The 144,179-nt window shown below is 40.5% G+C and overlaps 1 protein-coding gene across 1 annotated transcript; it reads left to right on the plus strand.

The window, feature by feature from the left end:
• Positions 1 to 17,538: 17,538 nt before the first annotated feature.
• On the plus strand, positions 17,539 to 83,731 carry SAMD5 (sterile alpha motif domain containing 5). Its single transcript, XM_010588272.3, has 2 exons — positions 17,539 to 18,140; positions 81,536 to 83,731. The coding sequence occupies exons 1-2, from the start codon at positions 17,706 to 17,708 to the stop codon at positions 81,596 to 81,598; spliced, it is 498 nt and encodes a 165-aa protein (XP_010586574.1). The 5' UTR covers positions 17,539 to 17,705; the 3' UTR covers positions 81,599 to 83,731.
• Positions 83,732 to 144,179: the final 60,448 nt, after the last annotated feature.

Raw genomic sequence — 144,179 nt, forward strand, 5'->3', positions numbered from 1 at the left:
ACAAGCAGTTAAGCACTGACCTACTAATTGAAAGGCTGGCAGTTTGAACCCACTCAGAGGCATTTTGGAAGAAATTTCTGGCGATCTGCTGCTGAAAGGTCAAAGCCATGAAAACCCTGTTGGAGCACAGCTCTGCTCTGAAACACAAAGGGTCACCATGAGTTGGAATCAGTCTGATAATAAATTTTTTTGTTTGTTTGTTTTAATATCCAATATGGACTCAAACATAGCAATGATCATGAAGATGGTGCAAGATGGGAACGTTTCATTCTGTTATACATAAGGTCACCCTGAGTGGAAGCTGACTGGACAGCAACTAACAACAACAACAACATCTAATACCAAAGCTGGTACTTCTTTTGCTAGTACAGTAATTGATACTCTTAATTCTAGCCCCAAAGCACTGTATTATCTTCTGAATCATCAAGAAGCTTGCCAGTATGGCCTTAATATCAGTCTTTAAAAAGTTATAACCCTAAATACTATGTAAGGAGGCATTCTACTAATCATGTTATTTGAGGAACTAGATCAGTTCTTTCTTTGCTTTATGCCGTATAACAGAAAGGCTGTTATACTTCTAAGCTTGTTTGTTTCAGTTTTCCATCTCCTATATGGACATCCTCTTTTGTGCCTGACCCCGTGTTTCTTTTTAAGAATCTAGGTTTGCTTAAACCAAACACTCAGCACCTGCACCTGGGCATCTCAATGCCCTTGAAGGAGAACACACAATCGTGCTGACTGAGCTCAATTATGTTCGTAACCATTGGCCTCAAGCATGACCCCAGGACTTACTAGATACCTTGATAATTTCTCTAGTCAATCCACTTTCCCATTCCTTGGGATGACTCTTTCTATACCATCTCATATCTCCCTCACCCTGCTCCTCTCTCTCAGATGGCCTTGCCTCAGGTCATCAATCAAAATAGAACTTATATGGCCTTCCATCACCCAGTCTGCTAGCCCACCTGCATCTGTACCCATGGATTCCACCTTCCCTCCTGCTTCACATGGGATGAACATCCTGGCCTCCTACCCAAGGCCAGTCCCTTTGCTCATGCCCTGCTTTCCTTCCCCACTCAGCCACCAAGGACTTTGTTCTTGCATCCTCCATTTTCCCCTCTCTCCTGGATTATTCCCTTCTGCAGACCCACATGCTGTCATTTCCACCATCAATAAAAAAGGCCCTTCCTTTACCACACATCCCTCTCCAGCTCTTGCCCCATTTCTCTTATCCCTTGTAGTTTTATTTCCTAAGTGCAGTGGGTAGTGGGTTTTTAAAGTGATATTGCTGTATCCACTTCCTCTCTCAGTCTGGTCTGAGGCCAATTTCAGTCTTCATCTCTCTGGACCCCTCAGAGCATTGGACCCATTACTCATTCCCTCCATGAAGCAGTTTGATTCAGTTTCCAGATACTACCTCACTGGCTGCTCCTTCCCCTTCTCTCTCATGGCTTCTCAGAATCCCTTTCTAGATTCTACACATTGAAATGTCCTAAGTTTCAGTCCCAGGCCTTTTTCTGTCTAGTTTCATTTTGTGCTGACTTTAAATACCAACTGTCTTAGTCACCTAATGCTGCTGTAACAGAAATACCACAAGCGGTGGCTTTAAAGAATAGGAATTTATTTTCTCACAGTTCAAGAGGCTAGAGGTCCAAAATCAGGGTATGGCTTGGCATTCCTTGGTGTCTGTTTTCCCCCTACGTGTGCGTCTCTGTATCTGTTCTGCTCTTTTTATAGCTCAGAAGTGATATGACTTTATTAACATAACAAAAGAAGCTCCCATATTTTCAAACAGGGTTGTATTTACAGGTACCACACTGAAAAAAACAAACTCGTTGCTGCCATTGAGTTGATTCTGACCCATAGGGACCCCACAGGACACAGTAGAAGTGCCCCATAGGGTTTCCAAGGCGGTAATCTCACAGAAGCAGACTGACACATCTTTCTCCTGCAGAGTACCTGGTGTGTTCGAACCACCAACCTTTCTGTTAGCAGCCAAGCACTTAACCACTCCACCACCAGGGCTCCTTCTTATAGGTACAAGGCTTAGGATTTCAACATATATTTTTGGAAGAGGTACAGTTCAATCCATAAGACCAATTATGTGGTGAAATTGCCCAAGTTTATAGATTTTACTCCACTCTTCTTCCCTAGCTATAGAGGCACCTAGGATGTCAGTTAGTCATCTCAAACTTGATCTGCCCAAACCAAAACTCTTGTTTCTTCCCACCCCCCTTCCCAAACTCCCTTGTTTTCTGTCTTCTCCATCGTACAGTGTGGCACCTCATTCCCTCAATAGCTCATGCCAAAGTTTAAGACTCAAAACCACGGTTACCTTCTTTTTCTCAGTTTTCACACAGCAGGTGCTGTAAGTATATCACAAATTCTAAATACTTCTCACCTCCTTTACCACCATAGTACTCCAGTCCAAGTGACTTTAACCCCTTGTTTGGGCAACTGACCCAGCTTCCTAAGTGGTCTCAAAGTGTCTGTTTTTGGTCCCTTGGGTCTCTACCCTACGGAGTAGGCGGAGTGGGTCTGTTAAATTAATTCTAAATCAGCTCAAGTCACTCTTCTGCTTAGGACCCTCCAGTGGCTTCCCACTGCATTTGGAACAAGCTCCAATTCCTATGTAGTGATTTGGGCCCTGCCTTCCTCTCTAATTCCTGTTGCTACCACTTGCCCCTTGCTTTCCCTTTGTTCTGGCACACAGGGGTCTTCTTGCTGCTCCCCACATGTACCACACTTGGTCTCGCCTCCGGACCTTTGCATTTGCTCTTCCCTTTACCCAGAACACACCTCCACTCAGGTATTTTATGACATTTTCTATTCCTTTCTCCACTTTGTTTTTTTAATAAACTTTTTTTTTTTTTTTAACCTTCACCCAAAAAGATATAGTTATTTAAGCTCCGTGAAGACAGGAACTTTGTCTCTCTTGGACACTGCTGTATCTCCATGCTTTTAGCAGTGCCTGAAACATGCCAGGCACTCACTAAATATTAAATGATATGTGAATGAACTCATGAAAAAGTGTGTTTCCCAATGTTTCAGTTATGGTTCCACCTCACTGGGGCACTGGACATGGACTATATTCTTTGTATAGAGCTCCACTCCACAGTTCTAGACTAGCCCTCTGCAACTCTAACCTTTACATAGTATCTTTGATCTCTGTCATTGCAACCTAAACCCCTGAAAGATGGTAGGTATTCTGCTTTAATTATAATAGGCTGGGTTGTGCCTATCTACAGGGTTGCAAGGCATCCCATACAACAGTGTAGAGTTTGCTCCATGGTTGGTAAAGTAGAGGGACAGTGAAAGAGAAGAAGACACTCATACTCAACAAGATGGATTGACACAGTGCCTGCAACAATGGGCTCAAGTATTGCAATGATTGTAAGGATGGCGCAGGACCAGACAATGTTTTGTTCTGTTGTACATGCAGTCACTATAAGTCAGAACTGACTTGATAGCACCTAACAACAACAATATATTTAACTTTTTATTATGGAAATTTGCAAGCATATAAAATAGTTAAGAGACGAGTATAATGAAGCCAATGTAATATCACCCATTTTTACTGATTGCTAATTGTCTTGGAAACCCTGGTGGCGTAGTGGTTAAGTACTATGGCTGCTAACCAAAAGGTTGGCAGTTTGAATCCACCAGGTGCTCCTTGGAAACTCTATGGGGCAGTTCTACTCTGTCCTTTAGGGTCACTATGAGTCAGAATCTACTCGACTGCAATGGGTTTGGTTTTGGGTTTTTTAATTACCTTAGGCTGTGTTCTTTATAGAGAAGCAAAAGCAGTAGAGTGTGTATATATATATATATATGTATATATATATATGGAGAGAGAGAGAGAGATTTTATTAAGGGAATGACAAAACCTTAATGATCATACTGATCTTTAATTTATAAACATCTCCCACCTCCCCAGATTAGTTTGAAGCAAATCCTAAACTACTTAAATTGATCCATAAAAATTTCAGTATGTATCTCTAAAGTATAAAAGGACTCTCAGCCTTAAAAAAGGAAAGAAAAACATCCATAACTACAATACCATTTTTGTACCTAAAAATTAACAATAATATCTTATATCTAAATGTTAACAAATATTTATAAAATATATCTAAATATAAATGTATTTCTGGTCATTGTTCACATTTCTCTTTTTCTTACAGCAGTCTTTAATAGTGCTTGTTTGAATCAGGTTCCAAAAAGGTCCATATTTTAAAATTGGTTTAGCTGCCTTTCATGTCTCTGATAACCTCAAAATCCCTCTCTTCCTTTTTTTGTCTCTGTCTCTCTCTCATATACGTACACATACACAGTCTCTCTCTCTCTCACTCTCTTTCTCTCCCTTAGCATTTTGCTGACTAAACCATGTCATTTTTTTCCGAGCTGTCCTCCTTCTGAATTTTGCTGATTGTATCACTGACATGTTCCTCTGTTATATTTTCTGTAGATTGGTAGACAGATGTAGAGTTTTTACCAGATTCAGGTTCTGTACAATTTTTTGGCGAGACTTTTATAGGAGGCATTGCCTAATTTTTCCAGGAAGTAATAATAATGTCTGAATGTCTCTCTTTTTACAGTGTTATCAGCCATTGATGACATACTTATATCAGCAGCGTCATGGATTGAATCATGTCCCCCAAAAATACGTGTGTCAATTTGGCTAGGCCACGATTCCCAGTATTGTGTGATTGTCCACCATTTAGTCATCTGATGTGATTTTCCTCTGTGTTGTAAATCCTATCTCTATGATGTTAATGAGATGGGATGAATGGCAGTTATGTTAATGAGGCAGGACTCAATCTACAAGATTGGATTTTAAGTCAATCTCTTTTGAGATATAAAAGAGAAGCATGAGCCAAGTGACACTGGAGACCTCATACCACCAAGAAAGCAGTGCTGGGAGCAGAGCATGTCGTTTGGACCTGAGGTTCCTGCTTGGAGAAGCTCCTAGTCCAGGGGAAGATTGATGACAAGGACCTTCCTCCAGCACCAATAGACACAGAAAGCCTTCCCTCAGAGCTGACATCCTAAATTTGGACTTGTAGCATTCTAGACTGAGAGAATAAATTTTTCCTTGTTAAAGACATCCACTTGTGGTATTCTGCTATAACAGCACTAGATAACCAAGGCAAGCAGTTATTAAATTTTTGTCTCAGTACTGCATTAAGGTGACTGCATTACATTCTTAAAAATTGTTAAGAATTCTGCAGAGCTTTTGTTTATGTGGATTTTATCTATTGGTATTTATTATATTATTATATATTGATATTTATTATATTAATTTTATCTATTGGTATTTATGCTTATATTTATTATATCTATTGAGATTTATTATATTACAAGTCAAAACTGAGAAAACTTTAAAAAATTTATTTAAAATAACAGTAACAAACTCTAACATGTTAAAACAAATACAATATTTTTAATGAAAAACAACTGTTTTCCAAAAAAAAAATTAGTAGGAAGGGTGACATTGTGACATTTTTTACAAATCCCTGTAAAGTCTAATTTAATAGAAGACAGTTGGATTCTCCATTCTGCTTCTATTTTCAATCTGTTGCAGGATGTTGCTTTGGTTGAAGTTTATGAAGAAATTCTGCCTCACAAAGACGTGTAGTTGGAAGAGGAAGGATTATTTTATAACGTTTTCTGGATAATTGCAGGCTTCTTTGATGCTACACCAAACCAGACAAGTGGTAGTTTGTTAAAGGTTAGTTGCAATGTGAAATCTGAAACCATATCAGTGAATGTTTTCCACTCTGTTACATTACATTTCATTGGTTTATTTTGCTCTTTTCTCTTACCCGTGCAAGATTTTGTGACATTATTTAGAGAATATCAAGTCACTGGTATATATAGATCTTATAAGTGTGGATGTATTTTACTATTCGATATTAAAAAATCACTCTCATTAATTCCCATCAATGTTATCAGAAAAGCCAGAAGTATTGGGAAGGCATCAGGCTTACAGTGCCAGATACAAGTTTTCCAAAACTCTAATTTTCATTTTTGATAGCACAAATCTTACCACTGGCAAAGAATACTGTCAGTTGTCTCCTTGAAGTGTCAGGGTCACTACACCATTTTCAAAAAGCATCTCCCAAATACCCAACTCTGAAAAACAATAATTTGTGAGTCATTCCTTAAAGTGAAAATGGTGTTCCTTGAGAAGAGTGGCTAGTTCAGGTCACAGCTCAATCCCACCAATGGTCTTCCAGGAGACAGTGCTTTATGTGTATTTCCCATTTTGTTAGATGGAATATTTTTAATATTCCTCCGGTCACGATTTAATACAATTAATAATTTTTACTGCTTCATTAAGAAGCTTGTAAAGTGAACTGACTTTTTTTTTTCCTGCAGTGTGATGGTAAAGAATACTCCTACCAGTACAATTTGGTGCCACGACCTTGCTTTGTGCTCAGGCACTAGAAACTTTGCCTACCATTGCTTTTGGACCATCAGTGCAAATATTAACACAGTGAGAAGGACCAGTAATGTCTTAGTGTTGTCATGAAAATAATATTGAACTGTTATACCCATAAACCCCGGTGGTGCAGTGGTTACGAGTTTGGCTGCTAACCAAAAGGTCAGCAGTTCGAGTCCACCAGTCACTCCTTGGAAATCCTATGGGGCAGTTCTACTCTGTCTTATAGAGCTTCTGTGAGTCAGAATTGACTCAGGCAACAAGCTTGGTGTTTGGTTTACACCCATAAAGGAGTCGTAAGGACCTTCAGAGGTCCATACCTTGAGACCTGCTGGCCTAAATCCATTACATAATTTGTTAGAGGTTACTTTAGGGATATTCTAATTTTCTTAGCTAGAATACTTCTATAAAGAAACTACTTCTCCTCAACTATTTTAGTTTGAAGTACAGGTCATATAGGAAAAACAGAAAAACTGTTTCATGTATTCCCTCTATGCACACAATTTCAAAATAATGAAATGGTTCTCTAGTAGTCTCTAAAGGTTACCAATTCAAGTCTTGTTTTTTTAAAATATCATATGAACTTATGGGTTTAAACACATTTGGTGGGTTCCAGTATATTGCAGTTATGCTCCTTATTGATAGCACTCCAATGGTTGCATCTTTGTCAGGTTGACTCCAGAGTCCTTTGGGCATGGCCCTAGCAGCCTTTTTGAATTTCTTGCTTTCTAATATAGTAAGATTTTCTAGGCTTATCTTGTTCATTTCTTGCCCCAAACCTGGAATCAGACATTTCTTCAAGTTCCCTGCCTAATTTAATTTCTTTTAGTGGGAAATAGATTAGAGAACACAGTCTGATGCCAGAGATCTCATTACTACTGGGTCAGTCATTGTTTCTAAACCTTTTTAGTAGACAGTGCTAGAAAACAAGTCTCTCTCTCTTTTTTTTTTTTAAGAGATAAAATACATCATGAGTTCAGATAGATATTTTGAATTAAAATTTAGGATTACAAAGTTTTTATTTAACTTTGATGATCTTACAGTTGTGTCTCCTTTCAATCCTGCCAAAAATCTTGGCTCTAACAACACCAACAGTTATTCATTTGATTTATCTCACATTACCCACATAACAATCTCAGCATAATAACTCCAACATTACCGCCAACAGTCTCATTACTGCAAACAGTTTACGATTTGTGGCTGCTGTTCTTTTTCCCTTTGGGTAAGTCCATCAGGCATATACATCACATTTCTAGTCTTGAAAGTCTCTTGGAATAGCTAGCTCCTCTCTGTATGGTGTGCGATTACAAGTCAAACAGGTTCACTTCTTTCATTTTACTTCTAATTTTTGGAGGATGCTTTTTTTAAATTAAATTTTCTCTTATGATTATATAAAATGTATTCATGGTTCTGCAGTCAAATCTACAAAATATATTTAGAAAAGTCTAGGTCCTGATGTCATATAAGTTTTAAATATTTTCCCAAAGAGTGCCATTTGTCTTTTTACTTTAATAGTGCTTTTTTTTTCTTGCTATGCAAAATTTTTTGTTTTTATGTAATCAAAGGTGCCAATCTTTCCCCCATTGCTTCATAAATTCAAATAGTAATTAGGAAAGTGTACCCTCTACCCTGTTCCATCCATCCCTTTTTAGGTAACCAGTTCTTGAATTGTAGGGCTTAGCCTTTCTTTTTTTTTTTTTTTTTTTTTTTAATATTAACAGACACATAGACATTCATACCTTCTTCTTAAATAAAGTGTGAGACACTTTACACATTTTTTTCCATCTTGCTTTTCTTTTTTTTTTGAACAGTAATATGTCTTTGGAATCACTCCATCATCCCTTTTACCAACTGCAGAGTGCTCTGTTGTGTTGATGTATCACAGCTCGTTCCCTCAATGCCTTGTTGATGGATATTTAGGCTGCTTCCAGTACTTAGCTGTTACAAAGACTGCTGTGATGAGTAGCCTTTTGCATCTTTTTTTTTACTACTTTATTAGTTCATCTCTGGGATAGATTCCTAGAAGTGGGACTGCTAGATCAAAGGTTAAGTGGGCATGAGAGTTTGCTGGATACTGCCAAATTTCTCTCCATAGGGGTTGTGCTGGTTATTCAGTCATTTTTTCTCATCTCCAGACCTATCGTTTGACCCTCCGCTTTGTGATGCTAGGACTGGGACTTCTCACCCGTGTTTCTGCTTCACCCCTGCCTCCCTGTCAGGGATGGATTGACTAGCAAGCAAGGTATGCATAGGCTTAATTATGTTTACTTACTAATCTGTAGTGTACAGTTTCACCTGTTTTTACCAAGGATGGGAAAACCAGGTGAAATTGTGCACTACAGATTAGTAAGAAAGCACAAGTAAGCCTGTGCTTACTTCGCTTGCTGGGTAATCCATCCCTGCTCCCTATCAGGTTCTGTGAGAAGTATGCTAAAAGCAGAAGGAAGAATAAGGGACTTGCAGCTTTCTACTTTGTTTCCTGTTCCTATCAGTGTCAAAAGGGAGCCCTGGTGGAGCAATGATTAAAGTGCTCAGCTGCTAACTGAAGGTCGGCAGTTTGAACCCACTAGCTGCTCTGCCTGAGAAAGATGTGGGTCTGCTTCCATGAAGATTACAGCCTTGGAAACCTTATGGGGCAGTTCTACTATCCTGTAGGGTCTCTATGAGTCAGAATCTACTTGATGGCAATGAGTTAGGTTGTTTCGGTCAGTGTCACCCCAGCAACACTTTTTACCTGATGGGGTAGGTTACCAGTTTCTGATTTTCCACTCATAGAAGACTCTCTGAGGCACCCCCGCCAGCCAGTCTGCAACCCCTCCTCAGAAGGCTGAGTATCAGCTCTGTGGGGGGCCTCCTTCAAACTTCTGAGGTACTCGAGCAAGCTGGGTGGTGCCCCCTCCTCACAGGTCTGATCCCAGATCCTTGGGGTCCTTTCTGCCAACCCGTCTGCCGGCACTTCCCTCCCAGGATTCTGCGTCCCAGCTCTGCAGGGCGCCTCCTCCAAGCTTCTCTATTCTAATAATCCCAACTTCTTTCCTTTATTCCCCAATTTTTAAGGATAATAGCTACTTCCTGAAGTTACCACATCTGGGATACTTCAAGGTTGACTCTTTGTCTTTTAAATTCTTCAATACTTGGTTAACAATTCTTTCTATTAAATTAAATTAAAAGTCAAGATGTGTTTCCTGACTGGACCTGATCAATACAGGGGCTGAACAGTTTTGTATTTTTACCCTCACTCTATGAGCTTCCCTGTGTGGTGCAAATGGTTAATAAGCTCAGCTGCTAATGGAAAGGTTGGAGGTGCCTTGGAAGAGAGTCCTGGTGATCTACTTCTAAAATTCAGCCCCTGAAAACCCTGTGGAGCACAGTTCTACTCGGACACACGTGGGGTTGCCATGAATTGGAGTCGACTCGATGGCACTCGGTCTCAGACAGAGAGAATGATTGTTTTCCTTCAGCCTGGCCAGCAGTTTGTTGCTAAACTTTTGAATTTTTGCTAATCAGAGGGATAAGAAATGGTCTGTTGGTATAGTCTGAATGGGCATTTCTCTTATGCTGAGAGAGATAGAGAATCATTTCATATGAAAAGCCATCTGTATTATTATTATTATTTTTCTGGGACATCCCTGGCCCATTTTTTCCATAGGGCTATTGACTTTTTCCTTCTCTATTTTTAGAGGCTTTTACTGCATTAGTGAGCCAATCCCTGGTTGTCCTACACATTTTAAATATTTTCCCACAGAGTGTCATTTGTCTTTTTACTTCGCTAATAGGGCTTTTTTTTTTTTTTTTGCTTTACAAAAGTTTTTATTTTTGTGATCAAAAGTATCAGTCTTCCCCCTCGCCTCCAGAGCTACAGAAATTTAAATAATAATTAGGAAAATGTTTCCCACTTCCAGACTATAAAGGAGTATACCCATGCTTTCTTTTAATAAGTATACTATTTTTCTTTAACTCTCTGACCTATTTGGAATTTACCCTGGTGCACAACCTATAGAAAGCACCATTGACCTCTTTTCTGGGCAGGTCCCTGATACTGCCAAGGCGATGACACCAGAGAGTCCTCTGAGGTCATAGCCTCCTGGTTGAAAGCAGACCTCCAAGACCGCCACCCTGGGTCCTAGCTGTAAGACCTGGGCTCACTGAGACAGCTAAATTATACCAAGAGACTGAAAATGGGCTTCGGTGCAAATGATAAGCTGAAAGATTATTAAGATGTATTCAAAGCATCTACTGTTTTTGGGTTTGGTCAAACTCACTTCCAGGAACTAGGCATTGCTGATCTAATAACCCAGTGCTCCACTCAGGTCGTGTTGATGCATGCATAAATAACCAAATAAACAAACCCGTCACCGTTGAGCTGATTCGGACTCATAGCGACCATATAGCACCGAGTAGAACTGCCCCACAGGGTTTCCAAGGAGCGCCTGGTGGATTTGAACTGCGGAGCTTTTGGTTAGCAGCCATAGCTCTTAACCACTAGGCCACTAGGGTTTCTGCATACATAAATAGAAGCCAAGATTTCATACGAATATAGATAAAACCAAAAAAGAAAAACATTGCTGTGGAGCTAATTCTGATTCACATAGGCCAAGTAGAACTGTCCCGTAGGGTTTCTAAGGAGTGGCTGGTGGATTTGAACTGCTGCTTTTTTGGTCAGCAGCTGAATGCTTAACTACTGGGCCACCAGGGCTCCACGTATACAGATTAAAAAGAAACAAACCTGTTGCTGTGGAGTTGATTCCGACTCATAGCGACCCTACAGGACAGAGTAGAACTGCCTTATAGAGTTTCTGAGGAGCACCTGGTGGATTCGAACTGCTGACCTCTTGGTTAGCAGCCATAGCACTTAACCACTGCGCCACCAGATCGTGACCTCAAAATCTGAAATGCTTTAAAAATTGCAATGCACTCCACCTACCTCCTCCTCTGCCTCTCTCCTAAGCTGGAAAAGGGACGAGACCTTCGGCTTCCATGAGATATGTAATTATGTGGCATGTAATTACGTGGCGCAAATAGTTAAGTGCTTAACTATTGTAACTAGAAGTTTGGGTTTTCAAAACCACCAGAGGCAACTCAAAAGAAAGGCCTGAAAATATGCTTCCAAAAGGTCACAACCTTGAGAACCCTGAGGGGCAGTTCTACTCTGCAACACGTGGGGTCACCATGATCGGAATTGACTTGAGGACATCCTGTTTTGTTTTTCTTGTAAGTTAAGGCTTCCAGAGTTATAGAGCATACATTCCAAGAACAAATTTAAACCAAATAAGAAGGAACAAAGGTATGCACAATTTTAAAACAAACACGTAAAATTACTTTGACCCAGAATGCTTCAAAAGAGACACACTACAACCTCTCCATCATCGGGGGCCAAGGAAATACTCAGGAAGTAGACCCCATCAAACCCTTTGTCCTTCCTGCTGATTGGAAACAAACGGTTCGATGGGAACAACTACTTATTCCATTTGGACAACTGGTTGTAAATTGAGTGATTTCCTTTCGTGATTATGAAAATAACTTTCTCTTGTCTGAAATAGATTTATCAATATCATTTCACTTGTATGAGACTAGGTAGTTCTTGTTAGCTGCTGTAGAGTCGGCTGTACTCACATCCACATCAGTTACAAAAGAACAAAAAGTTGCCCGTCCTGTGCTACCGTCAGATCATTGGTATGTTTCAGTCCAGTGTTGAGGCTACTGTGTCATCTCCTTGAGGCTACAGCTTTTGACCTAGCTTGATGCTAAGTTAACTTTGCTGACTTAGATTTAAAAAAAGAACAACAACAACAAAAAGATATTCCTAAAAGCTGCCTATTGTTATTTAATGGAGCCCTGGTGATGCAGTGGTTAAGGGTTTGTCTGTTAACCAAAAGGTCAGCAGTTCAAATCCAACAGCCGCTCCTTGGAAACCCTATGCAGCCGCTTTACTGTGTCCTGTAGGGTCTCTGTAAGTAGGACTTGACTTGATGGCAATGGGTTTGTCTTCATCTAACAAAATACTGCACTTACTATTTTTATCTTAGGAAAACAGGATTAATCCTTTCTTCCTCTTCAGTGCATTTTTTAGCTATAGAAACTTTTGGGGATTACCAGACCTGAGAAGATAAGAGTTCTTTTAACAGCTCACATTTTAGTATCCATCAGTAATAGAGGCTCTTGCTTAGTTCTTTTTCCTGTTAGTGACCTTTAGGTTTCTGACTTCTTGAACGTGCCCCTTTTTTTTATTATTCCCCCCACCCCTCACCCTTTCTTCCTTCTTTCAAGAAAGAAAGGCCTGTTTTAATCGCAGTACATTATCTAATGGCATCCTACTGGTACTCCCTACTGCTCCTTGTCTTTCCTTCTTTCATATACATGTTGTCACAACCAAGTATGGATACAGCGCAGACATATTAACAGGCACCCCCACCCACCCTGCCCCAATTAAGTTGCCAACCCAACACCCCACTCCCAGCCGCTGGAGAACAGATTGCCTGTTACATCACTCAAGCCCATTATTCTCAACTCTCCCTATGGCATGAGTTCCTTCTAGATGCTTTTTAGCTCTAGAGGCAAGACATATTTTGCATTTTAAGATTAATACTATATGTCCTTGACTTTTACAAGGCTAGAAACCCTGGGGACTGATGTTAAATAGACGTTAATGGAATTTAATTTTTATACACCCTACGCGTGAACAATTATCTTGTAAATAAAATAGTCCGAAATCTTACGTAGCGCTAAGGAAATTTCTAAACAAATTATTTTTCATTCTATATCCCTAAATCAATTACAGATTCTGAGCAAAGCAGGAAAGCTGTTTTTTGATATTTAACATTTAAAACCTGAATGTAATGATCGTTAATTAATTACACTGAGGGTATCAATAGGTATTCTGTCATAGTTATTACCACTGCAAAGTAGTTCTACAACAGTGCCTAAAAAGGAACTTTCTCCACAACCTATTTCCCTATTGATTTTCATTAGGCGAAGTGACCCCCTAACGTATTAAATAATCAGGAAGATATATGTTCTGAAAATTTTTATATACAGAGAACAACTCTAATAAAGCAATACTGCTCAAAATAACTTATAAAATTATAGGTACTCAACCGTCTCGACGGCACTGGGTTCAACCGTATATGTTGAGTAAATGAATTTGGCGTTCCAGGGCTGTGCCTAGCAGAATGTAAGAGCTATGCTCTCCTTGTGTTTTTAAAGTACATTTCTGTCAAGATATAATGCAGAGTTTAATTTCAAATTTTGGCTAATTTTACAGAACTTGGCTAATCTTAAAGATAAAAGAAAATGCCACCTCTGTAATCTCCATAATTCATTAAATAACACAAAAGGCTTTATTCTCCACATATTTAAAATGTCAAAATCTCTCCAGTTCCAATTAGTGAAGAAAAAACTTTTCCTTTTTGCTTCAGTGCCCAGCGCTGAAGTGTCTGCTTGATAAACACTTGAAGAGTGAATGAATAATTTTGACAGGAGCCAGTCACTAACAGCAAAAATGAGGCAATGGAAGGCATTGCAGATCTGGGCTCTTATCCCAGTTCTGTCATGAACTGGCTGTGTGACCTCAGGCAGGCAGCTTGACCTCTCTGGGCTTCGATTTCTTTTCCATGTCATTTAAGGATGCTGGAGATGATCTCTAATGGCCTTCATAACCCTAAAATGCCACAGCTCCAAATCTTAAAATTAGCCAATCATTTGTCCTGGCAGTTTTACTTTAGACTTTAGCATGTGTCTCTACAGCCCTTTAAGGCTGTAAAACTTCTCCATTTGAGATATACATATTGGCCTCAAGATCTGAGTCTATTAAGAGGTTCAATATGCTGAGGCAAGCAGTGGAAAGATAGCAGCCTTGGAGGCCCACACATAAAAGACCCAAGCAGTCATGGGAGACAAGAGAGCCAGAGGTGGGATCTGGAGAAAGTGTGGCCATAGCGCAGACTGGGGCAGTCTCCAGATAGCAGGTTCCCACTAGAGGTCACAGTGAGTAGGTGTTATTTATGGCTGATGAAGAAATGATTAATTTATAAAAGGTTTCCCTTCCTAAGAGAAAGAGCCAGGATACTTTATTTCCTAATTGGATAGTGACTTTGCACGTAAATAAAGGAGAACCACGGCTGCCTGCTGGGGAGACACTCGGACATGGCAGCTGGGTTCTCCTCTCTGCCCTGGGCAAGTCATTCATCTTCTCCAAAACCAGTTTCCCTAATTATAAAATGGAAATAAAAATACTTGCTGTCTCCATGAGGATTAACGAGACAAAGAGAATGTCTTTAAACTCCCAGAGGGGAAAAGGCTCTATATAAGAAAGCAAAGAACTACTAAGTTGTACCATTGGGCTTTTCACACTACTTTGGAAAGAAAAAGAAACAAAAAACATGATAACACAACTCCTTAGGTTTAAGTTTCTCAGTTTAAAGAGAAAGGATTTACCGCTTACGACAGCTCAATTTTTCCTGTGAGTTACTTAGCACTTGCTGGAAAAAGTTGAAGGTTAGTGGCTGGAAGGCAGGTTCTGGACCTAATCCCCCAGAGTGTTAATTCCCACTCCACCTTGAACAGTGACGTCTCGGGCAAATTAGTGTTTTGGTGCCTCAATTTCTTCTTCTTTAAGATACTGGGTAATACTACTTTATATGTACAGATATATGGATACATATCTGTTATATAGTAACCAAACAACCAGTTGCCATGGAGACCCCAACTCAAGGTGATCCCATCTGTGTCAGTAGAACTGTGCTCCATAGAGTTTTTAATGGCTGATTTTTTGAAAGTAGATTGGCAGGCCTTTCTTCCGAGGTCCCTCTGGGTGGACTTCAAGCCAACTTTTCAGTTAGCAGCCTAGCTCATTAACCCTTTGCACCACATATGTTAAGCTCCCCGTAAATATTTGCTGATAAGCTTTGGGTTTCAGTGGCACAATTCAAACTGTTGGAAAATTTTCCTCCTAAAAATCAAAGGTCCTTGTGACATGGTGTGGTGATACAAAGGTAAACGTGATGTAAATACTTGTATTTCAAAACTGCAGCAAGGATCTAGTATAAAGGCATGAATTCACTTAATCCCTTCGGCTGAATAAAATGGGTTCGGGAGGACTTGAGTCCTCGTGGCACAGTGGTTAAAGCGCTTCACTGCTAACCGAAAGGTCAGTGGGCTGCTGCTCTGTGGGTGAGGTGTAAAAAAAAAAAAAAAAAAAGGTCACTGCCATCGGGTCGACTGCAACTTATAGCGACAACCCAGGAAACCCTGTGGAGCAGTTCTCTTTCCTGTAAAGTCGCTCTGAGTGGGAAGAGACTCCTCGGTATTTTTTTTGACAACTTCATGAAATTCGCCCACATAGCCACAAGGGGGCACTGTGAGCCTGCTTTGGCGAGGAGAGGCGTGGAGTAGCGCCGGGCGGGGAGGGCGGGGCGCGTCCGGCATGCCAGCGCCTGGCGCATCTGAACCTAGTAGGGGTCCACATCTCTAACTCGGGCTCAGGAAGGGGCTCCCGGGTGACCCAGGACTTGGGCCTCATGGAGCCCCCTCAGCTCTGTGCACTCGTCTCCCTTCAATCCCAAATCTACCGCCCTTCCTGGCAGGTATTCTTAACTTGGGACCCGTGGTCCCGGGGCTTTGGGAACCCAGAAGCCCCGGTAACGATAGAGAACATTTTGGGGTGCACCTACAATGGGCAGTTTTTTTTTTGCAAAAGTCCCCCAAAGCTGTCATCTGATTTTTTAAGGGGAACGTGACCCAAAGGGTTAAATACTTTGATTTAGGGAAAGAGGGACCCCTGAAAACACCAAACACGCAGCAGTTGGTGAAACGACTCTGAAATCACCCTTTGTCCACCTCCTAAGACCGGGGCCAGAGTGTGGACGCCCCACGCGGGCCCCTTCAGGAAAAGGGTGTCCAGATCAGCTGCAAGGCCGAGTCTCCCTTCTCAGAGAAGACAACTTCACTTGGCCTGAAGAGGGGGTCAGACACTGGGGGAAATGTGGTCCAGTAGCTCGGTCTGTTCCACCTGCCGCTCGGGGCCCAACCCGCAGGTGGCGGCTCAGGCTTTGGGCACGATGGGGAAGCTCGGGTGATTTTGTCATTCTTTAAAAAGTGCCCTAGGCGGAGATGGCCAAGCGACCCCTTTAACCCAGCTGGGTCGCGGAGCCGGAGGAGAGAAAGTCGGTGCTGGCTCCCCGGACTCCAGGACTGAACGCCTCGTACTATCCCTGAGGGCACAGCCAAAGTCCCCCAGGGCGCCCGGGCAGAAGGAGGGGGGGGGGGGACCGGGGAGAGAAGACAGTGGGGACGAGGGTGAGGCGACCGGGCGGAACGCGTCGGCCGAGCAGATAGTACAACCCATCGCAAACTTTCACAGACCCGGGGGCCTGGGAAAAGGGGAGCCACGCCGAGCAGACACCGCGAGGAGGGCCGCGCGCAGCGCCCAGCCGCCCCCGCCTTGGTCTCACCGCCCGGCCGAGGCGCCGCCGCTCCGGGCACTGCGCGGGCGTCCCCGGAAGAGGCCGAAGCGCGGGGCTTGAGGACCGGGGATGCCAAGCGGATGGGAAGGGAGAAGGAAAACTTGACCGCCTTGCCTTGCCCACCCCCGCCGGCGGCGCGGACGTGCCCTTGAGCGGCCCGCGGGCGCGCACGCGGGAGTCCGGGAGCCTCACGGCAGAAGTGAGCGCAGCGCATTCCACGGGCTGGGGAAGTCGGCTCCAAAAGGACGGCAAAAAGCAATAAAAGGCAGCCGTGGATGCCCGCAGCTTAGAGGCCACCCTCCCCAGTGAGAGGACGACAGGGACTCGCGTTCGCGAAGACGAGGCGCTCCTGGGCGCCCGCGGAAGAGCCACCTCCCCGGCGTGGGGCGCGCGTTCCGTCGCAGACAGCAGAGCCAGGAGTCGCGATGCACCGCGCGGCCTCCGGCTGGCCCTGTTCGGGGACACTCCCGGGCGGCACGGCGCGGCGCTGACCGGCGCGGGTCCGAGGGGTGCGGTGCCCCGCCCGCCTCCGCCCTCCTCTGCGCCCCTCCCCGCGGCGGCGGCGGCGCATCCAGGGCGCGGGGAGCGGCTCGCCCAGCGCCAGTGCTGCGAGCTCCCGGCGGCGTGGGCATTCACTTTGCCTCCGGTACAGGCTCGCTTCCACGCGTCTTCTGATGGTTTGCGGACTCTGACCCTCTACTGTGCTTTAATAGGAAAACTTTGCTCCTATTTTCCTCCTTCAAGGAAAGGACTAAAAGTTCCAGGAACTGGTGCCGCCGTGTCGGCGGGGCTCCAGTCCCACCATGTGCACCAACATAGTTTACGAGTGGCTGAAGGCGCTGCAGCTCCCGCAGTACGCCGAGTCCTTCGTGGATAACGGCTACGATGACCTGGAGGTATGCAAGCAGATCGGGGACCCGGACCTGGACGCCATCGGGGTGCTGGCGCCCGCGCACCGCCGCCGCATCCTGGAGGCCGTGAGCCGGCTGCGGGAGCAGGACGCCGCCGCCGCCGGCCTTTACTTCACACTCGAGCCGCAGCCGTCGCCCGCCGACGCGGTCCCCACTGGCCGCCGGGGGGAGCCGTTCGGCGGCGCGGCCGGCCGCACCCAGGGACCCCGCGGGGATCCCCGCAGCAGGGAGCTGGTGAGCTACCCCAAGCTGAAGCTGAAGATCATGATCAGGGATAAGCTTGTCCGCGACGGCATCCACCTGAGCAAGCCCCCGTACTCCCGCAAGGTAAGGGGGTGCCTGGGCGGCGGGGGCACGCGGCGGGAGGGGACGCGGCGCTGCCCCTTTAACTGAGGCTCGGCGGCCCGGTACAGGTGACGACTGAGAGGCAAGGATGCTTTGGGTGTTCGGGTTTCTTTTCTATTTTCTTTCTAGCGCTGTATTCCTTCCTTCCCGGTGTCTCCAGCTGTTGGAGGGACAAGATCCCAAATCCAGGTCATAACTCTAGGTCAAGTCTCGGCATCGCCTCCGGTGCTCACCTGTCGGGAATTGGCCTCTCAGTGCTCCTGGCAGCAAAGGGGGATTCCCAATGATTTCTGTAGCACTGTTTTGGTCTGAAGGGTTTGGAGAAGAAGGGTTAATACCCACGTGAGTTTCAACTCTCCTTTTCTCTTTCTTTTCCCTGTTTGAGAAACTCCCAGGGGAAGCAAGTGAAGCCGCTTTTAAGAGTGAGGAAACAGGCCCTGTTGCTCTCTGTTCTATAAAGTCAGTTCTCAGCTTTGCTGCAACTTTGGAAAGTGTACCATTAACATGAACATTCGGGGAGAGGAGAGTTAAGGAAACACATGCTAGTTAGCCCACTTGAAAAAGCTTCCTTACACTTGAGTATACAAGGATGTAATGAAGTGCCAAGGACAATAGGGCCACTCATGGAGTATTTCAGAGGTCTGTGCTGGGTCAGGGGTCTGGTTTATTATTAGTCCAGGATGACTTAAAGCAGGTACAGCTGTGGCTTCTAGAGGGAGCCCTGGTGGTGCAGTGGTTAAAGTGCTCCACTTCTAACCAGGTGGTCAGCGGTTCCAACCAGGGAGGATTATCCAATAGGCAAGGTAAGCACAGTATTGACCTTGCTTACCAGTCACACAATTTCACTTTTTTTCACCACATCAAAGATTCTGCTTCTAGGTAAGAGTGGCATCTATCTCTCTTCCTGCAGAATCAAAGCCTCTTTTCAAATTTACAGTCCCTGACAGGGATGGATTACCCAGCAACAAGGTAAGCACAGTCTTACTTGTGCTAATGTGGTGAAAAACATGTGAGATTGTTCACTACAAATTAGGAAGTAAGCACAAATAAGCCGGTGTTTACCTTGCTTATTGGATACTCCACCCCTGTTTGGAACCAGCCGCTCTGCTGGAGAAAGATGTAGCAGTCTGTAGCAGTCAGCTTTCATAAAGATTTACAGCCCTGGAAACCCTATGGGGTAGTTCTACTCTTTTCTATAGGGTCGCTCGCTATGAATCAGAATCCAGTCAAGGGCAGTGGGTTTGGTTTTGGTTTTGGTGGCTTCTGGAAGGGCCTAGTGGACCCATATTTGGGAGGAGAGGACAGAGCATAAGGAAATGTGATTTTCTCCTCCAGGATAGCCTCAGGGAAGGGACTGGAAGTTATCACGGCTGCTCTGTGCGGAAGGCTGAAATGTGGACTTGGGTACTGAATACAGTAATTAAGTAACAGAAAATCCGATTTCAGACAAGAGGTCTGTCTCCAGCTCAGTCTGTTCAGTTGGGTTTCTGCAGCCCTTCAGGTAGAGGGTCCTGACTTTAAAGAGAGCAGACAGCATAGGTAACCCCCCAAGCCTGCCTGGCAGTTACACTGGAACACGAGAGCCTCAGCGTGAAAATTGTGACATAAGGAGGAAACGATGGCAAAGATACTGGGTGCAGCTGTCAGGGAAAGTAAACACAGTGCTCCAAAAGGGAAATGGAGACAGGCTAAGTGTTGTGTGGTCATCGTGGGGCGCTCACTGGCTTCCTAGTAAAGGTAACAGTGCCTGAATCTACGGAATTTCAAGGGGAAGCTTTGTAAAAACTAGCTAACAGTACGAGTGGAGGAGGGCATGAGGAGCTTAAGTGTTTGTTAGCCACCTCTTCTCTTGCAGATAGGAAAGGTGATTCAGATAACTTGCTTGAACTTATAAATTGGTTTATGAAGACTGTAAAGAGGGCAGGTTAGGAGGGCTGCTTGCCCCAAGTGAAACTCATGTTGCCCACTCTGACCGTGTTACTACTGACTTTTGGCCAAAGCAGGAAAACAGAGAGAATGTAGTAATCTTTGCAGGTAGAGGCAGGAGACGCCTAATTTGGACAGAGGGACTCCTATAGTCACTATAAAGGTTAGTTCCTGGAGTCAACAGTTCAAAGGAGCTGGAGGCCAGTTTGACATTTGCTGTTAGCATCCCAGCAAGGGGCTTAGGACTGAAAGAACGGGAGTACAGAAGGACAGGCCAAGAGCAAGGTGTGTCACTAGGTTCATTCTTCAGGAAAGGTGCCGTATGGCTGGGCTGAGAGGGCAGAGGAGGGTGTGGACTAGAGGTGAGAGTGGTGTGCCTGAAGTAACAAACTTGGGTTCTGATTCTTAAAAAAGAAACACAGGCCTATGGACCAGGCCTGGAAGCAGATTTTAAGGACGTGGGATGTCTGAGCACGGCAGTGAGCGATACTGGAGTGCACATGGAGTACAGTTTATATAAGAAAATTTTAACTTGCCTTGTCGTACCATTTCCTTTCCATGTAGGGAGCTTTGGCAGCACAGTGGTTAAGAGCTATGGCCAGCTGTGGCTGCTAACCAAAAGGTCAGTAGTTCGAATCCACCATCTGCTCCTTGGAAACCGTATGGGGCAGTTTTACTCTGTCCTATAGGGTTTTGTTTTTTGTAGGGTCACTATGAGTCAAAATTGACTCGGTGGCAACGGGTTTAGTTTTTTTTTTTTCATGTAAAGTATTATTTAAGCCAACTTTTTTTCTGTATAAACCCTGTAACAAGAATGTTTGCTAATGAGGATAGATCTCATTCAGTTTTTCTACATATCTAATTCGACCTCTCCGACTAAATGAATGGTTTAAATGGGGATGGAAGCCTTCTCATTACCTCCTTCATTAATTCTCCAACTGGGGACTAGAAAATTGGAGCTCACAAACTTTATTATAAGAAAGAGTAATCATATTACTCTATGTTCATATACTTGTCATAAGAAAAATACATTTGGAAATAGGAATTAAAATATAATAAATGCACATGAAATTGAGCACCAGAGTGTCTAGTGCCTGGTCATGTTGATCATTCTAAATTTGTTGCTTATATGGAAGTTGTCTCTTAATTTTGGATTTAAAATTTTTTAAGAGTTGGTTTTCTGATGCAGCTTATTTCTTTGTGAACATCGTAAGGGTTTTTTCTTTTTAAGATGTGATTCACATTATGCTGTCTCCAAAGACCTTGACCCTATCATGATCAGAATGTGCAGTAGTCATGGGTGCCATTTGGAATTCTTCTCCTTAAAGCGGCTTTATTGGGAACTTTGTGGGTGTTACACTGAATAGCCCTCATTTCTCTGTCTGACCATCTGATACCAGTGAGGGAGAGAGAGAGAAGGATTAGAGGCTTAGGAGAATGTTGTGTTCATATACGAATGTTAGACATTATATGGTGTGTATAGCTAGAAACCAAAAAACCAAACCCATTGTCGTCAAATCAATTCCGACTCATAGTGAGCCAGTAGAACTGCCTCACTGGGTTTCCAGGGGGCGGCAGTGAATTCGAACTGCTGACCTTTTGATTCGCAGCTGAGATCTTAACCACTGTGCCGCTAGGGCTCCGTTTATAGCTATCACTAAGTATAAACGTTAAAAACAAAACAAAAACTTCTTGCGGTCGAGGTGATTCTGGCTCATAGTGACCCTATAGGACAGAGTAGAACTTCCCCAAAGGGTTTTCAAGGGGCTGTAACTTTTATGGAAACAGACAACCACATCTTTCTCCCGTGGAGTGGCTGGTAGGTTCCAACTGCTGACATTTTGGTTAGCAGCTGAGCATTTAACCACTGCACCACCAGGGCTAACCATACTGCCATAGAATGCACCCTCAGCACTCTTGAATTTGTAATAGTATTACAGGGTATTCGTGATGTTTTATGGAGTCCCAGGGAGTTTGGCAGTGCTGTGACTTGGGCCGTGGTGGGTGTGAATGGTGTGGGGAAGTAAAGGTATTTTATTTTCTAGCCATCTTAGAAAAGCACAAAGTAGGACCTGGGGTAGATAGCAGATAGAGTGAAGGCTTCTGAGAAGTATCTCCTTGCCACATCCTACCAATTAAAATGGTTCTAGTTAGTAATAACCTTATTTAATAATGCCATGGGAGTGTTAAACTTCACCCACACCTTGGTATGTAATTTTAAGTTACAAGACTCTCCTGGAATAAGGCTATTTGTGGAGATTTTGGAAAGATGGCGTAGGATGAAGGAATTTGGAGAGCGAGAAAGCAAAAAAGGCTTGTGTGTCTGGGGCCAGGGTGGAGAGGTAGAAGAAGTATTTAGAAAGGAAACAGAGAGCTTGGAAAAGATATACTTTGTGTCCTTTGGAATTTTGCCTTGGATCTTGGCAGAAGATGAAATGACAATAAACATTCCTCCCTTCTGAGAATCCTTCCTGCCTTCACGAAGTTACCAGAGACAGAGTGAAAGCTGGCGAAGGCCAGTTTTCCCAAACTGAAGCCTGTATCCTCACATAGCCTCAGCCTAGGCAAGCGAAGGTCCTTCTAGGCTTTCTGTCTTCGTCCCGGATTGGAACACTGTGGAAAGAAGGAGAGACAAGGGCTTGGTTGAAGGTGGGGCAGACGTTTTCCTCATACTCCTTACAGTGTGTTGTTGATGGAGTTTCCGCTTAGGTGGGTGCTCAGCCCTCCATCCATTCATCCTCCCATCCACTTAACAAACTTTAAGCATGTGCAGTGCATATGGTAGGCCCAAGGATTACGGCAGTGAACTAGATAGACATGGTCCCGGTTTACAATTTAATGAATGTGTACGTGGAGGGTCTAGCCCAGTGTCAGCCATGTAGTAGGTATGCCATATAAAAGTTGAATATCATTTCCACAAATACCAGGGGTGTGAGAATTTTGCACTTGTATTTATTTCAAATGTTAACAAATATATCAGACTAATGCCTGACTCCTGGTAAGCACTCACCTATGTCACCTCCTATTATCCCCATACCTGGCTTTGCTTGGACACTCGGCTTCCGTAGTTGTGTGTCGGCTGTGTACAGAAGAGCCCTCTGGCCCAGTCTCATTGCTGATGTATTGCCAGTGTTTGGTAATACATCAGTGGTAGACTTTTAGTACGAATGGTGCCCTGTCATTTCTATGTGCCTGAAGATACAGTAATGCAAATGATTTTTAAAACTATACACATTTCAGAATTTAGATATTCACAACCAGGTTGTAGTCTTCAAAACAGTCACTTGGAAGTGATACTCCATCAGTACTCATGCAGTAGTTCTCATGTTACTCAACACATTTCTGAAGCTCCCCTTACTGAATTTCCTCTGGTGCCAGTGGAGAACATTCTTTGGAGTATCTCCGGTAGTGACAAACCTTCATTTTTCTAAGGTGGATCTGGTTTGGAAATAAACATTTAAAGTAATTTGAAATGAAATCATGGAGTTAAGACTAGTGACATTCAGTAAAATGTGAAATGGAAACTGGAATCTGACAACAGAATGATGAATTTTTAAGGGGGGTATGTATGGTTTGTAAACTGGTTTTTGTATTTTATGTTATATATAATCCATTTCCTAGTTTTGAACCCTTAAAAATACATTCTTTGTGTGTATCCATGTTTGCAAATATGAAAATTACCCAGAAAGGCTTTCCAAAACACAGAAGTCAATTCCGTGTTTATCTATGTCATGAATTGAATTATGTCCCCCCAAAATGTATATCAGTTTAGCTGGACCATGGTCCCCAGTATTGTGTTGTTGTCCTTTATTTTGTGATTGTAATTTTATGTTAAAGAGGATTAGGGTGGGATTGTAACACACTTACTAAGGTCATATCCCTGATCCTATGTAAAGGGAGTTTCCCTGGAATGTGGCCTGTACCACCTTTTATCTTACAAGAGATGAAAGGGAAATAACCAGAGACCACCAAGAAAGCAGTGCCCGGAGCAGAGAGCATTCTTTGAACCCAGGGTCCCTGCGTGGAGAAGCTCCTAGTCTGAAGGAAGATTGATGAGAAGGCCCACAGAGAGAGAAAGCCTTCCCCTGGAGCTGAATTTGGACTTTTAGCTACTTTACTGTGAAGAAATAAATTCCTCTTTGTTAAAGCTATTCACTTTATTTCTGTTACAGCAGCACTAAGGACAATGTACAAAGAGCAAGGAGCCAGTTGTGCACCTTCCCAGAGGTAATTAGCGTGAAGGTGCCTACAGGGGCGGCATTAGGTACACTGTACACAGATACTAGGTAAATGGCGCTGCAGGAGGTGGGTTAATTGCATTTGTGTAGTGTGAAGGCTGGCTGTTCATTGGCTTGCCCTGCTCTTCTTAGAAAGCTCTCTTCTGTACACTGCCATGCAGCATCTCAAAGGAGTATTAGTTGTACTCATTCTCCCTCCTTACTCTTTTGAGTGACGAATGGGCAGCGTGAGGGAGTTAAGCTCCACTCATGAACCTTGTCTGCTCCTAGGTGGGTTGTCTAAGGTGTACCACGAAAAATAGAAATGTATTTTGATAAAAGTGCAGTTCTTTTCAGATTACGTAAACGCTTAGATTCTGATTCACCAGAAATGTGTTTGGAAATAAATATTCCTGAAGCAAGATGAGTTAGATGACATGGAAATGACCAAGGCTGGCCCTTGAAATCAGCAAGAGAGCCTGAGGTGTTGGGAAGAACAGTGCCTGGGGCGAGGGAAAGCACACCAGGACCCTCAAGTTCACAGCTGGAAACAGCATTGAGTTCTTGGATACAGCAAAGGGTTATTGCTACTCCTACTTGAGTTGAAAGGTTTTTACCAGTTATTTTCTAAGGTCTGTGAGTAAATTTCTGTTTTAGATAGACCACTGATTGGAAATTGGGGAGGCCTGGGAGGAATAGGAAGGGAATCCTTGTTTTTTGGTCAATGTAAAAACTATTAAGGACAAGTAACTGGATCATGCCAGAAGGCCTTAAGCATACTATCTGTCTTACATACAGACTAAGTGACATCTAATAGTTTAAAGAGATTTCATTACAGCTTCTAATTGAAATAAATGGTCCGGTGCACTCTAAAATGCTCACTGTTGTGTTTCCATAAAGTTATAAATATGAACAAAATCAGACCTACATCATTTGAAATACAGCTAAAAAATAAGAAAAATCCCTGGCATCTGTTCTCTATTGCCAGATTTTAATGAACAGATTTTCTGAATTTTAAGATGTTTCCTCTAGATATACTATAACTTTATTATAAAACTGGAGACCTGTCTATTGTATTTGTCACGCAGCCTGTTACCGTTTTTAATACCCCCACCTCTATTTGACAAGATTATTTAAAGCAATAGTTGTGTAATAGTACACCAGACCAGAAAACCAAACCTGTTGACCCTGAGTTGATTCCAACTCCTAGCGACCCTATAGGACAGAGTAGAATTGCCCCATAGGGTTTTCAGGGAGCAGATGGTGGATTTGAACTGCTCACTATTTGGTTAGCAGCCATAGCATTTAGCCACTATGCCACCAGGGTTTCCATAATAGTCCACAGTAATCATTATTTTCTTGATTTCTTCTTTTAGGTCTAAAGCAGGTAATAATTAAAATAAAGATTAAATTGCAGTTTTAAAATATTCAGTAAAATTATTTCATCTATGATCATATTATTATCAAACTATAATAATACACCTTGCAGTTTGTACTGTTTCACTGTTTTAAATGTTCAACACAAATACAAATTTCAGGTGGTCACATAAGAATAAAAGAATTGGAGTAACTTCAGTTTTATTTCTTCTTTTTTACAAATCACCCTGCTATCCTCACTGTTTATCTCAGATCTGCTGTTTGTCACTGGCCTATGTAGATCCGCAAAGAGACACGACTACCTCAGACTCTTAACAAGTTTCCAAATGGGGACCAACTGTGTAACTGGGAGTTTTCTGAATTAACGTCAATGTAGAATACAATGCTTATTAAAGGAAGAGGAACAAGATATGCTAATTTGAAGCTAATAGACATACTATAAAAACTCAACCGTAACTGCAGCAATTAGAATTTAGGCCAGCGCAAAGATTTTTTTCAGGGAGGTGTGTTTTTATCACTGACATTGTTTAGAATTGGCAGTAGGGAATGTTGAAAATAAAAAGTTGACTGATTTGTAGTCCATTCTTTGCAGTTTTTAAACAGCCGCTTATTGCTTGCATCTGGGGTGAATCCTTCCCTCCACCTTCGCAAACGTAAAATGTGGTTATTTTAGTTCAAGGGAAGTTTTTTCTTCTGTAAAATGATGCCAGTATCTACCTCACAGAATTCAGTGTCACAATACACGTTAAATCGTTTTGTAAATTCTAAAAGAACTTTACAGATGTAAGGTGTTCTTATGGATAGTGAATAAATCATGCTTGTAATAAAATTTAAAGCAAAATAAAATTTCTGGTTGCAAAGTAAACACATTCATGTGAGAAAATTTAAGTAACGGGAGTATGCAAAGAAAAAATTTAAAATGGCCTGTATTTGACTTTTTAATATTATCCTATATTTCTTTAAAAATTATTTATGTGTAAAAATATGTGTTGTTCATATACACACAATATACATATATAAATGTATCACACTGTGTGTGAATAGGGGTAACGCCATTCCCATGTCAGCAGATATGACTTGAAAAATGCCTTTAATACCAGGGCAAAATTTCACAGTTGTGACTCTTTATAATTATGTATTGCCTGTTCATGGTGTTTGCCAATTTTTTTTTCTACTGGTGGTAGACTATTTCCAGATGCTTTGCAGGAATCCTTTACATATTGTATAGTGTTATTTTATATACTATACTTTTATGCATTATGTATTATTGATCATATAGGTTGCAAACATTTTTCCCAGAATGTGGTTTATCTTAGAATTTTATGGGTTTTTTTTTTTTTTTGATATCCGAAGTTTAAAAACTGTTGCGTATTCCACTCTACTAGTCTTTTTTTTTTTATAGTGATTTCTTTGAAAATGAAGGACTATAGGAATTACAGACTGTATTAGTTTTTTTATCACTGCTATAACAAATTATCGCAAATTTAGTGGCTTAAAACAATATGAAGTTACTTTCTTACACTTCTAGAGGTCAGAAGTCCAAACTCAGTTCCACAGAGAACTAAAGTCAAGGTGTTGGCAGGGCTGGTTCCTTCTGGGTTCTGAGGGGGAGAATCCATTTTCTTGTCCTTTTCAGCTCTAAAGGCCTCCTGCATTCCTTGGCTGGTGGCTCCTTCCTTCCGTGTATATCACTCCAGCTTCTTACTTCCATTGTCACTTCTCTTACTCTGACAGTGAACCTCCCTCTTATAAGGGCCCTTGTGGTTACACAGGAAACCCTGGTGGCGTAGTAGCTAAGTGCTACACCTGCTAACCAAAAGGTCAGCAGTTCAAATCCACCAGGTGCTCCTTGGAAACCCTATGGGGCAGTTCTACTCTGACTTCTAGGGTTGCTATGAGTCAGAATTGACTCGACGGCAACAGGTTTGGTTTTCTTTTGGATGGTTACGTAGAGCCCTTTTAAATTATCCAGGATGCTCTGCCTATCTCAAGGTACTAATTTAATTGTATCTGCAAAGTTACTTTTACTATTAAAGTAGCATATTTACAGATTCTGGGAATTAGCACGTGGATGTCTTTGGGGGCCATTATTTAGCCTGCTGCATGCCTCAGAACTGAATTTCAATTCTTTACCATTTGTGTGGGCAAGTTATTTGCTCTTTCTAAACCTGAGTTGCCTTGTATATAAAATGGTGATTAGTATTATCTACTTCTCATTGCTGATGTCAGATGGATCCTGGCTGAAAGCAGAGAAAACCAGAAGGATGTTTACGTGTGTTTTATTGACTATGCAAAGGCATTTGACTGTGTGGATCATAACAAATTGTGGATGACATTGCGAAGAATGGGAATTCCAGAACACTTTATTGTGCTCATGAGGAAGCTTTACATAGATCAAGAGGCAGTTGTTTGGACAGAACAAGGGGATACTGATCGATTTAAACTCAGGAAAGGTGTGCGTCAGGGTTGTATTCTTTCACCATACCCATTCAATCTGTATGCTGAGCAAATAATACAAGAAGCTGGACGATATGAAGAGGAACAGGGCATCAGGATTGGAGGAAAACTCATTAACAACCTGTGTTATGCAGATGACACAACCTTGCTTGCTGAAAGTGAAGAGGACTTGAAGCGCTTACTAATGAAGATCAAAGACTACAGCCTTCAGTATGGATTACGCCTCAACATAAAGAAAACAAAAATCCTCACAACTGGACCAATGAGCGACATCATGATAAACGGAGAAAAGATTGAAGTTGTCAAGGATTTCATTTTACTTGGATCCACAATCAACAGCCATGGAAGCAGCAGTCAAGAAATCAAAAGACGCGTTGCATTGGGCAAATCTGCTGCAAAGGACCTCTTTAAAGTGTTGAAGAGCAAAGATGTCACCTTGAAGACTAAGGTGCGCCTGACCCAAGCCATGGTATTTTCAATCACATCATATGCATGTGAAAGCTGGACAATGAATAAGGAAGACCGAAGAAGAATTGATGGCTTTGAATTGTGGTGTTGGTGAAGAATATTGAATATACCATGGACTACCAAAACAAAGAACAAATCTGTCTTAGAAGAAGTACAACCAGGATGCTGCTTAGAAGCAAGGATGGTGAGACTGTGTCTTACATACTTTGGACACGTTGTCAGGAGGGATCAGTCCCTGGAGAAAGGCATCATGCTTGGCAGAGTACAAGATCATCAGAAAAGAGGAAGACCCTCAACGAGGTGGATTGACACAGTGGCTGCAAGAAGGAGCTCAAGCATAACAAGGATTGTAAGGATGGCTCAGGACCGGGCAGTGTTTCATTCTGTTGTGCATTGGGTCTCTCTGAGTCGGAACCGACTTGATGGCACCTAACAACAAGGTTGTCGTTAGGATTCAAGTAGGTAATAAACCAAAAACCAAACCCATTGTTGTCGAGTCAATATTTGACATATAGCCATCACCCAAGGCATCTTGATAATATTTATAGCATTATATATAGCTTTATCATTGTGAAGTCATTCTTTTTTTAAAATTCGTTTTATTTTTTGTTGTGGTTGAGAATATACACAGCAGGACATATACCAGTGCAACAATTTCTGCATGTACAGTTCAGTGACATTTTGCAGTTATTCTTAATATGGAAAACCTTATTGTAAAAATGGCTCGGGGGCGGCATCTGACCTCCTCTAACTTCACAAGGGGGAAGGAGATCAGCAGCCTAAGGCTGATTCCTATGAAGATGTGGTCAGGTATGCCTACTGTCTTCACCATCTTTATCAGTTCTGACACCAACCGTCCCTCCTGTGGCACTCTACTTCTCCGCTGGGTTTGATAATTCGTTGCAATGACCACATAGAACTCACAGACCTCACGATTATAGAGTTTATTAGGGAAGTAACAGGTTACAATTCAGGTTCACAAACACTCAAGCATACAGTTCTTCCATGAGGACAGCCTCTTTCCAGGTGTGCTCACAGGCATGCCTCTCCATGATCCTCATCCTCCACTGAAAGGTACTCAGCTTTCTTGCTCTGTGGCTCGGAAGCCCACTGCGCTGTCTCATGTAGGTCTCTTCTGCCAGTCTCTCTTTCCTTGGGTGGTGGTGGATTCCTCTCTCTTTCCCGCCTCTGGAGTGGCTCATTTCAAGCCCACTGGAATGGTAAAGCTGACCTTGGTGGGCCACAGTTACCCTGTTGGTAACTCACACTTAGCTAGAAAGATCACACACAAAAGTGATCTGTCACAGCACATTTTTCTGAAATTATTTCATGTCCTTGCCATCTGCTAAGTTGTGAGCATTTTTTTTTTTTTTTTTTTGTAATTTGAACGAACTCTTTAAATAATGACGATAATGATGGCAACATTTTCTCTTGTGTTATCTACTGAAAATATTTCGGTCAGTTTTTCATTTGCTTTTTAGGTTTTTCTCTTTGTTAAAAATTTTTAAATAGAATAGTATAGTTAATCAGTCTCTATCTCTGAGATTGCTTTTACCCTTAGAAGCGCATTTTCTAGTTCAAAATCAGCAATTATTTACTTAACATTTCCTATTAATTTTTATGGTTTCATTTTTACATTTATCTCGCATTTAATCCTTCTCAAATTCATTTTGGTGCCAGATATAAGGTAAAGCTTTAATGCTTTTGTTCTCGGAGTAGCTAATTTTACAAAAAAATCTTAAAATCTTTTTCCTTTCACATTGGTTCACATCGTTGTTTTTGTTCTTAGGTACTGTCAAGTCGGTTCCGACTCATAGTGACCCTGTGCACAACAGAATGAAACACTGCCCGGCCCTGAGCCATCCTTACAATCATTGTTATGTTTGAGCCCATTGTTGCAGCCACTGTGTCAATCTACCTCGTTGAGGGTCTTCCTCTTTTCCGCTGACCCTGTACTTTGCCAAGCATGATGTCCTTCTCCAGGGACTGATCCCTCCTGACAACATGTCCAAAGTATGTAAGACGCAGTCTCGCCAGTCTTGCTTCTAAGGAACGTTCTGGCTGTACTTCTTCCAAGACAGATTTATTCGTTCTTTTGGCAGGCCATGGTATATTCAATATTCTTCACCAACACCACAAGTCAAAGCCATCAGTTCTTCTTCGGTCTTCCTTATTCATTGTCTAGCTTTCATATGCATATGATGTGGTTGAAAATACCATGGCTTGGGTCAAGCGCACCTTAGTTTTCAAGGTGACATCTTTGTTCTTCAACACTTTGTAGAGGTCCTTTGCAGCAGATTTACCCAAATGCAATATGTCTTTTGATTTTTTGACTGCTGCTTCCATGGCTGTTAGATCCACAGTCAACAGCCATGGAAGCACCAGTTGGTTCACATAATTCCTAAAAACAAAACAAAACATCACAATCGATTGTGACTCTTAGCAGCCCTACAGGACAGAGTAGAACTTCCTCATAGGCTTTCGAGGGCTGTAATCTTTAAGAAACCAGATCACCACATCTTTCTCCTGAAGAACGACTGGTGTATTCGTGGTTAGCAGCCGAGTGCTTTAACCACTGTACCACCAGGGCTCCTTACATACTTCCTACATCATATTTTAACTTTTTTTGTGTTGATATAGTGATTGGTATGTTGATTCTTAATACTGTAGATTTATAATTCTTAATATATTTCCATTCCAAATAGGCCAAGTGGCTCTGATTTTTTCTTTTAAAAGTTTTTTTTTTTTTTTTTTTTTTTAAAGCTATTGTTAACCTTTTAGTATTCCGGATGAGCTTAAGGGTATTTTTTTTCTTTCTTTGTCAAGATTAGAAAATTTCCTTTTATTCTGGCTTTTTCATAATATTTTTTACATGATTAATAGATATTATACTTTATTAAATGCCTTGTTTGTAACTACTAAAATGATTATGCAATTTTCTCCTTTATTCTTTTAGTATATTGAATCACATTGGTAGATTTTCTGATGCTTAACTTTTCTTATATTCCTTGAATAAACCCAATTTGATTGTATGTTTTTTTTTTTTAAATAATTTTTATTGTGCTTTAAGTGAAAGTTTACAAATCAAGTCAGTCTGTCACATATAAACTTATATACACCTTACTACATACTCCCATTTACTCTCCGCCTAATGAGTCAGCCTGCTCCCTCCTTCCAGTCTCTCCTTTTGTGCCATTTTGCCAGTTTCTGACTGGCAGGAGATGCCAACACAGTCTCAAGTGTCCACCTGATACAAGTAGCTCACTGTTCATCAGCATCTCTCTCCAACCCATTCTCCAGTCCCTTCCATGTCTGATGAGTTGTCTTCGGGAATGGTTCCTGTCCTGGGCCAACAGAAGGTTTGGGGACCATGACCGCCGGGATTCTTCTAGTCTCAGTCAGACCATTAAGTCTGGTCTTTTTATGAGAATTTGGGGTCTGCATCCCACTGTTCTCCTGCTCCCTCAGGGGTTCTCTGCTCTGCTCCCTGTCAGGGCAGTCATCGGTTGTGGTCGGGCACCATCTATTTCTTCTGGTCTCAGGATGATGTAAGTCTCTAGTTCATGTGGCCCTTTCTGTGTCTTGGGCTCATAGTTATCGTGTGACCTTGGTGTTCTTTGTTCTCCTTTGATCCAGGTGGGTTGAGACCAATTGATGCATCTTAGATGGCCACTTCTTAGCATTTAAGACCCCAGACGCCACTCTTCAAAGTGGGATGCAGAATGTTTTCATAATAGAATTTATTTTGCCAATTGACTTAGAAGTCCCCTTAAGCCATGGTCCCCAAACCTCTGCCCTTGCTCCGCTGACCTTTGAAGCATTCAGTTTATCCTGGAAACTTTTTTGCTTTTGGTCCAGTCCAGTTGAGCTGACCTTCTCTGTATTGAGTATTGTCCTTCCTTAAGGGTATTTTTAAATGCCTGTAAGAAAAATTCCGATTGGAATTTTGTTAGGAATAAAACTAAAAAAACAAAACAAACCCATTGCCATTGTGTCAATTCCAACTCAGTGACCCTATCGAACAGAGTAGAACTCTGCCCCGTAGGGTTTCCAAGGAGCACCTGATGGATTCAAACTGCCAGCCAGCCTTTTGGTTAGCAGTCATAGCTCTTAACCACTACACCACCAGGGTTTCCTCATTAGGAATAAGACTACATTAATTTTGAGTGAATCATTATATTTATATTGTACAGTCTCTATTCTGGTTATTTTATGGTTCTCTATTTAAGCAAATCTTTCATATTTTTAAATAAAGTTGAATTGTTTTCTTCATGTACTTACTATTAAGATTATTCTTATAAATGTTCCATATCCTATTTTGGGGTCTTAAGAGCTTATGGGCAGCCATCAAAGATACATCTACTGGTCCCACCCTGTCTGGAGCAAAAAAAGAATGAAGAAAACCAAAGACACAAGGGAAAGGTTAGTCCAAAAGACTAATGGACCACAACTACCACAGCCTCCACCAGACTGAGACCAGGACAACTAGATGGTGCTTGGCTACCAGCACTGACTGCTCTGACGGGGATCACGATAGAGGGTCCTGGACAGAGTGGGAGAAAAATGTAGAACAAAATTCAAACTCACAGAATAAGATCAGACTTACTGGTCTGGCAGAGACTGGAGAAACCCCAAGAGTATAGCCCCTGAACACCCTTTTAACTCAGTGCTGAAGTCACTCCTGAAGTTCGCCCTTCAGCCAAAGATTTAAAAAAAAAAAAAAAAAACCCATTGCCTTCGAGTCGATTCTGACTCATAGCGACCCTATAGGACAGGGTAGAAATACCCCATAGAGTTTCCAAGGAGTGCCTGGTTGATTTGAACTGCTGAGCTTTATGGTTAGTAGTTGTAGCACTTAACCACTGCAACACCAGGGTTTCTGATGGTATATACAATAGATTTTAATTTTTGTGTATTTACCTTCTTATAGAACATTTCATTGAACTATTCAGAAATTTTTTTCAGTATGTATTTTATTTTACGTATGTATTTTATAGATGCTCTATTATATACACAGGACAATTTTATCCTCTGCTTCAGTAATTATAGCTCATATTTCTTTGTTCTGGTCTTATCGCATTAGCTAGAATTTATATACAAAACCAGTTGCAATTCAGTCATTTCCAGTTCATGGCAACCCCATGTGAGTCAGAGTAGAATTGTCATCTATAGGAATTTCAATTGTCGATTTTTTGGAAGTAGATCACTAGGTGCCATCGAGTCGATTCCAACTCATAGTGACTGTGTACAACAGAACAAAACGCTGCTTGGTCCTGTGCCATTTTCATAATCATTGTTATGTTTGAGCCTATTGTTGCAGCCACTGGGTCAATCCATCTCATTGAAAAAAAAAAAATTTTTTTTTTTTTCCACATTACCAAGCATGATGTTCTTCTCTAGGGACTGATCCCTCCTGATAACATGTCCAAAGTATGTGAGATGAAGTCTCTCCATCCTCACTTCCAAGAAGCATGCTGGTTGTACTTCTTCCAAGACAAATTTATTTGTTCTTTTGGCAGTCCATGGTATATTCAATATTCTTTGCCAACATCACAATTCAAAGGCATCAATTCTTCTTTATTCATCATCCAGCTTTCAGATGCATATGAAGCGATTGAAAACACCATGGCTTGGGTCAGGCACGTTAGTCTTCAAGGTGGCACCTTTGCTTTTGAACCCTTTAAAGAGGACTTTTGCAGCAAATTTGCCCAATGCAATGCCTAGTTTGATTTCTTGTCTGCTGCTTCCATGGGTGTTGACTGTGGATCCAAGTAAAATGAAATCCTTGACAACATCATCATTTTCTCTATTTTTCGTGATGTTGCTTATTGGCCGAGTTGAGAGAATTTTTGTTTTCTTATGTTGAGATGTAATCCATACTGAAGGCTGTGGTCTTTGATCTTCATCAGTAAGTGCTCAAGTTCTCTTCACTTTCAGCAAGCAAAGTTTGTCACGTGCACAACGCAGATTGTTAATGAGTCTTCTTCCAATCCTGATGCCATGTCTTCTTCATATAGTCCAGCTTCTCAGATTATTTGCTCAGCGTACAGATATTTGCTCAGCATACAGATTCAATAAGTGTGGTAAAAGGATACAACCTTGATACACACCTTTCCTGACTTTAAATCATGTAGTATCCCTTTGTTCTGTTCAAACCACTGTCTCTTGGTCTGTGTACAGGTTCCTCATGAGCACAATTAGGTGTTCTGGAATTCCCATTTTTCGTAATGTTACCCACAGCTGGTAATAATCCACACAGTCGAATCCCTTTGCATAGTCAATAAAACACAGGTAAACATCTTTCTGGTATTCTCTGCTTTCAGCCAGGATCCATTTGACATCAGCAACGATATCCCTGGTTCCACATCCACTTCTGAATCCAGTTTGAATTTCTCGCAATTCCCTGTTGCTCTGTTGATGCAGTTGCCTTTGAATGATCTTCAGCAAAATTTTACTTGAGTGTGGTATTAATTATTGTTTGATAATTTCCACATTTAGTTGGATCATCTTTCTTGGGAATAGGCATAAATATGGATCTCTTCCAGTGAGTTGGCCAGGTAGCTGTCTTCCAGATTTCTTGGCATAGATAAGATCTCAACTGGTATTCTCTCAGTTCCTGGAGCCTTGTTTTTTGCCAGTGCCTTCAGTGCAGCGTGGAGTTCTTCCTTCGGTACCATGTGTTCCTGATCTTATACTACCTCCTGAAATGGTTTAATGTTGACCAATTCTTTTTGGTATAGTGACTCTGTGTATTCCTTCCATCTTCTTTTGATGCTTCTTGTGTCGTTTAATATTCTCCTGGTAGAATCCTTCAATATTACAACTCTTGGTGGACTGACACTACTAACCTTTTGGTTAGCAGCCTAGTGCGCTAACCATTTGCCTCCTAGGATTTATATTATAGCAGTGTTAAATAATAATGGTAATTAAGTACTCTTGTCTCATTCTCAATTACACTCGTGCATCACTTAGTGTTTATGATAGACTATGTAAAATAGGACGTTATGTGATTTGGACATTGTGTGAATACCAGATTATCTAAGGCAGTCCCTGGATTATGAATTTCATTCCTAAATCTGTCTTTAAGTCAGAAATGTTAGTCAAATGTTTGTCTTAATATGTAGTATATAGTGCACCTTGCTCTGCATAGCAAGCATTAAACAAACACTTCCAAATGTGCTAAAACATCTTCAGAGTAATAATATGGTAATAATAATAACAGTAATGTTTTGATGCGCCATTGTAAAGTAGTGCCCATTTGTTATTGGGAACCATTGTATGTACCTCAGATTTTTCAAATATAATACGCTTTACAAGGGTTGATTCTTAAGTGTGGGTTGTATGTAAGTTGGACGTTTGTAACTTGGGGACTGTGGACGTATATGCAGTCAGAAGTTGTCCGAAAGTATGTTATGTGGCACGTGACTGTATATGTATAATGCAAATGCTTCAGGTATTTTGCTGTTATCTTGGCATTGGCTGTCGGTTTAAGGTACTCTTCATAGTGTTAAGAAAACAATCTTTTTTTTCTCATTTTGTAGGAATTTTTATTGGGAGTAGATATCAAATTCTATTAAATATCTTTTTAGCAACTTAGAAGTAAATGAGAATTTTTTCCTACTGGGTCTAATGTTGTGATATGTCACACTGATAGATTTCCTAATATTAAATCATCCTTACGTAGCTGAGATGAAGTAAAAAATGAAATGATATCTTTTGAAACCACCTCAGTGTGAGATGAGGAATTCATAATAATCTTACTCGCAGATTGTTATTACATTCCTTTACATGCTGCGTATTTTCTTTCATGAATAATAACTGACATTTACCTTCAGTTTTGTAACCACTTCTCAGTTACTATTGTGATAGTGTTATGGCCGACTTCTTGCCAATAGCTTTTGGAAGATGCAGTCCCTGTCTAGACAGGAGCAAGAGGCAGTGACAGCAGTGAAGTGTGGGGAATTTCAACCCTGCTGCTCAAAGGCAAGAGCCACATAGTTGAGGGTCATGGTTTCGTTTTCTGGTCTATGCAGACAGACATTTTGCTTTTGAACAAGGGGGCAGAGACTCTGAGGGGGTCAATGGGTTAACTTGAATCCCTATTGATTTGACTGTTTTCACAGCAAAAATGGACTTTTTTCTGTGCAGTTCAGGAAATTCTTCCCAGATTCTGGAATTGTTCTTCTTCCTCATCCTCCCCTTCTTCCACTCACTCCCCTTCAGATAGTCTGCTCCCTTTCTGTTCTCTACACACCCCAGGCCACTTAGAGGATACTCACCTATGGTGACTGTTTAAACCCTTTGACCTGTTACAGTGGAGTTGATTCTGACTCATAGCAACCCTGTAGGATAGAATAGAACTGCCCCATACAGTGTCCAAGTAGTGCCTGGTGGATTTGAACTGCTGACCTTTTGGTTAGCATCCATAGCACTTAGTGTGTTGCCAGGGTTTCCAGGGACTGTTTGCCAGATGGAAACCCTGGTGGCCTAGTGGTTAAGTACTACAGTTGCTAACCAACAGGTTGGTGGTTCAGATCCACCAGGTGCTCCTTGGAAACTCCATGGGGCAGTTCTACTCTGCCCTGTAGGGTCGCTATGAGTCGGAATCAACTATGAGTCGGAATGGACTAGACGGGTTTTTGGTTTGCCCGATGCCATTTTACATAGAAAGCCGTTGTAAAAGAAATTCAAGTGGCAGTCATTTTAATTTGAATCTTTGGTTTTGTATAAAAACAACAGCCAGATGTGTAACAAAGATAAAACTGGAAAACTCTTTAAGAAAGGAGTTTAACAAATACCTAATTTGCATTTATATATTCCTTTAGAGGCCAAAAAGAATGATTTTTCCAAAGGTCATTGAAGCAGGGATTAAAAATGGGGTGTAGGAATAGTTTGTTTCTGGAGAAGATGCCTAAATCAGGGGCCAAATTCAGCTGAGTTTGCACAAATGGACACCCAGTACTTCCCAAGCTAACCATCAATCATTCAGTAAAGATATAGTCACTTTCAAGTCACCGTGCATCAGAACAGAGTGGAACACTGCTGTGTTATCAGACGCTCCCCCGGGAACTTCTTCGTTGACAAAGGTAGTACTGCATTAAGTGGCAGCGATATTTTCATGGCCAGCAAGTAATAAAGCAATATATGATCATTATGAAGGGAAAATATTTTGCATAAAAAGCTACCCAGCAATTCTTATTATGGCTTGCTTCCTACAGGATCCAGTTAAGGAGAAAAGTAGCTCCGCCTAACTGTGAAAGAGGAAACTGATAATTCGAAATGATGTTAAGTACATTCAAGGTCAGTGCTCTGTTCACTGCCATTTAGAGGCGTCCCAGGAAAAGACGGTGTCACTTTCTATCTGGAGTCACACAAACCCACTGAGTCCCTGGCTTGTCCAAAAGGAAATAAATTCAGGATATGCATGCTGCATTCATTATAGATTAGAGTTGAGCCAGAGGGTATGCAAAGTAATTTGCTCTTTTGAGACCTGCTTTTCACTGCAGAGAGGTGGTGGAGTGTTGGAATTAGTCTGGGGACATTAACTTTGAATTTTATTGCAGTGTCATTTTAAATCAGAAATTTTACTGCTACTTCTTGGCATGGCAGTTTGGGTCAGTATATTTGTCTTTGTTAATATGATCCCTTATACTGATATACTTACCTTGGAAATTCAAGTAAAATGAAATCCTTGACAACATCAACATTTTCTCCATTTATCATGGTATTACTTATTGGCCCAGTTGTGAGGATTTTATTTTCTTTATGTTGAGGTGTAATCCATCCTGAAGGCTGTAGTCTTTGATCTTCATCAGTAAGTGCTTCAAGTCCTCTTCACTTTCAGCAAGCGAGGTTGTGTCATCTGCATATCACAGGTTATTAACGAGCCTTCCTCCAGTCCTGATACTGTTCTTCGTCCTGTAGTCTAGCTTCTCAGATTATTTGCTCAGCATACAGATTGAATAAGTATGGTGAAAGGGTACAGTCCTGAGGCACACCTTTCCTGATTTTAAATCACATGATATTACTTGTTCTGTTTGAATGACCTCCTCTTGGTCTATGTCAAGTTCTGCATGAGCACAATTAAATGTTCTAGAATTGCCATTCTTTGCAATGTTATCCATAATTTGTTATGATCCACAAGGTAGAATGCCTATGCATAGTTAATAAAACCCAGGTAAACATCTTTCTGGTATTCTCAGCTTTCAGCCAAGATCCATCTGACATCAGTAATATTCTTCATTCCACCTCCTCTTCTGAATCCCTCTTGAATTTCTGGTAGTTCCCTGTTGAGGTACTGCAGTAACCATTTTTGAATTATCTTCAGCAATATTTTACTTGCATGTGATATTAATGATATTGTTTGATAATTTCCAAATTTTATTAGATCGTTTTTCTTTGGAATAGGCAGTTGGTTGGCCAGGTAGCCATCCACCAAATTTCTTGGCACGGACAAGTGAGCACTTCCAGCACTCATGGAAGCAGTGCCCACAATCAATACCTATGGAAGCAGCAGTCAGGAAATCAAATGACATATTGCATTGGGCAGATCTGCTCCAAAAGACCTCTGCAAGGACTAAGATGTGCTGAACCCAAAAACCAAACGACCCAGACCCATTGCTATCAAGTTAACTCTGACTCCTAGTGACACTATAGGACAGAGTAGAATTTCCCCACAGGGTTTCCAAGGAGTTACTTGGTGGTTTCGAACTGCCGACCTTTTGGTTAGTAGCTGAGTTCTTATCCACTATGCCACCAGGGTCCCACGCCTGACTCAAGCCATGGTGTTTTTTCAGTTGCCTCATATGCATGCAAAAGCTGGACAATGAATAAGGAAGACCAAAGAAGAATTGGTGCAATTTTATTATGGTGTTGATGAAGAATATTGAGTATACTCTGGACTTCCAGAAGAGAGAATAAGTCTGTCTTAGAAGAAGTACAGCCAGAATACTCCTTAGAAGCAAGGCTGGTGAGACTGTGTCTTACGTATTTTGGACATGTTATCAGGAAGGACCAGTCCCTGGAGAAGGACGTCATGCGTGGTAAAATCGAGGGTCAGTGAAAAAGAGGAAGACCCTTAATGAGATGGATTGACACAGTGGCTACAACAACGGGCTCAAACATAACAATGATTATGAAGATCGCACAGGACTGTGCAGTGTTTCATTCTGTTGTACATAGGGTTGCTATGAGTTGGAACTTACCAGACGGTGCCTAACAACAACAGCAACAACCTTGAACATGATGGTGAATTGAATCTTCTGATCATTTATTAAAACAGTGTGGCAGGAACATACTGGAACTGCTGAGTTGTGTTAGACCTGCTTTCTGACAAAACCAAAAAAAAAACCCATTGCCATCGAGTATATGCTGACTCATAGCAACCCTATACAGAAAGAGTGATATTCTGGGTTACCCCCAAACTTCCTGTTTTTGGATGGACATGCTAAAATATTTTAAAAGCGATTTTCAAGGCAAGGGGATGCGTGATAGCATCCTTTTGAAAGTAGACAAACTGAAAACACAAGAACTCCTAGCCCAGTGACCTCACTCTGTGTTCTGAAAATCTTTTCTTTCTGCTTGGATTTCATGAATTGTGAAAATTAGGCTTGTTGTTAATTCAGCCATATGTTACTTAGTTATGGTTATGTTTGATTTTCCTCTTCACATCTGGAGGGAACTTCTCTTCTTGCTTGACCCTTTCCTCACTCTCCCCAGGAGTTTAGGAAGCTGAAATATTATTTTCCATCCTGCCCTTAGATTTTTACCTTTTTCATCAGACTTGTACAAGTTGGGAGAAGCCTCCTGCTGTTGGTGGCCTCTTCAGATACAGTGTAAGGAAATAGCTTTGAAATATGCCTAGTCGTCATCACCATCATCACAGTGCTAATGGTTTATATTTATTATGTTAAGAATGCCATCCCATAATGTTATTCAGTTCTCCTAACAACCCAGTGAGACAGATGCTATTTTTGCCCTTCCTGTTTTATGGGTGAGGAACATGAGGCTTCAAGAGCTTAAGTACTTTGCCCAAGGTCACACAATTAGCAGGTCTCTTTGGAAAACTAGACATGCTGACCCAGGCCCATGGTCTTCACCATTGTGCGATTCAGCCTAAAAGCACTGTTTTGTTAGATTGTCAGCTGCCTGTCCTTCTGATGGTGGAAAATAAGTGTGGGATACCAAACCAAACCAAATCCACTGCCATAGAGTCAATTTCAACTCATGGTGACCCTCTAGAACAGAGCAGACCTGCCCCCATGGAGTTTCCAAGGAGCGGCTGGTGGATTTGAACTGTTGACCTTTTGATTAGCAGCTGTAGCTCTAACCACTACACCACCAGGGTTCTAGGTGTGGGATAGAGAGTAGAAATGTTCCAGAGATTTTTATTTTTTATTCAGTAGCATACTAATCAGTTTAAATTTCAAAGACGTTGTAGTAGAATGAATCTATATTTTACATTTGATTTAAGACAAGGAAAATTCCTTCATTCTTTCAGCATGTATTATAAATATATAACTACTAATCTACAAAAGGAGACCAAATAGAAAATCCGCTATAAATTAAATCACACTAATTTGGTGATAGCAGCTCCTATTAAAACTTGAGCATCCTGTGTATGGTACCATGTTTAATTATAAGATGATGAAATCACTAGCCGTCATTAACTATGAGGGATTGCCACGATGCTGCATACCATGCAGAACAAATGTTGGTTCTTTTTGGTTCAACTCTTCAGGAGTTTTTACCATATTAAAGTCTTTGCTGAATTCATACCTCGTTATTTTAGTCTATGATAAGGTCTTAAGATCTAAGGCTTTCCTTCTTTTATATAAGATGGAGAGTAATATGGGAACCAGGCATTTAATAAAATGATTCTTTTCTTGCTCATGGTACTTCTAGAAGTTATTTTCATCTGCTTTCATAGCCTCCAGCACAGTTTTTGAGTATCCATAATGACATATGAGGCATTTGAAGGAGGATTTAGAAACAGTTGAAAGCCCTTTTCATAGATAAGTTAGCTAGCAGGCAGTCCTATATTTAGTCCCAAATCCCAAGCAATCAAATAAAAAAAAATGTGACCACAAAGGGATGAGGCTGTTTTTCTTAGGTATGAGTATTTCCGGGGGAGTTGATGCATTAATATCTCGATCATGTATGTGGCTCCATTTTTGTATGAAGCATAGTCTCCCAACAAAAATTACTTTCAAAGACACTTTTTTTTTTTTTTTTTTTGCATCTATGTGTTGTTTTGGAGCCCTGGTGGTGCAGTAGTTAAGAACTCAGCTGCTTACCAAAAGGTTGGCAGTTCCAATCCACCATTTGCTCCTTGGAAACCCTACGGGGCAGTTCTTCTTTGTCGTACAGGGTCGCTAAGAGTCAGAACCCACTTGATGGCAACAAGGTTTTTTTTTTTTTTTTTAATGTCTTGTTTTATTTATTTAAAAAATCAGCTTTCATTTGTAATAAGTGTTCCCTTTGCTTAAACTCATGTATTTTAATGGTCTTATTTTGCTGTGAAAATTAAGAATAAATAATTGAAATTCAGCGAACACCCATTATAAACTTGGGAAGCAGGATCCCTTCTTGGCCTTAATTGTAAAAGAAGGAATTGCCTGTTGTGAAGAATTTCATATTGTACAGTTCCAGTAAGATGCTCTATTATCATGTATGTTTTAATGGGAATAGGCCAAGGATACCTTCAGATCATTTGAGTGTGAACAGAGGACTTCCATATTGAACAGCAGCCTCCTGGAATCTGAAAAAAGGAAAAGGGAATTTCAAAATAATGAGAAAGCATTTGATTATGCTGTAATGACCTATAGGGTTAGTAACTTGCTTTAAGTAATACTGAACTCTAGAGTTCTGCTTTCACTTAGGGTGTTGAATGCCACAAGAAAACTTTGTTCCCACTTTAACAATGAATAAAAGGTAATATACAAAATGATATATTTTTAAGCAGAGAGCTGAGGTCTAAAGGCAGTCTAGTGGTCTAAATTCCAAGGAGAGAAGGAAGAGTGTATCATTTTGCCATTGGCAGAGCACAAGAGGAGGGTTGGCAGTAATCAAGGCTGATATGAAAAAAAAGAACAATGAAAACTTTGTGAATTTTTGAAGGTCAAACATGGGCTAGTGTGACACTTTAAAATTCCTGGGAACCTCAGATACGAAGATAGCCTGCATCCACTTGTCAACTGTACCATATGTGGCCTCTACTAGGTACTTTTGAGAAAGAGTGGGGCAGGGCAAGAAGCCAGAGAGAGCCCCTCAGTGGCACAGGAGTGCAGGTGGTTATTGACTACCCTTAGGGGATAGACACAAAAATCTACCTGTATTCCAGACTCTTTTCTTAGAGGATACAAAGCTGTCATAGGTGGAGGGTAGACAGGAAACCTGCCCAGACACCTGGATGCAGGCAGAGATTGGCAGTTATTGGGATAGGGATAGAAAACATGCTCTTCCAGGCCGATACTGACACTAGATAAAAATTAACTGTACCGAAGGAGGGATGGGAAGCTGAGTTGTGCCTTGGATATGATTTGTAGTGATCGGCTATATCTGGGGAGGGACAGCCTTGAACCTAAGACCGATAAACAATACAAGGTTGAGATTGACTGTCATGCATGAGTAGAAGGGATAGGAATGCTGAGAAAGCCCTACTCCTGAGGCTCAGGTACATGGGGTCTGTCAAAGACAGGTCAGAGCAGGAGAATCAAGAAAACCCCTTTTGGTCCCATCATGAACCTTACACAGAATAACAAGTCTGAAGCTGGAGGAGGAGCAAGAGCATAGAAAGAGCCACCCTCTGTTGCACAGGTGTACAGAGCCTTCTGGAAGCTAATTGTAGGGCAGGAGCCAAGGAATGTTACCCCCAGTCCTCATACTAAACACAGGGTCACTGCAGTCCACACTGGAAGAATTTGAAGTCTTTGTTGCACTGAAAGTTGCTATAGTGACAACAAAACTCCAAACCAAGCTAAACAATTCTTCAGATTGACTCAACCAGCCATAGTAATGGCCTGACGGCGGAAGAGATATGCCTATTCCAGAAATAAATTCAACTCACCTTAGTCACTGCTGTTCTTTTAAATACTATGTCCAGCATTTAATTAAAAATCACACAGCACAAAAGATAAAGAGAAAAAATAATGACCTATTGAGAAAAAAGACAGTGAACAGAACCAGACCCAGGAATAACCCAAATGTTGGAACTGTCAGATAGGAACTTTAAATTGGCTAGAGGAAAAGAAAAATATGCATGAAAGGGTGGCTGATTTCAGCAGAGAGATAGAATCTATGAAAAAGAATCAAATGGAAATGTTAGAAATAAAAAACATAGTATCCAAAATAGAGAGAGTATTCATTCTGTGTGCTTATCAGCAGACTGAATCCAGCTGAGGAAAGAATCAGTGAACTTGAATATAGGTCAATATAATTATCCAAACTGAAACACAAAGATATAAAAGATAAAAAAGACGATTAAAGAGGAGAGCAACCAAGAACTGTAGTCTAACATATGTGTCATTGGAGTTCTAGAAGTAGAAGAGTAAGAGAACGAGGAAGAAGCAGTGTTTGAAGGAGATAATGATTGAGTTTTTCCAAAATTAAAGTGGTAAAACTAACTTCAAACTCAAGAAGCTCATAAATATCCCAGCATAGTAAATATAAGGAAGAAAACACCTGGACACATCATAGTCAGACTACTGAAAGATGAAGAGACAATCTTGAAGGTATCCACAGAGAAAAGAAATACTACGTGCAGAGGAGCAACTGTAAGTATTACAATATATATTCCTTCAGAAGCTGTGCAAGCAGGAAGGTAATGGATCGAAATCTTAAGTACTGAAAGGGCAAAACAAAACAAAACCATAAAACACCTGCCAACCAAGAATTCTATAACCAGGGAAAATGAAGGTGAAAAATATGCACCCAGTCAGATGAAAACTCATTGAGTTGATTGTGGGAAGACTTGCATGAAAAGAAATGTTAGATGAAGATCTTTCAGGCAGAAGAGTGTGGTAGTAGGTGGAAATGTGGATCTCCCCAAAGAAGAGTGCCATGAACGGTAAAATGTGGGTAGAGATAAAAAAAAGTACATTATTATTTTAAGCTCTTGAATAAACAATTGGATGTCTAAAGCAAAAATTGTAACAATGTTTTGTGAGTTTCTTTTTTTAACTCATGATGAAGTCAAATGAATGTCAGAAGTAGCACAAGGATTGGAAAGGTAAAAATAGAAAGATGCTCTTCTAAGATTCTTACCCAATACGTTAAGTCATAAAATGTTATTTGAAGGTGGATTGTGATATTAAAGGTGAATATTCTAAACCCCAGAACAATCACTACATATTAAAGATACGGCAAGTCAATTAATGAAGATAAAATGTATCATCAAAAGCACTAATTCTAATAGAGTGGAGAAAGAAAAAAGGAACAAAGAACACTTGGCACATATAAAAAACAAATAGCAAGATAGTAGATTGAAAATCCAACCATGTCAACAATCACATTAAATGTAAATAACTACATTGAATATACCAAGTAAGAGACAGACATTGTTACTTTGGATAAAAAATGCAAGGCCCAAGTATATGTACAAGAAATCCATTTTACATATAAAAACATAGGTAGGTTAAAAGCAAAAGCGGGAAATACAGGTATCGCTGCAAACACTAATAAAAAGAATGCTAGTATGGCTGTATCAGAAAAAGTAGTAATACCATGGATAAAGAGGGACATAGAATAATAACAAAGGGGTCAATTCATCAAGAAGACCTAACAGTCCTTACCGTGTAATCACCTGATGTTGTTGTTGTTAGGTGCCCTCGAGTCAGTTCCAACTCATAGCGACCCTGTGCACAACAGAATGAAACACTGCCCAGTCCTGCGTCATCCTCCCAGTCCTGCACCATCCTTACAGTTACGCTTCAGCCTGTTGTTGCAGCCACTGTGTCAGTCCACCTCATTGAGGGCCTTCCTGTTTTCCACTGACCCTGTACTCTGCCAAGCATGATGTCCTTCTCTAGGGACTGATCCCTCCTGACATGTCTGAAGTCTGTAAGATGCAGTCTCGCCATCTTTGCTTCTAAGGAGCATTCTGGTTGTACTTCTTCCAAGACAGATTTGTTCGTTCTTTTGGCAGTCCATGGTATATTCAATGTTCTTCGCCAACACCACAATTCAAAGCCATCAATTCTTCTTCGGTCTTCCTTATTCATTGTCCAACTTTCACATGCGTATTATGCAATTGAAAATACCATGGCTTGGGTCAGGTGCACCTTAGTCTTCAGGGTGCCATCTTTGCTTTTCAATACTTTAAAGAGGTCCTTTGCAGCAGATTTACCCATTGCAATGCGTCTTTTGATTTCTTGACTGCTGCTTCCATGGCTGTTGATTGTGGATCCAAGTAAAATGAAATCCTTGACAACTTCAATCTTTCTCCGTTTATTGTGATTGATGTTGCTTATTGGTCCAGTTGTGAGGATTTTTGTTTTCTTTATGTTGAGGTGCAATCCGTACTGAAGGCTGTGGTCACCTAATAATCACCTAATATTTTGTAAATACGTAAAACAAAAGCTGATTGAATTAAATGGAAACATAAACAAAAGATAATTATAGTTGGAGATATCGATATTCCTCTCTTAAGTAATTGATACTGTAAGTAGATTAAAATCTGTAAGGGAATAAAAGACTTGAATAAGACTGTCAACCAAATTGTCCTAATATTCATTTACAGAACATGCCACTCAACATGGGTGTATGGAACATTCAGGAGCCTTGGTGGCACAGTGCTTAAATCGTTCATCTGTTAACCAAAAGATTGGCGGTTTGAACCTACAGGCTGCTCCATGGGAGAAAGATGTGGCAGTCTGCTTCTGTAAAGACTTACAGCCTTGGAAGCCTCCTGGGGCAGCTCTGCTCTGTCCTGTATGGTTGCAATGAGTCCAGATTGACTCGACGGCAGTGGGATGGGTATGGAACATTCCTCATGATAACACCATATAAAAACCAAAAACCAAACCCACTGCTGTCGAGTCAATTCTGACTCATAGTGACACTATAGGACAGAGTAGAACTGCCCGACAGAGTTTCCAAGAAGCGTCTGGCGGATTCGAACTGCTGACTTCTTGGTTAGCAGCTGTAACACTTAACCACTACGCCACCAGGGTTTCCAAACACCATATAGTAGTCATAAGATTAGTCTCAATTAATCTAAAAGGATTAAAATAATACAAACTATGTTTTGTTTTTTTTTTTTACCCCAGGAAATTAAACTAAAAACAAGTAACAGAAAGATACCCGGAAAATCCCCAAATACTTAGAAACTAAATAACACTTTTAAATAGCACATGGATCAAATAAGAAATCACAATGGAAGTTAGAAAATATTTTTTAACTGAAAGAAAATGAATATACCATAAACTCTAGTTATTTCTGGTAGTTATGTTGTACAAAGCTGCCATGAATGCTGAATTAGTGAATACAGGACCATTGCTCATTGCTCCTAGGGGAGATACAGGATTGGGTATGTGTGAGCCTCTGGTCACAACATTTTCATCAACTGATCAATATATAACCTTGTTTTATGTGTGTTTCTATTTAAAGACACCTTAAATAGTATTTGAATATATTATTTAGTATATATTGTTGGTTCCCTAGCATTGAAGTCATGCCAGAAACACTATAACTCAGCACAACTTATGCCGAACCCCAGTATAGTCATGAGAAAAACATAAGAAAAATCCCTATTGAAGGACATTGTACGATACCTGATCAGTATTCCTCAAAGCCACTGAGGTCATCAAAAACAAGGAAAGACTGAGAGACCTTCACAGCCAAGAGGTGCCTAAGGAGATGTGATGACTAAATGTGACGTGGGATCCTGGAACAGGAAAAGGGCATTAGGTAAAAACTAAGGAAATCAGAATAAAGTATGGACTTTAGTTAACAATGATGTATTGGTATTGGTTCATTAATTGTAACAAATATGCCATACTAATGTAAGATGTTAATAATATGGGAAATTGGGGATATGGGAATTCCCTGTATTATATACACAGCTTATCTGCAAATTAAAGTGGCTTTTAAAAGTAAAGTTTGTTTTAAAAAATACAATCCTAACATACATTTGAAATACATGGCTAAGGAAATAAAATGACAAGCCAGAGACCGGGAGAGAGTATTCACAAAGCACGTATCTTATAAAGGATTGGCCTCTAGATGCCTGGTAGGCAATGGTGTCATCAGTTTGGCCTGTCTGGGACTGGGAATATATTTTTTAAAGTCCATGAAACACTAATACAAGAGAAAAAAAAATCCTGGAAGAGAACTGAATCTGCATGAATGGTATTTGGTCTTTTAGTGAACCTATAAACTGCTATCCAAAGTGTAGGTAGCTAGAAGTTCGAGAGATATGACCCATTTGTGACTTGGCATAGTTATGAGTCTCAGTGGACGGGTGAAACTTAAAATAAGCCACAGCCATCAACCTTTTAAAGAGAGTAATCCAGATAATAACTAGGGTATGAGCCATGAGGAGTCCCTGCGTGCTGCAAACGGTTAATGTGCTCATCTGCTATCAGAAAGGTTGACGATTTGAGTTCACCCAGAGGCTCCTTTGAAGAAAGGCCTGGTGATCTGCTTCTAACAAACCAGCCATTGGAAACCCACTGGAGCACAGTTCTACTTGGACATACGTTGGGTAGCCATGAGTTGGAGTTGATTTGACGGACAGCTGGTTGCTAGCTATGAACCATAATCATTGGTTACTGCAGGGCAAAATCAGCCAACTCCGGTGTCATAGTCTGATGGGGGGAGCAATATTTGCTAGTGTATTTTAGGGAGGCACTGGTTACTGCCAGCATCCCTGAAGGTGCTTGACAAATTCTGTGTCCTTAGCAGGATCAGTCACTTGATACACTTACACGCAGGTAGGAAACACAGCCCAGAAAGCCAGCATAACTTGTGGACAACCAGATGGTTTTATAGTGGTGGTTAAGACATCAGTCTCTAAACCAGTCTTAAATTCCAATGACCAGGTACAGGCCTAACCTTCTGGCCATTATCCTTGGACGTACCACAGAGATCACACTTTGTGGCTTTTTGACATTTCATCAATGTCACCTACACACCACACTCCTAAAATGGCCTGCTAGAAATGAACTGCTGGGGCAGAGATCAGACATGATGAACCCGGCTTGTTGCGGTTCAGCTAAAGGCATGAACATATGCAGGGGGAATGGGCAACAGTTTGCAGGGGAAAGGCTGTAAAGTTAGCATTTTGTAGGCTTAGATTTGGTGAGCTTCATACTTTTTTTAATACTGCACCTTAGCATATTACTAATTATTATTAATTAAAATTATTACTACATTCACCAAATATTTATTGAACACCAAGTATGAGCAAAGCACTGTTATGTGAGGGATGCACAGATAAAAGTATAAACTGTGCCCTAATGGAATTTATTATCTGGAGAAATGTTTCTGCCTGTCTGTCTGTCTGTCTATCCATCCACCCATCCACCTTCCCACCCTACCCAAAAACCAACACCCATTGCCATTGAGTCAATTCTGACTCATAGTGACCCTATAGAACACAGTAAAATTGCCACATAGGATTTCCAAGGAGTGGCTGGTGGATTCAAACTGCTAAAATCTTGTGGTTGGCAGCCAAATGCTTAACTACTGTACCACCAGGGCCCCATCTGTCTATACACACATACACATAAGTATATATATACGTATATATATTTACACTTACGTACATGTGTATGCATATGTATATACCTATGCATTTAAATAAATATAACATTTCAGCATAATGTGATTGCCAAAATGAAATACAAATGAGTGGCTGAGAGCTCGACTGCTAACCAAAAAAGTCTGCCAACTCGAATTTGCAAGGTGCTCCTTGGAAACCCTATGGGGCAGATTTAGTCTGTTCTGTAAGGTCGCCATGAGTCAGAATCGACATGGCAGTGGGTTTAGTTTTTGGTTTGGTATGGAACTTGAACTGGGTACTAGATGCTGAGTGCTGAGAGAATTAGACTCTAAGTTCCATAAGGATCTTGTCCATTTTATAAGCTTTTGTATATTCAGCACATTGCTACAAATATTTGACAGCATAAGCAAAAATCTCAGAGAAAAGAGGTACAAGATATGGGGGTGGTCCGTGGTGGGTACTGGTAGAGGGGGTCAGTGGTTATAAGGTGTAAGAAGCAAAGGGCTGGGCTGGGTTGTTGTAGATCCTGCCTGCAGTGCTGATACGTTTATAGTTTATTCCATTGACTCGAGAACCTATCAAATATATTTGACCTGGCGAATTACCTACCATATTTTTACGAAAATAACACACACCTTCTGTGTTTGTTTGCCAACTGCCCCTTTGGCGTGCAAGGTATTTTCATAAGTGCCCCATGCCAATTTTTTTTTACATGTTGCTCTAAAAAAAAATACATATGAGAATACCTCAAGGTGGGAGCACTCAGTTGACAAACATGGACGGCGCACGTTCTTAGCATAAAAATACAGTAATCCAGTTTATTTTACAAAGCTCCTTCATAGTTTCACTGTTCTTTGATTTCTTTCCCATTCTCTCCTCAGGAGTTCCTAATCGCTTCATCCACGGGCAGTCCTTTTGTTGTATCCCACCGTACTGCCTCCATTTTGGGGACGTGGGTATGAAATACTTTGTTATATCACTCTGGTGATAATTTGTTTTCCTGTTTTTATTAATCAAAGGCATATAGCTTGTTAAGAAGACACAGCTCCTGAGAAAAAGAAAGTAAGAGTTGCCAGATTAACTAGTAAAAGTTGCGGTCAAGTCGATTTTGACTCATGATGACCCCACATGTGTCAGAGTAGAACGCCGTAGGGTTTTTGTTGGCTGATTTTTAGAAGTAGATCACCAGGCCTTTCTTCTGAGGTGCCTCTGGATGGACTTGAACCTCCAGCCTTTTACTTAGCGGCCTAGTGCGTTAATCACTGGTACCTTCTAGGGACTCCCGTTACCAGACTGAGGTGATGTAATTCCAGCCCAGCACCAACAGTGAATGTGGAGAATGAATGTCTGATTTTGCTGAAGCTTTTGGAAATACTCAAGGAGCCCCATGGGTACCTCACAGGTTCCTGGTCGCCTGGCATTGCCAGGCAGGCGCGCTCAGGAACAGGGTATTCCTGCAAGGGTGGAACGTGTACTTAAAACCGCTGACCTAAGGAGTTATCCCTGCTATACTGGCTGACTTAGGAAGCCGTGTTGTTGGGCTAAGTCAATTGGCATCAAATACGGTTGGAATTTGTACTCGAATCTCAGATTTAATGTGGCTTATTGTTCAAAAACTGATGAAACTAGATTTTTGCCTTGTGAAGGTGATCCCTTCCGAAGAGTTCAGCCTCTGCCAGATCCAGGACCTGGCTACATCCCAGTAGGTTTAAGTAAGCCTGGAAGGGTGCTCATGACTCCGTAGCACATTTGTGTGACATTTACTAGAGAATAACCAACTAAACAAATGTCAGACTATACCACTGACAAGCCCCCAAGCTCACAAGTCAGATGGCCCTGACTCCATGACTTTTGATCTGTGTGACCTCAGGCAGATTACTTGACCTTTCTCTGCCTCTGTTTCCTAATCTATAAATCGAAAATAGTAATGTTTCCTACCACACAAGACTGTTCTGAGGGTTGAATCAGAAAAGCCTATGAAACGCTTACCGTAGTATCTGGTACATAGTAAGCACTCAGTAAGTTAACTAATCCATTATGTATTCAACGTTAGCTATAATTAAAGATGAAAATAGCACGTCTGTTCACAGGCATGTTAACAATAGAACTATTAGCAAATTATATTTGTGTGCCCTTATATTTATATAAATCAAGGAAATAGTTTTCCTCAGGTTGGCAATGATATATTTCAAATGTTCTTAAAATATCCAAATGTTTTCCAAATATCCAGATGTTTTCAAAATATCATAAATATTGTTCTGTAAACCTGTCAAATAAAGTCAACTTTTTATTCTTTTCTATACCCCAGCATTGGAGTCCTGGTGCCTCAGTGGTTAAGAGCTCAGCTGCTACCCAAAAAGTTCCGCAGTTTGAATCCATCAGCTGTTCCTGGGCAACCCTATGGGGCAGTTCTTCTCTGTCCTTTAGGGTTGTTGTGAGTCGGAATTGACTGCAGCAACAGGAATACGTCAGCATTATTCAAGAATAACTTCTCTTGGCCTTAGGCCGACAAATTGACCCATACCAGTTTAAATGTAACTTAGGTGTATTTATCTTTTATGAGTGAACATTTTCTTCAGTTAATAGTGTAAACTTTCATTGCCTTACTTATGAGGCAAACATACAGATAAGAGTTTTTTTTTTGTTTTTTCCTGTTGTTAAGATAGAGAATGATTTGACACTTTTATCACTTCATTGTAGATAAACTTATCAGGAGCCTTCCAGGAGGTTTGCACAAAGGAAGTAGAGCGCTGCTAGAAAACATTGAATAAACTCATCAGTAATGATTTTCTTGGACCTTGGTACCTTCTGTGTCACTCATGTCCACCTTAGACTCTAACAGTTTATTGTTAATGCTTTCAATCCGTTTATTTTCTTAGTAGTTTTGAAATAACCTAGTAAAATGGGTTGGGCACTTATAAATACTTTACAAGACTGTTTTTGAATATTATCATTAATTCTTTCAGAATTTGCATTTATACAATGCAAATAGTAACTGAGATACCTATGATTTGTATTGTGTGTTTAAAGGAATAAAGTTGCTGCAAAGGGTTTATTGGTTTTAGAGATGGTTTGCGAGAACATTTGAAAATACATACAGTTGAGATTCCTAAGTATTTTTTCTTATGGTGGTCTTTCTTTTTTCTTTAAAGTGGATTATTCTTTACCATATTCAGGGAAATATTTTTCTGATATTTAGGTGCTGCTAAAATTAAAAAAAAAGGAAAACAAGCAAAACTATCAAACTATTAAGAGGTTTTGTCGCAGGAAGGGGTATATTTGCTGTTGGTGTTTAAAATTTCTATTTGGTCATAATTAACCTTAGATTTTTAACTATAAACAGGGGTGACATGATCAGGGATCACATTCACATTAGGTGAGCAATGGTTTTAGGCAAGACAGTAGCCTACCACCAAGCTCTGTGTGTGTGTGCGCGCGCGAGGGAGTGTATATTCATGCATTTGCAGTTCCAGTGAACTTGGAAGGTGGTGCTGAAGCTCAGGGCAGAGGGGCAGAGGGGCCTCCACCCAGAACCCAGAGAGTGTGGCTAATATGTAGAGCCTGGAGGGCAGGGCCATTGTGTAAATTGTCTCAGAGAACAGAGGATTATCTTCAATCCCTGAGGGCTAATGTGTTCTGCTGACTTGCTTGGTGCCTGTTATCCCTCCTTTCCTGCCAATTTCTCCATTTGTAATGAAAATGTCTAGCTTGTGCCTGTTTTACCATTGTACTTTGGAAGCAGATAACTTGTATTCTAGATTTAACAGGTGAAGTTTTGAATTTTGGACTTGGAGTTGATTTCAGACTTTTGTTATGATATGATGGGGTGAATATGTTTTACATGTGGCAATGACATAAATTTTGGGGGGGCCAAGGGATGAAATGTCATGGATTCAATTGTGTCCCCCCAAAAGATGTGTCAACTTGGCTAGGCAATGATTCCCAGTATTGTGTGATTATCCACCATTTTGTCATCTGATATGATTCTCCTGTGTGTTATAAATCCCGTCTCTATGATATTAATGAAGTGGGATTAGCGGCAGTTATGTCAATGAGGCAGGACTCAATCTATAAGAGTAGATTGTATCTTAAGCCAATCTCTTTTGAGATATAAAAGAGAGAAGTGAGCTGAGAGACCGGGAGACCTCATACCACTAAGAAACAAGAGCCAGGAGAATAGTGTGTCCTTTGGACCCAGGGTCCCTGTGCTGGGAGGCTCCTGGACCAGGGGAAGATTGATGACAAGAACCTTCCTCCAGAGCTGACAGAGAGAGAAAGCCTCTCCCTGGAGCTGATGCCCTGAATTCAGACCTCTAGACTGTGAGAGAATAAATTTCTCTTTGTTAAAGCCAACCAGTTGTGGTATTTCTGTTATAGTAGTGCTAGTTGACTAGCACATGCACATGTGCACACACACACACACACATACACACTTCACTTGTTGGGATGCACCTTCGCGGAGCAGGGTGTGTGTGTAGTATGCAGGAGGCAGGTGCAGACAGCTTTTTTCTAAGTGATACAACATGTCAGTTCCAATTTCCTCTCTGCTGAGAAGTACAAAGTGAAGCAGCCCACAATGCCCTCTGGGGCACCGCAGCTCCTTCCCCTGGCATCTTGGAGACATGCCATCTAGCTCCAGCCCCTGACTCCTCAGCCACAATTGGCTTACTCTTGTGGTTTTGTTTTCTGTCTTTGTGGTCATTGTTGAGGTTTGTGTGATTAAAATTAATAAACAGGGCAATCAGTGAGACACAAACCTTGAAGACAGAGCACTTCCCATAACTGCTGAATCATGAGGGCTGCCAAGTGGCTTGGGGTGGAGGTGAGGAGCAGAGGCGATGCCTGGCCAGTGGTTCCCAGACACAGGGTGAGGAGGAGTGTTCTGACCCTGGAGCCCAGGGTGTTGGCATAATGAGCCTTTCTTGCAGTTTCTACTATTTGATGTCTTAATCCATTTTTCTGAGAATTACAAAACCTTGATACACAGATCCCAGTTAATCCAAGGTAGCTTCTGAACCTGGCTTACTTTCACTTAGAATTAAGCCTCATTTAAAATTGTAAACTCCTGTCTTACCTGTAGTGTACTGTCCTGTTTATAAAACATATGCTTTTTTTCTACTATAGATCCCTTCTGGCTTAAGAAGTTTGTATAACAGAACCAGTGTATATATGTCAGTTATCCCAGGACATTTCAACTGTCAGGGATTTTTCACCCTGTTTTAGAGATAAAAGACATTGTTTATGCTCTAAAACCCTCAATTTTTGTTCTAGTGTTTCAGAAAAAAGCACTTTTATCCTGTTTATGTGACTAAAGGCCAGTCCACATATGAAATCTATGTTGTTGTTGTGTGCCTTGAAGTCGATTCAATTCGTGGAGACCGTATATGACAGAATAGAATTGCCCCATAGGATTTCCTGACCTGTGACCTTTATGGGAGCAGATCTCTAGGTTTTTCTCCTTTGGAGCCACTGGTGGGTCTGAACTGCTGACCTGTTGATTAAGAGCCAAGCACTTAACCATTACACACCAGGGCTCCTTATATGAATCTGTTATTATTATGGTGTTGGCGAAGAATATTGAATATACCATGGACTGCCAAAAGAACAAACAAATCTGTCCTGGAAGAAGTACAGCCAGAATGCTCCTTAGAAGCAAGAGTGGTGAGATTGCATCTCACGTACTTTGGACAGGTTATCAGGAGGGACCAGTCCCTGGAGAAGGACATCATGCTTGGTAAAGTAGAGGTTTCAGTGAAAAAGAGGAAGACCCTCAATGAGATGGATTGACACAGTGGCTACAACCCTGGGCTCAAGCATAACAATGATTGTGAGGATGGCACAGGACCGTGTGCAGTGTTTCATTTTGTTATACGTAGGGTTGCTATGAGTCCAACAAAAACAAATACTACAACTGGAATAATCATTTATGACTATGCAAATTGTAGAACTGAGTTTGGCTAAGCATTTAAAATATCCTGCTTCGAAATTACAGTATCTAGTAGGTTAATGACTGTTCTAAGTCTTGTTACTTCTGTAAGATATGAAGGCAGGCCCATGTCTTATTTGACTCTTCAGCCCTCAGGACCCGTGAGTGTTGCACTGGTTGAAATGTTTCCTGGAGGACACTTTCCTCCACTGTCATCCTGCACTTGAGGGTAAGCAAACATATCAACCAACAGTCATGTCACGCCTATGCTCACTATTGCAACCACAGGCTGGTTTTCCGTACAAGAGTTCAACAAAAATCAGCAGAAGTATTTTATAGGAATTAAGTAGGTGTATGGAATTTACAATTGAGTTCATTATTCCTTATTATAAATTGTATGCTACACATCCACTGTATCAGTAGAATTAAAATAAGTTTATGAATGTGTATATATGCATACATTTTTTTCCCCAGGAGAGCCAGTTGTTAAACATTTAGCAGCCCACCACTGAGGATACCTTATTATTATAAATGTTTTTAGAACTCTTGGTAGGAAAGGTTAATTTTTGTAAATTATCTGAGTGAGATTGGAAGGAGCAGTCATAATTTCCTTTCCATGCTGAATTTCCTGTATGGTTTAGGAAACCCAGTGCTGCCATGGCCTCAGGAATCCGGCCAGACCTTTGGCTGGGAAGGAGGCTGGCTCCGCTACCAGAGGGAAGGTAAGCACGTTCCGAGCTTAGGCTCAGGTACAGTCAATCCACTGAGCCCATGGGTAGATGCAGGTTTTACAGGGACAGAAGCTTATAAAATTTAAGGGGCCTTTTTAAGGAAAATAATACAAAGTTAGGTAAAAAGCTTGGGAAGAGCCCAGGCAAGAAAGAGGCTCTGAGGCTTTAGCTTCATGGAAAACCCACTTTTGATCAAGCATTTCAGAGCTCAGGTGAGCTCTCAGCCTGAAATCAAGAAAATCGTTGTTGTTAGCTGTCGTTGAGACTGCTCCCGACTCATGGCAACCCCACGCACAACGGACCGAAACACTGTCTGTTCCTCCTGCCCAGTCCTGTGCTATCCGCATGATCAATTGCGGATTGGACCGTTGTGAACCATAGGGTTTTCGCTGGCTTATTTTTGGAAGTAGATCACCAGACCTCCCTTCCTAGTGTGGATGCTGCGCTGAAACCCACTCAGCCTCATAGCAACGTGCGAGCCTCCGCTGAGACAAGTGGGGGCTAAGCAGGAGGTGTGTTTGCTGGGAATCAAACCCAGGTCTCCTGCATGGACGGTGAGAATTCTACCGCTGACCGCAGGGTTTGCAGGAACCTCAGTGCCAGCAGAAGGCAGTGAGAGGAGAGGCCTGACGAGCCTGGCAGGATGTAGAAACCCCCAGTGTAAGTTCTCAGCCTGAACCACAGTGTGGGCCTGGGAGGTAGGTCACCCCTCACCACCAGTGCGGGGACCGACCTGCACACTGAGGAGGGAGGGGAAGGACTGGGAGCTGACTATGGAGCTCAGCTGCCTGTTCTGCCATTAGTTAGTGTCATTTTGGGCCATGAGGGAGACAAGCCCTTTGATCTTTCAGCCTCTTTTTATTTTTCTATATAAAATGAGAGCATTTGCAGAGATATGCCATGTCAGAGGTGAAGGTACTAGATACTTCCTTTTTTCCCCCCCTCCCCCGAGTGGAACTCTTTTTGAAGCAAAAGCTAATAAGGAATTCCAAACTCTGAAACAGTTAAAGGTAGCTTATCTGGGTGAATGTTTGGGGGAAAGAGCAGAAATGAGCTCTCCCGAGGCAGGCCAGGGCACCTCTGAGGAGCAGGGTTTGAAAACCCCTGATTGGAGCCTTCTAACCCCACTTTCCTTTCCCATTTTTTTAAACCATCGAGCTCATGCCCCAGGATCATAGAATAACAAAATCAAGATCGAAGTCACATTCCTTCTCGCTGCAAAATTCTTTTTCTCTATTGAAAAATGTGTAATTTTGCCCTCGCTTGCCTTGATTTTCTTAAAAGCATAGCTTTAAATATCTAGAAGTATTTTTACAATTTAAAATGAGAATATCATGTCAGACAAGACTCCACTGCTGCAGAAAGTTCTAATAAGAGCAAGATTGGAATTATAGACCATAGTTGAATTTACATAGAAGTGAGAAAAAAATTAATTAAAATAACTATCTGAACCTTTTGTATTAGCATGTGTGTATATGCATATGGGGTTTTTTGATTGGCTTAAAGCCAAACTGGGTGTTGCTACCAGAATATACAGTATTTAGGTAGACATAATTTGAGAAAGGACGCCTAGCTGTGAAATTATGTGAATGTTAGGTATTTAGAATTATGGATAATTTTCTTTAAAGTTTTGGCACTGATATGATCTCAGTGATGAAGGACATATCTTTGTGAAATATTAAATGTAAGTTAAATGACAGCTTAAGGCAGCAAAGAAATCAGGGTGGTTATTAAAAGAACTAATGATTCAGAATAGAGAGAATGTATTCTTGAGGGTGGGGTGATCTAGGAATTTATAGCATGAAGAATGGAGTTGAGTCAAGTAGATATGGACTGGGAGGAGTGGAGGCATGCCAGGGAAGTGTGAAATATAAGTAAAGGAATGTGCAAAGGAGAACCAGAAGTCTATAATAGAAAAGATATATTTAAAATTAAGAAACTGAAAGGAGATTAAAGCCCTTAAGAATCCAGTTTACTATGAATAAAAAATAATAATGTATATAAAGCCTCCCTATGGTGGCACAGGGAGCCCTGGTAGCAGGAAAGGTTAAACACTCAGCTACTAACCAAAAGGTTGGCAGTTGGAACCCAACCGTATGAGAAAGACCTGGCAGTCTACTTCTGTAAAGATTAGAGACAAGCAAACCCTATGGGACGGTTCTACTCTGTCACATGGAGTTGCTATAAGTTGAAATCGATTCAATGGCACCCAACAACAACATGGAAGAACAGAGGTTCCTTGGTGGTGCAAGTGGTTTGCGCTTGACTGCTAACCTAAAGGTTGGTGGTTTGAACCCACCCAATGGTACTGTGGAAGAAAAGGCCTGGCCATCTGCTTCTGTAAGGATTAGAGCCAAGAAAACCCTGTGGAGCAGTTCTACTCTGTCACACATGGAGTTGCCATGAGTTGAAATCCACTTGACAGCAACTAACAATAACAACATACATGGTGGAACAACCTTATTATGTGAAAATTGCAGGCTTTGCAGGTTTGTGACCTCTGTTGTAGACATTAGGGCAGTTAACGAGTTAATATATAGAAAATTTGGTCTTAACAGAATAACTGAATTGTATACTCAACCATATGATATAAATAGTATATTTACGTATACTTGTGAACTCCAGTATTTATGGAATATATAGCTGACATCTTAAAAGATATACTATCACAGATTTTCCCACATAACCAGCAGTTCTGCTCACAGTAGTTTACATAAGTTTGTATGTGTAGCAAAACTGTTTGACCCATGGTTATCTAAAATATTGGCCAGTGGAGTGGTAGAAATTTTTAAGAGACAGTTATTATGTTATTAGCCATTAAACTTATACGTAAGTTATGTTTAGAATATCACCATCCTTTAAAACAGCTTGGTGAATTATCCCGTGTTTGTTTTCCCTGTAAACATGAATAAGAATGTTGTCACAGTGTCCTTTAGAGTCCGCTATCATGGGTGACAGGGTGTGGGAGGGGTACATTCTTTATATCCTAGTGCAGATGCCATTCAACTTGACATTTTTCATTCTAATTTTTTTTTCGTTTTTACATCTTCTAGTTTGCTTTTCGAAATATTAAATCCTGAGTGAATAAGTGCAAATCAACAGACTTTTGCTCCAGAATCTACTTCCCAAATTTGGCAGTGTGAAATGCTCTTACTTATTGCTATAGACAAAGCAAATGCTTTCAAAATTAATTCTGCATAGCTGAAATTCTTTGGCAGCAAAATAATTCTGAATACCAGTAGAAAATTTATGGATTTCAATTAGGGTTTGTAGTGTATCATAATTCCAATTTTATATCCCATGCAGTTCAGTGTTTTGGATTTTTAATGGGGCCAGTGCAGTAATAATAAAAATGATTCAAAATGCACCCAGTAATTACAGAGATTTGCTGTTGCCTTTACATTAAAAATGATGATGATTTACGCTCAGTGAAATTGTGTGTGTGGCTCTATTTAGGGTATTCTTGCTATTAAGCCGCTTATTAGTTATGGTCAGTGATTTAAAGCTTAAGAGCTACATTACAGGGCTGTAAAATTATTTATTCTTTAATAGATAATAGTAAATTTGGAACAGACGTTAGTTTAATTATAATCTTGTACGTTGAAGAATATGTATTAGCCCTTTGTCTCTTCTGAGGTCTTTTGAAATTCATTTGAAGTAAAGGGAAAAATGGGGGATTGAATTAGACAGCCCAGGATATCCACTTGTGCCTTCTGGTTTGTAAAGAGTTAACACCTTTTCTGAATGTTTGTGCAAATCATTTTTCTCATCAGGAGTCCTTCCCCCTGCTAAACAAATGCTAGTTTGCTTTCTAAACTTGTCTTTTGTTCCGGGTTGGCATTGCTTACATGAGGTTAAAAAGATCAAAGAGGCAGGCCCTTCGCCCAATTTGAAGGCGTCAGGGTGGGTGGAGGTATAAGTACACTTTAATTTGGCGTTGCAAGATGGAGATTGCCATTATCCCTATTATTAATAATTCAAGTTTGGGGATTTTATATATATATATCTGTAAATGATAATGTGTGTATATAATTTCTGTGTATGTATGTGTATGTATTTGTGTATGTAAAAATCATCTAGTGTAAAGATCAGGATGTGTCAGAATAGGAATTTCTGGTAACATTAATCAAATTTGATATTCAAATTTCTTTGTTAATATTCATATATAACGCTTGAGTGCTGTGCTAAATCAAGAAAAAGCCTAAGAGAAAGAGACTGTGTCTAAACGTGTTAAATCACATCAAATGAGAAAATACTTATACATTTTATTCAGGATAAGCTGGGCTATGCTGTAATAAGAATATGCTCCCAAATCTCAGTAGCTTTACATAACAGACATTTATTTCTGGCCCCTGCAAGGTCCAGTATGGGTAGGTGGAAACTCTCTTCCATTCAGTGACTCAGGGATCCAGGCTCCCTCCACCTGGTGATCTACCATCTCAGCACAAGGCGTCTTCAGGGAGAAGAGAACTGAAGATTAGCTTGCCATGTTTTTTAAGAGTGAGGCCTGGAAACACCTTCTGTTATTTCTGCTTACATCCCACTGGTCACAACTCAATCAAATGGCCCAACCTGTTTGTAGGGGAACCTCGGAACCTATAGTCTTCCTTTATGCCAAGGGAAAGGAAAATAAAGCAGTATTAGGTGAACATACAGTGTTTCCTCTGCCGCAGCAGGTAAATGCTTCTGAACTCTAAATTGCATGTAAATTTACGATTGGAGAAATGCATAAAAGTGTGACATCTTTAAATCAATTTCATGATCTCCTGGTTCCCACCTATTCCTATCCTCCATGTACTAAGAATTGGAAACAAAATTGGTGGCTTGTATCCAAATTCCAGTCTCCTGTGGCTCTGCACATTTTAGTTTAGCTTAGTTGCTCTGCCTCTTTCCTCCCTTTTAGAGTAGTTGGTGGCCTAACCTGAGCATAGTAGATGATACAGAAATATATTTCCCGTTTGTCTGTCCCATATTGTGTCCTGGCTTTCTATCAGTGACCCGTCTCCGTCCCCTCGTGAATCCCCTTCCTTTCTTGAGAATTAATGGTACACATTCTGAAGGTGGGAAAGAGTCATTATTTACCTGTTTAACGGTAGGACACCTTAGTTGGTAAATCCAATTCTATGTTGTATTGGTCTTCTATTGCTGAATAATGAATTACCACAAATTTGGTGGCTAAAAATAGCACCCATTTATTATCTCATAGTTCCTTAGGCCAAAATTCTAGAAGATCCAATTGGGTTCTCTGCTAAGGGTTTCATGAGGCTGAAATCCAGGTATCGATCACCTGTGATCTTATCTGGAGGCTCCACTTCCAAGCTCATTCAGGTTGTTGGAAGATTCCAGTTCTTCCCATCTGTAGGTCTGAAGTCCCTATTTCTTTGCTTACTGTTAGCCATGGGTCACTTCCTGTATCCAAAGACCTCCTGCATTTCTTCTCATGTTTCCCCTGCTCCATCTTCAAACCAGCAATGGTGCATAGAGTTCTTCTCCAGCTTTGAATATGTCTTACTTCCTTTCTCCTAGCCAGAGAAACACTATGCTTTTAAAGGGCTCGTGGGACTCACTTAGACCAACCTGAATAATCTACCTTTTGTCATATAATGTAAACTAGTCATGGAAGAGATATCATATTCACAGGTTCTACCTAACTCAAAGGGGAAGGGATTATATGAGGTGAGAAACAATGAGATCATTCTTAGAATTCTGCCTTCCCTGTATATTTCTGGAAACTCTGGTGGCGTAGTGGTTAAGAGCTTCGCTGCTAACCAAAAGATCACCAGTTCGAATCCACCAGGCTTTCCTTGGAAACCCGTATGGGGCAGTTCTACTTCTGTCCTATAGTGTGGCTATGAGTTGGAATCGATTCGATGGCAATGGGTTTTTTTGGTTTGGTTTATGTGTTTCTGTTCATGGTGTGCTAAAAAGGAAGCTTTTGTTTAGTGCAACCTGTATCTTTGCCCACATACAGATTTGAAAGATAAGAAGTCTTTGAACAATAAGAATTAGATATGGGAGGTGGGGGTGGCTGGAGTTGGTGAGGAGAGAGCATGAATTTTCTTTCAAAGGCTTCCTGATATACAGAAAACACTTTAAAAACAACTTAATTTAGATAATGGGCATATAAAATTGTTTACTTGCTTGATCTTATAGTTAAGAACAGTAATCATAAAATTTCATTTAATAAATACAATAAAATATGTAGTTATGGCAGTTCTATAAAAAAAAAAATAACAGCTAATTAAAAGAGATTAGTGGAGAGTGGGAAGTGGAGAGAAAGCACAGAAGGGAAAACCCATTCAAAGATCTTAATAGAATAGCAATATCCCTTATAGGATAATGCTGCTAAATATTATTAAAACCCATGTTGTGATTTTACACCCCTAGACATAAATGGTTCCATAATTTTCTTAAATGTTGCCGCCTCAGACAAACCGTCTTTTACAAATCATTTTCTTATTGGATAGAATGTGCTGGAAAACATTTGCCCTCTGTGTTTGGGACTTTATATTTATAAATATTGGACTGCTGTTTGTTCAAAGAAAAGATGGCATGATGAAAGAATTTGCATAGGGTTTCTTAAAGTCAATTGTTCCTCCTACTCGTGGCTTCCCCACCCCCTTCCATGAAAATGAAGGCATAGTGTGATAGATTGTATTCGTTGTTGTTGTTTTAGTTGGTCCTGACTCATAGCAACTCTGTGTATAACAGAGCAAAACTGTGCCTGTGCCATCTTCATGATCGTCGGCATATTTGAGTAAATTGTTGTGGCTATTGTGTAGTGCCCTCCAACCTAGGGGGCTCATCTTCCAGCACTATACGGAACAATATTCTGTTGTGATCCATAGGGTTTTCATTGGCTCATTTTTGGAAGTAGATCACTAGTTCTTTCCTCCTAGTCTGCCTTAGTCTGGAAGCTCTGCTGAAACCTGTCTACCATGGGTGACCCTGTTGGTATCTGAAATACCAGTGGCATAGCTCCCAGCATCATGGCAACACGCAAGCTACCACAGTATGACAAATTGACAAACAGGTGATGGATAGAAAAGTCTAAATAACCCTTCCTGCACTGCCCATCCTTACATGCGTGTAGGGTATATCCAAACCCTTTGAATTAAGAGTAGGCATATGACATGCATTGGTCAAAGGAAGGCAAGTAGAAGTGATGTGGATCTCTTCCAGGAAGAATTAAAAACTGTACATGGTTTACAAAGTTAATCCTTTTCCTCAGGTACAATGAGTGGCAATAGTAGAAATAGGTTCCTCTGTCATCTTTGGACCTGGAGTGAAGAAAATATGGCACAGAACCATAGCTGATGTGCGTTGGATTTGTAACATGAGCCAGAAATAAACCTTTGTTGTTGTAAGCCTCTGCAGTTTTGGGACCATTTGTTACTGCAGCATAATTGGCCCATCCCGACAGATACACGTGGTCTACCACTTGTGTGCACTTAAATCCTCTTGGCCTTAACTTTTATTCCAGCTGCTGCTGAGCAACCAGTTCTGTACAGGCTTCGACCAGCCTCGCATAGGTGCAACCTGACAGCTTACTGGCTTCTGCCTGAGCTGTCTGCCACTTGCTTTAGGTTCAGGGGCTCCTCTCATTTTGTCCTGCACTCCTGTGGGAACTGACTAGGCTCTCACACAAGTGTCAGCAGGAAGTGCAGGAAAATGGATACTCACGGGACAAACCTTGACAAATGAGTAATGGAAGCTGATGGATGTTTGCCTGTTTCTCTTCTTATGTGCGTGGTTCTGAGATGCATTTCATGAAGTTCCTCAGCTATCAAGCAACATACCCCCAAGTGACCTACTCAGTAATGCATCCTTGTGTTGGTTTTTGCCCCTTCATTTCACTTCCTCTGTCCCGTACTTCTGTTCTCTGAGCTCTCATTCCCAGGAAAACCACTTGCACATAAGCTTTTGTTTCAGGCTCTGTTTGCTGGGGGAACATGACTCATCACCAGTTAGACCGCATTCAGTTTAACTAATCAGAATATTATTAATGAATAATTTCTTTTATAAGGATCAGCACAAAGGTGGTTCCGATAAGGCAGAGGTTAAAGTCCCAAATGTCCAACTTTTCTAAGCTGCTGATCACTCTGTCATCTCCAACATCAGTACTCCCTCTCCCCTCAGTACTCTTTCGCTTCCCCAATTTGCCACAGCTTATCACAGAACCCATGAACCATATAAAGGAAATGGCTCACGTGGTTGTGGAGGATGGTGAGTCCCAAATTTGTGCATCAGGCGTAGGCTTCTCCCTGGTCCTCAGTCTCTGCCTAAAGACACTTAACTTTCTTACTCCTTGGGCCACAAGCCCACTGCATCATCTCCTGCCAGTCTCTCCTTCCATGGTGGTGGTGGGAACTTCTCTCCCCTGCCTCTGGGATGGCTCATTTCAAGCCTAGTGGGATGGCAAAACTGTCCAGTCTACATGGTGGGCCACAATTACCCTATCACGTAGTCCTGCCCAGTCACCTGGGTGGGAGTTACAGGATTATGGTGACAAAAGCCACACAAAAGCAATCTATTACACCACAATTATCCATCACCTGAGGGAATTATTTAAGTAAGTAAGCAGTATAATGGATTTTACTGTACATTTATAGTAACTTGTAAAGCAGAAACACTCGCTACTTAGCCTGGAAGACATTTCTAGATTAAAAAAAAAGTGTTTTTTTTGTTTTTTTTTTTCAAATAGATTAATCCGCTTTTATCAGTTTTAAGCCCATCCTGATACCATGACCCAGAAGTCTTGGTTGGGAGGAATCCATGTTTTTTGTGATTCGGTTATTTGTTGAATAGCATGTTGTTAGGCAAATGTTTAGATGTTAAAGCACAGTTGAGGTTTTGGTAGAAACGTCTTCAGCTAGGAGTTGCCAGTCCATTGATGGTGCTGTGTGTGACAATCATCTGGCATTATGGGAAATGTCCCCTTGTTTAGGAATTGAATTGGCCAAGATCCCAGTGTCTTGGCCCTGTTCCCTCTCTGCTTCCTCGTCAGAGTAGTCCCTAGAAATCTTAAAATCACAGCGTGATACAACTGGAGCGTATCTGAAAATCATCGAGCAAACTTCCGTATTTCATAGGTCAGAAGTCAAGTGCCATAGAGGTTAAGGAAAAATACCCACTTTGTGGGGGAAGATGTATGGGTGGGGGGAGAATGTAATCTTGGCTGTTAAGAAGAAGCCATTCTTTTTTTGACGTAATTAAATTCTTGATTGTGAGGCTCTTAAATGAACCGTGAAATTCTAAGCACTTACAATGCAAGTGTGATTTTTACCTAAGATTTTTTTTTCCCCAATCTGCATGTGAAGGTGGCAGATGCATACCTAATCTTAGATGAATCTATATTAAGAAATCAGCAAGCTATCTTTATTTAGCTTGCATGATGTGTGAGTATAATGTAGCATGATTTTGCACTTTCTGTCCTGTATTAAAAAATCTCCTTTAAAGTGCTAGTAAAATGCAGTAATGTCAAAGGTGATTTACATTTAGTCTCAGAGGGAATGAGAAACACAGAAGAATTAAAGACCTTGTTCCTAAACATGATCTCCTCAGATGTATCTGTTTTAAATAGCAGTCACTAACTCGACTCGACGGCAGTGGGTGGGTGGTAAAGACGTTTTGGAGCCCGTGGTGGCGTAGTGGTTAAGATCGTGGCTGCTAACCAAAAGGTTGGCAGTTCAAATCTACCAGCTGCTCCTTGGAAATCCTATGGGGCAGTTCAGCTCTGTCCTGTAGGGTCGTGATGTTTCAGAACCGACTGAATGGCACCTGACAGCAACAACAACAAAGACATTTTGTCAGAGGGACAAAAGTCAGTGCTTGGGATTGTGTTGAGTGTCATACAGGGGAAATTCCTATCGGCAGAAGGGAGGTTCTAGAAGCCCTTGTTATCCTGGATTTTGAATCTTCTGAAAAATACCCCACCACTGGGCTTCTGTGTTTTTGCTCGGGGATGTTGCCACGGATATGTTTTAATTCCAGGAAGCTCGGGTCCTTTTTCTTATCTCTAGAACAGCAGAAATGACATGAAATTATCTCTGTTTCTCTCTTTAATGCCTTTGCTGCCATGGGTCAGATTCCTGAAAGAGTAAACAATTAAAAATGCTGAAACCCAACTGTGGAAGATTGTGCGGAGAGGCCAGCATGCTCTTCTAATTTAAGACATAAAAAAGGGCGCCCTTTAATTTCTTGAAATACTGCTGTGAAGTCTTCTTGCTTGTATCCTAACCAGTGTAAACATGTAGAGAGCCAAAACCGAAACCAAACCTGTTGCTGTTGGGTCGATTCCGACTCGTAGCGACACTGTAGGACAAAGTTGAACTGCTCTGTGGGGTTTCCCAGACTGTAATCTTCATGGAAGCAGACTGCCACATCTTTCTCCCACCGAGCGACTAGTAGGTCTGAACTGCTGACCTTCCAGTTAGCAGCTGAGAGCAAAGCCAAACCCATTGCTATGGAGTCAATTCCTACTAATAGCAACCCTATAGGACAGAGTAGAACTGCCCCATAGGGTTTCCAAGGCTGTAAATTTTTACCGAAGTACACTGCCATGTCTTTCTCCCGGAGGGGCTGGTGGGTTTGAACCACCGACCTTTTGGTTGGCAGTCAAGCAGTTTCAGCGCTGAGCCTCCAGGACTCCTTATTTAGGGACCATTCAGTGTTATATTTGAAGTCAGAGTTCTAGTAAAGGCTCTTAAAGAGCCTAGGTAGGGTTCAACTTTTACTGAATTAACTAAGCTTTAGTTTAATGTATTTTAATTTCTCCAAGGATACATTTTTAGCTTCTGATGAATATATTCCTCCAGGAAAGTGGCTCCCAAGCTGAGGAAGGCTCTTGGAAAATGAATATGAGAAATCGCAGAACCTGTTTGGTTGTCTCTACATAAATACGTTTTGTATAAATTTATTTAAAGTTTTTCTTGAATTCAGTCAGTGGGCAGCAGGGAAGTAGAAAAATATGAGTAAGGTTACCCTTTGTGTGTCTGCATGTGCATGTGCGTGTGTGTGTGCACGCACACACGTGTGCATGCGTGAGAGCGAGCGAGCGAGTGAGCTGTGGAGAACCTGTGTTTTTAAAACAATTAAAGAGGTCTTTCTGCTTGACCAAGCTAAGAACTACTACTATAGTAGTTATGTTCTATAGCGCATGCTTCACAAAGCTAAATGAAAAATTTTAAAGTTAATGGCTTAACGTTGCTTAAGGCATACGCATTATTCATGATTTATTCTAATAACATTTGTGGATGGCTAACTTAATAATGCTTCTGAACAACTGTTATGTTTTTTTTCTGAAGATGTGCTTAAGTATTCCTCCTTAGGGTTGGGTTCATATCACTCAGTGATTGAACTAAGAAATACAATTCCATGCCTTTGAGTGGGACAGGTGCTCGAAAAACCATCTACAACTTATACAGGCTTACATTGTGCTAGATACCGTTCTAAACAGCTGTACAAATTCTAGCTTGTTTAATCCTCAAAACAACCTTATGAGATGTAGATACTACTGTTGTGTCCCCATTCTCTGGATAGGGGACTGTGCCCAAGGCCATGTGTCTGGGAAGTGGCAGAGCAGGAGTTTGAAGCCACAGTCTGCCCCCAGAGTCTGCATGCCTGTCCCTAGCCCTGTGCTGTTCCCTGAGGCGATTTCAATGCCTGCTCTGGCAGACAAGGCTATGGGTGATGGCCGACTGCTCAGGGACACCCAGGAGGCTAGTTTGGTTTGAGGCAGTACCCCTGATGGGCCTGCCCCCAACTATCTCTCTTTCTCTCTCTCTCACACACACACAGAAACATGAGCACACACACACACACACAGAGTAACTCCAGGCTTTCTCTGGACACAGCGACGTTAGGCTGCCATGTCTTGGAACTGAGAAACCCTTTGATGTGAGTTTTGCTCCCAAACCATCACCTAGGAACTGCCCGTTCAAAGCAGCAGGTATGTACAGGTTAAGGTCTCTGATGCCCGTCAAACTCATACCATTTACACACTTTATGATTTCACCTAGCCTGTATATATATATATATATATATTTTTTTTTTTATTTACATGTCCTGAAAGTTCATTTGCACGAACCCAAGGTCTTGAGGCTTATTCTGGTGACTTCATCAGTGCTATTCCTATAAAGGAATTAGCCAATGGTCCTTGGAACCCAGAATGATGGCGCCAGAGCCTCTGGCTTTTGTGAGACATTTGGAAGCAGCTGCCTTTATCCCTGCCAACACTAGAGACAAGGTAGAGCAATAGAAAACAGCACAGGTCCTCTGGGTGGTCTTTAACCCTGGCTGCCACTGAACATGCAAATATGCTCTGTAAGGAGTCGCTGAAGGGGATTATGACAGTTGTCTTGCTTCCCTGCCCATTCCAGTTTGGCAGGGAAGGTTGAGGCCTAGTGCAGACCACGCTTCAGGGTTTGGGAAGCTGGGACTGGACGCTAGGAGACAGCAGGTTATTTTGATGTGGCCGGTTGGCTGTGCTCAGAATTGCAAGTCACTTGAAAAGCTCTTCTTATTGTCAAGACTGGCAAACACAACAGTCCCCTTAGACGAGCTTTATTCCAACAGCCCAGCCATCTTTGCATTCCCTATCCCCAGAAGGGAGAGGAAGAGCCTCCCACCTCCATGGCAGGAAGGCAGAGACTTTTCAGTTCCTTAGGTATGAGCCAGGAGGATAGAGGAGGAGCAATTATTTGGAAGGAGGCATTTGAAAAGGTGTCCCTGGGTGGTCCAAATGGTTAATAAGTTTGGATGCTAACTGAAAGGTTGGAGGTCTGAGTCCACCCAGAGGCACCTTGGAAGAAAGGCCTGGAGATCTACTAGCTATTAAAAATCCTCTGGTATACCTGGGGACACCATGAGTCGGAGTCGACTTGACAGCAGCTGGGTGTCATTTGGAAGGACAGGATTTTATATTCCAGACTTTATGAGCTGCTCTGAGCCTTATGGGTGCTGATTTCCTGTCATCTGTGCTGACTCTAAATGAGCCCTGGTGGTGCAGTGGTTAAGCACTCGGCTTGACAAGTGGTATACAGCAATGGTTCTCGAAGCGTGGCCCATGGACACTGGGGGTCCCTCAGACACTTTCAGGGAGCCGGCGTGGTAAAAACTATTTCATAACAATACCATGATGTTATTTGCCTTTTTTACCATGTGAATGTTTGCACTGATAGCACAAAAACAGCAGGGGGTGAAAACGCTGGTACAGTAGCACAATCAAGGCAGTGACGTTCGATTGTATTAGTATAGATTGTATTCTTCACCATCGCACACCTGCAAAAAAAAAAGAGCCATTTTTCCTTTAAAGTATCCTTGATGAAGCAGTAGAAATTTTTAATCATATCGAATCTCAGTGTGTAAGTTTATTTTTAAAAATCTTCTATGTGATAAAATGGACATGACTCACAGAGCAGTTCTGTTGCAGATGGAAGTGGGTGTGAGGCGTTTCTCCTTGAAAAGCCCGGGTGCCGCTGTTGGAGTTGCTAGCGAACCAGCTGCTATTTTCGTGGACACCGTTTTCACTTGAAAGAACAGTGGAGGAGCAAACCAGGGTTATTTACACTTTGGTATTTGGCAGACAATTTCTCAATAATGAATAAAGTGAAACTGACATTTCAAAAAAAAAATCTGACAGTATTTGTTGTTGATGATAAAATTTGAATGTTCAGGGAAAAATTTGAATTTTGGAAAACTTGTCTGTCACAGTGAGCTTGACAGTTTGCTAATACTTGAAGACTTTTTTGATGAGATGAGTGGTGATGTTAAAAAAATGTGATTTTTCAAAATCAGAGTAATAGGCTCAGGGACCCAGTATTTCCCAAGTGACTAATGCACGATATTTCAAAGTCATACATGGGCGAGAGAGCCATTAAACGGACAAGACAGACCAGTGATTTAAATGTAGTAGGCAGAGTATGGGAAGTTCACTAATATGGTTTCAGATTTCACATTGCACCTGACCTTTGAGAAATGACCCTGTGTTGAGTTTTGGCGTGGTATCAAAAAAAGAATATCCACAATTATCCATCTGAAAAGACTATTAAAATGTTCCTTTTTCCAGTGACATGCATGAGGCTGGATTTTCTTGATAACCTTCAACTAAGAAAACATATTGCAACAGATTGATTGTAGAAACAGATGTGAGAATCCAGTCTTCTTCCATGAAGCCAGACATTAGAGAGGCATGCAAAAATGTAAAGCAGTGCCACTCTTATTATTAATTTTTTTCAGAAAATATATTCTTTCTTAAAATATATTTTATGTTAGTATGTAATATATTTACTGGTATTCTTTTTAAATGAATTGAATACATTTTTAACATTTCTCAATTGTAATTTTGAATGTGGTAAATACTGATAGTTATAATCCATATAAACAAAAGCTCAGTATTTTTTAACAATGCAGGTGGGACAAAATGGCTTGAGAACTGCTTGTACGGTCATTGCAGTGTTTTCCAGGAGGAGTTTTCTGAGCTTCCAGGGGGTCCAAAAAGGTTTTCCATGGTGAGAATGCTGGCTGTGTCATTACATCTCTTTATGTTGTTGTGATGTGTGTTGAGTTGCTTCCGACGTACAGCAATCCCATGGACAGAGTAGAACTGCCCCGTAGGACTTCCTAGGCTGAAATCTTTGTGGGAGCATATCACTAGACCTTTTCACCCTCGGAGCAGCTGGTGAATTCGAACCATGGACCTTTTGGTTAGCAGCCAAATGCTTAACCATTGTGCCACCTTATTTAAATATTTTTGTCTTTAAAATGAAAACCTCATGGAGCTCAGTATGTGTACATAACACATTAAACTCTCATGTTCTTCAGCAACCTATGTCAAAACAGAAGAATACTGGCAGTTATATTGCGTTTAAAAAAATTATTTTGTTGTTGTTGAGAATATACACAGCAGAACATATACCAATTCAACAATTCTACGTGTATAATTCAGTGACGTTGATTACATCTTTTAAGTTGTGCAGCCGTTTTAACCCTTCTCTTCTGAACTGAATTATATTACATTTTAATTCATTGGAACTGTATTCACATCTGTGTATTGTTACTTGCAGTGAAATTAATGGAAATAGCCACTGAAACCCCTCTTGTCATTTAAAACAAATCACAAAAATTCACATAGGTAAACAAACCAGTGGGCATTTTAAGCAAAAGAAAAAGAATTGTTACAAATACTGGTTATTTTCTGTTTCTGATGCCGTAACAAATAATTAAATCTCAGTCTACATCATTATATACATGTATTACACATAAACACAGTATATAGTTTTTAACTTGTTTTATAAATAATGTTTTTTCTCACATAATTTAAAATAGTTTTCATCACTTTTTGAATAAGTCAGAATTTTTCTTATGTATTATGAATGACATTAAATATATCTAAATAAATATTATGCACAACATTTAATATTCTGAATAAAAAGTAACTTTTACCTCAAATCACATTTGCTTGAACTACCAGAAATAATGAAGTGATTAAAAATACTCTTAAGAGCGTTTGAGAAATTATGCGTTTCTGTGAAAAGGTTCCCAGTTAAAAGTGATTGAGAAGTACAGAAGTAATTTTCCAAGATTGGGCTTTGCTACACTTTCTAAGCCTCAGATTCCTTATCTATCAAATCAGGTCCATGATACCCATCACCAGTGACATCACTAAGGTTGATGTCACCCAGTGAGATAACTCATGGTGTCACCTCTCCCCCCCATGGACCTCCTCCCATACCAGACCACACAAAATCCTTAGTAATGTTTTTTGTGGTAATGTTACTCGTAAACCGTAATTCCGGTCATCACTGAGTATAATGGCAATAGTTATGGTATCAACAATTACCCAACAACTAGCAAAATTAAAATTACACCTTTGAATTATAAAATCATAGATACTGCCTAAATGTATTTACATTTACGTAGTTCCATGTGGTTAAAGTGAAGATTCGGTAAGAAAACAATAGAATTCAAAGTAAAAATGTTTAAGAACTACATAAAAATTATGTTCACTGTAACATTAAACTTTCCAATACATGAGACACATTAATGTATCTCATTAATCTCTGCTGCTTTCGTTAATAAAAATACCATCAGCAACTAAAACAACAGTTTTGCGCATGCAGACAAAACCATGTGATTCAAAACATCGGTGTAATTGGGTAATAATGACAGCTTTGATTGGAGCCCATTAGAAGGTTCAAAAAGTAAATTAGCATAGAGTTTTAGCCTTGCAGGTATATTGATACGTGTAAGCTGGGCTTACAAAAAATGTTTTTATTGTTATAATTAACTACAGGGATTTTTTTTTCTGAAAAATAAACTTCTGCCAAAACACTGTACAGAAATTTTATAGTCATTTGGTGTCACCTCCTTGGACAGTGTTGTCATCGCAAATTTGCGAGTTAGAGCCACCGCCACAAACAGCCAATTCTTGACACAGGTGAGGTGAGTAGCAAGAGCTTATTATATATCAATATATGGGAGACAGAGGGGAATGATCTCCTCCAAAGCCTGTCTCCCTGAACTGGAGATTGGCTGAAGGCTTTATAGGGCAAAATCATGGGTTTCAGGAACTTGTGGAAATGTCATTCTCTCCCAGAGTGATTTCAGTGGTCATGGTCCTAAGGTATTATCTCATCCACTCAGGGGGTGACTGGCACCATCTTGGTCATAAGACTTTCTGACGCATTTAGATCGTATCATTTGTTTTCCATGGTCTGAAAAGGACATTAGTCATCGGTAAAAATTTCACAAGGAAAAAGGAACCGAGCAGTCAAGAATAAGTTCAGAAGAGAGACAAATGGCGTAGGTCCTGTTCATGTCATGGCAGAGCGGCCTGTTCCAGTGTCACCTCGTGTGGTCTGTACCCCCTGTGCTCCCCTAGTGTCACTACTGCCCATCACAGTGGCTTGTGGTGAGAAGTAAAGGAGGTTATGGATATATATAAATTCTTAGCACAATAGCTGGCTCAGGTGAAGCTCATTCAGTAACTGTTGCGTGTGGTCAAGTTGATTCCAACTCATAGCGAACCTGTAGGACAGAGTAGAACTGCCCCATAGGGTTACAAGGCTGTAATCTTTATGGAGGCAGATTGCCAAGTCTTTTCTCATGCAGTAAATGTTAGTAGTTGTTTTTTTTACTGTTTCTGGAGCAGGCAAGTAATAATAATCATAGTATGTTCTATAAATATACTATAAATGGCAATTCTGTTGGCGATAATGACCATATAAATCAGCAGATCAATGTTGTTAACAGAGATTTCAAAGACCATTAATACATAATCATGGATGATTTTACTGTGAGTAGATGGTTGAGAGAGAGTGAAAAAAAATGAGAACTCTTAAGTAAGCTGCCCACAGCTCTAGTTAAAGATGGATCTCAATAGAACTCAGAATTGTTTCATCAAAAAAAACCAACAAATGCATTTTAAAGAGCTATGTTATTTTATTTATTTATTTTTTTTTATGTTAGAAGATAAAATGCTGACGTTTAGCACACTCTAATGTTTCTGGTATCTCTGTTCTGTGTTTGTGTTGTGTATTTATAACCTTATCTCTTGGCCACATTTTGGGTGGTATTTGGAGACCCTGAAGCTCAAGGTAGAGATGAACTCTGAAAGTCTGTAGACTAAAATTCCATGCAGTTCCAGCCAGCTGAACCTGCCCACCTGCAGCAGTCAAAATGAGTTCCTGCCGCTGGTCTTGTGGTTCCTGTTTCACACTTTCCCCTTCTCCTTAAAGCTCTTCCCTTTCCCTTGTCATTCCCCATTCTGCAGATAGCTGCGGCTCCCTCACTACTGAAAAGTTGAAGTCTGTTGAGTTCCCTCCTTCCCTCTCTCCTTCACTCAGAATGTGGTGGCATCTTTGCTCATCTGCTCTGTCCCTCTCTTTTTGATGAGGAAATCCTCTTCTCCTCTAAGACTAATCCCTCCCCTGGGCCTCTACTTCTCGCCAAGTAATAATTATAGTTCATAATTATCCCTTTGTTTTCTTGCATTTACGTAATCTCTTTCCATGGAATCCTTCCACCCAGCCTATAAATATGTCCAAGCTCCCTCTTTGTTGTAAAAACACTGTTCCCTCATGCTCCTCTGTTGCCTCCTTCACTGTGCTAACAGACTTCTTAAAAGAGTGGTGTTGACCTAGCATGGGCTTCATGTCATGACCAGCTGTTAATTATCATAAGATTAAAAAAAAAAAAAAAAAGATTACTGAAGGAAAAATACAAAGTTCTCAACAGTTAAATTCCTGTTAGTTTCTCCCTGATAGGTAAGGCATGTTGTTGTGTGCTGTCAAGTTGATTCTAACTCACAGCAACCCTATAGGGCAGAGTAGAACTGCCCCAGAGGGTTTCAGGGCTGTAATCTTTATGGAAGGGGCCCTGGTGGTGCAGTGGTTAAGCACTTGGCTACTAATAGGTTGACAGTTTGTACCCACCAGCTGCTCCGTGAGAGAAAGATGTGGCGGTCTGCTTCTGTAAAGAATTATAACTTTCGAAACTCTGTGGGGCAGCTTTACTCTGTCCTGTAGGGTCTCTGGAAACCCTGGTGGCATAGTGGTTAAGTGCTGCAGCTGCTGACCAAAAGGTTGGCAGTTCCAATCCACCAGGCACTCCTTGGAAACTCTATGAGGCAGTTCATCTCTGTCCTATAGGGTCAGTATGAGACTGAATCAACTCCATGGCAACAGGTTTGGTTTTTTTTTTTTTTTTAATAGGGTTTCTATGAGTCAGAATCCACTTGTCAGCTGTGGCTTTGGTTTTGCGGAATCTTTACAGGAGCAGACTGCCAGGTCTTTTCTCTCTGCTGACCTTTGGGTTAGCAGCTGAGGGCCTAACCATTGCACTGCCAGGGCTCCTTACAGATGAGGCATAGACTCTAGGAAATGAGGAAGTCCTGGACCTCTGAAAACATCAGTCTCTTTGAGCACCCAGTAAGATTCCCAGACCACAAGCCTGTGAGTTGTTCTCACTTGTGTAGGACTTCAGCATACTCAGGGTACCCTGTGATGAGTATAGCCAAGTGTTTTGAAGAAAACAGAAATTTACATAGCTGTTCGGTTAGGAAAATTATAAAATTGGATAATGCCCTGAGGATAGCATAAACAGAGATGCTTTTGTTTTTTGGCCTCTGGATTTGTTACTGAGAGTTTTCTGAATATTAAGTGGGTAGGAAAATTTCTAGCCTTTCCAGTATATTTCCATTTGCTGAAGCTGCAGATAAGTCCTTAGTAAAGGTTAGAACCCATATGGATTGAGGCAAGATGGTGAGAAACAGCGTAGTTTATTATAATTCATTTAATTTGTGCCAAGAACCAGAACAGTAAATCAACACTTAGCAAGGATACATGGATGAGGACAGATAGGATATTAAAAAGTAAATACCCCAGATAGCATTTGATTATTTATTTCTAAAATAAAAAAGAAAAAGAAAAGCACATAGATTATTCTGGAACAGGTCAACCATTTTCCTAGTATATGGAACGCCTAGGAAATCTACCATTAAAGTATCTGGTGCGGTAACCCCAAGAGTAGACCCCTCCATGCCTTTCAAGGAAATGAAAGGTGACCATTAAGATACATATGGCTTAGATAACATATACAGGAGCCTTGGTGGTACAATGATTAAGTGCTCACCTGTTAACCGAAAGGTTGGCAGTGTGAACCCACCCAGAAGCTCCGTGGGAGAAAGACTTGGCAATCTGCTTCCATTAAGATAACAGCCTAGAAAACCCAATATGGGACAGTTCTATTCTGTCACATGGGGTTGCTGTGAGTCAAAATCGAGTCTACAGCACCTAACAACAACAGGTAACATACACTGATAGTATTTTTCTCTATTGGATAGGCACAGTAAAGTATACCCCCTCTGACTTTCTAGACTGAAATTTCCCAACAGGAACTTGGTTCTTGTAATTAAGAAATTTTAAGTAAAAATTTTAACGCGGAGGATCCGGTCATTCAACAAATAGTAGTGAATGACAATGTATGCATAATGTTCCTATAGGAGATATAACCCGTTGTCGTCGAGTCGATTCTGACTCATAGCGACCCTAAAGGACAGAGTAGAACTGCCCCGTAGGGTTTCCAAGGAGTGCCTGGTGGATTCAAACTACAGACCTTTTGGTTAGCAGCTGTAGCACTTAACCACTACACCACCAGGGGTTCCGTATAGGAGATATAAGGAAGTGTAAAATGAGTTTTCTGCTCTTGGAGAAGTTTACAGTTAAAATGAGGCAGAATTTAAGCTCCCATTTCCCCCTCAGCAAATTCCCAACATTCCTTGGTCCTATAAAGATAGCCCTTGTGCCATATTTAATGTTGGAAAACTTAGCATGAGTAAGTCAGGAGGTAAAAAAGTTTTAGGTCTTGCCACCAGTAACCCAAAGGTTGAGCTTCGTGCTGCTTGTGCTGTTCAGGAGGAGAGAAAGAAAATTGATACAGTCATCCTTCATTATTTTTCTAGGAGACAGTTGCTTGCCCAAATTGTATGGAAATTGTGGGGAGTATTGATATAACCAAACCCGTTGCTGTCGAGTTGATTCCGACTCATAGCGACCCTATAAAATGGAGTTGAATTGCCCCAGAGAGTTTTCAAGGAGCTCCTGGTGGATTCCAGCTAACCTTTTGGTTAACAGCCGTAGCCCTTAACCACTACACCTCTAAGGTTTTCATTGATATATACATATAAAACCAAACCTGTAGCCATAGAGTCGATTCTGACTCATAGTGACCCTATAATTTATTTTTTTTTTCAGGCAAGGAAACTTGTTAGGTCTCTTGGTTTTATGTCTGCAGTTATCCTTAGCATAATATCATAACAGAGGAATAACTTCTGAATGATTCAGCATGCATATAACTTTGATCACCTTTAGTTAATGGGAGAAACTTACAAGAGTAAAAGACTTGAAGTCAGTTAAAAATCAGATCAATCCACGAGCAACAACAGATAAAAATATATGAATTAGACTTCACCAAAATAAAACTTTTGTGTCTCAAAGAACATTGTCAAGAAAATGAAAAGACAGCTTACAGAATAGGAGGAAATATTTGGAAATCATGTATTTGATAAGGGTTTAATATCCAGAATATATAAAGAACTCTTAGAATTCAACAACAGAAAGACAGATAACCTGATCAAAAAATGGGCAGAGTACTTGAATAGACATTTCTCCAAAGAAGATACACAAAAGGTCAATGAGCAAATGAAAACATGCTCAGCATCATGGGCCATTAGGGAAATGCAAATCAAAACCACAATGAGATACCACTTTACTCTAAATAGGATGGCTATTATATATGTATAAACAAAAACAAAAATAAAAACCAGACAGTAATGAGTGTTGGTAAGAATACAGAGAAATTGGAACCCTTATGGCTTGCTGGTGAGAATGTAAAGTGGTGCAGCCACTGAGGAAAACGGTTTTGTGGTGCCTCAAAAAGCTAACCATAAAATTACCACGTAATCCCTAGGAGCAATTCCACTCCTAGATATGTACCTAACAGAGTTAAAAGTGGGGCCTCAAACTGATGCTTGTATACGAGTGTTCACTGTAACATTATTCACAGTAGCCAAAAAGTGTAAACAACCCAAGTATCCATCAAAAGGTGAACTGGATAAACAGAATGTGGTATATATGCACAATGGAGTATTATTCAGCCATGAAAAAGAATGAAGTTCTAACACATGCCACAACATAGATGAACCTTGAACCTAACTGAAATAAGCCAGACACAAAAGGACAAATATTGTATGATTCCCTTATAGAAATATCTAGAATAGAGAAATACATAGAGTGGTTACTGTAGGCTGGGAGTGGAGGCAGCAGGAGAGAATAGGGAGTGATTGTGCGTACAGAATTTCTCCGTTTTGGGTGATGAGAATGTTTTGGAAACAAATAGTGGTGGTGTTTGCACAACATTGTGTGATAGATGTTACTGTATTGTACACTTGAAGGTGGTCAAAGTGGAAAATTTTATGGTGTGTAGAGTTTAGCACAATAAAAGATAACTTAAAAATAATCAGAACAATCAACGAAGAAAAAAGTTAATCTCATAGATCTTCATTTTTATCCACAGGTTAATAGTTTATTTATTAAAGGACGTTTCCTACCCCCTTCAATTTCCCGATTAGAACTGTAACATAGATTAGGTGAATAGCCAAATCTCTGTGAGACGATCCCCGCAAGTGAAACGGAGAAAATCACCATCCCAGCCCAAGAATTAGGTTTGTGTGGCCTTGATTTAAGCACTCTGATTGAGAATGGTCTCAAAGGCAGGTAGGAGGAAAATCAAACCCAGTGGGGGAGCAACGTTTTAACAACTTCCTGTCCTAGAAATGGCGGTGTAGTAGTCTGACATAGTACGAACGAAACTGCTGGCTTTTTTTTTTTTTTTTTAAATACAAACTCTGTCTTTGAAAACAGCCAAACTTCAAAAGCATTAAGAACTAAAAATATAACTTTGTGTATTGTTCCAGAGTCTGGGTTTCGTGAATTTTGAGAAAGGGCCAGATTATTTGAGGCAATTATTTTCATGAGTTTTATTTTTTTTTTTTTAGTACTATGTCTGAGGAAGAAGACTGTAAACACATATGAACAGATTTTTATTTTATTTTATTTTATTTTGGTGGAGTGAAGAAAGAACGTTTTTCATTGTAGAGTATGATAGATAATTTAGGGGGAAATGAAATATGAAAAATGTGTGGTGGGGGAGCAGCTGGCTGAAATGACAGTAGTTGGCTGTGAATATTTGCCTAGAAGGGTTCTTTTCAGCAGTTGTCCCTGCAAAAGCCTGTCAGAATTTTAAAAATATGCTCATTTCTATTCCACTTGGAGAGTGGGATCTATCAAGGCCAGGATCAGGGATGTCCCTTTATGTGTCTGCCACCAGAGCATGAGGGAGCATTCCAAACAGGGAAATTACTAATGTTTCCTATGATCATGAAGCAACATGTGCTCAGCTAATTACTGTTCTCTGTGACTGCTCTCCCATCTTGAAACTCTCCATGACCCAACTGCGGAAATCCTGTTTGTCTGCCTCCCACCCTCTCTCCCCCAAAGAATGAAAAACAGAAAATTGCAAGGCTTGGCTTGTTTAATGAATATGATTTGTTTCTGTTGAACCAAAGACACAAGAGGTTTCGGAGGCTGTTAGCATGACGCTAGCTTTGTGAAATGACCTCATGGTGCACATCTTTAGACAGGTTTAATATGGAGGGGATATGATGGCTAGGGAATAACCTGTCCAAAGACATTTTCTTTATTTTTATATCTTTCTACAGTGACCTTTGAAAGTTGGCGAGGCAGTCTTCCTGACTTCAGGCAGAACTGTATCTAACATGGTACAGAGACATCTGAGGATCTTTTGTTTTAATAAGAAGGTCCTCGAGAAGCGGCAGCCTCCCTTTTTGACTCTTTCCTTTTCCTGTCTGCTGTCTTCCTCCAGCCTTAAATCAGTAACCAGTTGCTGTCAGTTTGATTCCGACTCACGGAGACCCCGAATAGGACTGTGCTTTATAGGCTTTTTGATGGCTGGTTTTTCGGAAGTAGATCACAGGTCTTTCTCCTGAGGTGCCTCTGGGTGGATTCGAACCTGCAACCTTTCAGCTAACAGCCAAGTGCATTAAATGTTTGCACCACCCAGGGACTCCAGTCTTACTGACCCCTAGTGCTGTATCTGAAGTCTCTTTCTGCTTTTTCCTGACCCCAGTAAATGATAATCTTGCACTATATAGTAAACGTAATTTTTGATGTAATGCCTTTTCATTATTTACTTATTACATCATTAGAAATCAAATGGAGCCCCAGTGATACAGTGATTAAGTGTTCAGCTGCTAACCAAAAGGTCAGCAGTGCGAATCCTACACCTGCTCCTCGGAAACCCTATGGGGCAGTTCTACTCTGTCCTTTGGGTCTCTGTGATTCGAAATCGATTCAGTGACAGTGGGTAACGGTAGAAATGAGATGGTTTCTCCTTCTTCATATTAAAATGACTTTTCCCCTTTACAGAATTTTTCTTCACTCTCCCCACCACTACAGAAACAACCTTGGTTTGTCAAGATAGATGGAATATTACTTTTTCACAATTCAAAACAGAAGATGATTTTGATAGCAGCATTGGCTTGGATGTGGGTTTATTTTGGTGACTATTTGGGTATATTAATAGTAGTAAGATGTGATTACTTAGTATTACAGGGAAAAAAAAAAGCATCAGGCCTGAAAACAGCCTTGATCCTCTGGAGAAAGAAACTTCCTGAGTATGGATAGTAATACTTTCTGTTCATTTAGTTGTGATTGCCTGATGATGATACCCAAGCTAATTAATAATGACACATTAGTTAACATATTGTCATCAGCAGGTGGCTATCGAGCAGGGGGTGAAAATGGCTCGTGCTAAAACAAATTGTTGTACCCCAGAGAAACACACAGCATTTTAAAAAGTCTTTTAATTATGTTAATGATGTCTGCACTATGATTTTTTTTAACTTATATTAGGAGGCTCCACTGAGAGATAAAACAGGGGGTGGAGGTTAGAGAGAGAGACTTGAAAAACAAAGCAAAACAAAATGGATTTCACCTTTTCCAAATCTTTCCTAATTTAAAAAAAAAAAAAAAAGTTGAATCCACATAGCACATTTTACCCGTCATATCCGAAATCCTGAGAAACTGTCAGGTACCCTCCTTCTTCCTTTGCGCTCTTTTTTTCCTCCTCTTCTTTGTTCCTTCTGGATCTGTCAGGGGAGCCCCAGCACAAGGCAGGTGTGACGGATGGGCAGTAAATTGTGACCTGCCGCTGTCTTCCAGTTCTGGAGGAGTCACTGTGATAACGAATGGGTTAAAACTGTCAACACCCATCAGAGCTTGGAGATAATTAGTGCAATATAAACCCAAGAACATTCCCATTGCTGACCATGCAACTAATAAACTCTGCTAGGTTTCTGCTTTTTTAAGAAATTCTTATTAAGCTCTTTCCATTTCATGTACAGCTATGCTTTTTTAAATGTTTATGTGAAAAGGTAACTATTTATGCATGCAAAGAATTATGACCAAAGATGATTGTGAGTCTTTATTATTTTGGAAGATGCATTTTGAGTTGGTACTTGCAGATACAAGTTGAATAGATATGTACCCTGTGAGCGTGAGATTGATAGCCTTTAGAATGTCTTCCACTGTGTTGACTTTTGCTTTGTTACTGTGTTTGCTAAAATATACTATTGAGATATGATTTAGAAGTGCAAACTGTTATGAAAAAAAAAAATGAGGCTTACCTTTATTTAATATGTTCTTTCAATTTCCTTTTCTTACAAGAAATATAAAAGTAAAGCAGTCCTTTTTAAACATAGGCTAGAGAAGAATGAAACACAGTTTTCATTTATTAGCCTGAAAGGGAAAATTAATAGATGAAAAGCAGAGACTCTAAAAGCTTTGCTCTAAAGTCCACGTGATAACCAGACAAGAACAAGTATGACTGAAAAGGAGGAGCAGGAATCCATGATGGTCTAGGGGAAGAATGGTTAAAGGAGAACTTAAATAACCCAGATATGTTCAAATCCACAGGTCCCAATGGCTGGCATCCTAGAGTTCTTAATGAATTGGCCGAAGTCATCACAGAACTGCTAGATATCATTTTTGAAAACTCGTGGAGAACTGATGAGATGCCTGAAGACTGGAAAAGGGCATATTTAGAGCCATCTTTCAAAAAGGGAAATGGATGATGACCCTGGAAATACTCATCAGCTTAACTTTTTGCTTGGAAAAATTCTGGAATAATCAACTTAGTAAACTGGGTAACTAACTGGTAATAGCTAGAAGTAAGGCAGTGAATTAACACACTTAAAGAAAGAACTGAGTTCATTTTTAAAAGACACACTATTGTGAGATGTCGTCCTGTACATATTTTGGGGTTTCACCTTCTAAGCTATGAATTCCTGATGAAAATAGATAAGGTTGGCTACGAGGTTCAGGTAGTAGCTGATTTTAAGTATAGTATAAGACAACAGTAGGTTTCGGGCACTAACTAGCCATTACAGTATATCGTTTCTAAATTAGCTTTTAACTTGAGACCAGTAGCTTTAATTTTGTATTTTATGATACTCCCCCCCCCCCATAGGATCATGTTTTCGTAAGTGGAAGTATTTTGTGTAATTCTATGTAGAATAGTTTGGCGAGGGAATTCTTATTTTAAGGTGCTTTATATAGTTATTTTATAGTAGGTACAATAATATAGCTGACAAATTAAGGAACGTAACCAAGGGAAGGAAGTTTTTTGTAACTTAGCTTTTTTTTTTTCATTGAGTCTGGCTGAGTTTAGTGGTAGGGCAGGAATATCTTGCTCTGACATACAAGGAGCAAGAAAGAGGAAGACTTTATAACTCATTTTCCTCGCTCTTTGAAGACTGCCATGGCCTCACATCCAGTAAGTTCCAGGGAGTTCCAGTGCCTCCCTCACGAGGTTTCTGATTTCAGACTAGTTGGGGGGAGTTAAGCTGGCTGTGAACATTACAAGCCCTTTATAACTGCAGCCAAACAGGAGAGTAAATTAAGGTGGGGGTGGCCACTAAGACAAATTCAGAGTTTTGGTTTAATTCTTATTGTTCTCGCCTTCGGATATTAGCAGTTTTATTTTCTGTTTAGAAAATGCAACCAGGTTGATGGAACCAAAAACCTGGTTGAGAGGAGGCTGTGGAACACGTGTAAATACTCAATAAGCTCCCAGACTGGCGGCTTTAGAAGTCTGTAAGAGATACAAGTTTACCTCAGCATTGTGATCAACAAGAGTAAACAAAAACCTGCTGCTGTAGAGTCAATTTCAACTTATAGGGACCCTATAGGACAGAGTAGAACTGCCCCGTAGAATTTCCAAGGAGCTGCTGGTGGATTCAAACTACCAACCTTTTGGTTAGCAGCCGAACTCTTAACCATTGCACTACCAGATCTCTTCAACAAGAGTAGGGTCTCTAAAAGGAAAATAATTTTATATTAATTTCTTCCTAGTCCTTGTTGGTCCCTAGGAATGGTTAACCAGCTAAGGAATCCGTTAGATCTCCAAAGGTGATCTCAACACAATGCTACTTTTAAGAAATCTAAGGATTTAAATAGTTACGCCTAGAGATTAATTTAGGCAATAAGGAAACTCAGTCTTATTCTTAATTAAAAATATGAAGAAATTAAGTTCTAAGAACACGCATAGGTTGTTCTTTAAACATAGCTTATTGTTTCATAAAGACTGTATTCCAATCAACCTTTCATCATTTTTTTTTTTTTCCAAGTGAACTAGAGTGTTTAAAATGTCCAGGCTAGATTTTTTAAGGGGTGGGATGTGTGTATAGATCAGAGATATAATTTATTGTGATAATAAATGGCTTCCTGTTTGAGACCTCACTTCCAGGTGCAGCATCTATGGCGGATCTATTTCACAGATGTACATTTGTGTGCATTTGTTGAACTGTTACCCGAGAGGCCTCGATTTCTGAAAAATAGTATTTTCACTGTGGGCATTGTGATGCAATCTGCTGCAACCCCCGGAAGGGCTCTTTGGTTATTTAAAGTTTTATTTTCTATTTGAGTCATGTCTAAATTTAATTATCTTGTCAAATTTAAACCTTCTGTTTGTTGCTGAGATTGGAATTTGAAACTAACTGATGCTCTACCTAACTTAAGAGTCATTGTCTTAAAGGGTAAAACCGCTTATGGACTTTGAAGACTTTTTAGTTAAAGGTAGAGGAAAAAAAAAAAAAAAAAAGAGGAAGGAAACTTTAAAATAAGCAAAGTAGTACTAAAGGAAGCTCATTAATTTCTTTGTATTAAATTAAGATGAGGCAAGAGTTGGAATATAGGAGAATGGAATCATTCTTACCATGAATTGTATCTGGATGTAATTATTCTTAAGAAGAGTCATTTTTCTACTTTTTTTTTTTTTTTTTAATCTAAGCACTAATGACACCCTTCATTTTTGAATGTAAAGGAAATAGCATTTGAGAGACAGATACATTATCAACACCGGAGGATTATCTTGACTTACATTTCCTAGAACATCAAGAGAGTCTAAGTAGACATTCACTTCAAAATGTTGAGGAATTCTAATTATTGCAACATCTTCTTCAATTCATCTTAAAAGAAAATTTGAGGGGGAGCTGAAGAATGATTTTACTCACATGAAATATTTCTTGGCATAAGGAAAGCATAATTTTATGCCCTCTTTCTTCATCAGAGGGGAGAGTTGAACCAAAAATCTTGGGAAAGATTGAATTTACAGTAATACAGGATAGCTATACTCCAGGAGCTTCTGACTCCAGGGAAATTTACAGCAGCTTGACGCTGTGAACAACAATAAGCAATGAGCTTTTACTCTGGAGTTAGTCACATCTTAGTTCACCTTCTGAAGTTATGCTGATATTTTTTCCTGTGGTGAACCCGCCAAGAACTTTAGCCGTAATGTAGCATGGGGAATGATCTTGAAGAGGTATTAAACTCATTAAAGCTTTTTATCCTTGTCTGTAGAATGGGAAAAATAAATACCTCTCATAGCTTCTCTTGGAGTTCTTAAAGGCGTCCCTGGGCGGACAAACGGTTAAGAGCTGAGCTACTAACCGAAAGGTTGGAGTCTTGAACCCACCCAGAGGCACCTCAGAATAAGACCTGGTGACCAGTTTCTGAAAGGTCACATCCATGAGAACTCCATGGAGCACAGTTCTGTTCTGAAACACGTGGGAATCAACTTGACTACGGGTTCTTAAGAGGCTTAAATGAGTTTCACAACATAATGCACACCCAGTGCTTGGCCCAGGGTAGGTACACGTAGTAGGTGCTGACTTCCTCTCTCTCTCCCCTTCTTTCCTCTCAGTCAGTTTCCTTACTTCCTTTTATGGAGGAAGAGATGACCTTAAAACTGACTAGAAATCTGAAGCTTACATTGACACACCCTTAAAAAAAAAAAAAACCTGTTGCTGTCGAGTTGATTCTGACTCATAGCAACCCAATAGGACAGGGTAGAACTGCCCCATAGAGTTTCCAAGGCGCACCTGGTAGATTCAGAATGCTGAAGTTTTGGTTAGGAGCTGTAGCACTTAACCACTACGCCACGCCACCGGGGCTTCCTCACACACCTTTATCACTACCTTGAAGCCTTTGAGTAATGGCCCTTTGTTTTCTTTAGGAGAGATTTACAAAGGTGACAGTGTCTGCTCATAGTAGGTGTTCAGTAAATTATCTATTGATTGAATGAACAGAATGTGATACTAAAAAAAAAAAGACCAATGAGGAAATTTCTAAGGTCAGCTTTTCAAAAAGTCCAGGAAATAGGCACATAAACAGATATGAAGGTACTTCTTTACCTTTCCTCTTCTTATAAAAGCTTCAGATTTATCGATTTGTTGTGCAAATTAGCAAATGGCATATTGCATTTCCCTCTGACTTTATGACTGTGATTTGCACATCAGGAGTGCAAATGGGAACTCTGCCCCCATAGCTTCTTCTGGGGTGGATCCAGCTGAGGTACGAAGCAGATGACGGTGGATTGGTGAACTCTTTTCTCTGTGAAGAAAAACCAGATGTGCCAGTGACTGGGAAACACCTGCGTGAAATCTGAGATAAACATGCCTAGATTTTTTTCTGTTATTGAAGAATAAGAAGAGACATTAAAGAAATAAAATTCTTTGGCAAAACATTTGAGTTATATATGTTTTTAATTGTAGTATTTAGTTAAGTACTAAAACATCATGCTCAGGAAGGTGGAAAGCTTCTAGATTTTTAAGTGGCTAAGGGATAAAGAATAGATGGTTCTATCCAGGGACAGATAGAAGCCGTGAGGCAGAGCCTAACTCTAAACTACCATTTCTCAGCTTATTCCGAGCCTAAGTGTCCAGGGAATTCTTTGAAGAGATCAGCTGACAACTTGTGCTTAGAATAAAGTCATACAGGCACACTCATAAATGTTTTGTTAAATAGGACGAGAATAGTTGTACAGAGCAAAGCAAATCAGCTATGCTCTCTTTTAGAATTTTCTTAATTCTTACTAGCACTTTCAATAGTCATCAGTTAGATATTCCTACATCAGATATTTTATACTGTCAGATTCTCTGATTTAAAAAACCCTATTCGGCTTTGTATTATTACCAATCAAATCCATTAACTTTTCTAATCCATGTTCATCTTTCCATAAAAGTCAAAAAAAAAGAATGGTAGTTCAGACAAATGGACATTAAAAAAATTACTAAAATAGATAATTTCCTGTTGAATTTTCAAAATTCCTGGAAAGGAAGTTTTATTTTTTATTGTTGCTGTTAAAAGGTACCTTTTTAACAAGAGGTTCACAGGAAAACAAGAGGTTCAATTCCACATTAAGAGCTGGGTGGTATTTTTTTTTTGACAATTTGGCGAGAATGCCTTCCACTGGGACAAAAGGAAGAAAGTCAACATTTAAACATTATTTAAGATGGGAAATATCTTTTATAGATGTATTCTGTATCATACCCCTTTTTAGGTGAATTTTCCCTTATTCCAAAAATAGAATGCTGTGCTGACTATCTTGGGGGCAAAGTGGTGTATTGATTGGGGCAAATAATAGAAATTCTGTTGTTCATTGCAGTTGTTGCCCTGTTCCCTAAGTTTGCTAATAGTCTGAGATCCTGTCTGGGCTTCTGAAGCCATTGTTCATTGAAGAGTTCTATCTGTACAGAAGTGTGTATATGGGCCTGAAAAATCAACATGTGTGCATCTAAATTTTGTAAACTTAATGACAATTGACCCTTTTGTTCCTCTCGGTTATTTATTTTTTTTAAAGGGAATATATGAGAAAGCACCATGAAAAGCCTAATTGTAGCAGCCTCATGAGCCATGTCATAGATGCTTGTGCAGCCCTGTGATTTGCAAATATATGTCAGCTCTTCAGTCAAATGTTGTGGCTTTCACAGCGGTTCTGCCTTGCCCTCTTTTTTAATCTTTCACATTTTGATGAATGTGGTAGAGAACGTGTGTTGTTTAAATTGAAGTCATATAAATATGTTTATGGTGCCGTAGCATTATGGTTAGCGTGGGAAATCAGAGTTTTAACTGGAAAGAAAGGAAAAATCACATACCGCCACATGGCATGCAGAATTCAAATAAATCTATCAATATGTACTTGAATGCTTTTGTATGGTTGTTATATATGAATATGTTGTGATTTTTCTATCTCTTTCCCTCATCACACCTCTCCCTGAAATAGTACCCCTAACAGTGATAGACGTCTTGGTGGCGCAATGGTTGACAACTTGGCTGCTAACTGAAAGATTGGCTGTTCAGACCCACCCAGCAGCTCCACAGGAGAAAGACTTGGCAATCTGCTTCCATAAAGATTACAGCCTAGAAAATTCAGTGGGGCTGTTCTATTCTGTCACACGGGATCTCTGTGTGACAAATCGACTTGATGGCACCCAACAGTAACAGGGGTGATAGGATGTCGTCTGTGCTGGCAACAGGGGCTCTACATAAGGGAGGTCATGTGTTTGGAGTTTCTCCACAGGTGATTCTGATTGGCCTCCCCAGGCCTGGAATCTCCATCCTAACATTGTTGCGATTCAACCAAAGATAAGCAGTACCTCAGAGGTGATCAGGCCCAGAGTCCTAGATTGAAATCCTAAGTCACCACTTTCTGGCAGCAGGGCTGCGGGCAACTGGAATAATTATCGTAATTGTTTCGCACAGCAACTGGCATGTAATAAGCAGCCCAAAACATTGATTCAAAGAATTTTTGTAACAGTGTTTTGGGTTGTATATAAACGGTATCATGTGTTTTGATGATGGCGAGTGGCTACTTTTATTCCCATTGAATACAAGAGGAAAGGAAAGTAGATTTAAAGTAGGGAAGATGTAGGGTAAATATTAGAAATGTTAAATATGTCGGATTTTACAAATGAAAGGGGCTTTAAAAATGATCTAGTCTGATTCAGAAATTGTGTAGTTAAACACTAAGCTGCCGAGAGTTTGTGGCAAACCCTTGACGACACACAGGGTTGGTGGCAGACAGTTGAGGCTTTCCCAGATCCTCTAGTCCCGACATTTTGTCTGGTGTCAGAGCCTAGAAAGTGTACCTAAAGAGATCCGTGGCACCATCAAAAATATTCATTTTCTAGAATAGCCTTAGTTACAACTGAGATCCATGGTTTTCAAGGCGTTGCCTCAGAAGACTTTTGTTCATAAGTTCAAACTCCAAGCAACCCTTTACTCCCAGGGTTCCACAGGGACCAACAATGTAGTTTGAACATCTAAGCTTTCAGCTCCACAATCTGTGCTTCAAGTCCTCCTTGTTCTAACAAGCATATTAGAAAAAGCCAGTGCTGTTGTTGGGCAGCACCAATGTGTATTTTTAAAAATGCATGTATGCAGTGAAGCTCCCAAATAAGAAGTGCTTGGTAAAGCATAGGATGGCTTATGTCATTAATGAAATCACTTTACATAAAGCAGGCTTTTAAAGTCTGTCGTCTGAATCGGTATAATAAATGCCTTCTAGTCTCATTCGTGGCCATATGCTGCCCCACTGAGAGTTTTTTAATTTAAAAGAGGAATCTTGAACAATTTGTAAATGAGAAACTTACTTTTTTCCCCTCCTAGAGAGTGACCCTGAGGACAGAGTACATTCATGTAATTATGGACACTTTTTTGGCCAACCTTCTCTACTTTAAAATACATCCACGTACCAATCACAGAATGTCTGCGGAATCTTGTCTGTTTTCTTGGTGGAATAATGAGCACTGATCGTAGACTGTGTATACTCAGTGTGGATTCTTTTATATCCGTTTAGCTCAGTCAATTTAACTTCAGCCTCCTTTGGGGAAGAAATCAGTCTATACAACAGCATTTACAAAAATAGCCATTTAGGGTGAAAAGTATACTTTTAATTTATATTATTATTGTTATTTTAAATCCTTGGCTATACATCAGAAGCCCTGAATCCAGTCTTGGTTTTCATGGTGAGTAGCTGTCTGAAGGCACTTCCTTTTACACCTTCTCTCTCCCATCTGGAAAAGTGTTCTGTCAACAGTATTGCCCTAACATGCCCCATGGAAGTTTTGAGAGACAGATAGTATCTGTGAATAACCTCATGGTCTTTGGAAGAAAGTCACTGAATGACAAAGTCTAGTTTTTAACTCTGACCTCCATGAGGCCCTGTGCACTCCGGTCCTGCCCTCTCCCGGTGTTATTGCCCACTTATCCCTTAATGCCTGGTGGGCTTCCTGGCATGTTGTAAGTGCTCGGAAATATTGTTGAATGAACGGAATACTAAGTGACCTTTCTCAAATGCCTAAGAAGACTGAAGTTACATGAGTTGGCTCTACCAGGATATTCCCTGTTTTCAGGGAACTTGGAGGAACAGCAAGGCCTTTGTGTTGGAAGGATGGCATGCCCTTCACCCCCAGACCCAGGAAACCAAGTTTCTCTTGATCAGAATTTCACCTTGGGGTGTGGTTTTGTTGTTCTTCAGGCCTAATGACTTTCTTGTTTTCTTTTGTATAATACCATAAGTGCTAATAATTTATAAAGTAAAATTTTATTTACTCTTTTAGGTTTTCTTTTGCAGAAATATATTAAACTTTGTAATTTGTTAACCCCTCCCCCACCCCCACCCCCCCAAAAAAAACCATTGCCATCAATTCCAGATCATAGCAGCCCTATAACACAGAGTAGAATGGCCCAAGGAGCAGCTGGTGGATCCAAACTGCCAATATTTTGGCTGGCAGCCACCAGGACTCCGTAATTTGTTAAGGCACATGGAAGTACCAAAACGACACACTGTTCGAATTAGGATTTGCTTTTCATCATATTTTCTTTAATCTGAAATGTGAGAGTAAAAAATACCATTTAATTCCTTCAATTAAAGCTAATCAAACTATGGTTCAGGTACTTATAAATGTTAGCCTATGGTGTGCTGCTAGACAAAATACAAAGGAATTGTGATAACCTGTTCTACACAAATGTTTACTTCCCTCTTAGATTGCATTTTGGATACACCCCCGCTAGATCCAAAAAAAAACAAACCCAGTGCTGTTGGGTCGATTCCGACTCATAGCGACCCTATAGGACAGAGTAGAACTGCCCCATAGAGTTTCCAAGGAGCTCCTGGTGGATTCAAACTGCCGACCCTTTGGTTAGCAGCCGTAGCACTTAACCGCTACGCCACCAGGGTTTCCCTTGTTGTTAATAGAAAGGCAAAAAAGAGTGGGGTTGTTAAGAGCAGCCGGGGGTTGTTAAGAGCAGCCAGGGGTTGTTGAGACGTGAGTTGGAATCTCACAAAGCTGCTGAGAATGGCTTGATCTCAGAGGAACCTCACAACTGTGCAGGGACCAGAAGCATTGTCTTTCTTTTGTTCTCTGATCTGTGTCGATCACCTGGAAGGACAACAAAAACATTAAAGCTTTGGAGTCCCAGAAACCTGGATGTGATCCCAGCTCCTCCACCCACCTTTGTGACCACAGGCAAATTACTAAATCCTTTCCCATTTGTTTCCTCATCTGGAAAGTGAGGTTAATAACACTCCCTCAGAGATTCTTGTGGAAATTAAACAAAATAATGGGTAAGATAACAGGTAGCTCTAGAGAGAGCCTTGTGTTTGTTAGGAACATGAGTCCTTAGCCTATAAATATCAGTTAGGCAGCATTGGAAGGAAGAAAGTGGGGAGGTGGGGCCATAGAAGAGAGATCTGTGACTCATGCACTAAAATTATTTTCAAGGCATGTTAGGAGAAAGCTTAAATCCTTGACTACAGAACAACAACGTTAAGATATAGTTTTTAACACTTAAAAAAAAGAAGGAAAAAAAAAAAACCAAACCCGTTGCCATAGAGTCGATGCCAACTCATGACAGCCCTATAGAACTGCCCCGTAGAGTTTCCAAGGCTGTAATCTTTACGGAAGCAGACTGCTACATCTTTCTCCCTCTGAGTGGCAGGTAGATTGGAACCACTGACTTTTGGGTTGGCAGCTGAGCACTTAACCACTGTGCCACCAGGGCTCCTTACATGTATTATCCCATTGAATTCTCACAACAACCCTGTGAGGTAGGTGATACCATTATCCCCATTCTAAAGATGAGTAGACAAACACAGGTTTTGGTAACTTACCCAAGTTGGCAAAGCTGAGATTTGAATCTGTGACTTACCTGGGTTCTTTTAAAGAATATTTTATGGACCCAAATTTAATAAGGGACCAAACATAAAGACCATAAATCAAGAAGTAGGAGAGGTTGATGGGAGATACTCCGTATTTCATTAAGTCTAAAATGGTGTGGATGGAAAGACCACCAGTAAGTACCACCAAGAAAGAAGGATTCAGCCAGTGTAACTGTTAACACAATACTGCTTTTCAGCTAAGATGCTTGTTTTCAACTTACTGAGCTTTATTGTTTCCAACTCATTTTAGACTTATTTATACACAGATATTTATCATTTAAGGAGCACTGATGGTACAAATGGTTAAGTGCTCGGCTGCCAACTGAAAGGTGGGTGGTTCAGACCCACCCAGCAGCTTCATGGGAGAAAGACCTGGCAATCTGCTTCCATAAAGATTATAACCAGGAAAACCCTATGGGGCAGTTCCACCCTGTCACATGGGGTTGCTATGAGTCTGAATCAACTTGAGGACACCTAACAACATTAATCATTTATTGCTCCTAAAAATATAAAAATAAAAGTAAAAGCTGAGTACATGTAATCCTGAAACATTTTTGTACACAGACTCCTGTGACTCACTCAGGTCCCTCAGTGCCCACGTTGTCCTCACACTATCATTCTCTGCCCAGCAAGAACGTCATTAATGCAGCCTCCATGGTCTCTGGATTTCAGACAAACCCTCCTACGAGTTTAGATGCTGATACTTTCTTGACCTTACCCGAAGTTGTTTATAGAGAGTTTTCAAACAGTGACTCATTCTTTCCTCAAATGGTCACCCAGTGGTTTGTGGGCTGCAAAGTCAAGGGCTCCCAGCTCCACCGATGTATACCTGGAATAGCCATATTGCGCATGTGTACACAAGGGTCAGTGCCTCCCTTACTGGCAAGATAACTGTGACTCAAAGCGACCCTACAGGACAGAGTAGAACTGTCGATAAGGTTTCCAAGGAGCAGCTGGTGGATTCAAATGCTAACCTTTTGGTTAGTAGCTGAACTCTTAATCACTGTGCCACTAGGGCTGCCTCCCTTGTGGCCAAACAGTAGTGACTCTGATTCCCCATCCATTGTTATCCACCCTGACTTCGTACACCTTTCCATGTGAAAATATGTACATTGAAATCAATGGAATATGCTAGTCTAAGTTACAAGGATATTTTTGACCACTCATTTATATTCATTTCCTAAGGCTGCCATAACAGAATACCATAAAATGGTGGCTTAAAACAGGAGGAATGCATTGCCTCACAGTTCTGGGGGCTAGAAGTCCAAATTCAAGGTGTCGCAGAACCACACACTTCCCAAAGGCTCTAGGGGAAGATCCTTTCTTGTCTTTCCTGGCTTCTGGGAGACCCAGGCATTCCTTGGCTTGTGGCTGCAGCAGTCTCTGTCTCCTTCCTCACGTGACATTTTTCCCTCTCTGTGTCTTATTCCCTTTTATAGAACACCACTCAGATGGGATTAGGACTCACCCTACTCCAGTATGACCTCACGTTAACTGAAAGCATCTTCAAAGACCCTATTTTCAAACAAGGTTCCATTCGAAAGTATGGGGAAGGGTTGAACACAATCTTTTCGGGAGACGCAATTCAACCTGTTAACACCATTTCATTTTACTTTCTGTCTACTTTGTTGACAATTATGTATTAATAGTTTGCCTGTAACACTTGGACTTAGAATGTCTTTTGATTCTTTTTTGTAGGTGAGTCTAATATTTTCCAGTGGGCCTTGACATGATTTATTGCATAGGCGTAATATGTATCAGTTATGTTCACTGCCATTTTCTGTATTTCATGGAGATTCCTGGCTCATGAAGAATCTTTTAAACAAAGATGTGAATATTGTGTTATAGAATTTAGCACTTTCTCTATGGGATGATGATAAATTTTTAGTTGGTGCGTTACAGATTACAGAGTTACCCCACCCGGTACCAGTACACCTGTGTGCTCTTGGAAGCAAGACTTTGTTCTATTACCTGTTCAGGATAAGAAAGACTATATATTGTAATTAGATTTCCAAGTGGCAGCTCAAAATGTACTATCTGGCTTTTAAATATTAGGACCACGTCAAAATAAAGGACTTGAAGTCTTCAAATGTCTTTAGGAGCTTTTAGGTTGGCATTCTTGTGCTCAGAATGTGCGTGGTGCAGTGGAGAGAGGGCAGGGCCTTGGGACCTGGGAAAGTTGGGCTCCTAACTCTTCATTACCATGTGGTCTTGGTAAAATATGCCTTGTGTTTTCACTACCCAGCGCATGTTATATACAGATTTCATTTAATCCTTAGAGTAACTCAATGAAGTAATTGCTATTACTGCTTCCATTTCACAAGTGGGGTAACTAAGGCGCAGAAATTTAAGTACCATAGGAAAGTCACTTCACCTCTGTTATTCTTGGTATCCTTAGATTTTTAAAAGGCAGACTTTACTGTGAGCGTTAGTTATAGCGTGTTTGAAGCACACTGCACCTGATAGGTGTCTAGAATGGCAGATAGTTTTATTACACGGGCTTGTAACTACTTTCCTTCTCTTTCATTTCTTATGGGGTATTAGATTGTCATTTGAAATCCAGCAGATTCTGAGAGGGAAATAAACATTTTGGAATTTTTGAACCCAAATAAAAAACATTTTCCATTCTTCAACTTGAGCCACTCTGTGTTGTCTGAAGTGATTCATCATCTTTTAAAAATTCTTTTAGTTTTAAATAGAAAAACCAGTAAACAGCTTCATAATCATGTCCAGGATTCCTACCTGCCTGTGAATATTTTCTGTGATGTTCTAAATGAAAAGAATGTGGACTTATAATGACCAAATACTTTCTTCAGTGGACCTTTGGAGAAGGCAAATTAGCATCTTCTGTGTTTTTAATGAGCCAATAAACCATCCAGTTGGGTACATAATTAGCTATAACTTTCAGAAGTTCTCCATTTTATGAAATCTCAATGTCTGCATTAGAAAAATTCCCCATAGAAAATTATTCCATTCTCCCCAGAAAATACAAAGCAGGGTTATTTTTATACACATGTTAAGACAAAGAAATTAACTCAGTAAGTCTAGAGATATTTTTTTTTGAGAAATATTAAAATTTTGAACTTGGTTTCTGAATTAGCTTCCTCCTTCCTTCCCTTCCATCTGTCTGTTGTCTGCCTTCCAGCCTCTCTCCCTCTTTCCTCCCTTCATCCTTAGCCACTGCCTTCCTCCTCCTCCTTCTTCTCTTTCTTGGAACTGAGAACGAAATGAATCAAATATATTTCTTTTAGCGCACTAATCCTATTCATCTGCTTTTCTTTTCCCGTGCTTTGATCTTCTTCCAAGTACACTGGAAGAATAAGTGAATAAATCTTCTGAAAATCTTGGCATCCTCCCTGGGTTTTGGAGGTGTGGGGAAAGAGTTGGCAAAAAGAGGTTTTTGAATGAACAGCTAATTCAATACTTAAATTTAAAATCACCGGACACCTCATTGATATAAACCAAAGTAGCCAATTTCAGTAAAGAAAATAGCCAGGCTGTATGTGATTCTGATAGTCAAGTAAAAAACAAAAACATAACAGCATAATATATATGCAAATCTAGGATTTAGTCTATTTATAACACAAACGATGATGTAACTTCAACCAATAATTAGGAAAGAATAAACCGATAAGAGTTAAATTCTACATTAAGTACACGCTGATAAAAGTCTAATCTATCAAAATAATAGATGTTAAATGCAAATTTAGGAATAAGGCAAAGCCTCACACTGTGCCGTACAATGGAGAGAATTTGAAACACATTTACAAAGCCCACTTTGTGGAGTTATATACAGCAGAGAGAATAAGAAAGGAAAGAAAGCACTCTTTATTCAATTTACTACCTGTCAGAAGAGTTGTTTCCCTCTGCTCCATACTTTTTTTCAATCATGTGTTGGAATGGTAGAATGTTTTGGCTCTACTTATATATAATTTACCTGGTTTCATAAGCAGAAAATAATATTGAGCAACTAAAATATTATTACCAAAAACCAGTTGCCATCAAGTCAATTCTGACTTATAGCAACCCTATAAGACAGAGTAGAACTGCCGGATAGAGTTTGCAAGGAGCACCTGGCAGATATGAACTGGTGACCTTTTGGTTAGCAGCCATAGCACTTAACCACTATGCCACCAGGGTTTCTAGTAAAATGTTATTACCCATTTCAAATCCCACCTTCCCGAAGAAGAGCACATTGAAGTTACGAGGGTAACCTGTTCAGAGTAATGCTCCTCTCTGCCCACGAGTGAAGGAGCTTTTAAGTTACATCGATTAGCAAAAAAATTCCATGAGAATAAATATATCTTTACAACAAAGGACACAGTTATTCTTTGTATGATTAAAAAATAATTCTGAGGCATCATCTAATTATGGAAAAAAATTTAACCTAATTTTCCCCTTGACGGTGAAGTTGATTATCCTAGACAGAGAATGATAAATCTTAATAGTCTGTGGCCCACAGTAGGTACTAAAATGCTTCCAAAACAATTAGGAGTTAATAATTATAGGAAAACATGTGGCAGAGGTTGGAAGTTATTTGTTGGTAATAATCATTCATATTTTATGCATAGCATCAAGAGTAATATCTGAGAAGTGACAAAAATAGATCAATCTACATTTATTACAGATGATGAAAGATAGTGTCAGTAGAGAGAACAGAAGAGTTACACATGGGTTTGAATTCCTTTCTGTCCTCTAAATCCATGTGGCTTGGGCAAGTAACATCACCTGTGGAAGGACTACATGAGCTATATGTACAGTGCTGTGCACATAGTAGGTGCCCAGTTGTCACTGTAGTTTATTTTCACATTTGGAAAACACGCCACCAAGGCCCAAGGAAATTTCTAGACAACTACTGCATTGGGCTCTGTGGGAACACAAAGAGAATGCAGAAAGGGTTTACCAGCTGAAGGAGGAGATGAGCATGCAGAGAACTCACACTCTATCCAAACAAAATAGCAGTAGGGCCAAGTTTATTCTGAGTACATGCTGGGGAAGTAAAGAGAAAATTCTATATAAAATTTAGATGAACAGTCTTAAAGATGAATAGGATTTTGTTTATTGGGGAGTGGGAGTAGAGTGAAGGAGGGAGGGATTCCATGATGGGGGAGCCATATGAGGCACGTTGTTGTTGTTAGATGCTGCAGAGTCGGTGCTGACTCACAGCAACCCTACGTACAACGGAATGAAACACTGCCTGGTCCTGCGCCATCCTCACAATCGTTGTTATGCTTAAGCCCATTGTTGCAGCCACTGTGTCAATCCATCTCATTGAAGGTCTTCCTCTTTTTCGATACCCCTGTACTTTACTAAGCGTATGAAGCATGGAGGTGTGAATATGCATGGTATTTTGTGGGAGAAAAGAGATTGACCAATGGCTCCGGAGCCCAGGTAAGTAGGCAAAATGAGAGGGAAGATGAAGTCTGTCATAGCTTGGGAGCAAACCTTGGATTTTAAATGTTGTATTAAGAAGACAAATTTTGTTTTATAGACTGGGTTTTTTCAAACTTTTTTCCTTCTTTACGTATACGACCAATGGCATTCACATGCCCAACGTATTTCCATGCAACATACGTTTCTTGAATCCTTACTCTGCCAGGTACTGTTCTGAGTGCAAGGGAAAACTAGGCATAAATACACCCAGCCATCATGGCAATTGCTTTTCTAGAGACAAAGATCCCAGGTGTGGATAATGGAGTGCCTGCTACAGCTTTCTCTTTTGCCCAAGAAAGCACATCAAAATGCAAGACCATGAAAACCTGGTTATTATAGGAATAGCCTAATACATAAAAATGCCAATCATGCACAAACTACCACTTTAAATTCTTAGCAGATTATTGGTACACTCACATCAAACGCTAACTCTTATGGTCATAGTTGTTGGATGCTGTCAAGTGGATTTCTTTGACTCATAGTGACCCCATGTAACAAAGTAGAACTGCTCCATAGGGATTCCTAGGTTGTAATCTTTATGGAAGGAAATTGCCAGACCTTTCTCCCAAGGAGCCCCTAGCTGGGCTCAAACTGCCAACCTTTCTGTTAGTGTCTGGGCTGTAGCACTGACAACTACTGTGCTGGTCTTTGAGGATGGAAGTGATGTAATCTGAGAAGGAACCAGAGGTTGCTAATGTCAAGGCCAGTCTCATTCCAGTTCCACTGAATGCTGTTGTCCCCTGAATTCCCGGGAAACCCTTCTCTGAGTGTCCCCTGAGACTTTCTCCTACTTATTTTTCAGCACCTCCTGTTATCCATCAAGGCAAAAGCCGCAGCTCTTCCCACTGCAAATCCACCACTAGCCTTTTCATCCCATTTTGCCCTGCATCCCTTTGTTTTATTGACCATATTCATCTCTGTAATTTGTCTAGACAAGCACTGTCAAATAGGATAGTCAAATAGAATTCTGCCATGATAGAAATATTTTATTCTGCACTGCTCAGTATGGTAGTCACTAGCCATATGTGGCTATTGAGCACTCAAAATTGTGGCTAGGGTGACTAAGGATACAATTTTAAATTTTATTTAATTTTAATTAATTTAAATGTAAATAGTCACATGTGGCCAGCACTACCATATTGGACAGCACAGGTCTAGATGTTCATTAAAAATGTCCAGTTCATATTCTATTTTCTTGACATATATATCTGGCAAATTCTTACAATTTTTCTAGTTTTGAAGTAGCTGGATTTCTTTTTTTTTTTTTTTTTCAGTTAAATTATGATTTCTTTCTTTAAAAATTCTCACCTAGATCTAGGATCAGGACTGTGGCAGTGTTGTTCGTTCTTTGTCTACATACACATGACCTTATGGTCATAGTTGTTGGATGCTGTCAAGTGGATTTTTTTGACTTATAGTGACCCCATGTGACAAAGTAGAACTGCCCCATAGGGATTCCTAGGTTGTAATCTTTATGGGAGAAAATCGCCAGGTCTTTCTCCCAAGGAGCCCCTAGCTGGGTTCAAACTGCCAACCTTTCTGTTAGTAGCCAAGTGCTGAAACACTGCACCATCAGTGCTCCTTATGGTCATAGTAGCAGCCAGAAAAGAGATGCTATGTCAAGGGTAAAACTGCCCTCCCCCTTTTTATTTTAATCTACTTCTTGCCATTCTCTAGCTGAGGAAAAGAGTAGTTTTTCCTTGTTTCTTCTCCTTCTCTTTCCCAAACAGGCTGCCTCAGGATAAGAACTACAAGAAGGAAGAGATAGCTCTGTGTGGACAAAAGTATACCATGGAAGGTGATGTGGTTCTTCTTCACTGGCCTCTGGATGTTAATGGATGTGGGGGTGAAGGAGAGGTAGGGGCCTTGTATGACCCTGCAGGCACCTCAAATAAATGGGGCCATTTGTGGATGGGAGCACAAGAAGACAGGCAGTGGGCTCAATTTTGGACAAGTTGAGTTTGAGGTCTTTATGGTGAGATGTGGAATATATGTCTGCACCTCTGGAGAAAGTGGAGCAAGATCTGTTCTGGAGACAAATGTTTGGAGGTTATTGGCATGTGCTAATTAAAGTCACAGGCATGGATAAGGTGGCCCAAGGATAATGTGTAGAGTGAGAAGAAGAAAGGATGAGTGACAAAACATAGCCATAGCACCAATATTTACATGATGGATGGAGGTATAGGAGCTTGAAATGAGGTAGGAGGAAAAACCAAGAGAAAATAGTCACCAAAGACAAAGCAGAAGGAATTCCAAGAAAAAGAGCATTCAACAGTGTCATGTGCTGTGGGAAGGTCAAGGGTAGGGAAGGACTGAAAGGTATCCATTAGGCTGAGCTCCATGACATGGAAATTAGAGATCTTGATGGAGAAGAGTTTCAGTGAGAACAGGTGGCAAGCCTTTGAGAGATGAGTGGGTGGTGAGGAAAAGAAGGCGGCATGTAGAGACAACATCTTAGAAAATGTTCGGTTGTGAGAATAGCTATAGCTGGAGGGTAGCGAGAGGTGATGGAAAGGTTTCGGGGCTTTGTCTTGTCTTGCTTTGAAGATAGGTTTGAGTTAAATGTGTTTAATGCTGATGGCAAGGAAAGGGGAGTTGCTTGGGCGTGGTTGAGGATGCAGGAAAGGGAGTCCCTGGTTGGTAAAAATGATTAACACGTCCAACTTCTAACTGAAAGCTTGGAGGTTCAAGTCCACGCAGAGGCACTTTAAAAGAAAGACCTAGCAATCTACTTCTAAAAGATCAGTCATTGAAAACCTTATGGAGCACAGTTCTACTCTGACACACGTGGGGTCACCATGAATGGGAACTGACTCAACAGCAACTAGTTAGACCATCAAGAGAGCTGGCTCCTGAAGATGGGCCCAGAGCACAGTTGGAGGGAGGGACATCTACCAGGGGCAGAAGGAGGACAATATTCAGTTTAAGGTGGAAAGGATGGGTGTGGCTAAAGGTAAATTTTAGGTTCAGTAGATGGCAATGCGAGATCCTATCGAGTTCAGTGTTGCAAAGCCAGTTTTATGTCTAAGCCTCTATGTAGTCCTAAAATAATCTCTGTGTTTGGATTAAGCTAATACAAATATCCTCATAAATTAGTGCCAGTCCCAATCTGTTACGCTTCTGAAGTTGGAATAGGGTTTTAGAAAGGTAGCTTGTCTGTGTCATCTGCAGAAGGACTTCTCAGCAGCAAGCAGTTTTGAAGATCTAACATCAAGAGCAGATTTAGGAATCCCCTTTGCCTGAATTACAAACAGGAAGCAAGCCCAACAATTGTTTTGGTGTTTCCTCTCTGCAGTTAGTATCCAAAGTTTTCGTCGTTGTTGTTAGGTGCTGTCGAGTCGGTTCCCATTCATAGTGACCTTAGGTACAACAGAATGAAACACTGCCCGGTCCTGAGCTGTTCTCACAGTCATTGCTATATTTGAGCCCATTGTTGCAGCCACTGTGTCAGTCCATCTTGCTGAAGGTCTTCCTCTTTTCCCCTGACCCTCTACTTTACCAAGCATGAAGTCCTTCTCCAGGGACTGTTCCCTTCTGATATCATGTCCAAAGTACGTGAGACATAGACTCTCGCCATCCTTGATTCTAAGGAGCATTCTGGCTGCATTTCTTCTAAGACAGATTTGTTTGTTCTCCTGACAGTGCTTGGTATATACAGCATTCTTCACCCACATCATAATTCAAAGGCATCAGTTCTTCTTCAGTCTTCCTTATTCATTGTGCAGCTTTCGCGTTGCATAGGAGGCAATTGAAAATGCCACGGCTTGGGTGAAGCATTCCTTAGTCCTCAAGGTGACATCTTTGCTTTTTAACACTTTATCCAAAGAATGTGGTTTTAATTTAAAAAACTGTGAATATTTGTTCTTGAATTTCTAAGGCGCAGAGGACTAAGCTGGAAGTGAGGCTTACGGTTGCATAAGCTCTGCATTCAGAGACTCTGTGCTCCTGGTTAGCAACACCTGTTTTGGGGATCGGGGGCGTGTGTCCATGCCTACCACAGTGTGCAACTGAGATGCTAACTTTGCAGGTGCTAAAGGCACAGTCGCTCCAGGCATATGGGGTGTGTTGGGCTCTGGGTGGCTTCAGCTTCTGAGAACATCTCGTTATGCAAAGTGAAAACATAACAAAACATTAAAATGCTTAATGATTTCATAAAGTAACATACCCTTTCATTAAATAAAAACAGGATGTACAAAATCCATATCTAGTTTTAAACATAAACATTTCATTATGTGAATATTTCTTTGATAGGAAACTGAGCAGCTGTTTCTCCAGATACCACACCGGCACTCTGAACGGGATTGTTCCTAAATCCAATAGCACCGTTAGGTAGATATGGAAAGAAATACTGCAAGATGGATCTGATCTAATCACTAAGCCTCAGTGAGCTAGAATTTAAACATGCAGCATGAAATTAATGGAAGAATTTGGATTACATTCTAAACTAGGGAAATGTAATCGCTTTTGAAAAAACTTCCCACATTTTAATTTTTATTATTTAAAACCTATTAAGGATCCATCATAAGAAACGCTTTTTGTTTTTCCTACGGTCAGTTGTCATTGTGGCAGCCAATTGTTTTGAAAGGGAAAGTACGGCATTATTATTTATGAGAAAGAGCTGACACGCACAATCCATATATTTAGCTGACTCTAATATGCCTGGCCAGCATGTTAAATTGTATGTATAACTACTTGAAAGATAGGTCCAGAAGATTACAGGTAATTTCTATGCAGGAACCATCAGCCCTATAGTGAAATGAAAAACTGCTCATAAACTAGTTTATAACCTATTGCCCTTCTGCACCACAGAGTGGTAAAAGGAAGAGTGGGGGAAATTTATGGGAGGGTTTTAGAATGAGTTGCCTGCTAATTTTGTACAAAATGGAATTTTCCAAAGAAAAAACTCTAATTGGCAATGAACTTTGAAAAATTACTACTTTTTTTTATACTTCTTGAGCATCTTTTCATTTCTGAAGTATATATAAATAAATATGTTCATTTATATTGCTAAGTTAAAAAAAAATAAAAACAGGCTAAAATACTCTAAGATACTTCCAAGAGTATGATTGGCTTTGATAAAAATATGTACAGTTTATACATGTATGAAAAACCCTGGAAGGTCAAATGGCAGTATGCTAACAGTTCTCGTCTCTGATTGGGATGGTTACAGGCATTTTTATTAAGTTTTCTGTATCGCTGAGCATGTATTACTGCCCTGCTTATTTCCACCAGACAAACGAGCAAGCCCCTAAGTGTTTCACACACTTTTGTGGGTGGTTCGCAAACGTTGTTCAGATATCCTTAACCAAAGTCTACCTCTCATTTTCCTAGAGCTGTCATTTGTTTTTACATTATGTAATATTTAAAAAAGAATTATTTTCTCTATAATTTGAGTGACTACTTCTGCAGCTCTTCACCATGTATGCCTCTTGTCCTATGATGCCAAAGCCCCCTGTACTAAGGTCCCGGACAGTGGTTCTCAGCCTGAAGCTGCCCCAAGCCTGAGGCCTACACCTGCTTCTCCAGAGGCCTGACCCGGCCTCACAGCCTCCAGCCTTCCCTGTCCCAGGCCCATGCCCCTTCTCCTTTCACTAGCGGCCCAGGAGGTGTGGGAATGTGGCTCTAGGTGGCATTTGTTCCCCTCTGATTCTGTGGTGTCACCCCTGATGAATAATATATGCATTATAAATATCTACATATTTTGTTAATGTAATATGCCTTCTTGGAACACATAAATGAGCTCACGTATTTTTCTTTAGCGCTCTTCAGGCTACTAATTAGATGATCTCTGTGAGTGCCTAGCAAAAACGTAGCTTGTGTGTCATCCTTGGCAGAAAGGATAAATCCTTATTAGAAAATGTGACGGAAAGGAAAGAAAGAGCATGAGAGAGACATTATTTTTGACTTTACAAAAGTAGCTGCTGGTAAAAATAGATGTAACAAATAGACAGTTTTTAATACATCGAAACCCAAACTCGACCCTACTGCCATTGAGTCGATTCTGACTCCTGGTGACCCATGTGTTACAGAGTAGAACTGCTCCATAGGGTTTTCTTGGCTGTAATCTTTACAGAAGCAGATTGCCAGGCCTTTTTTACTCAATGCTGCTGAGTGGGTTTGAACCTCCAACCTTTAGGTTGGTAGTTGAGCATAAACTGTTGGTGCAACTCAGGGATTTTTTTTTTTTTTAACACACAAATATATGTGTGGTATATTAGAAGTATTTGAGGGACCTTTGGGGAGGCATCTAAATACTGCAACCACCATACTTACTACACATGCCTTAAGAACTGCTCCCCGTGCCCTGGCCACTTGAGTTAGCCACTCTTATTTATGGGTCGTATGTGGGCTCAGACAAAAGGTTGAAAACAACCGATAGTGATATTAGAATCCAGACAATTTCACAACAACAAGATGGAGAATCTTTTGTGGAGAGGGATGGAGGCCAGTGGAGGATTTTTAAATGTTGGCAGGTTCAAATGAAAAGCCTCAGAGATAACTCCAAATGCCGCTGTAAATATTATCAGTGGGAAAGGTGCGGCTGGTGAAGTTATAGCATGAGCCCTTTTCCTGTGATTGTCAAGTCAGAAGACATGCCCCACAGTCAATAATTAATGTCACCAAAGAGAATAAGATTTTGCTCTTAAGAGCCATGGTGTGCTGACTTCTGGCTCTTATAAACTTTGTGTAATGGGCAAGAACTCTTAATGAGAAGGCAATAAAATGCTACTGTTTTTAGTAGGTGCATTAACTCTCTCAGGCCACTAGGAATTCGTTTAACAAATTACTCCTGTAGCATAAGAAATGGCTCCTTAATGGTCTGAAAGACTATTCCAAGGGTAGCAATTTACTGTCTTCTTTGCAGGAGAAACAAATCCTATAAAAAGTATTAAGAACATGCCATTTCTTGTCTTTTAAAAAAGGGCTCTTATTTGGGTCTTTAATTAGTTGCACACAAATTATATTTTACGAATTTTTCAACAACTTTGATTGTCTTAAGCCCTAATGCCACCTCATTTCGAGAGAGAAAATATATACAGATGTTCACACAGTGAATGCCAAAAACAGCTAGTGGAAAAGTAGAAGTTCAGTGTTGACATAAATCTTGCCGAAAGGACCACAAAAAAGATAAGAGTTGTAATTTAAATCGAATTTTCTTCATGTTCCGGTTCTGAACAGTGTGGTCATGACAAGAAGACCGGGGTCACATCAGAGAGTGGCGTGGGGAGTGAATATTAGCTCTGAGTAGAGATAGCAGTCCTCCTTAAGGATGGCCATCACAGGGCGCCATGATTAATTAAGGTATCTGCCAGTCATGTGTGCTGGAATCACTGCTTCAGAAAGGGCAGAAAGCCTGGATATTTACATAAGGATCATCCACTCATTTTCAGAGTGCTGTCACTGCTTCTCTTGGCAGACTGCGACTTGTTGGCAAAATGTCTTCAATTATGGGCAAACTGCCTAGTCTCATATCATCACAAACCAATTTGTTAGGATGTGTGTATTTGGAAGCTATGGAATCAGGAATATTTTACTTATTTTAAAACACTGGAGGAAAAACCCATGGTGTATATACATTCAATAATATGAAATTTCACTCTTAGATAAATATTTAATAAAAATGCCTGTGCCTTCCATAAGTGAAACAAACTAAAAAGAAGAAATATGTGTGTTAATGTTCATATTAAATAGCTCTATGGGTGTTTGGGAAACCCTGGTGGCATAGTGGTTAAGAGCTATGGCTGCTAACCAAAAGGTGAGCAGTTCGAATCCACCAGGTGCTCCTTGGAAACTCTATGGGGCAGGTTCTACTCTGTCCTATAAGGTCTCTATGAGTCGGAATCAACTCCACAGCAATGGATTTGGCTTTTGGTTTTATGGGTGTTTGCAGAGAAATTACTGAAGGGAAAAGTTAAAATATTTCTACTTGAACTCCACATCTAAACTAATCAACATCATCACAGTTTTCTTTAAATAAGTCCACATAGCCTAGATGGTTTATCATCATTTCCTCCATGTTCTGTGATAATCATGAGGGCTAAAATATTAGCTATTATAATTCATGTAAATACACAGAGTATGGAAAAGAGCCTAAGGCAACAAAAATAAAATAAAGGCCAATTAATGAAATAAAAGCCAAAATGAAGAAATACATTAGCATTCTTCCATTTTTCTTATGCTCGCCTCTCTCTTTCCCTAGTTATGCTGTAAGAGAAGGTTTCAAAATTATGAGCACTGATAAACAATTATTGGTACATAAATTACGTTAACGCTAATTCTGTTACTTCTTATCTCAGGCTTCATCTGTTATTTTAAGCTTTGAAGAGTAGTTTTTTTTCTCCAAAGTTGATTGTAAAGTTAAGACTGATGGAATAAATGTTATTTTCCTATTAGATTTTACTATGGAGTTTTAGAGTATTTGTGTTTGCTTGTTTAACCTCTGTCTTCCCAGCTAGATTGTAAGCTTCAGGAGGGTAAGGACCATGTCATTTTCACCAGTGTATTTCCAGCACCTGCAATAGCTGTAATTCTTGCTAACAAATGTCTTTTCAATGAATGTTAAAGACATGTTGTTCTGGAAAAATATCACCCAATACAATAAATCTGAAATTTTGTAAAATCAATTAATAAGGTTAAGATCCCATCCTCTCTCATGTCATAATGGACATATAAACATGCTAACAGGGATATACTTTCTGGCCACTGAGTTCATCATGTAGTTATTTTTTCTATTACAGCGTTTTCTGGACCTGATAGGACTTTTCCTTCTCTGGGTTCTCCCTTTGACTGTCTGCCATATTTTGTTCTCCTCAGTCAACCAGAGCAATTGCTTATTTTGTTCTTTAAGTTCCAAGAACTGAACTTCCCTCCTCCGTTTCATCTCCAAGTTTATAATGACAAGTAGACCTGGACTGTGAGGCTTTATTTCCCTGGTGGATGTTCTATAATCTGAAAACTTTCTATGTTTGAAGTTTTGCATTTTTCAAAATGAATTGTGGATCTGCTTTTTTCCACTCTTTAAGTTTCTACATATAGATTTCTTAGAAAGAGAGATGCCTGCCCTTCCAGTATTTATAAAGCTGAAGCAAGGAAATTAAGGAGAAACGTAATAATGGAAGGTATTAGAAGGGTGAGGAACAAAGCCCAGGATAGAAGTTGCTTTAAATCTCCCTCATTTATTCTTAAGAGGAATCAATACATGTGCTAATTAACAAATTATGTATCTAATGTATTTTCAAGTATTTTAGATAAATAAATAATATGAATAACCTTGCTTGGTTTCAATGAATCATTTTAATTCACTGAATAAAATATGGTGTGTTCTTATTTTGTGATGCAATTTTGAATAAGATTTTGAAGAACTACTGAACATAGTTTGCTTATCAAGATAATATACTTGTGTCGTATGTAAGGATCATTTAATTTAGGGAAAGTGGCTTATGGGTTATTTTTCCCATACATCTTTATACTCATATTGATAAGTAAGTTGTTTCATGGAAATGTGGCCATGATACTTCCTGGCTTATGCCTGTTGTTCTGGTATAACAGTAGTCCCCTTTCACTCTCTAAAGTGTTCTGTTTGGACAGTAACCTGTACGGTTGGTGGATCTGTGTCTTAGTTACCTAGTGCTGCTATAACAAAAAATACTACAAGCAGGTGGCTTTAAAGAACAGAAATTTATTTTCTCACGGTTCTGGAAGCAAGGAGTCTAAATTAGGGTTTGGTGGTGTGGATTCCTTCTGGGAGCCTCTCTCCTGGTTTCTGGTGGCTGCCTCAATCCTTGGTCTTCCACTGCTGCTTCTAGATCCATCTGCCTTCGTCATCACATGGTGCCTCCTCTTGTGTGTGTGTATGTCTCTGTGTCCGTTTTCCTTTTTGTAAGACACCACTCAGAAGAGATTAAGTTTAGGACTCACCCTACTCCAGTATGACCTCATTCACATAAGAAAAGAAAACCCCTTATTTCTAAACAGGGTCACATTTACAGGTACAGTGCTTGGGATTTCAGCGTATGTTTTTTGGGGGGACACAATTCAGTCCATACCAACGTATAAGTGTTTTCAGAATGCCCTCCTCATACTTTGAGCATTTTCCACTTGTCTTTACCTTTGCTTCTCACAGTCCAAGCTTGCCTTTCTCATATATACCATGGAGACGAATCTAGGGTGCCACTCTGCCATGGGACATAGAGGCTTGGGACTTGGAGCCTGACGGCCTGGGTCCAGTGCCCGGCTTGGCTGCTTGCTAGCTGTGTGATCTTGGGTCAACTAGCTAGCCTCTCCAAGCTCCGGTTTTCTCATCTCTACTAGATGAGTAGCACTTCTTAGAAAGTACTTCTAGAACAGCAGTGTAGTGTAGTAGTTATAAGCCCAGACTTTGGTGTCCAACTGCATGGGTATGTATCCCAACTCTGCCACAATTTAGGGTTATGAGAGCTCTCAACGAGTTGATACGTACAAAAGTTCTTAGGACAAAGCTTGGCACACGGAACATACTCAGTAAATGTTAGGAACTGTTAGTGCTGTGAGAATTCAGTATGGTATAAATGCTAGTGCCTAGCACATAGTCAAGGGCAGTGGTGGTTCAGTGGTAGAATTCTCATCTTCTGTGTGGAAGACCTGTGTTCAATGCCTGGTCAATGCACTTTACACACAGCCACCATCCTTCTGTCAGTGGAGCTTTCTTTGCATAATGCTGTGATATTAAACAGCTTTCAGTGGAGCTTCATGACTGAAGGTGGATTAGGAGGAAAGAGTTGGAGATCTACTTCCAAAACCAGCCAATGGAAACCCTGTGGATCACAAGGGCTCTATCCACAACCAATCAAAGGACTGGGCAGCCTTTTGTTCTGTTGTGCATCGGGCCACCATGACTTGGAGGTTGACTCAACAGCAGCTACTCACAGTAGCACACAGCACCGAATAAAGGAGATCAAGTAGTATTACTGGATGTTGACCTGGCGTATCTCTGGTTTTTCTCCCTGCCTAATCCCAACAACAGTATATTTATCATGGTGGGGGGGGGGGTTATTCTAAATATGTGCTTACACATCTACGTGTAGATTGGCCTGGAGTGAGAAACCCTGGATAGATATTGCTCTATTTCTCCAAATAGACTGTTCAGGGCTGCCAAACTGCAGTTAAAAACCCAGCAAAATGCCAGCACATTTGAATAAGATGCAAATATGAAATCCACTTGCTCTTAGACAGTGTATAAAGGCTTTGCTAAATGAGAAATGCAGAGAAGGGAGGGTTTATTTACTCTGTTTATTTGAAGTTAGAGCCAGAATCGTGATGGTTTAATGGTTTTAAATATTTTTCTTAAGCTTTTCCAAGGGAGATAGATTGTGTTTATCTATTAAAAGACCTAGGGCCATTATTGTATATAAAACTGGGAGAAATCTTATTTATTTACCATTTCTCATAAATGGTATAACTCCAGTGGAATATAAGCTCCCTGAGCTGAATGAGGGGCTGACCTTCATGTGCCTTGTGTTGGGCCTGCACCTGTTGAAGCTCAGTGAATGTTTGCTGAATAAGAAGGTCAGCCATGGCTTGACTTCACAGTCTTCTTTCTTTCCTTCTGCTGCTTGATTTTTAGGAACTCTTATGGATTGCATTGTGTCTACCAAAAAGATACATTGACCTCCTAACCCCTGTACCTGTGAATGTGATCTTTTTTGGAAACAGGATTTTTGAAGGTTAACATGAGGTCTACTGAAGTAGGGTGAGTCCTAATCCTATATGACTCCTGTCCTTATAAAAGAGGAGAACAGACATAGAGAGACAGAGATGGGAAAGACGCTGTGTAAAGATGCATCTACAAGCCAAGAAACGCCAAGGATTGCCAGAAGCCACCAGAAGCTAGGGAGAGGCAGGGAACAAACAGGCCCTCTGTCAGAGCCCTCAGAAGGAGTCAACGTGGCCAATACCATGATTTGGACTTCTAGCATCCAGAACTGTGAAACAATAAATTCATGTTCTTTAAAACCACCCACTTTGTGGTATTTTGTTACTGGAGCCCTAGCAAACTAAGACAGAAACAAAGTTCATTAATAAGAAGTCCCCTTGACTTCCCTAAGTGTCAATGTGTGCATAGTTTTGAACATTTCTTTGTGACCAGCCTACCTATTACAGCTTACAATATAAACAAAGACATTCTAGCACAAATTCAGTTCAATAATATATTCAGATAATGTGTTGCTCTGTTTTCCACTAAAATGGGGATTGCATTAATTTAAGAATAGGAGATTTCTAGTAATTTGACTTATTGAGTTTAGAATAAGGATACAAGGATCATTGCAACATTTTCGGAAAATGACTTCAGCTGTGACAAACATGTAGTACTCACATTTATAGGTCACTCCCCGCCTCCAACCACCCAGGCAGTGCCTGTCCCAGGAGCATGAAGCTCAGAGTCCCTGTGCCATCTCTGAGGGGGATCTATGGGGTGTGTCCCCTTAGCAAGCCACTCTTCTGCCTTCAGAGGCCTCCCCAATTTCCCTCCCAGCCTCTGGGGGAGGGCAGACATAGGGGCGTTTGGAGGAACAGAGCAGGGCTAGTACTAGAAAGTAGTAGAGAGTTCTACTCTCCCCTTAGGTCCTTTTACATTTAAAAGACATCCAGGTATTTTCCTAAACAAACCCATCTCTGCCGATAGGACTTCTTCCACTTCTCCAGTGACTTCATTTGGATCTTGTTTAAAGGGAAATGTTTCCCTCCCACCTTACAAATGAAGAGGCAGCCCTAATAGGGTAAGGTCTGTTCTAGTAAAAGGGTGGGTGCAAGCTGGAAGGAACCCAGAAGAGGAGCCTGAGAAGGTCAAGTATTCAGGGAAGGCTCCTGGAGAAGAAGGGCGTAAGTCAAGCTCAGCTCCCAGCACATTAATCACAGTCCAAGAACACGAGATTGGTTCCTGGTTGTTCAAAGAATGAAGTCCAGATATTTACAGCTCCACCCAATCCACTTTCCACCATATTTCTAGACTTCTTTCTCACTCTGCTGCTACCCAACCTCCCATGCCCATCACCACTACCTCTTATTCCCCAACACTTCAGGTGGGTCTGGCTTTCTAGCCCCACTTGAGGCCTGCCTTCTCCCCTTCTCTGATTCATAAAGTCCTTTCTGTCCCTCAGGTCCAAGCTTTCTGATCTGCCTTCTCACAATGAGCGCAACAATCAGAGTTATCATTTTTGTTCTCTTTTCTCTAATAGACTGTAGCTCCTAGGAGACTGGGTCCATGTATTAATAATACCCACTGCCATGTTTGTATATGGTTTGTAGGTGCTAAATGATGTTGCTGATTATGAATGTGTAAGCTGTGAAGTGCTAGGCAAGAGGCTTAACCTTTCTAAGCATCCCGTACTCATCTGTAAAACAGAGATAGTGATATCCATATTGAATGTTGTTTGAGGAATAACTGAGAGAAAACCTGTACGTGCTCAGCCTGGTATCTGGCATTCACAAGGGATTCATAGATGGCAGCTGTTACTGTTATTCATTTTTCCTCGCACTGTGTTCAGGATCCAGACATCCATCCAACATTAAGGTCTTGAGCCTTTTGCAACCAGACGTAGAATCATAGACTCCTGGAGCTGGAAGAGACCTTCCATATCATGCAGTCTAGTGGTTTGATTGTTATTATTTAACTATGTAGTGGAGTCCTGGGATGCTGCATAGGTAATAAAGGGTGGTCAGGAGCCCATGTGATATTGCATTTGGGTTTGTGTTTGTGTGCTGGGGAAAGAGCTGTGGTAGAAGGGAGTGGCTTTGCTAGGTCACACCAGAAGTGGCTGGGATGGAATCCAGCACCCATACACTTGCTCATTCATTCATTTGTTCATCTTGTTGACCATTGAGAGCCTGCTCTGTATCATGCACTAGGAACATATCTGGGTCTACAGTGACAAGCCAAACAGACTTGGCCCCCTGCCCTAACAGAGCTTACAGTCTAGTGGAGAGGCTGACAACAGAATAAATATAAATATGTGATGTATGATCACATAAATATATGATCGATACTCAGAAGCAAGAGGACAGAGAGACAAAGGGAGAGAGTCTTCTATACAAAACAGTTACTAATTTAATAGAGCTCATGTAAATACTATAGTGTTGCTATGAGTCAGAATTGACTTGACAGCAAAGGGTTTTGTTTTTTGGTTTTATAAAAGTGCTGTAGCATGTTTGGCCAAACAATTTGGTGTATGTTTGAAAGAGTAGCTAATGCCCCAGCTTTGTATAGAAGCATTGTTGTTGTTGTTGTTATTAGGTGCCATTGAGTCAGCTCCGACTCATAGCGATCCTATAAGACAGAGTAGAACTGCCCAATAGGGTTTCCAAGGAGCGGCTGGTGGACTTGAACTGCCAACCTTTTGGTTAGCAGCCTGAGCAAATAACCACGGTGATACAGGGCTCCACAGAAGCACTACATACTAGTTATTTGCAGTTGACTGAAGTCAGTACTTTCAGCCTTTGTGTATCTGAAGATGTTGCAGATACTGACAAGATTTGAAGATAGATTTAAAAATAATTAAAACTGCAAAATTATGCTTCAAAATTTGATTCCACTCTGCTCTTAGAGGCTCTTCTCCATAATCATCGCTTATGCTTTCCTTCTTGTGCTTGAAGGCTTACAGTTGAGTTGGAATCGACTCAATGGCAATTGAACAAAACAAAGACAAGGAAAAAAAAAAAAAACCCAGAATGCATTCATTGTAGGAGATCTTTTTGCAAACTCATCTCCTGAAAATAAGACAAAGAGTAGGGGAGCAAAAGCCAGCGCTTCCTTCTCCAAGCCTTAATTAATTGGTTTGTGAGTTATCCATGCACTTTCATCTTTTTTCCTCCCCTCTGTTGCTCATCTTTTGCCCACTTCTTTGCTCATTAAGACTCGATTAGAGGTTAGGTAAGAGCAGAAGGAGAAGAATGCAAGAATCTTGTTTCCTTTTTATTAACAGCTCTTATAAAAGGTTTAGGTGGGAAAGAAGATTGGAGGTAAAACGAGATTATAACAAAGTTTAAGGATAATGCCATTGATTTGAAATACGGCACGTTATAAGTAGCAGAGCTAATTGGGACTGAGCTTGCTTTGTAAGTTTTCATCAAACCTGTTATATTACAAAGTTGAGGGCAGATATTGGTAAATAGCTGTTACAACTTTAAGTTATATTATTAAACAGATTTAGTAGTTAGTATATTGGCTGATTCTTGCCAACAGTGACAGGGACAAGACACTCAGCAGGGGAACAGGGGAGGGGAAGCTTGAGCCCATCCAAACTATAGCCATATCCTGGGAAAGTTACCTGTAAACACTCTTCTCTTACAATTACTTAATCAGAAATTGTCACCAGAGGGCATGTCTCTGAACATTAGCCCTAAGAGGAAAACTGAGGTCTAACCTGATGGTCCCTCAGGTAGTTCAAGAGCTTGAAGCACCTTCTGAAGCCTCATAGGAAGACTGAAGTAACTTCAGTGTTGTTTTTGTTGAGTATTTGTATACACTTTCCTTAGAAGTCCACCAGTCACTCTTGGAAACCCTATGGGGCAGTTCTACTCTGTCCTATAGGGTCACTATGAGTCGGAATCGACTCAACGGCAACAGGCTGTTTTGTTTTGTTTTGTTTTTCCTTAGAAGTCAGAGACAGGTGCACCTTATAATATGACTGCTGTGCTGTTTCCTAGGATATTCATTCAAATATCATATTACTTCTCCAGCCCCAAGCAGAAAACAGAACTTACTCTAGTTACCTAAAACCACAGATGAAAAGCTTGGTGAAGATTTTATTTTTATATGGTGGAATAATTTTCAGAACTCTTAGAACTTACCCAGCCTGTTAAGATCACGGTGTAATATGTCATCTTGAGTTGCACCTTTGAGACCCACTCAACCATGAGCAGCCCCTTTAAGAATTCCCATGAGATCTGTTTTCCATAGTAATGATAATAATAAGCATCATTATTATTCATACTTTGTAAAAAGCTTTATATAATTTATATATAACTTAATGCTCATTTCAACCTTCTAAGCTAGATACTATCGTTTCTCCCATTTGATAGTTTGCAGTTGAGTAATTTCCCCAATAACTAGCCAGAGGAGCCCAGGTTCTAACTGAGATCTTCAGCCTAGCCTTTAATACTTGCTATTCAGCCTCCCTTAGAATATATGTGTTCCGGACTAAGTGACCCCCTGAACCATCTCAATGGCTGGCTACACTATGAAATTCTAATTACTAGACAAGTTGCTCATATGCCTCCCATCTCAATTTTCGTATCTGGAAAATAATAACAACTTCACTGTATCAGCTCAATGTCATTATTTTAATATTAAGACAGAGATGAAAATGGTATAGATGTATAAAAAAAAAAATAGATGTATAGCGGCATAGAATTTGCTGCCAGGAATACTGAAGTACTGTATGTTTGGGATAGATCTTGCCTACATCATGTGTTTAGCTGTAACCCCTTCTCTGTTTGTCATGTTCCCAATTAAGTAAGATGTTCAAGGCCATGTCGCAGTGACTAAAAATTATTTAGAAACCCAGATTCTTTTATTTTATCTCTTTTATCCTCATTAGCCTTCTCTTCTTTGCCAGTATTATGTATTTGTTTACTTTTTTCTCTCTAGAATTTTTTTTAATTCCTCCTCTTCTTGTATCAAACAATGTCTGTCTCATAGTGTAGATGGATTTATTGACCCATGACTGTGTGTTTATCTCAGTGTATTCAGTACTGTGAATTTTCTCATAAAATAGTCTCAAGTATGTAGCTGAGTATGATCTTACACATATGAGCAGGAACTGATGGTACTGAAGGAAGAAGCCCAAGCTGCTCTGAAGGCATTGGTGAAAAACAAGGCTCCAGGAATTGACGAAATATCAATTGAGATGTTTCAACAAACAGATGCAGTGCTGGAGGTGCTCACTTGTCTACGCCAAGAAATATGGAAGACAGCTTCCTGGCCAACTGACTGGAAGAGATCCATATTTATGCCTATTCCCAAGAAAGATGATCCAACTGAATGTGGAAATTATAGAACAATATCATTAATATCACATGCAAGCAAAATTCTGCTGAAGATCGTTCAAAAACGGCTGCAGCAGTGTATCGACAGGGAACTGCCAAAAATTCAGGCCGGTTTCAGAAGAGGATGTGGAACCGGAGATATCATTGCTGATGTCAGATGGATCCTGGGTGAAAGCAGAGAATACCAGAAAGATGTTTACCTGTGTTTTATTGATTATGCAAAGGCATTTGACTGTGTGGATCGTAACAAACTATAGATAATACTGCGAAGAATGGGAATTCAGAACACTTAATTGTGCTCGTGAGGAACCTTTACATAGATCAAGAGGCAGTTTTTTGGACAGAACAAGGGGATACTGATTGGTTTAAAGTCAAGAAAGGTGTGCGTCAGGGTTGTATTCTTTTACCATACCTGTTTAATCTGTATGCTGAACGAATAATACGAGAAGCTGGACTGTATGAAGAACAGGGCATCAGGATTGGAGGAAGACTCATTAACAACCTGTGTTATGCAGATGACACAACCTTGCTTGCTGAAAGTGAAGAGGACTTGAAGCGCTTACTAATGAAGATCAAAGACTACAGCCTTCAGTATGGATTACGCCTCAACATAAAGAAAACAAAAATCCTCACAACTGGACCAACGAGCGACATCATGATAAACGGAGAAAAGATTGAAGTTGTCAAGGATTTCATTTTACTTGGATCCACCATCAACAGCCATGGAAGCAGCAGTCAAGAAATCAAAAGACGCGTTGCATTGGGCAAATCTGCTGCAAAGGACCTCTTTAAAGTGTTGAAGAGCAAAGATGTCACCTTGAAGACTAAGGTGCGCCTGACCCAAGCCATGGTATTTTCAATCACATCATATGCATGTGAAAGCTGGACAATGAACAAGGAAGACCGAAGAAGAGTTGATGCCTTTGAATTCTGGTGTTGGCGAAGAATATTGAATATACCATAGACTGCCAAAAGAACAAACAAATCTGTCTTAGAAGAAGTACAACCAGGATGCTCCTTAGAAGCAAGGATGGTGAGACTGTGTCTTACATACTTTGGACATGTTGTCAGGAGGGATCAGTCCCTGGAGAAGGACACCATGCTTGGCAGAGTACAGGGTCAGCGGAAAAGAGGAAGACCCTCAACGAGGTGGACTGACACAGTGGCTGCAACAATGAGCTCAAGCATAACAACGATTGTGAGGATGGTGCAGGACCGGGCAGTGTTTCGTTCTGTTGTGCACAGGGTCACTGTGAGTTGGAACCTATTAGACGGCACCTAACAACAACAACATGATCTTACAAATTCAACTACAGAGTACATTTCTAGTTGCCTATTTGTTAAGCCTACTAGTATTTGGCCATACTTGCTACTCTGACAAAATTTTGGTTTATGCATATTATGTAAGTGATTATAGCAGACTCATATTCATTCTTGAAAAATGAATTTTCCAGAGAAATGAAATCATCATTTCCTCTAAGAATGTCATTTCAAAAATTCTATTAATGAGCTATCTAACACTCCAGTGTTTTTTTCCCAATTATTAATGAGCTGTTACCCAAAACCCAGTAAATTTGTAAGAGTGATTTATAAACATCATTTAGATTTTCTGTAGTCACATTTCATGAAATAGCATTTCTTTAAAGAGTTGTCATTTTTTTTCTTATTTTCTTGCCAAACATGCCCTTTTACTAATACGTGTGTGCCTATCTGATCTGGTTGATAGGTGCTGTGGAAGAAGGGTCTGAGTCTGCTCTCATTTTATAAAATGCCATGTGGACCCATCAGATCATTGGAGAGTGATCATTCCTTAAATTTATTCAGAGTCTGATATCTAGCAAAGGGCTTATCTTTTGGCAAAACAAAGGTGAAGTTCCACTTAAACACCACCGGAGGAATTTTCCCATTCATCGTCTTATGGTGCTGGGTTGTGATGGTGGTTGTGACCCAGTGGTGACACCATCTTAGTGCTGGCCCAACTGAGAAATCACCTGGACTCACGATAGCACCGGGCATCCTGGGCTGCCATTCTCTCGTTAGCCATGAGTGTTTTAAAAGGACATTAATCACACAGATGAGTCTTCAGAAAATCGGCATTTTCTCAACTGTAAGGTTGATGATTTTTAGGATTAATTAGCAGGGTTATTAATCCAAACAATTAAATTCTCTCCTAAGAGTACAGCTGTCTGATTAATTAATAGATTAATGCATCAGCGGCTTCTCCAGATGTCTGTTGAGATACTGTCCCTTGAGCACTGCTGGGATATGTTCTCAGACCATGAATTAATCCCCTTCACTTATTCAACTTTACAATAAAAGGAGACTATGTATTAAGAGAGCCCTGTTGTGGATTTACTGTGACTAAAAATTTATTTGTAATTATTCCAGGTTATCCTTTTCACTCATGGAATGTGACATTCTTCTTTGTCATGAATTGATAACATTTGATAAAAATCTTAATAGCTTTTCAGATGTTATTTCCTCTCACCATATGGGAAAGTGTACTTACAAAACTAAACATTGCAGCTGAAAAGAGAAGAGTCATCACATTTTAAAACATGATTTATTTATTTCAATAAAGCATGAAAATTATACCAATATTTCAAGTCGTATAAATTTCATGACCTCTTCGGGAGCCATTGTTTTCCAAGGCAAAATTTTGTGTGACAACCTGTTTGTCCCTAACTCTTGCTTCAGCTTCGTAGGGACTCCCCAAATCCCCTGAACAATCTGTGACTATATCTGAGAATCCCTGGCAAGTTAGAGGCATGACTTCCTTTTCTGGGCAGGGATGAACTGCCCTGTCCTCTGGTCACCCGGATACACTGCTGAGGTGGCATTACCTTCTCTTTCCCCTGTAGGCCAGTCAGACCCCTTCAGCCCCAAGGCTGCTCCTCCTGCTCCATAGCGGTTTCCTTCCTGGCGCCATACTGCTTTGGCTGGAGAATGCCCTCCAGGACAGCCTCATCACACCACTGATAAAGTGGCATCCTTGAGGTGACAAGGCTACAGGGTATTTTGTTTAAACGTGGGAAGGAATGGTTTTCTTTCCCTTCCTTTCTTTATGGAGCAATGTAGCACAGCAGAGAATAACATAGCTTTTAGAATCAGAAAGACCTGAATTTGAAACATTCCTCTGTCTCATGTCTACATAGTTTCAAAAGAGGGTATCTTAGTTGCCTAGTGCTGCTGTAACAGAAATAACACAAGTGGCTGGTTTTTAAATGGAAAAGCTTATTTTTTCACAGTTCTGGAGGCTAAAAGTACAAATCGGGGTCTCAACCATGTTGATTTCTTCTGTGAGCCACTCTTTTAGTCTTTGGTGAATACGCGTGATCTTTGGTGTTCCGTTGCTTGTAGATGATCCTTACGTGCCATCTGTCTTAGCTGTGTGTGTATGCCTCAGTGTCTAGTCCAGTCTTTTTTATAACTCAGATGTGGTTAGGTTTAGGACACACCCCACACTGGTACGACTTCAAGGGATTTATTGATTATATAACATTAGATTACATCAAGGAAAGTGATTATATTAGATTAGACTGTATTATGGGAGATGATTTCATCACATTACATTACAAAAGGCAATCTGCTCTACTCAAGGCCAGCTGATCTAATCACATGTAACTAGTCAATGACAGCAACTAGAATAGTGTTTGACTAAACAACTGGGAATCATAGATTAGTCAAGTTGACACATAAAATTAACCATCACAGATAATAATAATGACACTGACTCTGCAGGGTAACTGTGAGATATTTCACCTGAAAAATTGATAATCTGTCTCCCTCTTTCTGATCCAGCCCTTGGATCCCCAAGCAGAGTTAAGAACACCCTTTTCTGTACACCAGACATCTGCATTCATTCATTCCTTTAGTCTGACTGTGTGTCTAGTATGTGATCTCCACTATGTTTTGCAATAAAGTGCACCTGACTTAAACCATGGAATTTTCAATCACCTCATATGCATGAGGAAGTTGGACAATGAATAAGGAAGACTGAAGAATTGATACCTTTGATTTATGGTGTTGGGGAAGAATATTGAATATACCACGGACTGCCAGAAGAATAAACAAATTTGACTTGGAAAAAGTATAGCCAAAATGCTCCTTAGAAGCAAGGATGGAGAGACTTCGTCTCATGTACTTTAGACATGTTGTCAGGAGGGACCAGGACCTGGAGAAGTACATCATGCTTGGTAAAGTAGAGGGTCAGCTAAAAAGAGGAAGACCCTCAACAAGACAAATTGATATAGCAGCTGCAATAATGAGCTCAAACATAGCAATGATTGTGAGGATGATGGAGGACCGGGCAGTGTTTTGTTCTGTTGTACATAGGGTCTCTATGTTGGAAATGACTCAACAACACCTAACAACAACAAATACAGCAACATTATGTTGATCTATGTCTTGAAGGTATGTCCCAAGTGCACAGGTGGGGAAGAGAACCTGAGGGAAGAAAAAGCCATAGGCAGTAGTTGAAGCTATGGATTCATTTGAACTCACAGGATGAATATGTATAAATTAAAAAGACAGTGGTTGAGGGTGGGCTCTTGGGGAGCAATGATATTCAAAGGGAAGGCAGGTAAACTGAGATTTGCAAGTAGTGAACACTAACAGTGTGTGATCAGTGAAGGAGGAGGAAAACGAGGAGAGGATGAGAACCAGGAATTGGTGGTGTCACAGAAGACAAAGGAAGAGTTCCAAGGAGCAAGTGAGCAATTGTGTCAGATGGTTCAAAAATCCTATTTGCACAGTGACTTAAAAGTGTCTCCTGGATTGGGCAGTGCAGGACATTGGCGACCTTGGTGATTTGGTAGCAAATAGTGCCAAGTTTCCATAGGTTAAGAAGTGAATGTTGTCGTTATGTGCCATCGAGTTAGTTCTGACTCATAGAATGTATAACAGAAGGAAATACCGCGTGGTCCTGCACCATCCTCACAATCGTTGCTGTGTTTGAACCCACTGCTGCAGCCACTGTGTCAGTCCATCTTGTCAAGGGTCTCTCCATCCATGCTTCTAAAGAGAATTCTGATTGTGCTTCTTCCAAGACAGATTTGTTCATTCTTCTGGCAGTCCATGGTATATTCAATATTCTTCACCAGCACCACAATTTAAAGTCATCAATTCTTTGGTCTCCCTTATTCGTTGTCCAGCTTTCATGAGCATGTGAGGTGATTAAAAATACCATGGCTTGGGTCAGGCACAGCTTAGTCCTCAAAGTGACATCTTTGCTTTCAACACTTTAAAGAGATTTTTTGCAGCAGATTTGCCCAATACAATGCATCGTTTGATGTCTCGACTTCTGCTTCCATGTAAGATAAAATCCTTGACAACTTCAGTCTCCTCTCTGTTTATCATGATGTTGCTTACTGGTGATTTTGTTTTTCTTTATGTTAAGGTGTAACCCACACTGAAGGCTGTGGTCTTTGATCTTCATCAGTAAGTGCTTCAAATCCTCTTCACTTTTAGCAAGCAAGATTGTATTATCTGCATATCGAAGGTTGTAAATGAGTCTTCCACCAATCCTGATGCTGCAGTCTTCTTCATAGCTGCTTCTCACATTATTTTCTCAGCATACAGATTGAATAAGTATGGTGAAAGGGTACAACCCTGACACACACCTTTCTTGACTTTAAACCACGCAGTATCCCCTTGTTCTGTTCTAATGACTGCCTCTTGGTCTATGTACAGGTTCCTCATGAGCCCAATTAAGTGTTCTGGAATTCCCATTCTTGGCAATGTTATGACCCACACAGTTGGATGCCTTTACATAGTCAATAAAAACAGGTAAACATCTTTCTGGTATTCTTTGCTCTCAGGCATGATACATCTGACATCAGCAGTAGTATCCCTGGAACTGAATAGGAGAGAGAAAATAGAGATTTCCTGAAAGAAGCATGGCATGGTTAAGATGGTTTCTGTTTTTAAGATGGAGGGGACTGGACATGTTATGATACATTCCATAGGGTTTTGTTTGCCGAAGTACTTTAAAATTTGCAGTGAAGTAAGGTTTCCAAAGTCATAAAAATGGCAATTAATTGTCAATTCAAATTTAATTGTTAAAGCAAAATATAAATTGTAACTTCATAGAGGGTCACCGTGAGTCAGAGTTGGCTCAACAGCAACTAACAACAACATAGTAGTAGAATTTGTCAGATTTGAGAATATATATGTTCTCCTGTTTTCCAGATTAATCCTGATTTTTTGACTGGTAAAATACTTTGGGGGAAAAGAACAAATTCCAGAACTTTTCAGTGAACATATTTGAAGACTCAGAGTTCAACTCACACGTTTCTGTCCCAAGTTAGAATTAAAAGCAATGAGAACCAGACCCATTGTCAATTCCTATTTCCGTTCAGTTTCTTGTCAAACTGATTTGTAAAAAGGAGCACATATTTGCTTGACTTCTTGGTAAAGCTAAAGATCCTGCTACAAGGATCAAACCGGTCATTGGCTATTTCCTTCAGTCATTCATTTAAAAGACTTGTTTACATGTACTTTTTAGACCGACCTGACCGCTGAAGCAACACCAGTGATGTGAGGCAACAAATTCTGCTCCCAGAGTGTTTTGTTGCTGGGCTCACAGAGTTCTTTGGACTAGTGGCTAAGCAGCTTAGGCGAATGCTTTCTTTCCCATCCTTCCCCTTCTGCCGGTTTTTTTCCTGGAGTCTTCAAGTTTTAGGAGAGACAGCGACTCCTGTTAGAGAAAAGTGGGAGTGAAGTGATCAAGGGCTATGGATCCTCTTCACATGTGGTCAGAACTAGTGCTAGATATTCAACTTCTGGGTCCTTGAGAAGCCTCTTTACAATGCACAGAGCCCTAGAGAATGATTTCTTTGGACATTCCATTTAGCAAAGGACAGTAATGATTTTTGCAGTAATTTTCCCGTGATCCCTCCTCACCCAGCTATCTCTGCTTTCACTCCAGCCCTGCTTCAGGGAGTTCATATAGGAGTCAGCATGTTCCCGCACAGGAACTCACCAAGTGTCTGGAGATTGAGATGCCAAACTTTCCTCTTTTTTCTTGGCTTCAGACAGATTCCCTATCCCTGCTAGATAAAAGAGGCAAAGAAACTGAACTTAGAAATGACTAGTTTCTCATGTCCTTTTTTGGGGGGAGTTTCATATGAGCTTTTTTTTTCCCATCTAGCTCAAAGTACTCCTTGCCCTCAAATGTGTCTTTCTTTCTGTTTAATTTCAAAATTAGGTGAAGAAGCATATCTATTCTTGGAGCACATTACTTTCTCCCCACTTTACCTCTCCTCATTTAGAATCCTATGTTTTGACAGCATTTATCATGGGTTGTCACCCTTGATGATTAAAAAAGGCACTAATGAGATGAAGCTTGTCAAGACTTGATCACAGGGTCCCTATGTTCTGTCAGATGGTAATAGGACATCTTCAAGAGACTTCAAGAAAGCAGAAGTGTGAGAACAGATTATGGATTCCTGTGGATGAGGCAGATGTGAGGTGAGGCTACCCAGAATCGGAATTCTTTGAGGAAACTGACCACCACCAGAGCAGTTTTACTCTTGTCTGGGTGTTTGAATAGCCTATCATGCAACATGGGTGAAATATTATAACTTAGAATGAGATACCCACAGCAGTAGAATTTTCAGAAATAGGTATGGGTTTTCTTGCTATGATTAGCACTTGACTATGAAGATGGTTTTATTTTTGCGAAAAGATATTAAAGATGACAGTTTTATTATTAGCTACCCATTGGTTTCATGTGGAATGCACAAATTGACCCCCAGACAGATGAGACCAAGTCTCTGTGCTACTCCAATAGAACTTCTTGTTTGAGATATTTTATTCTGGGTTAAGTGTGGCATAGCTAGTAAGTTGGCAGCAGCTCAATAGGAAATAAGCAACACAAAATAACCAAATCACAAAACCCATCGTATTCCTGCCACATGGATTTATAGATTGTAAATTCATGGTATTGTACAAACACTGTTGTTGTTGTCGGGTGCCATCAAGTCCATTTCTACTTACAGTGACCCCATGTGACAGAGTAGAACTGCCCTATAGAGTTTTCTAGGCTGTAGTCTTTATGCGAGCAGATTGCCAGGTCTTTTTCCCATGGAGCCTAGTGGGTTTAAACTACTGATCTTTCAGTTAGCAGCCAAGAGCTTAACCAGGGCTCCTTGTACATACACTAAATGCCATAAATAAGAATTTTGCTTCTGGTCTCCATACAACAATTTCATTCAGAGGTTTAGATAGCCAGACTGTTTTTATGTCCAGAACAACTTCTGTAACTCATTTAAGAACTTATTTTAGTCTAAGATTTGTATTTGACATTAACTAAGTGATTTATTATTTAACAAGTCCATTGACATGTATGTTTAATATTATTTTAGAGAGTTGGAACTTCAGTGCATTTCAAGAACACACTCTTTCCAAATCTTTACAAATAAACACATGTTCAAATTGTATGAATACAAACATACCGTAGATTATAATCCCCAGTCCTGGTGGTGAATTGGAACACTCGTTAGAAAGTGATAAAACAAGATAAAAATTAAATAATTAAGTTAAAGAATTGCTTTTGTCTTATGTTGTTATTCCTATCTCGTATGGTACTAATGGATTAATCATGGCATGTTGTTGGTCGACTAGTAGATTTGACACAGCTAACTTCACTGAGAACGTGATTATACATTTCAGGGTTTTCATGAAGCAGCAGCTGCCAAAAGGAATGTATGCTGGGGAGTGTTCATATTTTATGAAAACTTCCTTGGTCCATTGCCTCCTTCACTTGAATTAGCACTCAGTTATCCTCAAGGAAGGGGCTCAAGACTCAGTGGAGTCAGGAAATACCTCCAAAGTCATTAGTATAGGCTGTCTCTGGGTTACAAATGAGGTCTGTTCCTAAGTCTGTCTTTAAGTTGAAGTTGTAGGTAAGTTGAAACAGGTACATACACTTCTTATTTAGCATCAGTTAGTCAAATGTGGGGCGGGTGCTTTTTATGGAAACCCTGGTGGTGCAGTGGTTAAGTGCTATGGCTGCTAACCAAAGGGTCAGCAGTTCAAATCCACCAGGCACTCCTTGGAAACTCTGTGGGGCAGTTCTACTGTGTCCTTTAGGGTCGCTATGAGTCAGAATCGACTCGACGGCACTGGGTTTGGTTTTGTTTGGTTTAGTCAAATGTTTGTCTTATATAGTTTACCTTTCTATACATATAAAGGAAACCCTGGTGGTGTAGCGGTTAAGTGCTACTACGTCCGCTAACCAAAAGTTTGGCAGTTCAAATCTACCAGGTGCTCTTTGGAAACTCTATGGCACAGTTCCACTCTGTTCTTTAGGGTTGCTATGAGTGGGAATTGACTCGATGAAAATGGGTTTTTTTTCTTTTAATGCATATAAAACACTTAAAAAACACTTCCAAATATGCTAAAATTTATTAAACCCAGAAACTACCTGTAGTGTGTGTGTTTGTTATTACAAACCATTGTATTTACCTCAAATTTTTAGTACAATAGGCTTTATGGCAGTCCATTAAATACGAGGTGTCTGTAAGTTGGATGTTCTTAACCTGGGGACTTCCTGTACAGAAGCTGGTGCTCGAATTTGCTCACACCAAATTGCAGAGACTTGTTTCACTTCATTTTTTCCGTCTTACTTTGTAAAAGACACAAATGTATTTTACATATTTTAAATGTTCTAGTACAGACTGAATGCTGCAAAACAGCCTGAGAACTGGTTGAATATCTCACTTCTGAAATATCTTTCATTCTCATTTGTGATTGGACAGGCTAACAACTCTTTTTTTTTTTTTTCCTGCTGTGAAAGTACATTATTTCTAACATAACATTTAGAATTCAAAACAGAACTTCTGGACTGGGAAGGGTGACAGTACTGAGTGTTGTTAATTTCTGCTTCTTGTTTATTTAATTATACTAGCCTATTTTGGGGGAGCAGTGGTGGCTCAGTGGTAGAATTCTTGCCTTTCGTGTATGAGACGTGGGTTCGATTTCTGGCCAGTGCACGTCATGTGCAGCCATTACCTGTCTGTCTGCGGAGGGTCGTGTTGCAATGACGCTGAAAAAGCTTCATAGAACATGCAGACTAAACAGACTAAGAAGAAAGGCCTGGCATCTCCTTCTGAAAGTCGGCCAATGAAACTATGGATCACAACAGTCTGATCCTGTGGTACATGGGGTTGCTATGAGTCAGGTACCGACCTGACAACAGCTAACAACAACCTATTTTTTAAATTATCTGTGGAGATAGTATATTAGGTCATATTTGGAAGTGTATTTTTGCTATGTTTTAAGGGATCCTTGTAGAAACAAACAGAAAATTTTCACCCAATGGAATAAGAGTAGTTCCAGAATGAGAAAAAAATGTTACATAGTTAAAGGGAGAGAAGGAGAGAAGGAAGAAATATTCAGACCAATAATACTAAAAAAAATATGTGGGGTGGAGGATAGGGGACTCTAAAAGCATAGAATTCACTGGAACTAGTTGGAAAGAGGCTACATTATTTGAGGTTGATAAGCATCAACTAGAATGGATGTAATGGACATACATTTTCTAAGTTTTAATGAAACAAATTACTGTGCTATAATTTTAAAGCCATGTAAAGGTAAAGATGAAATTGAAAAGATAAGATGGCTCAAGTTCAAGGTCTTCATTCTTTAAAAAAGAAACTGATCTTTTGTTTTTCCCTGAGGAATTACATCAGATATGTTAACTTATTTCTAGGTGATTACAACAGAAATTAAATTGAGTTTTAGGGGAGAAAAGAGCTCAGATTATCTATAAAACAGAGTCTATCTTCAGCATAATTACAGGCCTCCCGACATGTTATTTAGGCAAGTGTAGTATTTTTATGCCCCATACAATAATTTTTTTGTGTGTGAAGGCGTGTATAGTTGTTAGTCTGTATTTATATTGGCAAAAAGATCTTTTTCATTAAATTTCTAGTTTTCACCTGTCTTTCTTTCTTTTTTTTTTTTTTTTATTAGAGCTAGACATTCTCCAAAGGCAATCCTTACTTTAAAACTACAGGAATCAACATTTCAGATTTGCTCTAGTTAGAACCTGACACTAATATGTCAGCTGAATGGGGAGTGATCACACATGGCATCCTCTCTCCAAGTGGTAACATCTCACAGGACCAAAGCCTTCTCCATCACTGCTCTTTAGTTCTTTCTTTCTTTTAATTTTATCATGTTTTAAGTGAAAGTTTACAGCTGAAGTTAGTTTCTCATTCAAAAATTTACACACAGATTGTTTTGTCATTGTCTTAGGCTGAGTCCTCTAGCAAAGCAAAACCAGTAAAGCAAATAAATATATGTGTAGAGAGATTTGTATCAAGGAAACAGCTCACATGTTTGTAGAGGCTGGAATGTCCCAAGTCCATGGATCAGGACAGAGGCTTCTCCTGATCATTGTAGCTGCAGGGGCTAGTGAACCCAAGATCAGCAAGTCGGAGAGCAGGGCTCTTGCTCACAGGCTGTGAAGATCAATGAATCCCAAGATCAGCAGGTAAGCTGCTGGTTCAAGTCCCAAGAACTGGAGGTCAGACGAATAGGAGCCAGCTGCAGGATCCAGAGAGGCCAAAAACCAGAATGTCAGATGCAGGCTTCACACCCCAGGAAACTCCGTTTTAACACATATAAACGTTGAGAATCATGGCCCAGCCAAGTTGGTACACAGTCTTAACCATCACAGTCATATTGGTCACAATCCCTACAATGTGACAGCACATTCCCCCTTTCCACCTGGGTTCTCTGTGTCTGTTTACCCAGTTTCCCTGCCCCTTCCTGCTTCTCGTCTTGCTTTTGGGCAGGAGTTGCCTATTTGGTCTTGTGTCTTTGATTGAACTAAGATACACGTTTCTCACGTGTGTTATTGTTTGTTTTATAGGCCTCTCTAATCTTTGGCTGAAAAAATGGACTTCGGGAGGGGTTTTAGTTCTCAGTTAGCAGACTGTCTGGGGACCATACTCTTGGGGATTCCTCCAGTCTGAATTTGAATTTTGTTCTATATTTTTCTTCTGTTCTGTCTGGCACTCTCTGTTGTGATCCCTGTCAGATCAGTCAGTGATGGTAGCTGGGCACCATCTAGTTATTCTGTCTCAGGCTGGTGGAGGCTCTGGTTCAGGTAGTCCTTTAGTCCTTTGGGCTCATATTTTCCTTATGTCTTCAGTTTTCTTCATTCTCCTTTGCTCTGGACAGAACAAGACCAATGGATGTACCTAAGATGGCCACTCGCAAGCTTTTAAGACCCCAGATGCTACTCACCAAAGTAGGATGTAGAACATTTTCTTTATGAACTCTTATGCCAGTTGACCTAGATGTCCCATGAAACTGTCCCCAGCCCTCAGCCCCAGCAGCTTGGTCCCTCAAGTTGTTTGGATATGTCTAGGAAATTTCCATGCCTTTGCTTTGGTCAAGTTGTGGTGGCTGCTCTTTAGTTCTTTTGGTGTCCGAAGAGGGTATGTGACTACTTGCTGAATGTCACAGAGCTTTGTTGTTGTTAGTTGCTGTTGAGTTGGTTCCTACTCATGCGACCTGATGTACGACAGAATGAAATGTTGCCTGGTCCTGCGCCATCGGACAGATTTCAGCAGAGCTTCCAGACTAAGACAGGCTAGAAAAGAAAGCCTGGCAATTGTACTTCTGAAAATCAGCCGATGAAAACCTATGTCACAGAACTAGTTATGTATAGAGTCAGGTCTGGAGCACAGGTTTCCTGATTCCCTGACTGTTTTAGGTTGACTTGCATCCCCTAAAAAGATATATTGAAGTTCTAACACCCAGCAAATGTGACCTTATTTGTAAATAGAGTCTTTGTAGATATAATTAGTAAAAGTAACATGAGGTCGTACAGGAGTAGGGTGAGCCTTAATCTAAAATGACTGGTGTCCTTATAGAAAGAGAAGAGGCACAGAGAGAGATGCAGAGGGAAGAATGGCCATGTGACAATGGAGGCAGAGATTAGAGTTATGCTGCCACAGCCAAGGAATACTTGGGGCTATCAGAAAATGGAAGAGATAAGGAACGATCTTTGCCTAGAGCCTTCGAAGAGAATATGGCTCTGCTAACACCCAGAATTTGGACTCCTAGCCTCCTTCTATCCTGTGAGACAATAAATTTCTGTTGTAAGCCACCTCATTTGTGGTGCTTTGTGACTGCAGTCCTAGGAAATTAACATACTGACCAATAACTTTCCACTAAACGATTGCACAAAGATTTCAGGTAAATTGACATTTAACTCTAGTTATGAATGAAACAAACCCTTTTGATACAAAAACCTACCTTTCTGTTAGATGGAGATTTTGATTTTCCCATATTTATTGAGGAATTGAAAGCTGGGTAGGCTGGAGTTACTCCGTGCGTGCTTCTAGCTTTAGTTGATACTATTTCTAATAATTTTTTAAAAAAGAAATTCTGTGTTAGTTTATGAGGCATGTATATTTTCAGGTCTTAATTTTCCATAGTGGCTTGATTAAAAATACAAACTTTTATGTTTAATCTGGAATATAGTCTTAATATTATTAGAAAGTAATATTTTGTTTCTACCTTGGCCACTGACAACTGCAGGAATCTAGATTTAACAAAATCATCAATATGAGTTATGCCAAACTGATGAGACTTCTTTTTACATAAATATACCACCTGGTGTTTTACTAACTGCTAATTAAATATCAGGACTTATGGCTTAAGTTAGTGCTTAGATAAGTGAAAAATCTCATTTTTTAATATTACCCTTAATTCTTCCTACTACAAAGACCTGGCAGTTCTTGATGAACATAGTTAGGAAGGACAGGGAAAAGTGTTCTGAAGTTGGGATGAGATTGTGAGGAAAATTATGCTGTATTCCCCCTACCCCATAAATCCCAGCCAAGAGATAGTTTTCCTATTGTTATTACAAAATCCTTTTCAAGAGGGGAAAGCAAAACAAAGCAAAACAAAAAACAGTTGACTGATTTGGGAAGTTTGCTGTTGAAACATGTGAGCCCATGCCAGCCATATTAGGTGGGGATCCAATTTCAACACTCGTTTTCAGGAAGAGAACTCATTTTGGCTCGTCTTTCCTTGTACTGCCAAGGATCCTTGGCTCAATTTGAACAGAAGAATTCTTTTGGTTTTCTGACACTTGGACCTAATTAAACCTCAGCATCACGGAATTTATGAATAAAGCCTGGCAAATTTATCGAATGAACCCACCTAGTACGTAATTGCCTTAGTGGTAACTTCCCACGTGGGTTTCCTAGAACACCTCTGGCCGCCTGTGCTGGTGTTAGGAAAACTCTGGAATGTACTTTATGTGGATAACTGGAGCATGGAAAATAGGATTTTTTTAAAAAAATTAAAGATAGCAGAGAACTTAAAATATTTTCCAGGAAGCACTTCTACTGAAGCTCTAAAATGTGGCCCTTATTTGTATCTTGTGTGGGATAATCAGAGCCTTGACCACTAAGAGAATTCATGGTCTGGTTACATTTCCACACCTAAGGTTTCTCTGTCACTATCTTCTGTGACAGTCCCCGGGCTGGGTTAATGCCATGCTCATGTTGCTGTTTTTAGCAGTATTTTTCGTTTAAAAAAAGTGTGGGGTAAGTTTCCTAGGGCTGCCCTGACAAATTACCACAAACTGGGTGGCTTATAAGAACAGAAATGTATTGTTCACAGTTCTGGAGGCTAGAAGTACAAATCAACGTGTTGGCCGGGCCATACTCCCTCTGAAGTCTCTAAAGGAAGGTCCTTTCTTGTCTCTCCCAGCTTCTGGTGGCCCCAGGTGTTCCTTGGTTAATAGATGTAACTCCACATGGCCATCCTTCCTCTGTCTCTCTGTGTCTCTTCTCCTCTTTATAAGAACACTACTCAGATTGGTTTAGGACTAATACTCCGTAGTTCAGTCTGAACTCGTGTTAAATACACTGACAACATCTTTGAAGACCCTGTTTACCAACAAGGCCATGTTCGTAGCTACCAGGGGTTAGGACTTCTGCACGTCTTTTTCAGGAACATAATTCAGCCCATAACAAGTGTATTGGAAGGAGTGAATAGTGAAGAATTTATAAGTAATCTTTGTGGCTTTAACCCTATTCTGGAAACCAAAGTATTGTAAGATACTTGAAAAATAAATACGTTGTAGTTTTCCTGTAAGCAAAGAAACTTACAAAGATGGGGAAAACGGAAGGGATGTTTTTAGAAATATTAACTGATTTTTAAAATTCTATTGTATTTGTAATAGATTTATTTATTGAAATCAGCCATTTACCCCTTTCTTCTTCCCTTCCTTTCATCCTTCCTTTAATTCAGTGGGATTTATACTAATTAGAATGCAACATTTTGCAAAGGTATTATGTAGTAATCCAAAATGGAGTGAAAAATTGACCCTAAGACCTAAAAAATCACCTGGTTCTGGCCAACAAACTATAAAAGGGAAGAAATTTCTCTTGTGAGCAGAGAAACCAGCATGGCAAAGGGAATAAAACTATGTCCCCTGGGGGATGTTTGAGATATAAGAAAAGACTCTAATAGGTCTAGGACAGTGTCTAGCACATAGTAGGTACACACCAAATACTTGTTAAGCACATGAATGAGTAACAGTCTTTACATTCTTGGTGGAGTATTACGTGAAATAGAAATTAGGTTCTGTTTGGTCCCATGGATAGAATTAGGATCCATGGTGGGAGCTGTAGGAAATAGCTTTCTGCTCAAAATGAGGAAGAACTTTCTACCTTCCAGCTGTTTAAAGGGGCACGGGGTACCCTCTAAGGTGGGTTTCCTCTCCAACACAATCTGGATGACCTCTGGCCTGGGTATTGTGGGAAGAACTCAAGACAGGCACAGGAGGTTGGGCCCGGTGGACTTGTGGCCTCTTTTGATTCTGACATGCTGGAAGGTGATCTTTCTTTTTCTGTTTGTTTTCCTTGGATTCCCACTTTGATTCCATTGTTCTCTTTTGGCAAGTGGTGAAGTTTTAATAGTGCTCTTGGTCTTATTTAAAAAAAAAAAAAAAAGCCATAGGTGAGATCAGACAAAGCCTGATGGTGCCAGGTGGGTCCTCATTCGCAATAAAACCATTGCCAATGACTCGATTCCAACTCATAAAACCAAAAAACCAAACCCTTTGCCCCTGAGTCAATTCTGACTCATAGTGACCCTATGGGACAGAATAGAACTTCCTCATAGAGTTTCCAAGGCTGTAAACCTTTACGGAAAGAGATCGCCACATCTTTCTCCCATTCTGACTCACAGCGACCCTACAGGACAGAGTAGAACTGCCTCCATAGGATTTCCAAGGCTGTAAATCTTTATGGAAGCAGATTGCCACATCTTTCTTCTGCAGAGCACCTGGTGGGTTTGAACCGCCGACTTTTCGGTTAGCAGCCGAGCACCTTAACCACTGCCCCACCATGGCTTCTTTTCACTCACAATACTCTGTGTATATATGGCAACAGGAGCACCTGCTTCCACTGCATTTTAGTTTTCAAATCGTTGTTATGAACTCTGATGGAATTTTGAAATTCTTTTTGAAAAAAAAAAGCAATTACTTTTTAAAGGATGCTCGTTTCCCATATCAAATGGGTAAAAGGTACCTTGAAAATCTATTAATTTTTAAACCCCCTGAAAAACATTGCTTCACATCTTTACTAGGTTGCTAAAAGATGAACATATTTAGGAGATGGGAGAAATAAAGTTGGCTTATCTTAAACATTTATTTTCCTTAGATATACCTGGATTTAACTTTCCTAAGGGTCCAGTTAAAGTTAACACAACTGGTTGTGGCTTTCGTGTTTTTCTTAAACATCTGGGAAAATAGCCACCGATAAAGCATGAAGAACCCACGTCATGCTGTGTGCTATGCTCGGTAAACGATGAGCATGAGTTTCTCACTTACGAGATGCTTTCCACGCTGGGCGCAAACCTCTTGTTATACATCTTGCATTGTGCGTGCTCAGGTTTCCATTTACATTTATATGTGAAAAAATATTTGGGCTGGCTGATAAACACAGTGAAGGGAAGGAGATGGATAATTTACCTGAAGCATTTAGTCCACTGTGACTTCTGTTATTCCTAGCTGATCTACCCCATTGGAGTGGAAATAGGAGAAGAATGTTCCCTCTAAACAGAGATCTTATGCAAGATGTGACTGGCTTTGGTGCTACGACTACACTCCTGGGAACCATTGTTGAGCCGGGCTATGCTGTGCGTAAGCAGTGCCCCAGTGATGTGATTCTATAGCAGTCTCTCCTCACCACCATCTGTTTTGCAGCGTATTTCCTATAAAATTGTATTCAAGCATGGAATTGAAATTTATATCATTACGAATATTTTACTATGAGGAAGACATTTGCTGGACATGTCAAAGTAATACCAGAATATCTTTGGAATTCAAGTCACCCACTAGTCTTTTTGATCATACCTTCACACTCTCTCCCAGAGAGCATAATTATCAGCCTCGGTCTTTAGAGCCCTGGTGATGCAATGATTAAGTGCTCAGCTGCTAACTGAAAGGTTGGCGGTTTGAACCCACCCAGTGGCTCTGTGGGAAGAAGACCTGGCCATCTGCTCCCGTAAAGACTACAGTCTATAAAGCCCTATGGGACAGTTCTTCTTTGTCACATGAGGTCGCTATGAGTTGGCATTGACTTGGCAACACGCAACAACAACAACAACAAATCTGAAGAGATTAAAGTTCTTGAATCAGTCATTTCTGGTGGGAGTTTTGGCCCTCATTCCCCTTGTTATTGTAAAAGGTTTAATCAGTATCTGTGGTTGACCCCAAAAGTACGGTCTGGGATGGATACCTTGCTAGAGGGAGATTGATGCAGAGAGAGCCATTGTTGTTAGATGTCATCGAGTCAGCTCTGACTCACAATGACCTCATTATAACAGAACAAAACGTTGCCTGGCCTACACCATCTTCATGATCATTGCTATGTTTGGGTCCATTGTTTCAGCCACTGTGTCATTGGGAGCTCTTTATACTAATCTTTATAAGAAGTTGAGAACTAGACTCTTGAGAGACTAGATACAAGCCCTGAGACTGAAAGATCAAAAGAAGGATCTGAAAGAAGAGACATAGAATTGGATTAAAGTGGAAGCTGGTCAAAAATAACCAAGGAGAGTGAGGAACAATTGCTTTGACCGCCAGTGAAATGTGAAGATGAAGGTGAAGGGTACAGTGGACTCATCTGAAGATTTGGATGTGAACCAGACAGTCCTCTGCTTTGCTGTTGTTAGAATTCTTTAGTTAGGAGGAACAGAGATTCCCTGAAGTCTGATTATTTGGATTATGAGGCTCTAAGGCATGAATCTTGCTCAGATAGGTCGCCGAGAACACTAGGAACAGTCATATGATTCAGCCCAATGGAGACAGAAATGTAATCTGGGAAAAGGACCATTATAAGGCTAGGAAATAGTTGGAGCTTCTGTTTAGCTTCTTGCCCCCTCAGCACAGCAGGAATAGATTTCTGCTATGGTGCCCCACCATTGATGTAGCTCAGTTCCTCCTCCCATTCTGTTTTTCTATATATGTCTTTTGGCTCCTGCTCCTACTACAGGTATTTATCTATCCTTGTATGCCTCAAGTTCAAATGCTCACAGAGCAAGGGTAGTATTGGTTTAGTTGAAAAGACTATTGCCTAGTAGCTGTCCGGCATGTAGGTGGACTGATTGTGGTCAAGTGCACATCTGTGACTGTCTATAAGGCGGTCAGGTGGTACCAGTGTGATGGCTTATTTGAAGGAATAATGCTTTTGACAGGGGCTGCGGCTGTAGTACCCTTCTGCCACCTGGCCAGTCCAGAACATCAGCAGCCTGGTAAGTTTCAGAGTACATGACTGCTAGGTTAAACAAAACAAAAGAAAAATGAAACAAAAAAAAAACCCATTGCTATGGGGTCAATTCAAACTCATGGAGACCCTCTGTGTTACAGAGTAAAACTGCTTCATAGAGTTTCCTTGGCTGTAATCTTTATGGAAGCAGATCGCCGGACCTTTTTTCCATGGCACCGCTGGGTGGGTTTGAGCTGCCAACCTTTAGGTTAGTAGATAAGCACAAACCGTTTGCACCACCCAGGGGCCTATAGATTAACATTAATCTATAGATGTTATTTATGCCCTGTATTTTATCTGATTAAAAAATCTTAATTTCTTTACTGTTTCTCAAGAATAAAGTCTATACTTCATTAACTGACATTGAAAACCCTGGTAATCTGGCCTCAAAACACTTTTTCAACCTCTATTTTTACTAGTATTCTCTTCTGACCTTCCCTGATATCCTGAATTACTCTCTCTGATTTTCTTTAGCTGCCACCTGAACCTTTTTTTAAAAGAAATGTGGTAGGAACAATGCTAGACTTGGCCTCAGAAAGCCACTGGAGAATAAAGAAACTTGCTGTGTGGTACCAGTTAAGTCACTGTACCTCTCTAGGCATTGTCTTCATTTATACAATGAATTATGTCATATTATCTCTGTTCCTTTCTTGCTCTTATACCTGATGATAGGACTCAGCACTATCTCTAACTCTCTCTTTTCTGAAGTTATTGCATTTAAAATCTCAACTGTTATTTCAAAGTCCATTATGATATCTTACAGAGGCAGCTGTCCTATAATCTGCCCACCACCTTCCTGTACCCACTAGTGTGGCTTTGCAGTGTAGAGGGAGAGGGTCCCAGCCAGTAGATCCTTGACCTGTGAATCTGTAGGTTTCCTTCCTTACTGAACCCCCTGAGCCTCTTAAATGCCTTCTTAGCACAGTGCATCTAACCCCCTGTCATATTTATGAACACCTGCTTGGCCAGGTGAGCCTCTGGTCACTTCATTTGTCACATAGGGGTTATTCTCCACTCCCAATAGTTCTTCCTATTAGCACACTTGAGACCACCCACTTTTTCATTCAGATACCTAAACAATGACCACTAGATATAGCACCCATTGTCTGAGCAGAGACTATCATGAAACTCATGGGAACTCTGTAGACTGATGTCCCATTGAATGTTTTTCCGATGAATTAGCTAACACAAGGAGAGAGCGAGAGAGAAGACTGTGCAAGGCAAAGAAAGCAAAAAGAATGAGATTGGAAAAACAGAGAGAGAGAGGGAGGGGAAACGTAGAGGAGGAAGAGAAATGGGAGAGGGAGAGGGACAGGAAGAGCAAAGGAAGAGAAGGTGGCAGAGGAGGAAGGAGGGAAAGAAAACTGTGGGAACTGGTCTTTTGCCATAGTTCAACATTTTTTCCCATCAGTCCTCCACAGCCGTAATCTCCCAGTTATTCATCCACGGGAGGACTATTCATCGTCTCTCTTTTTCTCTTCTTGTAAAATATAAAAAAACAAACTAAACCCATCCTGACTCATGGTGACCCTATATGCTACATAGTAGAACTGCTTCACAGGGTTTTCTTGGCTGTAATCTTACTTGGAACACATTATCAGGAGGGACCCATCCCTGGAGAAGGACATCATACTTGGTAAAGTAGAACATCAGTGAAAAAGAGGAAGACCCTCAACAAGATGGATTAACACAGTGGCTGCAACAGTGGCTCAAACATACCTACTATTATGAGGACAGCACAGGACTGGGCAATGTTTTGTTCTATTATACATAAGGTTGCTAGTGAATCAGAGCTGACTCGACGGCACCTAACAACCACAACAACTTTTACAGGAGCAGATCGCCAGACTTATCTTCCGTAGTGCTGCTGGATGAGTTTAAACAGCCAACCTTTTGGTTAGTAGTTGAACACAAATTGTTTGTGCCACCTAGGGACCTTCCTGTAGAAAAGGGGCATCAATATTACTGGCCCGTTGGAACTACCAACACGCCGTATGAGTCAGAATAAAATATGTTTTAAAGAAAGAGAAAAGGTGCTGTTCTTTCTGATTGGGGAGATCAAGAAAAGCTTGATGGAGGACGTGGCGTTGGGGTGACTTAAGCAAGATCAACAGGATTTGTTAGGTCAAGTAGGTGGCATCTAGACTGAGATAATAGCCTGCAAAAAGATAAGCTGATAAAAACAAATGAATTACTGATACCTGCAACAGCATAGAAGAATCTCAGAAACACTATGTTGAGTAAAAGGAGCCAGATACAAAAGAGACATTCTTATGATTCCATTTCTATAAAGATGGAAAACAGGCAAAAGCGATCTATGGTATTAGAAGCTGGAAAGTGGTTACGTATGGTTGGGGCTGGTTGGGGCTAGTATTGCCTGGGGAGAGGCACGAGAGAAGCTTCTGGGATGTTATAAGTTCGCTTTGTCATGATCTGGATAGTGAGTGCATGGGAGTTTATAGGTAAAACACCATCAAGCTGCACACTTACGATTTTGCATTTTATTATACATAAAATATGCTGAAATTTTTAAAAGCTAAGCAGAGTGAAAATATACACGTGGAATAGTGCATTTAAAATACCAACTCTGTCAAACAAAGCGTATTAGACACTAGCCCTGATTTTACAGTTTGTATTTCTGGCTTTTAAAAGCTGGCTAAAATTTAAAATCAGCTGTGTTAATGCCATGTGAATACATTATAGCTCTGATTTTAAGATTAGATTAAACAAACGTGTACTTTTAAATATTTATTAACTTAAAAATAGATCACTGATAACATTCGTCTCATGCCTTTTTGGCACCTATTTTCTGTGACTTGGGGAGAAGTACTCATATTTATTTATATCAAAAGTTGATATAAATAAAGAAAAATTGAAGTTTAATTTATTTTGGGGGAAAAATCCAACAAGCAGTTGCCACTGAGTCGATTCCAGCTCATGGCAACCCACGTGTGTTAGAGTAGAACTGTGCTCCATACGGCTTTCGGTGGCTGATTTTTTTGGAAGTAGATTGTCACGACTTTCTTTTGAGGCACCACTGGGCGGATCCGAACCTTCAACCTTTTGGTTGTTAGCTGAGTGTGTTAACTACTTGTACCACCCAGGGACTTGGGGGAAAAGTACCCATTATTTCATTCATGACTGCGACCTGTTTATAAACGCCCTCCAGAAATAGCTGAAGAATTTGGCTTACATACTATGTGAGCGAAATCCAAATATTAATAAATGTTTACATCAGTGCCTGAAGTGTGTGTCAGTATAAACAAACTTTCCTTAACAGAGTGGTGTGAAAATATTGGCTGGAATCGTTCGCTTTTGTGTGTGTGTGTGTTAACTGAAAGTATACACAGTTCAGTGTTTTTCTGGTAAAGAAATTGTATTAACCAGAGTTTGAAATATGCCAAAGACAAACAATTTCTTCACTGGAGCTCTGCTGCTGTGGGCCAGAGGTCATGACTTTCATCTTGGTTTTTAGGATGCTCAGAGAAAATGCTGCAGAGGGCCCCGGACATGAGGTGACATCCTGGCTCCACCACTTGGTAGCTGAGAGACCTTGGGCCTTTGGCTTACCCTTTCTGAGCCTCCGTTTTCTCATCTGTAAAACCTGAGCTGTGCCTGCTTCTATGTGAAGCCATGTGCGACTGAATGAGATGATAGTAAGTTGAAAGCACAGGGCCTGGCATATAGTAGGTGCTCATTTTTTTTTTTTTTTTTCAATTAAGGCCCCTCCTCTTCCCCCGAGATTCTGTGATCACTATGATTCCTCCGTTAGGCAATAGCATGTGCCATGCATATGGTTGCTTTTAGCTTTCACAGTTCTAGGCATATGGTAATTTCAGAATATAAATTAGTAAAAGGAGAGGGAGTGATATTTGGTTCACATAATTATTTTTTTCACTTGTTTTCAGCGTTAATAAATAATGGTGGGGTTGAGCAGGTTGAAACTGTGGCGTAATGATTTCTCAACTGTGAATTCTAACTATTGGGAGCTAGGTGGTTGAGAGCCTTCTCTTCACGTGGCTCTTGCTATCTGCTGTGCGAGGGGTATTGTGGGTAATCTTTCTTTAGGTGAATCATGTACTTTGGTATTAGAAGGTGGTATCCTCTGGATGGAAGATTTGCATCGGTTTATGGTAACCCACAAAGCTCTGGTAGCACAAATGGTAAGGTGCTCCGCTACTAACTGAAAGGTTGGAAGTTTAAGTCCACCCGGGCATGCCTTGGAAGAAAGGCCTGGTGACCTGCCTTTGAAAAATAAGCCACTGAAAATACTATGGAGCACAGCTCTACTCTGGCACACATGGAGTCACCATCAGTTAGAGTCGACTAGATGGCAACTGGGACGGGTATGGCAATTCAAAAGAATATTGGGAAAAGTTGTTTTTGAGAAGTAGTCTACTTGGAAGAGCAGGTGGGAAACACTCAGGAGCTTCGTTGAAATTGGGATTTCTCATGTAGGTTGTGTGTTCAGCGCTAGCCACCATCCCACTGGGCCCCACATGACTGAAAAAAAGATACCTGGAAAAAGCAGCTTTTCTGATTCACTGGCCTCTGGAATTGGCTTGTGACTTATAGACTCTACTTAGAGCATAATTATACCACTCCCGTCTTTGTAAATGTGACATACTCGAATGTAAGCTGCAGGGATAGCTTTATGAAATGAAATTGCTCCATGGTGCTTTAAATGCAGATCGCTGCATCAGCCACACGGCAGCCTCTCTTCTGGAGGCTAATTGAGATTGTGCTGGCAGATGCCGGAAACAATGCTGGGTCACATTAGCTCATGGGGGTCACTTTCTCCACTGTGTCACATGCAAAACTCGTCACACTGGCCTGGATTCTAGGAAAGAGCACAGAGCTAGGAGAAAAGGAATATGGTCACTCTCTTCCGTACAGTTACATAGTTCTGGCAGCTCTGCAGCTGTGTTTCTGACAAAGTGCCTCGTTGAAAAAAAAAAATTTTTTTTTTTTTTTTAAGACAGAAGTAATAACGATGCCTCTTTTCCCAAACTACCCCAAGTCTGTTGTTAGAGATTTAATGTGGAAGTTGTTTAAAAGACAAAACTTATTGGGCAAGTTAGTCATTTATTTTAATACTGATCCTCTCATTATATTAATATTCATGTAGTCCTTTCTGACCAAACATTTATTAAGTGCCTAATAATAATAGCTGGAGTCACTGGTGCAAATCGTTAATGCACTCAGCTGTTAAATGAAAGATGGGAGGTTGAAGTCCAGCCAGAAGTTCCTTAGAAGAAATTCCTGGAGTTCTACTGTTGAGAAATCAGCCACTGAAAACCCTGTGGAGTACAGTTCTGCTCTGACACACATGGGGTCACCATGAGTTAGCGTTGACTTGATGGCACCTGGTTAATAATAATAGCTGAATGTTATTGAATGCATACAAGGTACCAGACATCCTCCTTTTTTATGCTTTAACTTGTTTAATTCTTGCAATAACCTTATTGTTTCTGTCATACAATTGAGGAAACTGAAGCAAAGAGGTTAAATGACTTGCTCAACATTTGCTGAGGGCTGTGAACATGCTAGGCACTGTAGTGGAGGTTAGGAACTCAGGGATCAATAAGTAGAGCCTGAAGCCTCAAGGTCATCAAATTTTAGTTAGAGAACAAGAGCAGAGAAACTGACTGGACTTTGCCTAAGTTTGAAGATGGAAAATGGCACAGTGCTAGGGAGCCTGGTGGGGGACATCTGATAGCACTTTAGACCACATGGGGTGTGGAGCATATTCCAAGAGAACGTGAGAAAGATGGGACCAAATGGAGCCTTCGAATCAGGCTGGACCTAGGAAAGTACTTTGATGCCAATGGCTAAGGTATCAGAGGTCAAAGTCAAGCCAGTTATCAGGTACTGAACAGACAGAGCAAAATGGGGTCAGAAACTCAGGGAGACAGCCCACCCAGAGCAGCTGTATGTGAGGAAACAGAGCACTGCTCGTACCAGATCCTTAGTGGTGAACCCGCCATCCAGTCAGTCTGGAGAGCTTTGGTTTGTGCTACAACTTAGAATCCATTACATGCCTGCACAATATGGATCCAAGCCCCTGGGGCACCTTGCCACTCTCTGAGTTCAGTAAGAATATTTAAAGACGTTTTTCAAGCCTTGTGTGCACTTTACTTCTCAGTCAGTCCTTGGAGCAACATGCTTCCACCTATGGGATTCATCTCTTTAAAGTATTATATTCATTTGATACTTTCCAATGGTTCACTAAACTCTTTGAATTCCTTTGTCTTTAAAAGAGAATGTGCTTCTAACTAAGAAGTTGAAACTCTTTGCAAAAACAGAGTAAAATGAAAAAAAAAAAAAAGCTTTAAACCTTTCAAAAATGACATCCTCTCCATCCTTTTTTTTTTTTTAATATGTGAAATAGGAAATATAAAGTGAACGAAATTAATAGAAAGGCACCAAGCACCTGAAATGAATTAAGGACTTCAAATTGTTGTTATTGTTGTTGGTAGTTGCCATCGAGTTGTCTTCATCTCACGGTGACTTTAAGTGCCACAGAATGAAATCTCGCCCGGTCCTTCCTGCACCGTCTTCATGATCGTTGGTGTGTTTCAGCCCATTGTTGTGGCTGTTGTGTTGGTCCGGCTCATTGAGGGTCCCTCATTTTCAGTGGCCCTCTACTCTGCCAAACATGCTGACCTTTTCTAGCAGTTGTCCTTTCCTGATGATGTGTCCAAAGTGAGCAAAACAAAGTCTCTCCATTTTCACTTCTAAGGAGCATTCTGGTTATAGTTCTTTTGGGACTGATTTGTTCATTCTTTTGGCAGACTGTGATATATTCAATTTGAACATTTCAATTCTTTTTTCTGTCTTTCTTTTTCATTATCTGACTTTTGCATTCATATGAGGCGATTGAAAAGATCATGGCTTGAGTCAGGTGAACCTTAGTCATAAAAGTGACATCTTTGCTTTTTAAAACATTAAAGAGGTCTTTTTAGAGCAGATTTGCCCATTGTTTAATACATGTACTTTAATACATTGTACTTCCCAGTAGCCAAAGTAAAAGGGGAAATGGTTATTTAGTTTTTTATATTCTGACAGAATAGCATGCACCTTGATCTGAAGAGAATTTTCCTGAGCCCTGTGTAAGATCTATGGCAAACATGCCACTCCTAAGAAGACATTTAAGTAACGACATTCTTTGATCTTTGTAGAGTCACAGATTACTACAGGAAGAGAAACCTTGTTTTCTGTCTCAAAATAAACAGGATGGGGGGGGGGATTGTACCATTTATACTTCACTGTGGTGTCTAGAATGAAGTAGAGTTGCCTCCTTCAGAAATTCTTGAGAAATACACCAGTTGGGGGGAAACCTGTTGGCAGTATCAGGGCCAGAGATAACTTCTCATTTTGCCCTCTGCAGGGCAGCTGGCTATAAAAATGGTTGACCATAGTCAGCGTCATCCTGTGTCTGGAGAGCCCATCATGGAGTGGCACTAGGCTGCCTAACATAGGACAGTGTCATCTAGTGGGGACTACCCCTAACTGGCTGATACCCAGGCCCTTAGGATTCTAAGAAGCCCCTGCAGGAGGTGTGGTGGAGTTCTAGTGGATTGCAGGAAGCTTCAAGCTGTGTTTTTTTTCTAGTTAATGGCCTGACCAAAAACCAAACTGTTGTCACTGAGTCTATTCCGACTCATAACGATCCTAAAGGACAGAGGTGAAATGCCGCATTGGGTTTCCAAGGCTGTTGATCTTTACGGAAGCAGATTGTCACATCTTTCTCTTACAGAGCAGCTGGTGGGTCCAAACCTCCAACCTTTTGGTTAGCAGCTGAGCACTTAATCACTGCACCACAAAGTAGTGCCTATTTGTTCTTACAAACCGTTGTATGTACCTCAAAAATGTGGTATAATAGACTTTATGGGGGTTGGTTCGTAACTATGGGTCCGGTTGTACGTAAGTCAGATGTTCCTAACTGGGGAACGGCCTGTATATGAGAAGTTTCAGTCTTCCAGAAGTGTTTTCTTCCTCCGTAATTTACCTTATGGTTCCTGTGGTAAGTCAGCCTTGTAACTGAATTAGTTATGCCACTGTATTACTTCCCCGACTGCTGTTAAATTCCTTCAGGGCAGAATTCCTGACCAGGTTTGCATATAATTGGCACACAGTAAGTATGGGTTACAGTAATAAAAGAGCAAATCAAACACTGTAAATTGTGGTCTTCATTCTGAGGGCAGATCTAAGTAGAGAAGTGGTCAAAGTCACTGAAGGGGTCCTATGGGAGTAAGGCTGAGGCTAGAAGAGATGTTCCATGGACAGGATGAAGAGAAATAAAAAGGCATAGAGAAGAAAATGAACAAGTTAACTGTGCAGGACAGCACTCAGAGCTGCTGAAGGGGAGCAGAGAGCAGATGGTAGATGGAGGAAGGAGAGGTTAGTGAAAGGGAAGGGCGGAAGTCCCCAGGTTCCCCTGAGCAGAGGAAGGAAGGACATCGTGAGACCGAACACAGTGTTGCTCTTCCCAGGAAGGGTTACCCCTGATTGCAAAGACAAAACACCAACACTAAATTTATTTTGATTAAATATACTGTATTTCATATAGGATCAATAGCAATTCAAACGGCAGTAATGCATCCTAGGCCATTAACCATGGAGCCCTATGTAGAGTCCTGACCTTGTTGGACTCTGAACCCACTGTGGAACCATGTATCTTCAGACTGCTTACTAAGTGAGATCATACCTATGTGTACTGTTGGCATTTTTGTCACGTGCAGCTGAACATATCTAAGCAGGTATAATGATTCATGAGAATGTGAGGAGGAGGAGGAAGGAAGACATGATTGTGGTGATGCAGGTAGAAGGAGAAAGGAAATGAAGAGATTTGTCCAGGGCTGTGTTTTCATCTTTTCCAGAGTGTACTTCTGACATGTATTCTCTCTCACCAGCTGGATTATAACATTCTTAAGAATAGGCCCTGTACTTAGTGCTGCTTTTTAATATAAATGACAGAAATTAACTTGAACTAATTTAAACTTCAAAGGAAAATTTATTCTAAGTGTAAAGGAGTGTCTTCTAGAAACCAAGGGCAGAAATGCAGCTGGGGCTTAGGCAAGGATGGAGTCCAGGAGTGTTAAAGACACCGGGTACTTTCCCCGGTGCAGACTGGCTTCTCCACATCTCAGTCCATGTAGCAGAAAGACGACCACCCGACAACACCTGATCTCACATCTTTTTTCTTCAGAGACCAACCCAAAACCAATACAGTTTGTTGATCTCAACCCCACATTCCTTCGTCAGTTAACCTGGCCTGATTGGATTAGCTGCTCAGGATGGTGGGATTACACATGATGAGCATGACAGCTGTGTGGTGGGGGTGGGGGGTGCAGGGGATAACTAAGAGGGATCCTTGTGAGCTGGGGAGATATGCCAGAACATGTCTACTACTTTTACCCTTATTTAGCTATTATCTTTTGATAGTTCTCGCACAATCTGATACCCAATGAATAATTAGCCTGATAATGACAAGATATTTATAATGTTGAAATCGTTCTAATGACACAGGACTTTGACACGAAAATTGTATTTCCATTTTCTAGGGCATATGCTATGCTACTGGGCTGTGGCAAATATTACAGTCACATTGTAAAAGGTATTTTTTTCTACCTCTTCCCCTCACTGCAGCATATATAGGAAGGAATAAGGTGGATGGAGTGATGTAATCTGATATCACCTTTGCTATTGCCACAATTCATTCTCCTGTTAGAATACTTTCATTGAAGAAAATGATACAACTCAATAGATGCTTGCAACAATTTTCCTAAAAACAAATTGTATCATGGACAAATAAGCTTTTGCTCATTATAACTCTAGCAGCATTATGCCTGGTAGATCTGAAAACTTAAGCTCTCAAAGCGCCATTAAATTGAAGCAAGATTGAACACATTAGAGAAATGAAGAATTGGTAAATGCTAGATGCCAATTAAGATGTTTCAATTAGACTGAAATTTAACCAAGGGCTTACGCATTTGTTTTTTATTATATTTATTTTCTGAGTAAATTTATTTTATGTTCCAAATTTTTGCAAGTCTGAAATCCAAGGGGGAAAAAAAAGGAGTCTGAAACTCCCCAGTTAGGCTTTCAGCTAACCTAAAAGTGGAGAATGCCCTTCAGCCTAGCAAAGCACCCCAGTCTGGAGCAGGAAGCCCCTTCCCCCACCCAGGGGACGTAGAGGGACCTGGAGAACACAGAACCACATCTGGTTCCTCTGCATGAATTCATGTGAAGTAATTAAACATGTTACTTTTATTTTAAAGCATATGGGTAGGTTATGGGAAAAATGCAAGAACAGCTTCAGTTTTTAAAATATAAGTAAATAAATAAATAAAAACTGCCTGGGGGGAGGTGGAGCAAGATGGCAAAGTGAGTGGAGGCTGTCATTTACTCCCCCAGCAACTAACCCGCTAATCAACAAATAAAAAAAGCACAGACAGAGATCGCAGGACTCCAGATGGCAACTGAGATGTTGAGAGTCGGGGTGAGTCTAGAAGTAGGGGAGAGGAGGAGCAGGGACCTACCTACTAACATTGGGAGTACTCACTCATTACAGCCATTTTGGTGTGAGGCTGGGTAACTGCTCAAAAGGGAAACACAGAAAAGGAGTTAATATGAAGAAGCTGATTTTTTTAAGGTGGTACAAACTGGCTATGTGAATTCACAGGCCATGCAATTGGGTGGGGGTGAAGCGAGACCATGGCATTGCGCTAGAGTGCTGTTTAATCTCAGAGGTCAGAGATGGATGGGCAGTAGGACTGAGAGGTACAGCAAGGGCAACAGAGGGAGAGAAATACTGGAGACTAATGGGGTGACACAGAGGGAAACAGCCCACAGTGACACACTGTGGGCAAACCTGTGAAGGGGTGCCTGTAAGGGAAAGACATAGAAAGCCCCCTTTCACCACAGGGAAGTCGAGCCTCACCACTTACATGAATGTCTGTGACCTGCTAACCCCCCTCCCCTCGTGCACGCATATTGAATTCCAGAGATCAAGTATCCAGAACTGAATCAGTACTGAAACAAATCTAAGGATAAGAGCGCCCTCTAGTGGTTCTCAGGAGACAATACCAAGCCCGCTGCTGCTAGGTTGATTCTGACTCATAGCGACCCTATGGGGCCGAGTGGAGCTGCCTTGTGATGTTCCCATGGCGGTAAGTCTGCAGAGACAGGCTGCCTCATGTATGTCCCACGGAGCGGCTGGTAGATGCAGGCCCCAGTCTTTCAGTTGGTAGTTGGGCACTTGGCCCTCTGCCATCAGGGCGTCCAATCATAAAAATTTCCCAGAAAAACCAGAACACAAAATTTAAAGTAAAAAAAAAAAAAAAAAAAAAGATAACAAAACGGCCCAAGTTCAACAAAAAAATAGTAAAATCACAAGATAAGAAGGACAATTCAAAAGCAAAACATGACAAAGAGAAGAGGCCAGAATAATGCAAAAAATGATCGTTTTCAGATTATGGTGCTAAATATGTTTATAGAAAAAGCATGCAGAAAACAAACTAGTGGAGATCAGGAAACAAATGGAGGAACTAAATGAGAGATTCAACATAGAAATTGAAGACACCAAAACAAACAATGAAAAAAAGAGAGCTACTAGAACCGAAGAATAAAACAACTGAATTAGGAAAAGCAAGAGAGACACTCAAAAATAAAGTCAAACAGACAGAAGATAGAATAAATGAACTGGAAGACAAAATAACCAAACTTATCAAGTCTCAAGAGAAACAAAAGAACAAAGAAAAGCAAACAAACCCAAAAGGAAATATGAGAT

The sequence above is a fragment of the Loxodonta africana genome, chromosome 1 (assembly GCF_030014295.1).
Source record: "Loxodonta africana isolate mLoxAfr1 chromosome 1, mLoxAfr1.hap2, whole genome shotgun sequence".
Taxonomy (NCBI): Eukaryota; Metazoa; Chordata; class Mammalia; order Proboscidea; family Elephantidae; genus Loxodonta; species Loxodonta africana.

Coding starts and splice junctions, on each gene's coding strand:
- SAMD5 (XM_010588272.3), top strand. CDS start 17,706: ATGTGCACCAACATAGTTTACGAGTGGCTGAAGGCGCTGCAGCTCCCG. Junction 18,141..81,535: donor AGCCCCCGTACTCCCGCAAG/GTAAGGGGGTGC, acceptor TCAAATCCACAG/GTCCCAATGGCTGGCATCCT.